The sequence below is a fragment of the Apodemus sylvaticus genome, chromosome 8, assembly GCF_947179515.1.
Source record: "Apodemus sylvaticus chromosome 8, mApoSyl1.1, whole genome shotgun sequence".
In the NCBI taxonomy this organism is placed as follows: Eukaryota; Metazoa; Chordata; class Mammalia; order Rodentia; family Muridae; genus Apodemus; species Apodemus sylvaticus.
In genome coordinates, this window is record NC_067479.1 from 70,856,437 (window position 1) to 71,000,615 (window position 144,179).

General features: G+C 39.9%; 3 protein-coding genes, 1 long non-coding RNA gene and 1 pseudogene across 15 annotated transcripts in view; 3 read left to right on the forward strand and 2 right to left on the reverse strand.

The window, feature by feature from the left end:
• The first annotated feature begins 2,091 nt into the window (after positions 1 to 2,091).
• On the forward strand, positions 2,092 to 3,861 carry LOC127690711 (ATP synthase F(0) complex subunit C1, mitochondrial-like; annotated as a pseudogene).
• A 3,933-nt stretch (positions 3,862 to 7,794) lies between these two features.
• Pspc1 (paraspeckle component 1) lies at positions 7,795 to 92,395 on the forward strand. Of its 2 annotated transcripts, none has more exons than XM_052191370.1 (9): positions 7,795 to 8,334; positions 17,905 to 18,206; positions 25,325 to 25,420; positions 27,395 to 27,591; positions 30,896 to 30,980; positions 44,776 to 44,881; positions 63,859 to 63,916; positions 66,883 to 67,052; positions 92,305 to 92,395. In XM_052191370.1, exons 1-9 carry the CDS (start codon positions 7,966 to 7,968, stop codon positions 92,329 to 92,331), a joined length of 1,410 nt encoding a protein of 469 aa, XP_052047330.1. In that variant the 5' UTR covers positions 7,795 to 7,965; the 3' UTR covers positions 92,332 to 92,395. The 2 variants fall into 2 exon arrangements, with proteins under 2 accessions (XP_052047330.1, XP_052047329.1); XM_052191369.1 differs by lacking the exon at positions 92,305 to 92,395 and adding an exon at positions 69,086 to 69,414.
• Positions 92,396 to 95,879: 3,484 nt separating this feature from the next.
• Positions 95,880 to 125,693, reverse strand: Mphosph8 (M-phase phosphoprotein 8). 5 transcript variants are annotated; one of them, XM_052191364.1, is made up of 14 exons: positions 125,396 to 125,693; positions 121,362 to 121,517; positions 118,262 to 119,107; positions 115,672 to 115,768; positions 113,433 to 113,687; positions 108,182 to 108,307; positions 108,015 to 108,103; positions 104,738 to 104,878; positions 104,142 to 104,228; positions 102,120 to 102,274; positions 99,693 to 99,847; positions 97,759 to 97,886; positions 96,491 to 96,574; positions 95,880 to 96,168 (listed from the first exon to the last, which is right to left on the reverse strand). In XM_052191364.1, exons 1-14 carry the CDS (start codon positions 125,609 to 125,611, stop codon positions 96,127 to 96,129), a joined length of 2,577 nt encoding a protein of 858 aa, XP_052047324.1. In that variant the 5' UTR covers positions 125,612 to 125,693; the 3' UTR covers positions 95,880 to 96,126. The 5 variants fall into 5 exon arrangements, 4 of the variants coding, with proteins under 4 accessions (XP_052047324.1, XP_052047323.1, XP_052047322.1 ...); XM_052191363.1 differs by having other exon boundaries at positions 108,182 to 108,313; XM_052191362.1 differs by having other exon boundaries at positions 95,880 to 96,574.
• A 651-nt stretch (positions 125,694 to 126,344) lies between these two features.
• LOC127691487 (uncharacterized) lies at positions 126,345 to 136,053 on the forward strand. Of its 4 annotated transcripts, none has more exons than XR_007979284.1 (4): positions 126,355 to 126,438; positions 128,319 to 128,582; positions 130,460 to 130,524; positions 135,444 to 136,053. It is a non-coding gene; the product is annotated as an uncharacterized LOC127691487 (long non-coding RNA). The 4 variants fall into 4 exon arrangements; XR_007979283.1 differs by lacking the exon at positions 135,444 to 136,053 and adding an exon at positions 133,818 to 135,056; XR_007979285.1 differs by lacking the exon at positions 135,444 to 136,053 and adding an exon at positions 132,708 to 133,116.
• The window catches only part of Parp4 (poly(ADP-ribose) polymerase family member 4), a 97,896-nt gene continuing 86,694 nt past the window's right edge, over positions 132,978 to 144,179 (reverse strand). For 3 of the 4 annotated variants that reach the window (XM_052191354.1, XM_052191353.1, XM_052191355.1), the window contains 4 exons: positions 143,037 to 144,179; positions 139,894 to 139,993; positions 136,769 to 136,913; positions 132,978 to 133,526 (listed from right to left, as the gene is read on the reverse strand). The exon at positions 143,037 to 144,179 is cut by the window's right edge and continues 297 nt beyond it. In XM_052191354.1, the coding sequence (XP_052047314.1) occupies positions 133,334 to 133,526; positions 136,769 to 136,913; positions 139,894 to 139,993; positions 143,037 to 144,179 (1,581 nt within the window). In that variant the 3' untranslated portion in view covers positions 132,978 to 133,333. Of the gene's footprint in view, positions 133,527 to 136,585; positions 136,696 to 136,768; positions 136,914 to 139,893; positions 139,994 to 143,036 lie in introns of all 4 variants that reach the window. The other variant, XR_007979281.1, reaches the window with a different exon arrangement.

The following is a 144,179-nucleotide window of genomic DNA, read 5'->3' on the forward strand; positions in this document are numbered from 1 at the left end:
TTCATTAAGGATCATAGCTGGGAAGGCCTTCCACTGAGGAACTGTGCCTAAGAGCCTAAGACTCCGGAGGAGTGCATTCTCCCCGCCTAGCCTCACTGGTACGCTTGGCTCTAGTTCCCAATCAAACTGGATTCTGCTAGTCTTGGGCTGCCTCTCCCCCTCAGCCTGGTGTGTGCAGACCCCAAAGAGAAAGGTAAACCTTGGACCCCAGGGGTTCCTGCTTCTCCCTGCTACACAATGGAGGTGCCAGATACCCAGAGAAGAAACCTGGAACCACTGTGGACTCCTGGCTTCAGATTTTGCCCTGCCTCTCCATGGAAGTATGCTGCCGGCATCGAGGTGCCTACTCCCCAACCCACCTCCAGCAGAGAGGTACTTAAACCTGGCTGGTCTCAAATTTAAAGATCCTCCTTCCTCTGCCTCCAGAGTGCTGGGATTAAAGGCTTGCATTACCACCACCCAGCAAAAGCAAACAGCAACAACAAAGCCTTTAAAAAAAAAAAGATTATGTATATAGCATTCTGCCTGCATGTATGCCTGCTGGCCAGAAGAGGGCATCAGATCTCATTACAGATAGTTGTGAGCCACCATGTGGTTGCTGGTAATTGAACTCAGGACCTCTGAAAGAGCAGGCAGTACTCTTAACCTCTGATCTATCTCTCTACCCTACCCCACCCCCAAACCTTTTTAAATAAGAGAAATTAGTTGGTATAAATTTTGCCTGATTTCTAATACTTTTTTGTGAGGGGTGGGGGTGGAAATATGTGGGTCACCGAATGAGAGAGAGAGAATGGGGGGTGGGGGGCGTGTCTTCTGACTGGGGGTGAACTGGGGGCTTTTGAACTCACTGTGTAGATAAGGTTGCCCTCAGACTGTGGCAATCCTGCCTCAACCTGCCAAACCCTGAAATTGCAAGAAAATGCCACCACATTTGGCTGGGACACAGTGGAGAAAACAGAAGGTAAATATTGTCTTGGTGCCATTATAAAAAATCACTTCTGATGTCTGACTCCTTGAACAAAAGGCTGACCAGTCTCACCTAATTAGTGTTCTCTAAGCCCCAATCAGACAGAAAGACAATTTACCTCCCTCCCTACCTACCTACTTACCTACCGGGAGCTGGAGGTACAAGCAGTTGCTGGCTTCTGGTTGTGGGTGCTGGAAAGTAAATCTGCAAGAATTGGGGGGAGGGGGTGTGGAGAGATGGCTCAGCAGTTAAGAGCACAGACTGCTCTTCCGAAAGTCCTGAGTACAAATTCCTGCATCCACAGGGTGGCTCACAACCATCTGTAATGAGATCTGACACCCTCTTCTGGTGTGTCTGAAGACTGACAGCCAGGCGGTGGTGGTGCATGCCTGTAAGCCCATGCAGCCCTCTGGGAGGCAGAGGCAGGCAGATTTCTGAGTTCGAGGCCAGCCTGGTCTACAGAGTGAGTCCCAGGACAGCCAGGGCTATACAGAGAAACCCTGTCTGGGGTGGGGGGGACAACAAATCCAACCCCCCCCAAAGGCAGTGACAGTGTACTTAGATATAATAATAAATAAATCTTTGGGCCTTAGCGAGCAAGGTTAACCGGAATGAGTGGGACCAACCAGAGCAGGGGTTGACTGGAGCAAGCAGAGGTACTAAATTCAATTCCTCGCAACCACATGAAGGCTCACAACCATCTGTACAGCTACAGTGTAGTCATAAAATAAATAAATTAAAAAAATAAAATAACAGGGAGGTGAGAGGAAAACTTGAAAAGTCAATTTTACCAGGAATTGCAGTTCATTGAACTCTGTAGAGACAAGTACCTGGTGAGAGTTGGACGGGAAAGTCAACTGAAGACAAACATCTACGCAGTCTTTCTTTCTGTGAGTTCTCTGAGAAGTGCTTAGAGAGGTGGGACCCCCATGTCTGTACAAGAAAAGGGAAAATCCATGCACACAGTGGTGCAAGCCTTTCATCCCAGCATTTGAGGTAGAGGCAGGTAGATCCCTGTGAGTTTCTAGGGCAGTCTGGTTTAGCAAGTTCCAGGATTTCCAGAGCTACATAGAGAAATCCTGTCTCAAAAATACAAAAACAGGACCAAGGTTTTCCCGGATTGAAAACTGCACACCACCAAGGCACTGCTCCTTTCTCCAGTTATGACCTGCTCCTGTACCAGTCAGGCCTGTGTCTGCCTCCATCCCGAGTACACCAGAGGCCCCATCTAAACAGCCTTCTGGCAACAGTTCCCCTCTCCAGGTGGCCAGACCAGTGTTATTTCCAGGGACACCGACACAACCGCCAAGTTTACTGGTGCTGGGGCCGCCACGTTGGTGTGGCTGGATCAGGGGCTAGCATTGGCACAGTTTTTGGTAGCTTGCTTATCAGCTATGCCAGGAACCCATCTCTCAAACAGTATCTCTTCTATGCCACCCTGGGCTTTGCTCTGTCTGAGACCATGGGACGTTTCTGTTTGATGGTTGCCTTCCTCTTCCTCGTCACCCAGCCAGCCGTCCCTGCTGCTTTGTCCTCTGTGTCAGGCCTGGTGCTGGAGTGTGATGGAGTTTACTATTAAACAAGAATGTTTCTCTAAAAACAAACAAACACAAAAAAACAAAGCAAGATCCAGGATATCCAGAGCTACAAAGAGAAAAACCATGTTTCAAAAAAGGGTGGGTGGGTGAGTAAGGAGGACAGCTGGAGAGATGGCTCAGCGGTTAAGAGCACTGACTGCTCTTCCGAAGGTCCTCGGTTCAAATACCAGCAACCACATGGTGGCTCACAACCGTCTGAATTGAGATCTGACATCCTCTTCTGGAGTGTCTGAAGAGAGTCACAGTGTGCTTACATATCTTTGAGAGAGAGAGAGAGAGAGAGAGAGAGAGAGAGAGAGAGAGAGAGAGAGAGAGAAAAGAACAGAACTGTGGTGCTTGCCAATCTTGTTTTTGCCTGGAAATGCTTCAGACCAACTGAGCCATCTGGAAAGGAGTCTCCATCCTATTGAGTCGCCCGCAGGCGATGCAGTGAGCTCCCCACACTCTGCTTTTCTGAGCTGTCATCCCTGCCGGGATAGACCATAGTGATGTAGCTGTCTTTGAGTCATTTCTGCTCCTGAAAGTGACCCCTCATCTATACTCCTGTAAGTAACCCCAATAAAACTCACTGGTTAACCAAGCTGGACTTTGGTTGTATCCATGCTTTGGTCTGTAATGGGCTCCCTCTCTGGGGTGAGTAGATGTGTGTATTATATCTGCCCAGGAGTTTTATCTCAGAACAGTGAGGACCAACACTGCTACAGAGAACAATCCGCTTAAGAAAAAGAAGGCTGTTAATCTAAAGGAAAGATATGACATGACAAGAATATTGTTGCCTAAAGGGCTAAAGGGAAACTTGCTGCAGAGACCAAGGGGGAGTGGGCATTCAGGCCTGAAAAGAGCAAGATGAGGAAGAGGAGGGCAAAGAGGACGAGGAAGAAGAAAAAGAAGATGGTGATTACAGTTGGTTCTAGCAAATTTTCTTCTTGTCTATGTAACATTTAAGACTCACCCCCACTGAAAACTCACCCCTTTTAAAGAAAAAGAAAACAAAAATATTTAAATGTAAGACTGTAAGGTTTGTTTTTTTAATTGTACATTGTCTTTATGTGTAGCTAACACACTGCTGATGTGGTTTTGGATAGCTCTGTTCTGGTGCTATTAACTAACTGTACCACTAACCTTGCCTGGTACAGTCTGAGGATTGCAAATTGGCATGAAGATTTAAAGCAGGTCCTTGATGGTGCACAGGACAAATTATTTATATCTAGAGATAGTAGTCCCTCCTACCGCCTCTGGGTTCAGTTGTCCCTGATACAACATATATGAAAATAATTATTGTTTTATAGTCATAAAAAATTACAGCTGTTTTGTAGTCATTCTGAATACTTCTAAATAAACACAATGTTTTTTTTTTGTTTTATTTTATTTTTTTGTTGTTTTTTAGATTTGTTTTTATTGAGACAGGGTTTCTCTGTATAGCCCTGGCTATCCTGGAACTCACTCTGTAGTGAGTTCACAACCATCCATAATGAGATCTGATACCCTCTTCTGGGGTGTCTGAGGACAGCTACAGTCTACTTACATATAATAAATAAAAATAAATCTTTGGGCTGAAGCAAACGGGGCCGGAGAAGAAAAAGTGTGTGAAGACAGCTACAGTGTACTTACATATAATAAATAAATAAATAAATAAATAAATAAATAAATCTTTAAAAAAATTGTGTAGGGCTAGAGAGATGGCTCAGTGAGTAAGAGCACTAAGTGCTCTTCCAAAGGTCCTGAGTTCAAATCCTAGCAAACACAGGATGGCTCACAACCATCCTTAATGAGATCTGACACACTCTTCTGGTGTGTCTAAAGACAGCTACAGTGTACTTAGATATAATAAATAAATCTTTAAAAAAACATTGTGCCGGGCGGTGGTGGCTCACGCCTGTAATCCCATGCAGCACTCTGGGAGGCAGAGGCAGGCAGATTTCTGAGTTTGAGGTCAGCCTGGTCTACAGAGTGAGTTCCAGGACAGCCAGGCCACACAGAGAAACCCTGACTCAAAAAAAAAAAAAAAAAAAAAAAAAAAAAAAAAGAAATACAATCCTCAGTGCTGGAAGCTCAGAGGACTGGTTCGGCTGCTGGCAGGGTTGCTTTATCCTGAAACCTCTTCCTGGTGTGCAGATGGCTGTCTTCTCCACTTTTTCACAACTTTGGGATGTGTCATCATCTTTCCTCTTTATAATGACATAAATTATGTTGATTTTTACCTCCATCCTTTTGACTTTATTTCTTTCTTTCTTTCTTTCTTTCTTTATTTATTTTTGGTTTTTCGAGACAGGGTTTCTCCTGGCTGTCCTGGAACTCACTCTGTAGACCAGGCTGGCCTCGAACTCGGAAATCCACCTGCCTCTGCCTCCCAGAGTGCTGGGATTAAAGGAGTGTGAAACCAGTGCCCGGCCTTGTTTTTTATTTTTTTTTATTTTTTTTAAGATTTATTTATTTATTATTATATATAAGTATACTGTAGCTGTCTTCAGACACCCCAGAAGAGGGCGTCAGATCTCATTACAGATGGTTGTAAGCTATCATGTGGTTGCTGGGATTTGAACTCAGGACCTTCGGAAGAGCAGTCAGTGCTCTTAACCCCTGAGCCATCTCTCCAGCCCCTGTTTTTTATTTTTTAAGGGTTCAATATGAACCTTACACTGTTGGTTTCATGATGGGAATGAAAGATAGTGCCCACATGAAGTGGCATGGTAAGTGTTGTGTGGGACAGCTAAGAGCCTTGGTCTGAACAGGTTGTTTTGTGGGGATTTAGAGTGTTGAGAGAGGGTCTTATGCAGTCCTTGAGCTTGCCAGGAAGCAGAGGAGGACATTGAATTGACCCTTCAGCCTTCAGTCCCACGCGCTGGGATTACAGGCACTCACTGTTACACCCAGCCTTAGACATGTTAAGCTTGGTATTGCTTATTTGCCGTCTAGGTGAACAATAGCTCCATACCAGATCAAGAACTGCTCAGTTTAGAGGCTAGAGAGCTGGCTCAGCCATTAAGAGCGCTGACTACTCTTCTGAAGGTCCTGAATTCAAATTCCAGCAACCACATGGTGGCTCACAACCATCCGTAATGACTGACTGCCTCTTCTGGCATGTCTAAAGAAGTCACAGTGCACTTAATATAATAAATAGATAAATCTAAAAAAAATTGCTCAGTTTAGATCAGGTAGATTAACTGCCTAAACAAAGAACAAGACAAAAGGATAGTAACTAGTAGACATAGAGAAAACCTTGGCATTTTATTCTTGGGGACAGGAAGAGACGAGTGGGAGGCTGCACATGGGAGGAAGCTGGGCCTGTGCTAATGAGGGAGCTAGAGAGAGCAGTCTCCACAGGAGACAAGTTAAAGCAGAAGGCAGCAGGATAATCAGGAAAAAATGAGGCTGGAAGATTTTGCTGATAGGGTCTAAAGACTCAGTTCACTGAAGGCTACAGAGTAACTGGAAGGGATGGAGGAAACTGGAGCAGTCTCAGGAATCTTGAGGGTACTTGGGGGATTAGAATCGGGCATGCAGGTGTACATGTAGCAGATGCCAGAAGAGGGCATCAGATTCCTTTATAGATGATTGTGAGCCAGCATGTGGGTGCTGCGAATTGAACTCAGGGCCTCTGGAAGAACAGAATGTGCTTTTAACTACTGACTCATCTCTTCAGCACTTTTAACTTAATTTGCATAGTGTATGTATATCTTCCTAGTTGATTTATTTTATTTTTTATGCTCTTCTTTTTTAATTGTATGAGCATTCTCTCTGCATGTACATCTGCATACCAGAAGAGGGCATCAGACCCCTTTACACATGGTTGTGAGCCGCCATGTGGTTGCTGGGAATTGAACTCAGTACTTCTGGAAGAGCAGTCAGTGCTCTTAATCACTGAGCCATCTCTCCAGCCCCTTTATTTTATTTTTAAGTGTATGGTGGGGGTTTTGCCTGTATGTTTGTAAGTCTATGTACCATATACATGCCTGTGAGGCCAGAGCTGGTATCCTAATACTGGAATTGATAGTCATGAACCATGTGGGTGCTGGGGATTGAACCAGAGTCCTCTGGAAGAGCAGCCAGCACTCTTAACAGCTGAGCCATCTCTCCAGCTTTGTTTGTTTGTGTTTTGAGACAGAGTCTAACTCTGTAGCCCCAGCTGCCCTACACATCGCTGTGCAGCCTGGGCTGGTCTCAGCTGTTCCCTTATCTCAGCCTTCTAAGTGTAGGATGACCGCTGGGAGGCACTGAATCCTTCAGCAGTAACTTAAGTTACCTTCGTCCTCTCAGGATGCAAGTCTTTCAGACTTGACAAGCGTTGTTTTGGTAGTTGTATACACACTACCACTAGGCACAGTTTCACGTTTCCAAGAATCAGTCTCTTAGTCCTTGCTGACCAGGAACTGACAGAGTTCCACAGACAGTCTTCTTTCTCCCCCCAGTGCCAGCATTAAAGGTGTATGCCACCATGACCTGCTACCACGGAGTTTTGTGTGTTACCTCTACCAGTAGTTTATTTCTGAGTAGTAGTGACCACAATAATATGTTATTTAGGCTTATGAGATGTCTTTCCCCCACTCACAAGGCCACTCCCATCTTTGGCAGTGCCCTGTTCTTTTTTCTTTCTGTTTTTTTTATTTTTATTTTTATTTTATTTTATTTTTTTTTTGAGACAGGGTTCCTTTGTATAGTGTTTGCTGTAAACCAGGGTGGCCTTGAACTTACAGAGATCTCTCTGACTCTGCCTCCCAAGTGCCATGCCCTACAGCCTTTTTATTTCTTAATAAACTATCTCTGTTTCTGTTACCTTTAGAAACATGCCTTTAAACCCAGCACTTGGACAAGACAGCGGTGGTGCATGCCGTTAATCTAATCCCAGCACTTGGGAGGCAGAGGCAGGCGAATTTCTGAGTTCGAGGCTAGCCTGGTCTACAGAGTGAGTTCCAGGACAGCCAGGGCTAGACAGAGAAACCTTGTCTCAAAACACACACACGCACACAAAACAACAACAAAAAAAGAAAGGTAAGGCCATTCTCGGATATATATGTCCATACGAATCCAGTTGCATAAAGCAAGAAAACAAAACAACCCTCTCCCTCAACAGTCTCCACTATCTTGGGTTGTGATGTCCCTAAAGTGGACCCTATGGCTCGCCACAGTGCGCACGCGCCGCGCCATGCTAGCAAACGGTTCGCGGGTAAGGAATGTGCGCAGGCGCGCCGCGGAGGGGCGGGACTCTTGCCCGCGTCTCTTCTTCCAACTGCAGTTTGAAGCTGCGCCATTTTGAGCATTCGGCCACCGCGGGCGTGATTGCGGGGAGGCTGGGCTCCCCTCGTTACTTGGCTTTCCGGGCTTCGTCTCCATAGATACATGTAGAGACGTGTGTACATTGACGTCTAGGCCGCATCCAGCATCCCAAGCGAACTTGCTAAGATGATGTTGAGAGGAAACCTAAAGCAAGTGCGTATTGAGAAAAATCCGGCTCGTCTTCGCGCCCTGGAGTCGGCGGCCGGAGAGAGCGAACCGGTAGCCGCGGCGGCCATGGCGCTGACGCTGGCCGGCGAGCAGGCGCCGCCACCCGCACCTTCAGAGGAGCATCCAGATGAGGAGATGGGTTTCACCATCGACATCAAGAGTTTTCTCAAGCCGGGCGAGAAGACGTACACGCAGCGCTGCCGCCTCTTCGTGGGTAACCTGCCCACCGACATCACGGAGGAGGACTTCAAGCGGCTCTTTGAGCGCTACGGAGAGCCCAGCGAGGTCTTCATCAACCGCGACCGAGGCTTCGGCTTCATCCGCCTGGTGAGTCTGCTGCGGGGGGCCAGGAAACAAAAGGCTGCGGGGGTTGCGGTTTGGCGTGAGGGCGCCGCAGGGTTTCTGTCCTCGCTGGTAGCCGGTCGCCGCGGGCTAACTTCGGGAGCCCGCTGCTACCGTAGGGGGCGGGGTCAAGCAGGGCCGGCGGCGTCCGCGTTGACGGTCTAGCGGGTCTTGTTGTCACGGAGGTGAATTGGGAATGAACTTGAGGCGTTTCAGCAGCGGACTTGTTCCCTTAAAAGAAGGATCCATATCTTCCTTTTGCTTTCGAGGGGATGTGCCTTGAAGGACAGGGTGGTGTGGCTCAGTGGCAGAGCCTGGCCTAGCTTTAGCATGCTCAAGGCCCAGGATTCCTTCTCCAGCATCTTAGCAAGTATTCACCCTCTGTCTCTGCAATCCCTGATGTCTGCCCTAAGCCATCCAGGTCTGCAAACTCCTGAGAGTAATTGGGGGCAAGGGTGGGTGCTACTGTGTATTTTGATTTATTCTATAAAATATTATCCTATAGCTTATTAAATTCAAGTAAAGAAAAAAATTCCAGCTAAGTAAAAAATATGCTTAGTTTATCTGCTTGAAATACTATTCATTCATTCATTCTTTCTTTTTTTTTTTTTTTTTTTTCCAGACAGGGTTTCTCTATATAGCCTTGACTGTCTTGGAACTCACTCTGTAAACTAGGCTGGCCTCAAACTCAGATCTGCCTGCCTCTGCCAAGCTCTACTACCCCCACCTAGCTTATACCTGATATGGTAATTGCAAGTCATATATATTTTTATCCATTTTTGAGACAGCCTCAGGCCGGACTGGAATTCAGGAGCCCCTGAATTATAGACATGTCAATGAGAGGGCTTGGAGAAGCTTGCTTGCTTTTCTTTCTTTTCTTTTCTTTTCTTTTCTTTTCTTTTCTTTTCTTTTCTTTTCTTTTTTTTGTTTTCTGAGACAGGGTTTCTCTGTCTAGCCCTGGCTGTCCTGGAACTCACTCTGTAGACCAGGCTGACCTTGAACTCAGAAATCTGCCTGCCTCTGCCTCCCAAGTGCTGGGTTAAAGGCGGGCGCCACCACTGTCTGGCTTGGAGAAGCTTTCTATTGGAACCTTTTTAGTTTTTTGGTTTTTGGATTTGATTTTTTTTTTTTTTTTCGAGATAGGGTTTCTCTGTATAGCCCTGGCTGTCCTGGAACTCACTCTGTAGACCAGGCTGGCCTCGAACTCAGAAAATCCGCCTGCTTCTGCCTCCCAGAGTGCTGGGATTATAGGCATGCGCCACCACTGCTGCGCTAGTTTTTTAATACTTAAAAATTATTTTTGCTATTTGTATTTGTACATGTGTGTTGGTGTATGAGTATTGGCACACTCTAAGGCTAAAGACAAAGGGTAGAATGCCACTGGAACTCGAGTTACAGGCCGGTGTAAGCTGCCTGCCATGGGTGCAAGGATCTGAACCTGAATCCTGCAAGAGCAGCAGGAGTTCAGATGATAAGCCATCTCTGCACCCCATCTAGGGAGATTATTTTTGTTTGATTTATTTTGTTTGAGACAGGGTTTCAAGTTTATTCATTTTTGATTTTTAGAGACAGGGTTCCACTGTCACAGGATAGATAGCTTTGGCTGTCCTGGAACTCACTCTGTAGACTGGGCTGACCTGGAGCTCAGAGATTCTCCTTAGTGCTGGGATTAAAGGAAAAGTCCCCCTCACCAGTCGGTGAGATTCTTGACTTTCAAAAAAAATTTTTTAAGACTTATTTATTTATTTGTTTGAATATGTCTGTCAGATCTCATTACAGATGGTTATGAGCCACCATGTAGTTGTTGGGAATTGAACTCAGGACCTCTGGAAGAGTAGTCAGTGAGTGCTCTTAACCACTGAGCCATCTCTCCAGCCTCGACTTTTAAAATCTTGTTGATGTGGACTTAATATAGAGAGACATATATAGAGAAAAATAGTATGTAGAGAAAATTGGCTATAGTTATATTTTTGGGACAGCTACTTGAATATGTAAGTGGCTTGAAGAGAAGTATAAGTAAATGCAAGGTACCAATGAGACTAGGAAATTTTCCTAGAATTAATGCTAAATACTAGTATATATTTCAAATATAAATATTTACTTAGAAAACATTTAGTTTAATATTTTTGTATGTTTATGGTAGTTGTGTGTTTTGCCTACATATATGTCAGAAGTAGGCATTGAGATTTCCTGGAATTGGAATTACAGACAATTGTTAAAAATACAGAACTGTGAACTGTGCTGGGAATTGAACCAGGATCTTCTGGAAGAGCAGCCAGTGCCATTAACCATTGAGCTGTCCCTCCAGCCCTAAATACATTTACTTATCTTTCAGATGCAGAGCAGCAGCTTGTCTTATGATAAGTCCTCCCTACCCCGAACCTTGTAGACTGGGTTAGTGCAGCTCTGGCTGGCATAGAACTCACCTTGTAGACCGGCTTGGCTTCAGTCTTACCGGTCCATCTATTTCTGTTTCTTAGACTCAGGGAAGAAAATGTGTCCTACAACAGTGGGAGATAAGAGTCTCACTCTGTAGCCCAATATCCTGGGCTAATTTCTCATTACATAGCTTTGATCTTCTGGCAGTTATTCTGCCCTATTCTCCTGGACGTTGGATTTACAGGTGTAAACTGTAATCTGGTTTCCCTCTCATTTAAAAAAAAAAAAAATTGGCCAGATGGTCGTGGCGTGAGCATATCTTTAATCCTGGTACTCCGGAGGCAGAGGTAGAGGTAGTTGGCTCTGAGTTCTAGGCTAGCCTGATCTACAGAGCTAGCTCTAGGACAGCCAAGGCTATACAATGAAACAGTCTTGGGGCTGGAGAGATGTTAGGAGCACTGGCTGCAATTCCAGAGAGAGGTCTTATATTCAATTCCCAGCAACCACTTGGTGGCTCATAACAACCTATAATGATATCTGTTGCCCTCTTCTGGCCTGCAGGCATACATGCAGGCAGAACCCTGTATACATAATAAATACATTAAAAAATGCTAAACAGTTTTGGACACCTCCACCCCCCAATCTGGAATTAGAAAGTAGGAGATGAACAGGCTGCTCTTTGCTCCTTTAGGACAAACTCCTGTACGCTGGGTGTGATGGCACACACTTGTAATCCTAGCTCTGGGAAGGCAGAGGTGGGATGATCTCTTCAGTTCCAGGACAGTTGAGATTCCCTGGAAAGGAGATGGGAATCTAGAGATTTCCCAACTCTTCTAGAGATTTCCCAACTCTCCTTTTTTTTTTTTTTTGGTTTTTTTTGTTTTGTTTTGTTTTGTTTTTTCGAGACAGGTTTCTCTGTGTAGCCCTGGCTGTCCTGGAACTCACTCTGTAGACCAGGCTGGCCTCAAACTCAGAAATCCGCCTGCCTCTGTCTCCCAAGTGCTGGGATTAAAGGCGTGCGCCACCAACACCCGGGTGATTTTTGGTTTCTTTTAAAAATACAGAAATAGCATAAGAATGTGCTTTTTAAATCCCAGGTGTGGCATTATGGGGCCCTCTGCAACAGTTGACTATGATTTGCCTCATGCTGTAGCAGAGGCATAGTTTTGCCAGCTGCTGATAGTTTCTGTGATTCTGTGACATTTGGAATTCTGGGCTCTTCTCTGAGGGTATATAAATGCTAGAACCTCATGGGGGGATAGTAGTTGTTGGCTGTTAGGGGGTGGTTGTGGTTTGTTAGTAGTTGGGCTCAAAGAAGAAACCAAAGACGAAGACATTAGATTTAGTAATCTATTTTTCTTTCTCACCTCTATTCTTTCTTTCCTATCTTGTGATGGGGTGTAAACCCAGGGAGATAAAGGGCTGGGGAAAAAGAAGAACCCACAAAGTAGCAAAGGCCAGCTACAACCATTTGTGTTCCTTGTGCCCAAGGATGACAGAAGGAAGCATTGGATTCTCTTCAGCTAGAATTATAGATTGTGGCAAGCCATTATGTAGGTGCTGGGAACTAAATCCATATCCTCTGAAAGAGCAACAAGTGCTTCTAACTGCTGAGCAATCTTTTTAGTTCCTAGACATAATTTTTTTAAAAGGCATTTTTTTAAAGATTTATTTATTTATTTATTATATGTAAGTACACTGTAGACACACCAGAAGAGGGCGTCAGATCTCATTACAGATGGTTGTGAGAGCCACCATGTGGTTGCTGGGATTTGAACTCAGGACCTCTGGAAGAACAGTCAGTGCTTTTAACTGCTGAGCCATCTCTCCAGCTCTTAAAAGGCATTTTTTAAAAAGATTTATTTATAAGTACACTGTAGCTGTCTTCAGATACTCCAGAAGAGAACGTCAGATCTTGTTATGGATGGTTGTGAGCCACCATGTGGTTGCTGGGGTTTGAACTCAAGACCTTTGGAAGAGTAGTCGGTGCTCTTAACTGCTGAGCCATCTCACCAGCCCCCAAAGGCATTTTTGTTACTTGCGCTTATTTTCATGTGTGCATGACAGTGTATGTATGGAGGTCAGAGGAAAACCTGCAGCAATCATCTCTCTCCTTCTACTGTGTGGATCCAGGGGTACATTTTAGGTTGACAGGCTCCACAGCAAGGCGTCTTTACCTGCTGATCTGCCTTTATAGTTCATAGAAATTCTTTTTATTTTTGGAGACAAGGTCTCACTAACTCTGCGTAGCCTAGAACACACAGAAATCTGCCTGCTTTTCCCTCCCAAGAGTATTGGGACTGAAGATGTCATGCCTAACCTTAATTCGGTAATCTTTTTTTTTTTTTTAAAGATTTGTTCATTTATTTTGTGCATATGAGTATACCTCCATTGCTCTCTTCAACATACCAGAAAAGGGCACCAGACCCTATTACAGATGGTTGTGAGCCACCATGTGGTTGCCTGGAATTGAACTCAGGCTCTTTACCTCTGAGTCATCTTTCCAGCCCCCTGATAATGACATTTTCTGAGGAACTGAACAATTGCCTCCTTACCTTAGATTTTATTTATTTTTATTTATTTGTCTTAGCGTGTGCTGTGTGTCTGTGCATTATTTGGCTGCAGTGCCTATGGAGGCCAGAAGAAGGTGTCAGATTCCCTGGGAGACTGGAGTCACAAATGGTTTGAGCTACCATATGAGTGTTGGGAATTGATCTCTTGAAGAGTAGCCAGTACTTTTATTTACCAAGCCATCTCTCTAGCCTCTTACCTCCTCTTTTTTATTTTTATTTTTTTTCTTTTTTGGTTTTCTTTTTGGGACAGGGCTTCTCTGTGTAGCCCTGGCTGTCCTGGAACTCACTTTGTAGACCAGTCTGGCCTTGAACTCAGAAATCCGCCTGCCTCTGCCTCCCAGAGTGCTGGGATTAAAGGCGTGCACCACCACCACCTGGGTATTTATTTATTTATTTATTTGGTTTTTTTGAGACAGGGTTTCTCTGTGTAGTCCTGGCTGTCCTGGAATTCACTCTGTAGACCAGGCTGGCCTCGAACTCAGAAATCCACCTGCCTCTGCCTCCCAAGTGCTGGGATTACAGGTGTGTGCCACCACGCCCGGCTTCTAATTTATTTTTTAAAATTGTGTGTATGCATGCTCATGCTGTGTGTGCATACTTGTATGTATGTGTACAGTGAAAAGCTTTGAGGATTGAACTAGAGTTCTGCATAAATAGGTAAGCACTGTGCCACTGAACTCAATCCCTGGCTTCCTAAAATACACATTTTAAGTTGTATTGGTTGGCGAGTTTTCATGTCTGAATAACACAAACATATATAAAAGTATAGAACATGATTATTGTCCTCAAGATTTTTCTTTATTCTTTTTAATTCAGTGCTACTAGGTTATTTTACACATTGAATAACAAAGTACTTGACTGTTTTTAGATATTTATTGTTTGCTAATACTAGAAATGTTGAGAGTTGTGATAAAAACAAGACTTGTGTGTGTGTGTGTGTGTGTGTGTGTGTGTGTGTGTGTGTGTATGGGTGTTGCTGGGAGACTGTAATGAGGGCTTTGCATATGCTAAATAAGCAAGTGTTCTTCCATTCAGCTGTCTAAAAACTACATTCATTATTTTTAATTTTGTGGGTTTGTTTGTTTTGGTTTTTTGGATTTTTGGATTTGGTTTTTTGGAGACCGGGTTTCTCTGTATAGCCCTGGCTGTCCTGGAACTCACTCTGTAGACCAGGCTGGCCTTGAACTCAGAAATCCGCCTCCCCGAGTGCTGGTATTACAGGCGTCCGCCACCACCGCCTGGCTTTTGTGTATTTCTATATATCTATGTGGGGTATGTGAATGCAGGTCTCTGGCATTCAGAAGAGGTAGTTGGATTTCCTGGAGTTGAAGTTAGAGGTAGTTGTGATTTGCTTGATGTAGGTGATGAGAACTGAACTCAGGTCCTATGCAAGAGTGCAGACACACACTTAGCATTTGAACCATCTCTAGCCCAAATGTGTTTTTTGTTTGTTTTTTTTTTAAATTTGAATTTATAATCCTCTTACTCCAGCCTACAGGCTTGTAACATTAAGACATTGTACAAAATGTTTTTGATATCTCTGAATAGGTTGGCTTCATTTGCATTCTTGTAAACACAGTTTTATAGATAGGATTTTGAAGAACAGTAACTTGTAGATTGTAAACATTTGTCTACACTTAGGAGAATTTTTATTTATTTTATTTTTTTAAAGATTTTATTTTATGTATGTGAGTACACTGTAGCTGTCTTCAGACACACCAGAAGAGGGCATCACATCTCATTACAGATGGTTATGAACCACCATGTAGTTGCTGGGAACTGAACTCAGGACCTCTGGAAGAGTAGTCAGTGAGTTCTCTTTACCACTGAGCCATCTCTTCAGCCCTATTTTTTAATTTTGTTTACATTCATGTGTTAGTAAATGTTTGGACATGCAAACCATGGTACAAGTGTGGAGGTCAGAAGACAACTTTTGGAAGTTCATTCAGGGCATTGAACCCACGTCATCAGGCTTGGTGGCCTCACCTTTACCTTGCCTGACCATCTTGCTGGCTGATATTGTTAGTTTTTAAATTATTTTTAGGTTTATTAATATGTTGGAGTGTGTTTTTTTGTGAGTCTGCACCACTTGATGACCATACTACTGTCAGAGGAGAGTGTTGGAGCTCCTGGAACTGGAGTTAGGGATGGCTGTGAGCCGTGTGTGTGTGTGTGTGTGTGTGTGTGTGTGTGTCTGTCTGTGTGTCTGTCTGTGTGTCTGTGTGTGTCTGTGTGTGTGAGAGTGATTATGTAGACCAGGTTGGCCTGGTCAGAGACTCACCTGCCCTTGTTTCCCAAGTTCTGGAATTAAAGGTATATGCTACTGTGTTCAGCATATTTATAATTTTTTGAAGTGGGTTTATTATGTAGCCTGGGCCATTTTGGAACTCCTAATCCTTCTGCCTATGCTTCCCAAGTTTAAAGGTGCTTACCCTCATGCACAGCTGTAGTATTTTAGAGATTGAATAAAGGGGCATTGTACATTGTACTCTCTCGGGGCATTTCACATTGGATAAGCTTTGTTTTGTTTTGTTTTGTTTTGTTGGTTTTTCGAGACAGGGTTTCTCTGTGTAGCCCTGGCTGCCCTGGAACTCACTCTCTAGACCAGGCTGGCCTCTGCCTCCCAAGTGCTAGGATTAAGGGCGTGTGCCACCACCACTGCCCAGCTTGTTTTTTTGTTTTGTTTTGTTTTTGTGACCAAGTCTTGTGTAGCTCTGGTTGTCCTGGAACTCCCCCCCCCCACCCCAAAGAATTATTTATTGTATATGAGTACAGTGTAACTGCCTTCAGACACAGCAGAAGAGGGCATCAGATCCCATTACAGATGGCTGTGAGCCACCAAGTGTTTGCTGGGAATTGAACTCAGGACCTCTGGAAGAGCAGTCAGTGCTCTTAACCACTGAGCTATCTCTACCTGTCCTGGAACTTGTTCTGTAAACTAGACTAGCTTTGAATTTGGAGGTCCTCCTGCCTCTGCCTTTAAACCAGTTCTGGGATTAAAGCTGTGTGCCACCACTATTCAGGATATAGATGCATATAAAAGCTCTTCATGGTACTTGGAGGACAATAAAGACATTTCTACTAAATATACCGGCTATTTATTATTATATATACTTATGTTGTACTAGTGTGAAATCTCTTAAGTAGAAAGGAGTTTCTCTTTCAGTTTTTGTTAGATTTATTTATTTGTGCATGAGTGGGCATGCACACAGTAGCACACATGTGGAGGTCTAAGAACCACTTTGGGGGTCTGTTCTCTTCTACATTGTGTAGGTCCTAGGGATCAAAAACATCAGTCATCTTGCTTGGTGGCAGGTGCCCTTACCTGCTGAGCCATCTTACTGGCCCAGTATTTGTTTGTTTTGGGAGATAGGGTCTCACTGCAAATCAAGCAACAAGTAATTTATGGACTGTAATAGTTCTCACCTTCCTGTTAAGAAATGAGTACTTCAAGTACTTAGTAGGTATTTACAAACTAGAAAATACATTTGTGATAATGGAGAACTTTCTAGCTGTGCACAATAGCAAATGCCTATAAATTGTAGCATTTGGGAGGGAACTGTTCAAGTCTGAATGTGTCATCTGTTTTTTAGTATAATGGAGAAAACTTACCATTCATTATTTTGCAATTGACTCCCTCCCATGAGAGCAAAAAATAAGTAGCCCAGGTAGGTATTTCAGGAGTGATTAACAAGACCTAAACAAAAAACATTCTTTTTGAGAACAAGTATCAGTTTGCTAGAACTACCATGAAAACAGTATTTCTTCACAGATTCCTCAATGTTTGAATCTGGTTGGTTCATTTATAGGCTGTTTTTTGAGACAAACTCCCCATGTAGCATAGGCTGGCCTTTAAGTTGTCCTTCTCCTACCTAACCCCACCCTCCCAGACACCCCTGCTTTTGCTTTGTGAGTGCTGAGACAGAAACAAGTGTGTGCTACCATGCCTAGATGATACTAGGATGAATCATATTCTTTTTTTTTTTTTTCCCCCCGAAACAGGGTTTCTCTGTATAACCCTAGCTGTCCTGGAACTCACTCCATAGACCAGGCTGGCCTTGAACTCAGAAATCTGCCTGCCTCTGACTCCCAGAGTGCTGGGATTACAGGTGTGTGCCACCACCGCCCAGCTTTTGTTTTTTTTTGTCCCTCACCCCTCACCCTGCCCTGCGCCCCCCCCCCCCCAGACAGGTTTCTTTGTGTAGCCCTGGCTGTCCTGGAACTCACTCTGTAGACCAGGCTGGCCTCGAACTCAGAAATTCGCCTGCCTCTGCCTCCTAAGTGCTGGGATTACAGGTGTTTGTTTTTTAAGACAGGGTTTTCTCTGTGCAACCAGGCTGGCATTGAACTTAGAGATCCACCTACCTTTGCCCTGAATGTTTAATGACTGAGTTTTTTTTTTTTTTCTTTCTTTTTTAACTTAAAATGTTCACAATGATGTTTTGATGTTTTGAATACATAGTAAATCATGTGATGCCAAAGTTAAAGATGAAAGGGACCTTAGTATTTGTTTTTCAGTGATACCTAGTCTTCTTAGAGACAAACCACTATTTTAATTTTTTTGTTATCAACTTTTAAAAAATTGACTTTTCCTCCTACAAAGGAATCCAGAACACTGGCGGAAATTGCAAAAGCAGAGTTGGATGGCACCATACTGAAGAGCAGACCTCTCCGTATTCGCTTTGCTACACATGGAGCTGCCCTAACGGTCAAGAACCTTTCTCCAGTTGTTTCCAATGAGCTTCTAGAGCAAGCATTTTCCCAGTTTGGTCCAGTAGAGAAAGCTGTTGTGGTTGTGGATGATCGTGGTAGAGCTACAGGAAAAGGTTTTGTAGAATTTGCAGCGAAGCCTCCTGCACGAAAGGCTCTGGAGAGATGTGGTGATGGGGCGTTCTTGCTAACAACGTAAGTTTTAACACTCTTGTCCTTTGTCCAGTTAAATATGGACTTGTGTTTGTTTGTTTGTTGATATTTTATTAATTTTTTTTGAGACAAGATCTCTCTGCATGTAGCTCTTAATGACCCCAAACTCACTATAGAGACAGGCTGGTCTCAAACTCAGAGAAGCTACCTGCCTCTGACTAGTGAGCACAGAGATTAAAGGTGAGCATGTGCTACTAGGCCTGGGTTTTTATTTTAAAGACCGGTTTGTTTTTGAAATCCAGGCTGCAGATGTTGACTTTGAACTTGCAGCTGTCCTTCTGCCTCAGCCTCCCGAGGGCTGGGTTTACAAGTAAGTGTGTGTCATTATGCGTAGTTTGTTATGGAATATTTGTCCATGTTTGTGTAAGATGCGTAGATATTGAATACTCATTTTTGTGTGTGCTATTCACTAGAAGTCATAGAGTAATCCTAAGAAATTGTAGCTTTCTTGAGGTATAATTTTTTTTTAAGATCTATTTATTAATTATGTCTAAGTACGCTGTATCTGTTTTTAGACACTCCGGAAGAGGGAGTCAGATCTTGTTACGGATGGTTGTGAGCCTCCATGTGGTTGCTGGGATTTGAACTCAGGACCTTCGGAAGAGCAGTCAGTGCTCTTAACCGCTGAGCTCTCTCTTCAGCCCCGGGGCATAATTTTTTTTATATCAAAAACCATTGTTTTAGATGTAGAGCCCAAGGAATCTTTTTGGATACAGAATCTTCTTACCTTTATAGTCCAGGCTGGCCTGGAATCTTCCTAGTGTGTAGCAAACCTTGAAATATAATCCTCCTTCCTTAGTTTCCCAAGTGCGAAAGTGTGTGGTGCCTAGCTGGCTCTATGAAGTATGTTATTGTTGTTTTGAGACATAGCCTTGCTCTGTAGACCAGGCTGGCTTCAAACTTTGTATGTAACTGAAGATGACTTTGAACTTATTCTGATATATGTGTATTTGTATCATTACAGATGTGTGCTGTCATACTCAGCCTTAACATAAGGTGCTGATTGTTTAGCTTCAGGACCTGCCAGACTGTTTTACAAGGTGGTTATATCACTTCTGATTCCCACCAGCAATGAATGGCAGCCTTTAGTTGTTCTATAGTCCTACCAACTTCTGTTTCTGGACTTAAATATGTGGACAAATTTCATTGCAGGCTAAATTAGATTTTTTGTGATGACAAAGGTTGAGCATCTTTTTGTGTACTTTTGGCCAGTTATATCAAATATCATGAAGTATCTGAAAAATTTCGCCCTTTTTTTTTGTTTTTTTTTTTTTTTTTGGTTTTTCGAGACAGAGTTTCTCTGTATAGCCCTGGCTGTCCTGGAACTCACTCTGTAGACCAGGCTGGCCTCGAACTCAGAAATCCACCTGCCTCTGCCTTCCAAGTGCTGGGATTAAAGGTGTGCACCACCACTGCCTGGCCCAATTTTTTTTTAAGTTTGCCTTCTTCATAAATTATATAGTAATCTAGGTTCACGCCAGTATTGCAAATATTTTTGTTTGTGGCTTGCACTTTTGCTTTGTTTTGATTTAGGGTTTCACTATGTAGTCTCTGTAGACCAGGTTAGCTTTGAATTCCCAGAGATCCACTCCCCTCTCTGTCTCCTAAGTAGTAGGATTAAAGATTCATGCCACCGCACAATGTCCAATTTGTGGCTGTGCTTTGGGAAGTACAGGGAGTGCCTGGGATGGAATCCAGGGCATTGTATTTGGTAGACAAGCTCTCTACTTAAGCTACATCAGCCTTGTAGTATATACTTTATTTTCTTTTGAAATTGCTAATTTTTATTTTTCAAGTATGTATACAGATATAATCTATATGTATCTATAATATATATCTATATCTATAATATATATGTAAATATAAAGATCTCTATATATACTTAAATAGAAATTACTAATTTCAAAAGAAAAAGATATCTATATCTATCTATATCTATCTATCTATCTATATCTATCTATATATATATGTTGATATGTGTGCACGTGACTTCAGTTTCCCTTGGAGGCTAGAGTTGTCAGGCATTAGATTCTCCTCAGCCTCCAGTTTTAGGCAGTTGGAAACAGCCAAATATGGGTGCTAGAAGCTGAACTTGTCTCTTCTGTAATGCCAGGATATACTCTTTACCACTGAGCCATCTCTCTAGAACAGTGATTCTCAATCTGTGGGGTGGTGTCACATATGAGTTATTTACATTACAGTTCATGACAGTAGCAAGATTAGTTAGGAGTAGTAACAAAATAATTTTATGCTTGGGGGTCACAACAATATGAGGAACTGTATTAAAGGATCATATCATTATGAAGGTTGAGAACCTCTGCTCTAGAGCTACATTTTAATTTTTTTTTTTTTTTAAGATTTATTTATTGTTATATGTAAGTACACTGTCGCTGTCTTCAGACACCAGAGGAGGGCATCAGATCTCATTATGGATGGTTGTGAGCCACCATGTGGTTGCTGGGATTTGAACTCAGGACCTTTGGAAGAGCAGTCAGTGCTCTTACCCGCTGAGCCATCATCTCTCCAGCCCTTAATTTTTTTTTTTATGTGTATGAATACACCATTGCTCCTTCAGACACACCCGAAGGAGGGCATCAGATCTCATTACAGATGGTTGTGAGCCACCATGTGGTTGCTGGGAATTGAACTCAGGACCTCTCGAAGAGCAGCCAGTGTTCTTGTTTTGTTTTGTTTTGTTGTTTTGCTTTGTTTTTTCCAGACAGGGTTTCTCTGTGTAGCTCTGGCTGTCCTGGAACTCACTCTGTAGACCAGGCTGGCCTCGAACACAGAAATCTACCTGCCTCTGCCTCCCAAGTGCTGGGATTACAGGCGTGAGCCACCACGCCCTGCTGTAGCCAGTGCTCTTAACCACTGAGCTATCTCTCCAGCCCACACTTTAATTTTTTAAGTAGTAATTTCAAAGAACAGCAGTAGCTGGAGTTACTGGTGCTCCTGAACCACCTGATACCGGTTTTGGGGTTTGAGCTAGGGTCTTCTGGAAGAACAGTATTGCACTTAACTGCTGAGTCATATTTGTCCCCTCAGGGACCTAGAGGCATCTCACTCATCCACTCATTGGTCCCCTGCTGATCATTGCTGCTGACAGGTGAGGTGCATAGAAGCACCGCCCACCCTACCCCCCATTCTCTACTTCCCTTGCTCTGTCCCTTGCCTGTGTTCTCCTGTTCTCCCTCCCTTCCCCCCCCCCCACTCCTGCCTCTCTCCCTCCCTTCCTTCCTCTCTCTGCCCCCCTTTCTTTCTCAGTCCTAACCTCCCTCCTTGTCTTTTTTCCTGTCTGCCTCTCTCATGTTCTTATTTCAAGGTGGCCTTTTGCCATCCCCTTCTTCCCCAAGTAAACCTTGCACTACTAGATCTGTCATGTGCCTTCATTTCTTAGCAGCACATTCTGGCACAGCCCTACAGAGATCCCTAGCCCTCCATTATTCTCCACAATAGAACACCTCTCAAGTTTCAAACAAATAATGCATTAGGTATGAAAATAGGGTGGGAGACATTTTAACAAAATCCAGGGGTTTTTTGTTTTTGTTTTTTGTTTGTTTTAGTGTGTCTATGTAAATATCATGGGGGGGGGCACAGAGATAATGTTGATTGTCATCTTCTAGAGTGGATCACCTTGTTTTTTGAGACAAGGTCTCACTAAGATCTCAGACCCACTGATATGATTAGCTATGCTTGCTGGCTAGTGTATATATGTCTGTCTCTACCTTTCCAACTCTGGAATTACAGGTACCTCCCATTTGCCTTGTTAGTGGATGCTGGGGATTGAGCTCAAATCTAATGTTTAAGTTACAAAAACAGGTGAGATAATTGACAGAGGAAGCTTCCTTCCACTGGAGTGGTAGGCATGGTGAAACTACAGACTGAGGGAGGGACAGTCCCTTAAGTATGTTATACCTCAGATCCCTCTTCTTTTGTTATGTGATGTGATATAAAGGCTTGTGACTGATCTTGGCTCTTTCTTTTGTTCCTGTGTTAACAAGACAAAGACAAAGGAATAAGACAAAGGAAGAGTTAGGGGGAAAGTGGAAATTTTGTATTTGTCTGGTTCTGTTACAGGAGGCATTCCTTCCCTGCCTCGCGATTAAAGGTGTTGTTGACCACGCCTGGCTAGAAATCATTTTTTGAAGAAATAAGGTTCAACCTTTCTACCCCTTTCTCCTTTCTTCCTTTTAATTATTTAATTTTAGTATCTGTGTATTTTGTCTGCATGTATTCTGTACCATGTGCATGCCTACTGTTGGTGGAGCCAGAAAGGGGGTGGATCTCTGTTGTGAGCTGCCATGTGGCTGTCAAGAAGTGAACCTGGGTCCTTTGGAAGAACACCAGTGCTCTTAAGTACTGAGTCCTCTTTCCAGCCCCACCCTCTCTCTTTTTTCTTTCTTTTTTTTTAAAATGGGTTCTTCTGTAGCTCACTTATCATGTAGTTTAAGAAGACTTTTAGCTTAGGTTTCTCCTGCTTCTGTTTCCTAAGTGCTGAGATTATAGGCACTGCCATGTTCAGTTTTACTCAGTTCTGGGGTCGGAACCCAAGATTTTATGTATAATAGGCAAGTCCTCTGTCAGCTGAGTAATATTGAAGTCATTTTGTGCTTTTCCTCTAGTTAGGCTCACACTTCAGATGTTAGCAGCTTGACTTGTTTTTCTTCAGGCATCACTGTTCTGGAGGCATATTGCTTGCATCGTGATGAGCTGATAACAGAGAAAAATTTTAATGTTATATCATCTGTTCTCTTCTCCTGAACTCTCCCTTCCATTTTACTTACGAACATAGTAATATAAGAAGGGTTTCTAGGCATATCTATCATATTCCTCTCTTCTCAGACCCTAATTTATTCCTTGAGTGTCCTGTGGCTTCTGTCCACCACCACCATACCTGATTTAGGTCTCATTTTAGGCTTTCTCATTCATTGTTTGTCTTATTTGAGACATGGACATGGCCTTTGGTAGCCCAGATTGGTCTAGAACACTTCCTGTAGCTCAAGGATCACATGACATGAACTCCTCCTTTCCCCCCTGCACCACCACTACACTCTGCTCGCCTTTTTTTTTTTTGAACAGAGAAAACATGGATTTATTAAGGAAGCTTGAGAACTGTTGAAAGTGTGAGGGGGGAGGATTACCTGTAATAGAATGTTTTAAAAAATTTAAAAGGGGGGCCTGGAGAGATGGCTCAGTGTTTAAGAGCATTGTCTGCTCTTCCAGAGGTCCTGAGTTCAATTCCCAGCAACCACATGATGGCTCACAACCATCTTTACTGAGATCTGATGCCCTCCTCTGGCATGTAGACATACACATAGTAGAGCATGTATATTAAATATATACGTAAATAAATCTTTAAAAATTAAAAAAAATATTATGTGGATGTTTTGTGTGCATGCATGTCTGTATATCGTGTGTGTAGTGCCTGAGGAGACAGAAGAAGGTATTGGATCCTCTGGAACTGGAGTTGATGATTTTGCCGTTTTAGTTCTAGGATTTGAGCCTGGGTCCTATGGAAGAGTAGCCAGTGCTCTTAACCACTGAGCCAGTTCTCTAGCTTCTGTTGTAGAATTTTTAAAGAAAGATGATTGAACAATATTGCTAGATCAAGGAAGACTGAGAACTAGGCAAATCTGAATGTTTGAAGTAGTAGGACAAAGATATGAAGCCATTTGTATAAAATCTGGATTGGATAACACCTTTGTGTGTGTGCTGGGAGTTGAACCCATAATCTCATGCCCTATTGTTACTTGAGATAAGGTCTCATTTTGCACAGAGATTGGGAACTATATATTTATGTGTACTGTGTAAGGCTGACATTCATCCCTCTTTAGTGTCTGTAGTACTGGAATTTCAGATGTAAGCTATTGTTTGGTTTCTGTTGCTGCAGAAAAGTAAACTGACCAAAAGCAACTTGGAGAAAGGCTTCATTTCTGTTTATATTTGGGGTCAATTATAAAGAGAAGCCAGGAAAGGAAATTAAGACAGGAACCTGGAGACAGGAACTGAAGCAGAGACTGTGGAGGAGTACTGCTTACTTGCTATTAGAGTTCATTTTGCTTCTTGATACATCCCAGGACCACCTGTCCAGGGTTTTGTTGCCTACAGTGGGCTAAGCCCTTATTCACCAGTCAAGAAAATGCTTTTAAGCTTGCCCATAGGCCAGTTGATGACATGTTCTTTCTTTCTTTTTTTTTCTTTTGTTTTTTTAAGACAGGGTTTCTCTATATATCCCTGGCTGTCCTGGAACTCACTCTGAAGGCCGTGCTGGCCTCGAACTCAGAAATCTGCCTGCCTCTGCCTCCCAAGTACTAAGATTAAAGGCGTGTGCCACCACTGCCCGGCGTGACATTTTCATAGTTGAGATTCTGTAATAGTTACTTTTCTATTGATGTGATAAAACACTTAGGACCAAGGCAACTTAGGAAAGGATATTTGGGCATCCAGTTCCAGAGGGAGCCATCAGTTCTATGATGGTGGAGTGAAAACGGATGGCTGTTTGAGCAAGAAGCTCACATCTTGAACTGCAAGCACAGAGAAGAGAGAGCAAACTGCGAATTGTGGGAGTTGTTGAAACTCTGAAAGCTCTTCATAACCTACTTGTAACCTATACTTCCTAAGCTGACCTAAACAGTGCTACCAGCTAGGGATCAAGTGTGCAAATGCCCAAGACTATGGGGAGCTCTTCTCATTTAAATTACTACAGATTCTTTCTTAAATGGCTGTAGCTTGCCTCAAGTAGACAAGATAGCCAACACAGCAACCTTGCCTACCTATTTTGACAAGATTTTAAAAATTAATTAGCTAATTTTGTGTCAGGGTTTCATTGCATAGCTCTGGCTGTCGTAGAACTTGCTCTGTAGACCAGGCTGGCAGCAGACTCACAGATCTCTTGCCTCTTCCGAGATACTGGGATTATAGGTGTGGGCTACCATGTTTTGCATAATTTTTATCTGAATATGCATGATACTGAGACATTTTTCTTAACTAAAAAATTTTTAAATGTTTTTATTATAAATATTATTATAAAAACTTAGGAAAGGATGTTAATTGTAGCCATGAAATTAATTTTTTATTAATGCCTTTATACTTTTATCTAGAACACCTCGTCCAGTCATTGTAGAACCCATGGAGCAATTTGATGATGAAGATGGTTTACCAGAGAAGCTAATGCAGAAAACTCAACAGTACCATAAGTAAGACTTAGTTAATAAAGATATTCTAGATATATATTATCTTGGATATATTACATTTTTTATGAAGTACTATTAGAATATAATCTGGTTGATAGAGGGGTGTGTTCTATATGGAATGTTATTTTTATTGAAAGAACTATTAATTTTATGTATGTGTGTGTATGCCTGGTGAACTACATGTGTGCAGGAGCCCAGATGTCAGAAGAAGCATTGGAACTCTTGGAGTTATAGGTGGTTGTGAGGTGATTTATGAGAGCCAAACCTAGGTCCTCTATAAAAGTAGTAATTGTTCTTAACTGAGAGATGGCTGAGCCATCTTTCCAGCCACGTTATTTCCTCTTTTATACATGAGTAAAATATGCTAATTTTACTTAGAAAAGATTCTTCTTTCTTTGCTTGCTTGCTTCTTTTCCTTCCCTCTCTTTCTGTCTCTGTCTTGTCTGTCTTTGTCTTCCTTCCTTCCTTCCTTCCTTCCTTCCTTCCTTCCTTCCTTCCTTCCTTCCTTCCTTCCTTCCTTCCTTCCTTCCTTCCTTCCTTCCTTCTTTTTAAAAACAGTCTCACTGTGTATTTGTGGCTGGCCTGAATTTGCATGTGGGTCTATGCATGAGTACAGGTGCCAGTGGAGGTATCAGAGCCTCAGAGCTGGAGTGGAGGCTGTTGATGAGCCGCTCAACATGGATGCTGGCAACTGACTCTAGTCTTCTAGAAGAGCATCAGTACTTCTAAGTGCTTGGCCCTTTGTGATAATGGTTTTGTTTTGTTTTTAAGTCTGAATTTCACTGAGTAGCCCTAGATGGCTGGAATGTACTCTGCAGACCAAGCTAGCTTCAAACTCACAGACTGACTCTGTTTCAGGGCAGCTGGGATTAAATTTATGTACCACCATGCCTATTTCCCTCCTTCCCTCTCTCCCTCCCTCCCTCTCTCTCTCCCTCCCTCCTTCCTTCCCTTTCTTCTTCCTTCCTTCCCTCCCTCGTTCCCTCCCTCTCTTCCTTTTTGAGATGGGATCTACCTGTTTTTGCCCTGTAATAACTTTCTATATTAGTACTTGGAATTTAGTCACATCAGCTCATCTTCCTTTTAACCCCAAATAAAATAAAAATTCCAACTGTAAGGTTTCTATAGATGAGATGAGAATTATGCTAGTATTAATACTTTCACCAGAAGCTCCTCACAGTTGAGAAGAGCTGATGATTAAAAACATCATTTGAGTTTCAGTTGTATTTGTAGCTCTTGTTTGTTTTCTTTTTTGAGTCATGGACTCACTAGGTAACCCCTGGTGGCCAGGAGTATACTGTGTAAACCAGCCTGGCCTTGAACTCATAGATCCTTCTAACTCCTAAGTGCTGGGATTAAAGGTGCACCCCACCATAAAGTTTGACGATTTTTATTTATTTAGTGATTTGTTTGTTCATTTATTATTTAATTTTTGAAAAAGTATATATGTATAGTTGTTCCATTAAGTTATATGTTATAATAGGAATTGTATTACACGTTTGAGATTAAATAGTCAACTGGTAATGTCTGTCCTATAAGGGCATAACTGTTAAATATGTAATTACAGGTAGAGTGAGTTAGTTATCTTTAGCCCAGCCACTTAGCTTGGTATATAACAAAATGTTTTTATTACTAAGAAAATCTGATTCTAAGACTATTAACTTAGGACTCATTGGGTTTGTATGTTGCAGGTTTCAGTATATGTAGTAGCTGAATGAAAACTAGAAAGTCTTTATGAGAGTAGTAATAATAGCATAGGCCAGAGCATTGCATTTGGTAAGTTTGAATCATGATTTCATTATTAATTGGGCACTATTTGAAAATTTCATAAATTTGTGTTTATAGACTCTATTTCATGGTTCTGCCATGAGACAATGTATGGTGCCTAACTGTTCAGGCCATGAAGATCTAATATCTGATATTTTCTGTGTTTACCTCTTAAGTATACAACTTTTGTACATTTTAATGTTAATACAGGGAAAGAGAACAGCCACCACGGTTTGCTCAACCTGGGACATTTGAATTTGAATATGCATCTCGATGGAAGGCTCTTGATGAAATGGAAAAGCAGCAGCGTGAACAAGTTGATAGAAACATCAGAGAAGCCAAAGAGAAACTGGAGGCAGAGATGGAAGCAGCTAGACACGAACACCAGTTAATGCTAATGAGGCAAGGTAAAGGAGATGTGCCAGCGATATGTATTAGTCCTTTATTACTGTGGTTTTGGAGAACAGGGTCTTTGTATATATACCAGACTAGCCTTGACCTTGCAGAGATCTGCTTATCTCTGCCTTTTGAGTGCTGTGTGCTAGTATTAAGTTGTAACTCAATATATTAAACAGTTTTTCTAAGAGAACTTTTTGTTGTTTTTTTAAAGACAGAGTCTTCTTACCTGGTAAGAGTAGGCACTGTTTGAACACCTTATTGTCTTGAGTACTGGGATTTCAGACTAGAACCACAACAACTGAGGAGAACAAGGCAGGGTTTTTCTATGTAGCCCTGGCTGTCCTGGAATTTGCCTTGTAGACCTGGCTGGCCTTGAACATGGAGATCCACCTGCCTCTGCTTCCCCAGTGCTGGGATTAAAAGCTTGTACCACCACTGCCTATTGAGATTTTTTAAAAAATATTTATTTAATTTTCGTGTATGAGCACATTGTAGCTGTATTGATGGTTGTAAGCCATGGTTTCTGGGAATTTTGAATTCAGGACTACTGCTCACTCTGGGCTCCAGTTGGCCCCACTTGCTATTTATTATTATATCTAAGTACATTGTAGCTGTCTTCAGACACACCAGAAGTGGGCCTCAGATCTCTTTACAGATGATTGTGAGCTCCCTTGTAGTTGCAGGGGTTTGAACTCAGGACCTTGGGAAGAGCGGGAAGTGCCATCTGTCCAGACTTGAGCTTTTTGTTGTTGTTGTTATTTTTTAATTGGTTTTGTTTGTTTGTTTGGTTTGGTTTTTTTTTTTTTTTTTTGGTTTTTTTGGTTTTTTTTTTTTTTTGGTTTTTGGTTTTTGGTTTTTTGGTTTTTTGGTTTTTTGGTTTTTTGGTTTTTTGAGGCAGGGTTTCTCTGTGTAGCCCTGACTGTCCTGGAACTCACTCTGTAGACCAGGCTGGCCTTGAACTCAGAAATCCACCTGCCTCTTCCTCCCAGAGTGCGCTGGGCTGATTTTTTTTTTTTTTTTAATATCAGAAATTTAGTAGGGCTTGAGTATCCCTCATCTAAAAATTTTGGGAACGGATTTGTTACAGATTTGGATCTCTGGGTCAGCACCAAATGTTGTCTGCACATTTGTAACAAGTGTGCATGTTACCTCTCAGAAGCCAGAGAGGACATTTGAGGGCATAGCTAACAGTAAGGTGGACTGCTTAAATAGTTGTTAGAAACTTCTGTTCTTTGTTACATTCAGCTGTTTGCTCACATTTCCCTTTTCTTTGGAGGTTTTTGTTTATTTTAAATTACTTTTGAGTTACTTGTTTTTATTTTATGTGTATTAGGTGTTTGTCTTAATTTGTGTCTGTGAGCCTTGTGTGTGCAGTCTTTTCAGAGACCAGAAGCTGTCAGATCCCCTAAGACTGGAGTTACAGTTGGTTGCAAGCTATCGTTTGGGTGCTGGGAGTTGAACCCCAAGTCTTCTGGAAGAGCAGCCCAGGCTCTTAAATGTTGGTCCATCTTTCTAGCCCTGTCTTGTAACTCGAGCTGACATTGAACTCTGTGTAGCGTAGAATGACCTTGATCTCCTAATTCCACCAATCCCTCTCAAGTGCTAGAATTAAGTTTAACTGTCCAGCCCCTCTTTATTATTTTAGCTTTAAAAAACATCCTAGAGTGTTTGTTTACTTATTTACATGCTTCCTCACATATTTTGAGATGGGGTGAGGTTTTATGTAGCCCAGGCTTACCTCAAACTTGGTTTTATACTGGAGGATAAGCTTGAACTCCTGATTCTTCACTCAAATCCTGGAAGTATTGGTGTACAGATCTTTTACTGTGTTTCTAACAGTCTCACTGGACTCTACAAATATTTCTGTTAGAGCAAGGCAGTGGCGGTGCAAGCCTTTAATCCTGGCACTCAGGAGGCAGAGGCAGGCAGAGCTCTGGGAATTCAAGGCTAGCCTGGTCAATAAACATAGTTCCAAGACTTGCTAAATTTATTACCCAGTAAAAGAAATCTCAACTCAATAACAATACAAGCTATATGCCTAGATTGGGTGGATCTCCCACTGCACTACTCTATTCCCATCTATGTTATCCCATATAACTTGCAGTTTTTCCAGACCTCGAGCTTCTCCCCATCCTCTCAGTCCATCCTCCTATGGTCCTCCCCTCTCCCCCATAGATAGATCCTTTTCTCCTCCCCCAGACTCTCAGTTCCTCCTCTTTCCTCTTGTCTACACTGGCTCTAGCCTTTATTTGAAAAGTTAAGGTGGAGAGAAGGCTCACAAGGCACCTCCTCTGGGTCTGCAGCCCCTCCCAGGAGTGGAATTAGGAGACAACCATGGCTACCTTATCTGGGGGTTTGGGGGGAAGGAATTGCTTTTTTATGTGTTTGGGTGGTTTGCCTGAATATATGGCATGCATGTCTGTGGCCCAAAGAGGCCAGCAGAGGACATTGGGTCCCCTGGGGTTACAGTTACAGAGTTTATTTTTGATGTGGGTACCAGAATCGAACTGAGTGGCTCTGCAAGATGTGCTGTACTCTATACTGAGCCGTGTTTCCATCACAAGGTTTTGGTTGCTCCTGTGTATTATCCCAGCACTTTTGAAGTGAAAAAGGTAGGTAGATGGTGGTGAATTTGAAACTACCTTGGATTACATAGTGAGTTCTCATTTGGTCCAGAGCAGTGGTTCTCAACCTTCCTAAATGCTACAACCCTATAATGTAGTTCCTCATGTTCTAGTAACTTCCTACCATAAAATTATTCTCATTGCTACTTTATAATTTTAATTTTATTACTGTTATGGATTGAAATGTAAATACCTGTATTTTCTAGTGGTCTTAGGTGACCCCTGTGAAAGGGTCATTTTTGATCTACCAAAGGGGTTGCAATTAATTAATAGGTTGAGAACCACTTGTCTAGCGTATGATCTCATCTCAAAAAACTCACAAAAAATTTAAAGATTAAAAAGAAAGTGGTGACTGGAGAGCTATTTCAGCAGTTAAGAGCACTGGCTACTCTTCTAGAAGAGCTTCATCACTGTACCTAGAACTGTCTGTAACTCCAGTTCTAGGGCATCTAATATCTTCTTTTGGCTTCCTTGAATACCAGGGATGATGTTGTACACACACATATGCAGGCAGGATGTTCATAGATACAAAATAAAAATAAATCCTTGAAACAAAAACTGAAAGGAAGCAGTAGAAACAATATTTCTGTAGTTCTTATATTTGCTAGTAGTAGAGATTTCACTTTTGGATCTGAAAACACATAAAAGAAAGATTAAATAATATTAATATGTAGTTAATATTTTCTAGATCTAATGAGACGTCAAGAAGAACTCAGACGCTTGGAAGAACTCAGAAATCAAGAATTGCAGAAACGAAAGCAAATACAACTGAGGTAAAAGAACTTCTAATATAAATGTGTGTGTTTAATTGAGAAAATTTCCAGTCATTTATTATAAACAAGTCGTAAAAATAGTAGAAATATAAAAGAAAACTTTTTTTATTTTTTGGCCACATAGAAAATTACAATATGACATAACTTTTTTTTTTTGGTTCTTGTTATGATTCTCTAGCTGGTTAAGGTCACTTTGATTGCATTGTATTTTAAGAATGCTTATGATTTGCCAGTTTTTCCAGATATACATACATTTGGATTGCTATTTGGCTTGGTTTATTTTGAGACAGGGTCTCACTCTGTAACATGGGGCTGGCTTATCACTCTATTGTATACCAGGTTGGCAACGTCTAGACCTCCCCCCTCACTTTTTCTAAGTGTTAGAAGTACAGGCTTGTGCCGCTATGTCCAGTTTATATAGAAATCACAGTGAATGTGTTTGTTGTTGTTGTTTGTTTTTAGAGTGCTGTATCTTAGTGTACACCTACATGCCAAAAGAGGGCATAGATCTCAGTATAGATACTTGTGAACTACCATGTAGTTGCTGGGAATTGATCTCAGAATCTCTGGAAGAGCAGATAGTATTCTTAACTGCTGAGCTATCTCTTTAAGCCCCCAAAGTTAGTGTTTTAAACAAAGCAATGCTAGCTGAAACAAACTTGATTTTTTTGTTGTTGTTGTTTGGTTTTTTGTTTGTTTGTTTTTTGAGACAGGGTTTCTCTGTATAGCCCTGGCTGCCCTGGAACTCACTCTGTAGACCAGGCTGGCCTTGAACTCAGAAATCCGCCTGCCTCTGCCTCCCAAGTGCTGGGATTAAAGGCATGCGCCACCATCTCTCTCTTTTTAAAAATATTTGTTTGTTTGTTTGTTTGTTTGTTTAAAGTCCACCATAGCTGTCTTCAGACATAACAGAAGGGAGCATCAGATCTTATACAGATGGTTGTGAGTCACCATGTGGTTGCTGGAATTTGAACTCAGGACCTCTGGAAGAGTAGTTAGTGCTCTTAACCGCTGAGCCATCTCTCCAGCCCCCCAAATTTTTTTGTTTTCAAAGGACTGTATAAAGAATCTGGGTTCAATTCCCAGCATTCATATGGCAGCTCACAACTGTCTGTAATTCCAATTTTGGTGGATCTGACACCCTCACCCAGAGGTAAAACACTAAAACACATAAAAATCAAATAAACAAGGGCCTCCCCTCCCCCAAAATTATTTATTTATTATGTAGCTACAGCTGACTTTGACAGAGAATGAATTTAAATAAGCTGAAATTTTTAGACGATAGAATATTTGACGTGATGTAGAGGAATGAACTATCAAGTCAGAAGACATATGAAATGGCCAGGTACTGTATGACTTTTAGATATAGTTTCATTGCTATGAAGAGACACCATCACCAAAACAACTCCTACAAGGACATTTAATAGGGGCTGATTTACAGTTCCAGAAGTTCAGTCCATATTATTCATGGCAGGAAGCAGACACGGTACTGGAGAAGGCTCTGAGAATTCTACATCTTAATCCAAAAACATCCAGGAGGAGACTTTCTTCCATAGGTAGCCAGGAGGAGGCTCTGTTTTCTGCCTGAGCTTGAGTACAAGGAGCCCTCAGAGCCCACCTACAAAGTGACACACTTTCTCCAACAATTTCACAACTATTCAACAAAGCCACACCTGCTAATAGTGCTACTTCCCATGGTCCAGGAATATGTAAACCATGGGCCAAGAATATGTAAACCATCACAGACTCCAATTACTATGGAAACCGCAAGCATGTGTTGTAAGGTTAGTGAGTAGATATGAAGATGGGGGAAACTGTATTAAAGATTTATTTTTATTTTGTATGTATATGACAGTACCTCTATGTATATAGTAGAAACCAGAAACATGTACCAGATTCCTCAGAACTGGAGTTACAGTTAGTTGTAAGCCTCCATGTGGATTCTGGGAACCTAGGCCCTCTACAAAAGCTGCTCTTAATCTCTGAGCCTTCTTCAGAAAATCAGAGTTTTAGGGCAATAAGACCGGTTGTACGATGCTACATTTTGTCTTTCTTTGAACATCAAAACATTTTGTCTTTCTTTGAATATGCACATCAAAACGGAAACGTAACAGAACCATTGAACTCTGGATGATAATTTGTCATTGGGGTTTATGGATTTTAACAATATGCCACTCTAGCACACATGTTGACAGTAGGTTGTTATATAGAGTATGGTTGTTTAGGAGTGGAGGAAGTATTTGGGAATACAATATATCACTCTGTTTTCTTCTGAGCCATAACTGCTCTTAAATAAATAAGCAAGTACACTCGCAGGCACATACCCACTACAAATCATACATTTATTCTTTAATGTAGTTTTTTAATATTTTTTATTATTTGTATACACTCCATATTTTATTCCCCACCCTGTTAATCTAGGTATTATCACTCACTTCCCAGACTGCTTCCTTTATATACTCTTGCGTGTGTGGGAGGCACATGTACATGTGTATATTTAATGGGCTCAGGCTTATGGGCTTCAATTTTTCAAGAGCTGAGATTATAGGTGTGTACACCCACACCAGCATTGTAGTCTTTGTTACGTGAACAGTTAGTAACTGTAGTATGAGACTCAGATTTCTCACTGTTGGAGCACGGTAAGAGGTTTTTAATCTTGATAGGTAGATGCAGAAGTACAAGTATGTGAGTAAACTAATGTTTTTACAGCATTGTTCAGTAAAAGACTCTGAAAACACTGATGTTTCAGCAACAATGAGCACTTCTATTCTTGAAAGTGCCATTCCCTCATAACAACGAAATTCCATCAGTAGTAAGGAAGTACTCAAACAGGGTAGGTTGTGTCAGAAGAACTTGGAAGCCAACATGACAGCTTCTAATGGCCAATTTCATCAAAAGAAGGAGAAAGATGGAGAGGTTGAGACAGAGACATTGAAAATGAGATCATGCCGGGCAGTGGTATCGCACTCCTGTAATCCCAGCACTCTGGGAGGCAGAGGCAGGCGGATTTCTGAGTTTGAGGCCAGCCTGGTCTACAGAGTGAGTTCCAGAACAGCCAGGGCTATACAGAGAAACCCTGTCTCAAAAAAAACCAAATCCAAAAAAAAAAAACCAAAAAAAAAAGAAAAAGAAAGAAGGAAAGAAGGAAAGAAAAAAAGAAAGTGAGATCATTATCTTTCTAACCACAGAACAAAATTTCTGTAAATTTATACTGTGGTAAGTATTGAATAATAAATACATATTGGAAAAAGAGCAACTGTTCACAGCAGAATTCCATTTAACAGAGTAAAAAGAAAGAGATTAAAAGGGATAACTCACTGATAAATAGTTGTAGTTCTGTGTTTTGCCTCTCCTCTCGGGGTATCTGGACACTGCCGCTGATACACCTGCTCACAGAGGACTAGGTGAAGCCCTGAATGGATCGGGTCCGTAGTCTGCCTCTTCCTTCCAGCTTGTCAGATACTGCTGCCTGATAGTCAGGATCCTGGTCTGGTTGGGGCACAGGCTCTTTTAGGCAACAGCCTTCCCTCACCAATGTTCTTTAAGGAGGCAGCTTTCTAAGACTGTCTTAGCTTATTTGTATTTCATTGGGTGTGGGTTTGAATGCACACACTTTATTTGGGTAAACTTTATTGGGGTTAGAATATCCAGGATGGGAAAAGGTTCTTTGGCTGAGAGCTAACGTGCTGAGTTGCCTCAGTGCTGAGTACATGACAACCTGGTTGGGGGTAGCTTGCTTACAAGCTCTGAGGCAGGCACAGAAACAGGGAGAGCTACACTCTCCATTTAGTGCTAGTCTCCTCTACTCTTTCTGGTCTCAAGTTTTGAGATTTCCGAGGTTTAACATGTTCTACCTTGCCACTTTTGTGCCAGTTCCTCTTGTGGCTCTGTCTACATGCCCCACCAATAATACAGTAATCACTGTTTTTGAGAGTGTCTCATGTATTCCACGGGTTCTTCTTACTTCTCCGTATGACTGGCTCTACCTACCATACTCATGCCCACAAGACAAGATTAATGAATATGAAAGTAGGTAAAACATTGAAAAACAGGATTTTTGCATAGTTTTAGTACAAATATATCATTCACAGCTTATTTGTTGGGCCTGGAGAGATGGTGCAGTAGCTAAAAGTACTAGCTGCTCTTTCATAGTACCCCGAATTCAATTCATGACACTTAAATGGCTGCTAACAGCCATGTTGTATAATGCCAGTTATAGAGGATCTAATTCCTTCTTCTGGCCTTCTTAAGCAGTGTATGCACATGGGGCACAGATAGTCATAAAAAAAATCTTTAAAAAATTGTAGAGAGATGGATCAGTGGGTAAGAGCATATACTTCTCTCTTTAAAGGTTTTTTAAAATTACTTTTTTGATTTTATTATGTAATATGCATAGGTGTTTTGCGTACATGTTTATGTACCACATGTATGCCTGGGATGCCCTTGAGGCTAGAAGGGGAAATCAAACTCTTTGGGACTGGGTTTACAAATGGTTGTGTTGCCATGTTGGTGTTGGGAATGGTTTCTGGACAAGTAGCCAATGTTCTTTTTTTTTTTTTTTTGGATTTGGTTTTTTTCGAGACAGGGTTTCTCTGTGTAGCCCTGGCTGTCCTGGAACTCACTCTGTAGACCAGGCTGGCCTCGAACTCAGAAATCCACCTGTCTCTGCCTCCCAGAGTGCTGGGATTACAGGCGTGCGCCACCACCTCCAGGCGTAGCCAATGTTCTTAACTGCTGACTGGTCTCTCCAGCCTGAGTGTACTGCTCTGCAGAAGACCTAAGTTTGATTCCTACTTTAGGCAACCTCCAGCTTGAAGAGAACAAGATACTTCTGGCCTCTTGAGCATCTGTACTCACATACCCATACACAGACACTCACACATAATTAAAAATGATTTTTTTTGCATTTTTATATATTTTTACAAACAAAAATTTTTGTATTAAGGTCAAGTGAAAAAATAGTAAACTTAAAGTAGAAAAACCCAGGACTCAGTACTACAACTAAATGTCAAATTTTTCTATTATCCTAATGAGACAGTTCATATTAGGAATTTGTTGATACTACTCAGTAAAGATTCAGCATCCGATATCTTCTCTGACATTCTTGCTAAAATATTCATAACCTTATTGTCATCAGGAGAAAACACTAGACCACTGCAATGAAGTCAGAGCTAGCTGCAGAGGTGATTCAGTGGTTAAGAACTATATCCTACCTGAGCAGAGCTTCTGGGTTCATCTCCCAGCACCCATATCTCGGGTAGCTCAGAAGTTTGTAACTCTAGCTCCAGGGTATCTGCTGATCTCCACAGCCATGCTCATGACAGACACAGACACACACACAAACACACACACACACACACACACACACATACACACACACACACAGAATAAAAAATAATTGTTTGTTAGTTTGTCTTTGAGTAACCTTGCTATCTTGAAACTCACATTGTAGTTTAGGTTGGTTTTAAATTCAGAGATTTGCCTACCTCCGATTTCCAAGTGCTGGGATTAAAGGTGTGTGCTACCACACTTGGCTAAAATAAATCTTTTTGTCTGCTTGTTTTTGTTCTCAAGTCAGGGCTTCTCTGTGTCCTTGGCTGTCCTGAAACTCTCTCTATAGACCAGATTGACTTTACACTTACAGAGATCATCCTGCCTCTGCCTCGTGTTGGTAATAAAAGGTGTGTGCTACCACTGCATGGCTTTTTTTTTTTTTAAATAAATAAATTTTAGAGGGAGATGGGGAGAGGGCTAAGGAGATTTCTTAGTGGGTAAAAGCACTTGTGCAAGCTTTACCAGAATTGCATACCCCAAACCCAGGTGAAAAACTTGTTAGGGTGGCACTCGTTTGTAATCCCAGCACTCTACTTAAAGAGAAGGCAGACACAGTAGAATGTGGTCTCTTGGGTCATGTAGTAACGTGGAGGATACAGTAGGAAGGCAGAATTCAGAGTCCTGTCTCAAGGTGGAAGGACAGAGTCAGCTCTCACAAAGGTGTCTTCTGACCTCCATGCAGGGGCTCTGGCATGCATGAACCTCTACACTCACATGAAAATTACATTCAAACAAAACAAAGTGAAAACAATCATTTCATTTTTTCTTTCTTTCTTTCTTTCTTTCTTTCTTTCTTTCTTTCTTTCTTTCTTTCTTTCTTTCTTTCTTTCTTTCTTTCTTTCTTTCATCTCATTTCATTTCATTTCATTTCATTTCATTTCATTTTTTTGGTCTTTTTGGATTTTTGTTTTTTGGAGATGGTTTCTCTGTATAGCCCTGGCTGTCCTGGAACTCACTTTGTAGACCAGGCTGGCCTTGAACTCAGAAATCCGCCTGACTCTGCCTCCCCGAGTGCTGGGATTACAGGTGTGTGCACCACTGCCTGGCTTCATTTAGTTTTTCAAAGACATGGTGGTACATTCTTGTAATCCCAGCATGCAAATAAGAAAATAAATGCTAAAGAGGTAGCAATAATACAGTGGGGTTGGGGGTAACCTGAATTAATGAGAGCAAGTTTCAAAAATAAGTAATAAGAAAATAATAGTCACTTTGCAAGCTTCTCTCATGTAGCACTGCAGCCTGCCTGCACCGTCGTTTCCTGTGATATTTTATATCTATGTGTATGCATCTCTGTGTGTGCATGTGGATGTCATAGCCCTGAAGAGTGGGGTGTCATAGCCCTGAAGTTGGAGTTAGGCAGTTATGAGGTACCCAGCATGGGTGCTGGAAAATCTAATTGTGGTCTTTTGCAAGAGCAGTAATATTAACTTCTAAGCCATCTTACCAGTCCCTGTCTGGCTTTTTTTGTGTGATTTCCTTTCTATCTCTTTTTCCTTGAGATACTTGGTTAAAGTCTAGACATGGTGTTCCCCACACTCTTGTCTTTTTTATTCTTCTGAGGCTCCCCTTCACTCCATTCTGCAGTGCCTCTGGTTTCCCACTATTCAGCTGCCTGCCTTCCTTTATTGAGGAGACTAGACTGCCTACGTTTTTGGGCTCCAACTCAAAAAGTGGCAATATTTCTTTCCATTCTCTATCTCCCTCCTAGTAATTGGAGGGATTTATATCTTGTTTGTTCTGTTTTTCAAGTTCTTAAAAAATTTGTTTTTGATCTTCAAAAAATGGGGGCAAATCTTCAGTCTTTAAAGAGACTGAAGTATAAGAAGTGGAAGAAAAATAATTAGACTCCCAAGATGTTTGAGCAGTAAAGGTCCTTGCTGAGCCTGGTGCCTTCAGTTTAAACCCTGGAAAGTATATGTATGGTGTATGTCTATGTGTGTGTGTGTGTATCTCTGCAGGTATCATATAGGGAAGTAAACCTTAGAAGAGATAATAATGAAACATGGTGCAGATTGACTTTGTCAACCTGAGTCAGACTTTGAGGGAGAGATAGTTCATTGTTAAATAAAACTCAGTACTATTTGGGAAAAGGTTTCCAGGCAACAGAGCAATGTCTAATTTCAGATGCCCAATAAAGTTTTAGGTGTGACTACATAATGACATATGACCTTATGTGACCATGACAGTGGATTGTATAGCTAATAGGTCTACAATCTAGCGTGGTCTCTGACTGATAGCATAGAGGACAGCAGGCTATGAAATACCATGACATCTACCCTAAGGATAGATAACTTCCTGAGGAGGGATGGATGAACCAGGAATAATTATTCTGGAGGCATTTGTATGAGGTCTCTCCCTTCAGATAGTGAAAAGGTCACCAGTTCATTATCTGGCTTTCTGATTGGAATGAAGGTATTTGATTTTATCCTCTCCATTGATGAAATACCTTGTGTGATTAGTGCTTCCTGGGTGTATGAGCCCAAACAATGATGGGATAAAAGGGCGAGTTCTCAAAAGTTGTCATGACTTTGACCTGTACAATGTAGCACACACACACCACCCCCCAATTCCAAAATATGGAGACTAATCATATTCAATATAGAATTCTAGTAAGGCCCTAAAACAAAAGGAAGATAGAAATAGGGACATTGTCAAGGATGTCCTGTACTTTGTAGCATAGTGGCTGATGGTGATTGAGGAGCTCTAATCATCATGACCTACCCACTTGATAGAAGACTATGATGACACTCGTGTAATGTGTCTTGTGACTTTCTTGTGTACACTGTGCCATGTTATGTGTCCATGCACCTAGATATATAAAAGCAATTTTAAAAATTGAAATCAAATCACAAAAACAAACCTTGTAGATGCTAACATTATGCTTGTGATTATTCTTTCATAATTGCATGGTGGTTACTTTTAAGATGATAATACTGTGCAAGGTTGGATGAAGTCTTTTTTTTTTTAACTTTCCTATAAATGTAAAAACATTAGAAAAAGAAACTCTGCCTCTATGAAACTTATTAATAAAGGAGTTTAGCATACTTTAATATTCCCAACATGCATGGTAATATGAAGTACTTAGTGGATATTTTTAATAGGTTACCTGATCTAGTTGTTACTTGCTATGATATTGTTATTTATACATTTTACTTCCTATTTTATTATGCTTTTATTACATTATCTTATTTTGAGTCTTGAAAATTGAGGAGAAGAAATTGAACACTAATAATATGCAGCAAAGAGATTGGCAATTTCTCCTCCCACCCAGTTTAAAATTGTGTAGCCTAGTTTGTCTCAAACTCGTGTCTCTACTTTTTCAGTGAACCTTTTTTTAAAAGGATAAACTTTCTCTGTGTAGCCCTTGCTGCCCTGGAATTTACTGTGTAGACCAGGCTGACCTTGAACTCTTAGATCTGCCTACTTCTGCCTCCCATGTGCTGGGATCAAAGATGTGTGCCACCACACCTGGCTTTCAATGAATCTTAATAGCAGTTTTTGACAGTCATTGAAACTTTTTGCCTGGGTTGGAAGATGGCTCAGCATTTAAGAGCACTGACTGCTCTTCTGAAGGTCCTGAGTTCAAATCCCAGCAACCACATGGTGGCTCACAACCATCCGTAATGAGATCTGACGCCCTCTTCTGGTGTGTCTAAAGAGAGCTACAGTATACTTATTACATATAATAATAATAAATAAATCTTTAAAAGCAAAACAAAATTTTTTCCTTAGGATTTAAAACTGTGTAAAAATAGTTTTGGCTTGCATGTATGTGCGTGCAACATAATAATATTTAGCATGTGACCTGTTGCCTGCAGATGTCAACCTAGTAAAGTTTCTGGCCATCTTGTAACTATATAAATGAGACTCTGTCTCAACACAAACAAAAAGCCTGATTTAAGAAAAGGGAGGATTTATATCTAGGGAGATGGCTCAGTGGGTAGAGTTGCATGCCTGAGGAACTTGGTTTGGATCTCCAGCACCTATTAAAGCTGCCCAGATCTAGCAGCCCGCTGGCACTTCTGTGATGCAGAAAGTGGAGACAAAGCATCAGTCAGTGTGACAAGTTGGCTATGTTCTCTGAATTGCTGAATTCTTTATTAAGTCAGGGAAACTCTTGCTTCTCAGTAAATAAAATTGAACAATAATAAAGAAGACACCTTATTTCTTATTAAGGAGATCCTGTCTTCCACATGACCCCACCCCCATGTTACAGATGTACAGGACTGTGGCCATTTTTTCTCACACTGGGTGAAATAGGTTTTCTATAATAACTTATGCCTATCTTGACTTTAAGTTTCACTGAGGCCAGAAGCTGCAGGCTTCTATTGACAGTTGTTGCTAACAGCAGGGTGGGATGGGGTGGATGGTGGTGGTTAGGTAAAGAATTTATTGCTAGACCTCTCTGTCTAGGCAGCCAGAAGCCTCTTTGTGAACTGGAAGGAAGGAAAAGAAAACAATTAAAATGCTTTATACAAGCCTGTGGTGGTGTTGCATGCCTATAATCCCAGCATTCTGGGAGGCAGAGGCAGGTGGATTTCTGAGTTCAAGGCCAGCCTGGTCAACTGAGTTCCAGGACAGCCAAGGCTATACAGAGAAACCCTGTCTTGAAAAAACCAACCCCCCCAATTGCTTTATATAGGCAAATATGCACTGACACATACATGTGTATATTCATATACCCACACTCTGGCTGGCCCGACCATCATCTGCCTAAACAACTCCACAAATATTTATGCATGCTTACAAAAATATGCATATACCTACCTACATACATACATGTGGGTGGGTGGGTGGGTAGTTGGATGGATGGATGGATGGATGGATGGATGGATGGATGGATGGGGTAGGACCACCCCCAGCTAATCCAACCAACCAACTTTCTTTTCTCTAGCCTTTTTATACCTTCTTCAACAAAGAGTTTTTTAGAAAATTATCTCATATAAAACATTAGATAAAACAGGAGTTACAGAAAGATGTTGGTACTAAGTTCATTATGCTCATTATAAGTTCAAAGCAACAGTTTTTACATGGCCTTGCCTTGTCATAAAGCACACCTGTAGCTTCATCCTTGGACGTAGATATTTTTCCATGAACACAAATTTGTCTCAAGTCTATTTCTCTTTTTAGTGTGATTGTGGAAGCTCATGGTTTGTCTTATTCTGCAGCTTTACTTACTGTATGAGGAGTGAGCACATTCTGTTGTTGCTTCTATGTTTTTATCCCTTTCTAGCAAAACAACTAATCTCTTAAAACTTTCTTTCTAAAATTGTTTGAACCAAATCAGGAATTCTATACAATCATGAATTCATCTAAACAGCATAGTTCATCTTTATGATGATATGCAGGAACTCTGATCAACAGGGTGGGCTAATGGCCAGGGACTATTTATTATTATTATCATTATTATTTTGGGGGGTGGTTGGGTTTTTTTTCGAGACAGGGTTTCTCTGTGTAGCCCTGGCTGTCCTGGAACTCATTCTGTGTAGACCAGGCTGGCCTCAAACTCAGAAATCTGCCTGCCTCTGTCTCCCAAGTGCTGGGATTAAAGGCGTGTGCCACCATCGCCCAGCTATTTTATTAATTTAATAATGACAGGAAAGGCATATCAGCTGCAAGAAGCAATCCTGAGATGAAGTATCTTTGGGATCTTGCCATCAAGCTCACATATTGCAGACTATATAAATGACCAGGATGGCTACCTGCTAGCCTCATCCTAAATGGCTCCCGACAAATGTGGCTACAGATTTTACCATTCATTCCATATTTGTACAAAAATGATTTTTAGAAAACTGGGCCCCGTACATCTCAGACAAATAACTCTACTACTTAACTTCGGGTCAGTAGTAGTACTGTTCCTTTGTGTGTGTGTGTGTGTGTGTGTGTGTGTGTGTAGAGAGAGAGAGACTATGAATGTGCTTGCATGCTGAAGTCATTAGAGGACCTTGGATCTCTTTGACCTCGAGGTATAGGCAGTTTTGATCCACTCTATGTGGACACTGGAAACTGGATTCTTATATTTTGCAAGAGCAGGAAATGCTCTTATCCACTGAGCCCTCTCTCCAGTAAAAAATACTTCAGTAAACATGTAATTTGCAGGTAAAATTTATACAGAAACCACGCAATATTATCTTGTAATTTGGGAATTTTGCTGATGTTCTTACCTTAGAGAGTTGATTCATTTAGAGCATTATAAAATTGTTAGTGCTGTAGGACCATCAGCTGGATATATATCTTCCACTTGCTTTTGAGATAGGTTTTCACTGTGTAGCCCTGACTGGCTTGGAGCTGATTTGTAAACCAGCCTTGCTCTTACAGAGATTAGCCTGTCACTGCTTCCTGAGTACTTTGATTAGTGGCTTGGGCCTCTCTATTTTTACAACTTAATCCACTACTTAAATTACTGTTTTACTTTGATAAGTGGGTGAAACAAATGTTGACCTGATTTAATGCCAATACTAGGACAGAATTTTACTTTAGTATGACTGTTTACTGTCTTAATCATTTTATAGTTTAATTATAATTTTAATATTATACATATATATATAAAAATTATGTTTGCTTTCTCTTAGTCAGTGTCAACAAACAAATATTTTTCTTTTTAAAAATATTTTTTAGCCAGGTGGCAGTGGTCTTTAATCCTAGCACTCTGGAGTCAGAGGCAGGAGAATCTGTGTTTGAGGTCAGCCTAGTCTATAGAGCGAGTTCCAGGATCTATTTTTTTAAATATATTTTTGTTATGTATGTATATTATATGTATTGATATATATAATACATATGATTTTATGTGTTTTAGTGTTTGCCTGTGTCTATTTATATGAGACACGTGCATCTGTTGGCTATGGCGCTCAGAAGTTAGTATTGGATCCCCTTGAACTGGAGTTACACACAGGTTGTGAGCTACCACATAGGTGTTAAGGACTAAACTTGGGTCTTCTTTAAGAATGCAGATCCTCTTAATTACTGAGCCGTCTCTCTCTTCATAGTGTTTCTGAAAAAGAACAAAATCGTAGGTCTTTTGTTTTGTGGTTATTTATTTATTTATTTATTTATTTTGGTTTTATGAGACAGGGCTTCTCTGTATAGCCCTGGCTGTCCTGGAACTCACTCTGGTAGACCAGGCTGGCCTCGAACTCTGAAATCTACCTGCCTCTGCCTCCCAAGTGCTGGGATTAAAGATGTGCGCCACCACCCAGCATCTTAGGTCTTTTGATATCTAGTTTTCAACTACTTTGCTACTATGGCCCTAAAGTAGCCATACACCGTAAATGACTGGTTACATTCAGGTATTTATTGAAAATTCCTGGGAGTTTCCTTAGTGGCTTAATGGATCTGGAAAAAAACCTTTTTTATATGCCTCCTAGGCATAATAGATATATATATATATATATATATATATATTTTTTTTTTTTTTTTTTTTTTTTTTTTTTGGTTTTTCGAGACAGGGTTTCTCTGTGTAGCTCTGGCTGTCCGGAACTCACTCTGTAGACCAGGCTGGCTTCGTACTCAGAAGTCCACCTGCCTCTGCCTCCCAAGTGCTGGGATTAAAGGCCTGCGCCACCACTGCCCAGCTCATAATTGAATTTTTATGTTGTTGGTTCTTTGTGATAATATACTTTTAATTTCTTTATTAGCATATGTTAATTGTATATGAGAATTCATATAGCATTTTTTGCATATATGTAATCTATTTTGACCATATTGAACCCCATCATCTTTTCTTGTTTTCCACTCATTTCTGCTGTTACCCCTCATCCCATCTTTGGTTGGACTTTGAATGTGAATTTTGCTATTCAGATATGCAGATTCTAAATTGTAGACTCTTCCCCGTACCCCCCTTTACTCTCTCCTAGTGCTGGCTTGAACTCCTGATTCATGCTTTGTACATTTTAGACCAGTCCTTTACCACTGAGCTACATCTTTGTCCTTGATTTATTTCAGACAATTCCCTAGGCAGGTAGTCCATGCTAGATTTTTTTAAATGTTCATTGGTGTTTTGCTTGCATGTATGCCTGTGGAAAGTGTCAGAAGCTCTGGACCTGGAGTTATGGGCAGGTATGGGCTGCCATGTGAGTGCTGGGAATTAAACTCAGGCCTCTGGAAGAGAAGCCAGTGCTCTTAAGCCATGCATGTCTCCAGCCTCATGATTTAAACTTGTGTGTGATCCTTCTATCTCAGTCTCCAGTGATCATACTTCAGGCCTTACTACCAAATTGGTTAGAGTTCTTTGATACATGCGTATTATATGTTGGACTTGTGTTTTTGTTGTTGATTTAGAGGTTTGTAACAAAATAGAAGGTGAAATCTAGGCTGTCAAAGCAATCCTCAGTCACAAACTTGGCACATATAATGTAACTCCCAGAGGTTTTTCTACCCCCAGCTTCCTACCCCTCCTGAATAAATTGTCTAGAAGCTCAAATGTGAAATTTGTTCTGAAATTTAAAAAAAAAAATGCTTTCAGACATGAAGAAGAACATCGTCGTCGTGAAGAAGAAATGATCCGACACAGAGAGCAGGAGGAGCTGAGGCGACAGCAGGAGGGCTTTAAACCAAACTATATGGAAAATGTAAGTGAAATACCGGCTAGCCAAGATAATTTTATATATTGGATGCTGTTGTGTATTTATAATTTCTTAGATTTTGGTTTCTTAATAGTGTATTTTCTAACTTCTGAATTTTTCATGGATGTTAAACTAGTGGTTTTGTTAATGTCTTGTAAGTACATTAGTTTCTGAAGTCATTCATAACTTATAAAATGGCTGTTATAGTTCTTCTGTTTTAATTGATTGGAAAAAATATATGCTCTTCAGTAAGATACAAGCCTTGATACAAGCATCAGCTCTTTCTGATTTTTGTATTGTATTGTCTCTTGTCTTTATTTTTAAAGTTTCATGTATATACAGTCTCTAACCATAAAACTTCTAAACGTAGAGCTGAACCTTTTCGTTTTGTATGTTACCTTTTCTGGATTATTTTGTATAAAATATTTAACTTCATTCAATTTTGTTAATTGGTATGTTAATATTAGCTATTTAAAGCCCACATTTGCTAAGGTCTTATAAATGGAGGTGTGAAGTAGACTTTTATTGTTCTCTGATGTGTTCCCCGTTAGTTTGGTTCTTTAGGAGCTCCCCCCTCCTTTTCTTTTTTCTTTTTATACCGTGAACCATTATGTAGACTACAGCACTCATCTATGGGACTTCCTAGTTACAGGTTATTCAGGATTTTTTATCCCTGAATTTCCTTCAAGGTAGTCCAGGCTTAAATTTTAAAAAAATTATTCATTTGGTGTTGGTAGCTTGTTCCATGGTGTGTGTGTGGTGGCCAGAGGGCAACTTTGGAGTGCTTTCTCATCCTTTTCTGCGTACTCAAGAGTCAACTCACGTTTTCAGGCTTGTTTAGCAAATGTCTTCTAGTCGGGCTCAGGTTTTTGTTATTTCCCAAAGATGGCAGCTCCATAAATACTTCAAAAGTACCATATTCTCCAAGGTCTCAATGGTGACTGAGAGGTTCACTGTTCACCTGAAAGAATACCAGCCGTAGTCTTTATTCTGAAAAACAGTGTGATTTTCTTCTATTATCAAAAGCAATGATTCTTTAAGAACTAAAATTTACTACGTTTCTGAGGCTGAAATTAAGTCTTCGGTGCTTTTAATTTTTTTCAAATTTCTCTCCTTATTCTTTTGTATCTGGAAATGGTTAGTTTTGTTTTTAACTAGAACGTATAAACATAGTAAAATCTTAACTGGTGATAACAAGAAAAATGTTTATCCTGTTATCAACTAAATGGGTTTTTTTTTTTTTTTGGAGGAAACCACGTGGCATTTAAATTTAGTTGAAATGTTCAGACTTATTCTATCAACAAATTAACTGCTGAAGAAATTTTAAAGGCCTTTTGAAATTTTATTTAATTTCTAGCTTTACATTCCTATTATCTTTCTTCTGTGGATATTAAGCATTTAACAACTTATTTAAACTACATACTGTTTAATATAAAAGAAGTGGAATTTAACATATTTCCATGCTAATATTGCTTATTTATTTATTTATTTATTTATTTTTTTGGTTTTTTGGATTTGTTTTTTTCGAGACAGGGTTTCTCTGTGCAGCCCTGGCTGTCCTGGAACTCACTCTGTAGACCAGACTGGCTTCGAACTCAGAAATCAACCTGCCTCTGCCTCCCAGAGTGTTGGGCTAATATTACTTTTTAGTGTTTAAGTAATAATTATATGTAAGCCATATATGATATTTCCTACAGAATTTCCACTGAGGATTAAGAAATAATACCTATTTTATTTACCTGAGTATTTACTAAAAGATTTCCTCATAGTAAAATAGGTAAATTTAACTTTCTTGATATTTTTCCTGACATGAACTGTACATGTTTTATAATGAACATAGTTATTTGTAATAATATTAGTACTGTCATTGTAGTGGACTAGAAAGAAAGAATTGAGTAAAATACTCCATTTCTAAACTTTTAAAGAGTTAATATTTTTTATTTTTATTTCTAAATATTCTTATTTCTAAATATTTTTATTTCTAGATATTTATCATATTATAAATGAAGGTGTAGACTTTTTTTGCTTAGTGGAAGTTAACATAGATATTAATATAATATTCCTATAGATATTAATCATAAATGACTTTTTAATTTTACTTTTCTACCATAGAATGTATTGTTACATATTCTACGGCTTGAAAACATTTCATTTTAAAATTGAGTTATGAATTCCTTAAATTTCCTAAGGTAAACTTCACATAGGGGTGGTTATGAATAGATGCATGTAGCCAGGTGTGGAGAGCAGGACAGCTTTTGAGAGTTGGCTTTTCTTTTCATTATGGGCTCCAAGAATGGAACTTGAGTTGTCTCTGTAAGGTTCTACTTGTTGAGACGTCTTCCTGGCCCTGAAAGATTTTGTTTGTTTTTTGTTTTCCAAGCAGGGTTTCCCTAGTCCCTTTTCTGTCCTAGAATTCATTTTGCAGACCAGACTGCCTTCAAACTTACAGAGACCCTTCTGCCTCTGACTCTCAAGTGTTGTAATTCAAGGCATGCACCACCACTACCCTGTGGCTTTTTGACTTTTTTTTCAAATGAAAAAAAAATGTAGGTGCACATCTGTGGGTGAGTGTATGGTGCCTATGCAGGCTAGGACTCCCTGGAGCTGGAGTGGATTGTCTAAAGTGGCTGTTCAGACCTGAACCTGAACTTTTGGCAGAACTGCAAGTGCTCTTAACTGCTAAGCCAGCAGCTCATCAGTCTCTACATTCATAAAAAAAAATCATTTTCCTTCAGAAAATTAAGTTGGTAAAAATTTACAGTTATTTAGTGATCTTGGGGAATAAGATAAAGTAGATATTTAAAATACTCAGGCTGTTTTTATTGGCTTTTGTAACGTACATTATTTATTATTTCACACGATTATTTTACTAGAACAAGATTAGGTCGTATATTTAAACATTTTTTTTTTTTTTTTTTAAAGATTTATTTATGTTATGTGAGTACACTGTAGTTGTCTTCAAACACACTAGAAGAGGGCATCAGATCCTATTACAGATGTGAACCACTGTGTGGTTGCTGGGAATTGAACTCATGAACTCAGGACCTCTGGAAGAGCAGTCAGTACTATTAACCATTGAGCCATCTCTCCAGCCCAATTTAGATATTTTTCAAGTTGTTAGAAAAAGTATGTTTTGCATGCTTAAAGCCACATAATAAAAATCTGATTAGAATATTAAATTATAGTCTGTGACTACTTCCCTTTGTCATATTACCAAATTTTTTGTTTTTGTTTTGTTTTTTTTGCTTTTGTTTTTCAAGATAGGGTTTCTCTGTATAGCCCTGGCTGTCCTGGAACTCACTCTGTAGATCAGGCTGGCCTTGAACTCAGAAATATGCCTGCCTATGCCTCCCAAGTGCTGGGATTAAAGCCGTGCACCACCACTGCCCGGCGCAAGTTTTTTGAGGGGGCTTCTAGGTTACTCAGTGTATCAGAAAGCATTTGGTGCCAAACCTCAAAACCTAAGTTCAGTTGCAGGGATCTATACTATGGAAGGACAAAAAAAGACTTTCAGTAGTTGTCCTCTGAACTTTACACCCGCTCTATACGGACAGGAAGACTCAGACTGTTGACATGTCTGGGATGCGAAGATAGGTTGGACTATATATTGACTGGAATTCCATCAGGAGGACTTGAGATTGATACATGGGCAGGCGTGTCTAGTTTTAGCCGTTGACCATAGATGGTGGAGACAGGCAGAGACTGGCCCATTTCCAATTTTTTTGGCCAGATAGATGAGTGAGCACCCAGCTCAGTGAGAGGGCTTGCCTCGCAAACTAAGTTAAAGAAGTAATTGAGGAACACATTCCCCTTTTGACCCCTGTACTTCTCCTGGAGTCCCATGACACACATGAATTATTGAAGGGTTGAACGTGGTGGCATATACTTGCATTCCAAGTACTTTGGAGGTATAGGCGTGAGGTTTGTTGCAAGTTCAAGACTAGCCTGTCTCAAAAACAACAACAAAACTAAAAATAAAAGTAAAAAGTTGTTGATTAAAAGGAAAGAAGCTGTGTTGATGCATGCTCAGTGACTTAACAGTGCATTTGCTTCAAAGTCAGATGACATAATTAGATTCTCCATTCTACACAGTAGTTTCGAATGCCTCTCAAAAGTTATCTTTTGACTTCCATATGCATAAACTAGAAAAGCACAAGTTTTTAAGTTACCTATACACATGCATAATGAATGAATAAACAAAAAATTGGAAGAAAGATACTAAAGACTAATATTTTTTTTCTGGTTTTTTGAGACAGAGTTTCTCTGTGTAGTCCTGACTGTTCTAGAACTCACTCTGTAGACCAGGCTGGCCTCGAACTCAGAAATCCATCTGCCTCTGCCTCCCAAGTGCTGGGATTAAAGGCATGCGCCACCACCACCCGGCTCTAAAGACTTAATTCTAATTTACTTAAACATTTGAATTATGTTGAGTCCATCAGTTGGAATATTTTGTAATTTAAAGTATTATTAATACTTAGTTTGGAAGGCTATATAGCTACTATTTTCTGGAGAGCAGTCCTATTGATTATATTTAATGAGCTTGATCATTTAATAATGATGGAATTAATACAGGAAAAATCAGAGGTTCTACTTAGATGTTTTTATGTTTTATTTTTAAATTTTTTTAAAGAATTGTTTTATGCATTTGAATGCTGTTTGCATGTATGCTTGCGTGCAAAAAGAGGGCATCAGACCCCATTACAGATGGTTCTGAGCTACCCTGTAGTTGCTGGGAATTGAACTCAGGACCTCTGGAAGAGCAGTCAGTGCTATTACTGCCGAGCCATCTCTTCAGCGATGCTTTTGTTTTTTGAGATAGGGTCTAACTTTGTAGTCCAGGGTGGCCTGTAACTCACAGAGATCTACCTGCATGTGCTTCTGGAGTGCTGGGATTAAAGGATGTACCACCAGGTCTAGTTGTTTCAGTAGATGAGAAACTATAAGCACAAGTTCATTAGCTTTATAATGCTTACTGTTATTGTACATAAACTAAATATTAAAAAAAGTAGTACAGTAGTTTTTATGTTAGTGGGCAAAACATTGTGTTAATAGGAATATTGTGAGGCAGTTTTCACATTCTTATACTTCAAAAATGTGCCTTTAGAAAAATTATTAAGCAGTTTTAATTTTTTCTTTTTTGAATTTTAAAATTAGAATATTTTATGTGTCCTTTCCCTTTTCACTATTCAGTCTAAAGGAGGGATTCTAATGGTAAGTTGACCTTTCCCAAACAAGAGCCTAAGCAGGATTCCCCGTTAGTGTCGGTGCTACTGCCAGCTTTTCCTCCCTCACTGGGTGTGCTTGACCTGCAGCTCCAAATAAACAAATGGAGGCTATGGGCATACACTTTATTTCTTCAGGAATATTGTAGCATAGGATGAAGAACAGCACTTAATAAATTTAGACTTTTTTGTCAGTGTTTTACATAATTTTTTAAATACATGTGTTTTAGAATTTCAGGGATATAAATTTATTTAAAGTTGTCGATCTTAATTTATACTTTTATTTCTTCTTTGTAAATGTCTTTGATAATAACTTATAATCATAAATTAAGTGCGATCGCTTTTAGTCTTGTAGCATGTCTTTCGCTACCTTAAACTTTCTTCTTATTTCATGTGTTTTGCATGCATGCATGCATGTATGTGTGCCATGTGAGTGCCTTGTGCCTGTGGAGACCAGAAAATGCATTGGATCTTCTGGAATTGGAGTTTCAGACCCTTGTGACCTGCCATGTGGGTGCTGGGAATTGAACCCAGGTCCTCTGAAAGAGCTGAGAGTAGTATATAATGTGGCAACTATTTTTTTTTTCCTCCCAAGACAGGGTTTTTCTGTATAGTCTTGGCTGTCCTGGAATTTACTCTGTAGTCCAGGTTGGCCTCGAAGAGAACTCAGAAATCCGCCTGCCTCTGCCTCTCAAGTGCTGGGATTAAAGGCGTGCTCCACCACCGCCCAGCATGTGGCAACTATTAATTGAAGTTGTGTCCTTTTTGTTAATGGTCTTCCATTGGTGAGTTCCTGTCAAGGCTGGAAACATGGTTGAGGATGAGGCTCACCTAAAGAGTGCTTAATTTAACAGGAGTAAATCTTTGAACGGGAGTTCATCCCATACTGCACAATCCTGGCAGGAGGGTTTAGGTTTGTAATCCCAGCACTGGAGAGGTGGATGTAGAAGGTCAGAAGGTTAGGCCTCAAACTCACAGGAGATCTCCCTGCCTTTTGCCTCCTTATTGCTGGGAGTGGAAGTGCATTCCACTGTTTCCAGTTAATCCCTACATTTCATACCTAGAAAGAATTTTGTGTTTGTGTGATTAGAGTAGATTCTGGCCTGTATACCTGGGCATAGTATTCTGCTAAACCAGTAAGTAACAATTGGTGACATATCCATAAACTAATGAAAAATACTTGAGATCCACCGATATTTTGAAATCAGTAGGTTTATGTTGCAGACACATATGTTAGATTTGAAAATGTTGGACAACTTGTTAACTTTTTTTTTTTGAGGCTTACGATGCACTTAAATGTGTGAAACCATCATGGTCATAGTACAAGTTTTTAGTGGTAAATGGACTTGGGCAAACATGGTAGAGAGTTGGGGATTCATATGTACAATTTGAGTAGTATAACATTCTGTATGATTGGATTTGGATATCAACCTTCAATTGGTTTCTCAGAATGTATGTATGCAGGAGATACAGTCTCAAGTAATGATGTATTGTTAGTTTTTAGTGATTTATTTTGTCTAGACCAGGGAACAGCAGACTAGAGAAGGTCAGCTCAATCTTCATGACTTCTGTTTTTGTAATTAAATTTGGAATACATTTGTTAGATTTGTTAACATTTGCTTTGCCTTTCAGAGGCTAAGTTGATAAGTTGTGAACAATATATGGTACTATATCAAGAGTTTCTGGCAAGCAAAAACAAGAAAATTTACTACTTGACCCTGTTTTCTATTCCCTGATCTAGAATCAGTATCATAATAGGATTTTGTTTGTTTGTTTGTTTTTAAAGAGGAGGGGCAGCTCAGATTATCCAAACATCCTGTGGTAAATTACTATGCAAATTAATTAATTTATGTTTCCTTTCCAGTGTTTTTAGAAGGCCCACTGAGCAGATCTCCTCATATCGTAAGATCCAAGGTTCCTGAGGAGTCCAAATTAGGTTCATGGTAGTCTTTTAAAAGTCAGAGCAAGAGTCAAAGAAACAGCTGCTAAAGTGATGCTACCAAACACGAGGCTTTACGGGTTTCCAGATACTTTTCATTCTGTCCATAGAGGTTTAAACCATATTCTTTCTAATACTGCTTCTTTTTGAACAGTAGTATCAACTTTGGTGTGTTATTGATTTTGTGTCTTTATGGGTATTGTTTTCCATTACCTCCATTATTTAATTATACTTGATTTGCTCTGGTGTGACATATGCAGGACTCAAAACAGAAGGTTTGGGAATGAGAAAACTTCAGTTATTTAAGCTAGCAAAGTGAATGACACCTATTGCTTCCTACTAACAAGAGGATAGGTAGGCATACATTTATTGTCTGAAACTATTTTTAGACAGGCTCTAATTTTTGCTTTCTACATGACTTATTCAAGTAAGTTATCGAACAAGTAATTTGATTGCAATAGTAGATTTTTCCCCCCAGAGAAGTGGAGAAGAGTCAAACAACTGAACATTCGAGGGTTGTATTTTATAAGCAATTTACCTGGCCTTTTTATTCTGTGGAAATAATTGAGGGAATTAAACTCAAGGGTTTGTTTTAGAGTTTTGGTATGACTTGCAGGTCAGCTAGTTGACAGACTTAGGACAAGTTGGTAAAACCAAATGACTGATACAGTGTACAATGGTCACATTTAATGTATTATCCTTATCCATTTGGGTTAGTGTACTTTCATTTAATTTTTTTTTCTATAAACTAAGGACTTCTAAATATTAGGGAGGGTATATTTTTTTAGGAACTGTTTTTTTGAGCACAGTAGAAAAGAACAGGGAGTCTGGGTAATTAATTCATTAGAATGCTATCTGTAGCTTAGGGTATGTAATTGAGACAACTATGACTTATGATAAAATAAAAATGCACTTATTAAGCTCATAATTACTTATATTATTGAGACTGTTCTTTAGGATTTTGATGACTAGATGTATTTGAATTGAAAGTACTGGTAAGGTAAGGGAATTGGTGAGATGGCTTAGCTGTTAAGAGCACTTGATGCTTTTCTAGATGAGGGCCCAGTACCCATATCATATATATTGCTTACTATATATTGCATTCTGCCCACTGTAATTCCTGCCTCAAAGGACATAGTCCCTGCTTCTGGCCTCCAGTGGTACTGTATACATGTGGTACACAGACATACATGGAGGTAAAATCCATATGCATAAAAATACTGGTCATTTTTATTTAGCTACTTAATTCTTTAATTATACTGAAATATTGGTTTTAATGATATTTAGTTGCAATCTTACAAGTTTTAATATATATTGGAGCATATAATGTTATAAATGGTTGTTTGTTTGTTTGTTTGTTTGTTTGTTTTGAGCGAGAGAGCGTGAGCTCTCTGTGATCCTGACTATTCTGGAACTGGCTATCTGTCTCCATGGAGACTCAGACCCCTATACATCATGTCCAGCTATTAAATTAGTTTTTAAATGAAAGACATAAAATTGGTTTTGTTCATAGAATTACAGACACAATCTAATAAGATTAAGACCAGGGGTTTCTTTGCTCTATGATTAATATGTAATGGGTTTTCTTTCTGAATACATTTGATGGGAATTATGGGAATATCTTATTTATATGTTATTCACCTTATCAAGAGACAAACTGGTGTTTCAGGAATCTATAACCCAGATATATTCTCATTCTCCCTCTTCCTCTTCCTATCCCCTTCCTCTCTCTCCCCTTAGAGTCTGTTACTAATTCTGTACTCGGAAGTATTACTGAGAATTAATTTTTAGTATTTTCTAAGATCTTAACTGATACAATTGGTTTATTATTTTGCTGTGCTGTAGGTATACCTATGCCTTTTCATTTGAAATGGTAAGTTTTACCTTTTGGTTTACAACGGTACTATCTTATTTTTAGCAGATATTTACCTTTTTTGAGTAAATAGAGAAGAGAATCAGCATTGGAGATTAGAAGTGGCTGGGCTAATAAACATGGCTTTGGAACTGTCATTAGTATGTATGATGTAATCAGTATATTTAGTTTGTAAGTAAGTGATTTGAATTAGTAACAGATTTCAAGAAGGCATATTTAGATTGTTAGTTCTGCTGTGTGACTGTGTAGAGCCATTTTGCAGGATTTATTTTCCCTGGTGATTATATTTTCAAATGTTTATAGACTCGCCTATACCTAACATTTGTAGCTTTCTTTATTCATAGAGATCATAAAGCTATTATCACCTAAATATTAAGAATTGTAAATTAAGCTAGATAAATGGGCATTTTTAAATTTTAAATTGCTAGATGTGTAAAACTTGGTTTGTAAACATACTCTACTGTAATGTTTTTTAATTAAATTGTTGATAATTATATTTGTGTTTTCAAAGTCTTGAAAAATTCAAACAAAATGCATTGCTTTTTGTCATGTCTTCAGTATTTTAAATCTTCTCTCTTGGTTGTAATTCACCCATATTTGATGTAAGCTGACTTCTTTTCCTATATTAGTGCATTTTCTGCTTCGTCAACATGATTCATTTGTAGAAATAGCTTCTTTTACAATTTCATATAACTGATTTTTATGTAGTAGTTGAAATCTAAGCAATATATTAAAGCTGCTACTTTGAGCAGTGTATTAGGAATAATGTCTTTGTTAGCACACCAGTGCTCCTGTGAAACTGTTAGTGTGACGTGAACAGCAGATGAGCAGATAAAGATCATCATGATGTATGTGATGCTTCATAATATTGGATCCGATGATACGTTCTTCCATTGCTTTCCTCTTTCCTAGGGACCACTTTCAGTTTGTCTCCTATATTGTGTATGTTTGCTTTTTGGGTCATCTTTCATAAGTTGACCTATCCAATCATAAGAGTTGCATAATGTTCATAAGAAAACATACTGGGTGATAAAGAGACAAGAAAATGCAGACCTACCCTTCCCGTTAGTGTGAGAAGCTTTGTTACTCTCTGGCAGTAGTATTCCTCTTGTAGCTGATGCCGTTGTTCATTCCTTTAGTAGTTTGCTGTTATTAAGAAAAGAAACTAAACTAAAATTGAGGAATAAGTATTATTGATATTCTAGCAATTACAAGCATCTTTTCAGCGATGCATGTGTGTAATCCTAGTAGTTAGGTTAGGCTGAGACAGAAGGATCAAGAGTTTTGCTGTCGCCTACTTGAGCCAGCAAAGCAAAACCAGAATTTTTTCAGAGAATTTCGTGTGACAATTGAAAATTATAGTCATTAATGAATGTTCTCAGGTAAATGCATTAACAGTAAGATTCTCAACTAAATATATGTGACGAAATATTAGTCGATATACAATGTATGTCCCTTTTGTCTGCTATTACCTGTTAGATTCTATGTGGTTTTGTACAAATCAGTCTCAGAAATACCATGAATTAAAAAGCAGCTATTGATTTTGCTGCATTTTAAGATTTGAAAAAGTATACTCATGTTTTATTGTTTCTAGGATGTCTTGTTGTGTTAAAGCCCTATGTTTTATGTACTCTCCTTATTTGTTGTTACTTTGATTTCTGATTGGGCAAAGATGAATTATTTTGATTTTTTTTAATGAGTAATTTAAAGCATAAATTTAGTGATTATTAACATGAGGTGTTTACATTTTAAACTTATTTTTGAAGGTTAGTTATCCTATTCACCTGTGTTCTTTCCTTTCTGATGATTTCTCCTTGCATTCTTCTCCGTTTTATTTAGTATTTTTTTCCTTGTTTTTTGAGACAGGGTTTCTCTGTGTAGCCCTGGCTATCCTGGAACTCACTCTGTAGATCATGCTAGCCTTGAACTCAGAAATCCGCCTGCTTCTACCTCCCTAGTGTGCCACCATTGCCTGGCTTTATTTAGTACATTCTTAGAAGTAGTTTTAATAACAAAACTAATAGGAGGGTATGACAGTTTCCAGGATGCTTTATCTCCTGTATCTTCCTACTGTCCCTCCCATCACTGCATATTTGATTGCACTTTGAACCTCCATTTGCACATCATTACCAATTACAACCAGTAATTTTAGGTTCACTCCATTTGTTACAAATGTACAATGACTTTTACCATTCTGCTATTGCAGAGTATTTTTACACACACACCTCTCCCCTGCCTTAATCCCTTTCTCTGCCTTTTTAGTCCCCTCCCCCATCCTTACAATATGTTCCTTTTAGTGTATTCATGGTTTATTGTTTCTAGGATGTCCTGTTTAGAATAATACAGTGTGTAGTTTCTTTACATTAAAATTCTTTAATTGAATTTTATTTAAAATTCAATTTTTCCCTGCATTTTAATTTGAGAGATCATTTCTTTTTAGTGTTGAACAGTGAGTGATTCTGTTTTTTTAGATGTATAATAATTTATTTGAGGAAATTTTATTGATTTCAAATTTATCTACTCTTAACGTTCATGTTCAGTTTTTGATTGACCTGTTTTCAGTTCCCTTGGGTAAATGCAAAGAGATGATTATTAGACATGTGATACAAATTTTATTTAATGATGATAAAACTGAGGACTGTTTCCTGTAGTTTGTGAGGGTAACTACTTTAGAATACATATATTCACACTGTAGGCAGGAAGTCCACGTTAAATGTTGTAAATTCACATTTTATCAGGTATTTACTCCTTCCCTAAATGGGAGTTATGTCGAGTTTTGGATATTGCTTTCAGTTACCTGAATTAAAAGTGTCCATTTAGTCAGGGATCATGGTATGAGCCTGTATGGGATGCCAGTCTGTGCCAGAGAGAGGCTGGCTTGAAATGAAAGCTGAAGAGAAAAGAAAGCAATAGGCTTTATAAGCATTTTTCCTCCTTTATTGGTGATGTTGGCAACAGCCAGTTTCTGCAAAACTTTTCTTATTCCTGTTTGTTAATATATTACATGGTGATAGTTTTTGTTATTCTTTGTGCCTAGGAGTAGTGAGTATGTTAGCTAATATTTTTGTTCGTTATTATTTTTTCTTAGAAATTTGGTCATTTATCTAATTTTAATACCCTGTTAAAGAATGGGAGAAAAGAAAATAAAGACATGGGCTTGAGAGATGGCCCAGAGGTTAAGAGCAATGTCTGCTCTTCCAGGGGTCCTGAGTTCAATTTCCAGCAGCCACATGGTGGCGCATAGCATTCTATAAGGAGAACTGGTGCCCTCCTCTGGACTGCAGGCATATATGTAGGCAGAACACTATACAGAATAAATAAATAACCTTAAAAAAAAAATGCAAGGTGTGGTTCACAGGTTTATAAATTTAGGTTTAGAAATATTTATCGATACGGTTGAATCTATTTTTTAAAAGAATTATTCATTTTTTTGTATATTAGTACACTGTAGCTGTCTTCAGACACACTAGAAGAGGGCATCAGATCCCATTTATGGATGGTTGTGAGCCACCATGTGGTTGTTGGGAATTAAACTCAAGACCTCTGGCTCTGGAAGAGCATTCAGTCCTCTTAACCACAGATCCATCCAGCACCAAGGATGAATCTTTTAACTGTCAGAACATGCTAGTCTTTTCTTTCAGAGAACTACATTCTCTGTGTGTATTCAATTACTTAACAATGTCACAAGTTGAAACCTAAACAATTCTTACAAGCTTTAACTTTGATCTTGGCCATTGAGACTATTTTCAAAAACAATTTCTTTACTTGTGACTTGCACATTATGTAGTTTTTCAAAATGACATTGCCTTAAAATAAAACATACTAGGCACGTGATATGGTTTCTTGAGTAAAGGGGGCTTGCTGCCAAGCCTAGCAGCCTGAGTTTCATCCATGGATACCTGGTGTAAGGAGGAATCATTTTCAAGTCCTTTGTTTTGTTTAATACAAATACATACTCTATACACACAAAATAATTGTAAGAAACACAACCACACTATGTGAAATCATTTGTTCTGAATATTAAGGGAAATATAGTATCAGGTGCCTCATTTAACGTGCTTTGGGAATAGATTTTGTGTATACTGGTCTAGCCTTTCTCCCCCTTCTTTATAATTTTATTGTAGAGGAATGTCTAGAACTTGAAAGAGTTCTCTAGGGCCTAGAGAGATAGTTTAGCATTTAAGAGTATGAAATGCTCTTCCAGAATATCTGAGTTTCCTGGCACCCATGTCACTGGCTCAGAACTACCTGTAACTCTAGCTCTAGGAGATCAGAGGCTTCTGGCTTACTCACATACCCAGACACTCTAGTGATGTATACCTGATGAAAAATGAAATCAGGACCTTGAGAGGTAGCCAAACAATAAAGAACATTGTCTGCTCTTTTGTTTGTTTTTGTTGTTTTGTTATTTTGGATTTTTTTTTTTTTTTTTTTTTTTTTTTGAGACAGGCTTTCTCTGTATAGTCCTTGCTGTCCTGGAACTCACACTGTAGACCAGACTGGCCTCGAACTCAGAAATCTGCCTGCCTCTGCCTCCCGGATTGTCTGCTCTTGCAGGAGACCAGGATTTAATTCTCAGCACCCATATGGGGGGTTCACATTGTCTTTAACTGGAGTTTCAGGTGATCTCATGCCCTCTTCTGACCTCTGTGGGTACCAGGCAAGCAAGTAGTGCATAGATAATGCAAGAAAGCATAACACCTATATACATAAAATGATAATAGATAAGTATTCTCGAAAGAAATGTTTTCAAGTGAGATTAGCAGCATATGCCTCTATTGCATCACACGAGAATTAAATCAGAATTCAAGGCTAGCCTCAGCTGCTTTAATAAGATCCAGTCTAACTTTTTTTTTTTTGGATTTGGTTTTTTCCGAGACAGGGTTTCTCTGCATAGCCCTGGAACTCACTCTGTAGACCAGGCTGACCTTGAACTCAGAAATCCACTTGCCTCTCCCTCCCAGAGAGCTGGGATTACAGGCCTGCACCACCACTGCCCGGCTCCAGTCTAACTCTTAAAAGTGAGATCTTCTTTCTAAACACAACAAAAAGACATACAACAACAAAAGCAACAGGATGTCAATCTTTATGGAATCTAAATTCCTTTATGAAAATTTACTAAGGACCTGAAAGAGCTTTTTAATTTTTTTCACTATTTGACAATTTAGAAATTATAGCCAATTGAAGATGTCAGGGTTGTTTATAGAAAGGATGCCTCAGAGGCTAAGTGCGCTTGTTTCTCCTCCAGAGGTGCCAAGCTTGATTCCTAACATCCTTAGTAGGTAGGTGGCCCACAACCATCTGTAACAGCTTCTGCTGGCTTCTGTGGGCATGCATACACATGCCACGCACAAATAGAAAAATCTTAAACTACACAAACATTTAAAAAATGTCTATACAAAGAAGAGCAGTCTTATTTTATGTTTCTGTGTCTTAATGTTTAACTTTGTGAAGTTGGGGAACTGATAAATTTGTCAATTTGTTTAATATTTTGCTGTATCAAATAGTTATCTTCCCACATTTAATTTTGTATCTCAAGAGTTGCAAAAATATTCCTGAAGCCAAATGTGGTAGTGTACACATTTATTCCCAGTACTTGTGATGCAGAGATAGGCACATTCCTGAGTTTGAGTCCAGCTTGATCTACGTATCACGTTCTTAGCTAGACCGTGTGATTTTATATTACTTGCCCATAAAAAATTCTTTAAAAACATCTATTGCATGAATATAATACTTGAATGGTAATATCTTAGAAATGATTTTACACTAAAACCTATTGGTCTGCCTTCAACTCGGAATGGAACTTTTCACCATGGAAAAAGTTTAAGCATCATTTAAATTATTAGAAAATTACTGCTTTTTAAAGCAAATCATCTGTTTGTCTCTCTTACACAGAAACTGTATTTCTCAGTATCAGGTTGGCAGTCAAATATTTAAGTCCTAGGTAAAAATGTTACTGTGTTGTAAATGGTTTGTTTACTATGCAACCCAAATAACTGTCTTCTTTTATAATGTAGCAGAAACCCTGTTTGTGTCTTGCTTAGTTGTTCAGGGTATTAATAAAATCTATATCAGTGTTGATGAAAGTCTAAAATTAGTCAGTTTTTGGTGTTTCATTCAAATATTTATAATCATTTTATATGTATGTCACAAATGTGGTAGTTATTATTATATAGAGGTTTTAGTTTCCCTGATTTGTGTTAAAACAACAGGATATTCTTATGACCATTGTTTTTGCCATATTGGAATGTCATGAATGTTGACATCATGAAAATGTGTGGTAAGGTCTCTCACTCTATTATAATTTAGCTTTAGACCTTTTGGTGTTAAACAGAATTTTTGTTACTTTGTTATTTTTTGAAAGAGCTGTGGATATTCTGAGCAACACTTCATAAACTGTTACCCTGGACTATGCTCTGTGCTTAGTTTTGGAAAACAGTTTTATTTTGCTGCTTCTTTTGTCATCTGTACATTTAAAATTCTTTTACTGAACTATACATTCTTTATAAGTTAACTTCAGTTACTTCGTTTTTTACTGTTGGCATTGTTGAAGAATGAAGGGATCTTGTAATGGTGGGATTTTATGAATTTTATTAGCAGAATTTTTGTAAGACAACTTGGTCATTTTCACTTCGTGAAAATTGTTTGCTACCTCTATGTCTGTTTTATCTTCTGCCACAGGGGGATAGCTGTAGAAATGGGGTGGGAAAGTGGCCCTGGTGGTAAAGTGCCTGCCACCCAAGCACATCCCTGAGCAAAGCCAGGCATTGCTTCTGATCCCAGTCCTAGTGACTGTGCTAGCTGGGTATTGGGGCCCAGTTCTGAAACTTTGTGTCTCTCCAACCTAGTTGATGAGTGAAAGATTCACTAGTTCAGTGAAAGATTCTGCCCAAAAATAAAAAGCTGGTTTTGGTGTGGTGATGAGTGCTTTTAATCCCAAGTACTCAGGAAGAGGCAGTCTGATCCTTTTTGTTTGAGGACAGCCAAGGTTACATAGAAAGTTCCAGGACAGCCAAGGCCCTCCCCTGTCCCCGCACCCCCCCCCCCCCAAAAAAAAAAAAGCAACCAAGCATGATGGAAGGTGAGGCATGGTGTTGAACTCTGGTAGCCCTGGCTCCCAGGATGTAGGAGCAAGAGAATTTTTGTGCATACATAACAAGTTCTAGGACAGTCAGGTTTAAACATTGAAATTCTACCCCTATTCCCTCAATAAAAACTGGAAAGGGATTGAGGAAGTAAACCCAGCATTGATCTTGGTTCACCGTGTGCCAGAATTTTGCACATAAAACACATGTGAGTGTGCATACACAAAGGTCATTCTGCCTAATTTCTGTTTTACAATTTGAGTGTTTATTGTAGTTTTATTTTATTGGGTGAAAATCTGGAAACCTGTGTGTTTGCGTGCATATACATGAGTCTGCATGAATTAATTTGCATTACACATGTCCAGGTATCTACAGGGACCAGAAGAGGGTTCTAGTTTCCTTAACAGTTGTAAGCCACCCAGTTGTGTGCTTGGAAATGAAACCCAGGTCTTTTTGCAAGAACAACAAGTGCTCTTTAAGTGCTATGAGCCATCTCTCTAGCTGGTATTAAAAAGATTCTTTTCGTTTTAGGTTTCTTCTTCTTTTTTTAAATTTAGGTGTCTTTGTGAGTATATGCCATGTATGTGCAGGTAGGTATCATGGAGACTTGGTGCCATCCTTCCCAGTTTTTAAGACTTATTTATTTTTATTTATATGTATACACTGTAGCTGTCTTCAGACACACACCAGAAGAGTGCTTTGAACCCCATTACAGATGGTTGTGAGCCACCATGTGGTTGCTGGGAATTGAACTCAGGAACTCAGTGCTCTTAACCACTGAGCCATCTCTTCCAGCCCATCACATCCCTTGGTATTGGAATTTGAGTTGGTAATGAGCTGCTGGTCTGGGTGCTGGGCACTGAACTTAGGTCCTCTGGAAGACTAACAGTTGTTTTTAATCATGAGCCATTTTTCTATTCCCTATTTAAAGTCTGTTGGCATAGGTTGGATACAGTTTTGTTTTTTTTTCTTTCTATTTGTGTGTTTTCAACCTACACTATAATAATTTAGTAAAGTAAATAATTATGGTCAAGAAAATGTTTTCCTTTTTTTTATTTTAAACTATATTAAAAGTTCAGCTCTTGCCTATCCTCCTTGAAGCTCTGAATTTGATCTCCAGCATCAATAAAAGAAATTATTTGGGTTGGCACACCGTTGCAAATTGTTGTATATAGATGATACTCTGGAGTTTCTTGGCGGTTATAAAATGATCATGCTATAAGCTTTGCTTCCTTTTCATTTTAGTAAAAGTATCTGGAAAGTAGCAGCCTGAAGATATGAGGAAATTTAATAATTAACGTGTTTAAAGTGTTTTCCATATGATGCTTGGTTGGATATCATTTTGATTTTATGTTGGCTATCATTTGATCTTATGATCTTCCTTTTTTCGTTTTGAGAACAGGATCTCATATTGGCCTACCTGACTTGCCTGCATCACACAGAGATACCTGTCTCCCTTTGCCTCGTGGGTGTACTGGGATGAAAGACATGTTCCACCATGTCCAGCTTTAGTCTTACCTTTTTTTATATGTTAATGATAGTATCTATTAATAAGCAAATTTTGAGAAGGCAAAATACATACTTCTAGGAAAGTTGAAGATAGCTTTCATGAAGCTGTTGTGTTTGTATTTTCTAAATAATGCAAGAAAACATTTCTTTTGATTGTATTATAATTTTCTTTATTTCAGATTGCTTTTGTTGATGCTTTACTAAAATATATATTTTGTTAGACTAAGTGGGCAAGACCTTGCCCTCCTCATTCCTATGCTAGGGGGTCCGGCATGGGCATTGTGCTTGGTAGAGCTGCTCTACTATTAAGCCTCTCTGCAGACGTCTTTGCAAGAAGTCATTTATTAATGGTGTTTGTTTTTCCTTTGTAGCATTTTATGGCCTTGGTTTTGTATGGTATTTGTTTCAGTATTATATCATCAAATAATATTTAGTTTACTAAAACTTGCTTTTATCAAAAATAATTGTGTTTCATTCAGCCATGGGTTGATTTGAAACATTTATTGATTTTGTGTCAGTGATTTTCATGATTTGGATACTTAGAATATTGCTTCAGGTAGTGTTGCAATTTTATTGTTATTGAGTAATTTCACACAAATTTCATTGGTTTAATCTTGAAGTAAGTCATAGTAAACAATTCCTATGAAGTAGCTGCTGTATTGAAATTTCAAAAGTTCTTAATTTATTTGACCTGCCTATTGGGTTATAATTAACTTTTATGGTGCATTGTTTCAGAACTTGGCAAATGAAAAAGTATTTATGTTTTATGTAAAACATCTGCTTATTTAAAGGAAAGCAATATTATATAAAATTTTTATAACTCCTTGTGTCTACTGAAGATTTAGGGTGTTTCTCTAGATCATAGGTGGAATTATACCTGGTTAGTTAAATAAAAATGCAAGACTCATTTGTTAGTTTTATATAATGAAAACTGCCTGTAACTTTTAAGACTTTAGTAACTTGGAAGTTAAATATAATTACCCTTACTTATTTATTAATGCTAGGTTTTTCTTTGATAAAAGGTCTAGGCAAATTCCTTTGGAGTAGCAGCATTACCAAGTAATAGTTTGGCTCATGTGGAATCTAGTCTTCCAGTGTAAACTGGATATTCTAAGCACTTAATGTGTATTAGTCTTGGATGCTTAGAGGTTTTGTTGTTGTTGTTTTTGTTTGGTTTTGCTGTTTTCCCTTTTTGTTTCCTCTCTTCTAGTAGTCTTAAGTAAATATTGTTGGAAATTTTCAGAATTTTTAATGGACAGTGATATCCCAACTCACTCTTTTCTGTTTGATTTTAGATGGGAAATGTCAAATCATAAGATCGATAGGTTGACTCTGACAACTATGTTTACTTACAGAGAGAACAGGAAATGAGAATGGGTGATATGGGTCCCCGTGGAGCAATAAACATGGGAGGTAGGGATCTGAAGCAAAAGATTTATAAACTTACTTGGAATTCTTTTGGGGACTGTATGCTGTTTGTGGTATCTATATGCTGAGAAACTAAGACATGCAAACAGTTATGAAGGTGGTATCATTTATATTTAATAAATGAAATAAAAGTGTATCATAGGAGGAATATTTTACAATTCACACATGGCTTGATATCAGTGAAAGAAGCCTCTAAACTAGGTTTTTATACATGGTGAGATAAGTTTAATCATTGTGAGATATAAATAGGTTTAGACTTTTTAATATTACAGAATATTTTAAATGTTTTCCTTGGTTACAGTATTTAGCATGGAAGTATTTATTGAAGAGACTTCAGTGGCTTTTTGAGGAAATGAGATGTTAAGAAGGTAGTTATATTAAAATTTTCACTATTGTAAAGTGAAATAGTTTTGTGAACCAAGGAGAAAATATGTGGCGTATGATGGCTCTTATTAATAAATTTAAATTTTGATTTGGCATACTTTAATCATTGGCCAATAATGACATGTCTCACTTTTATATTAAATTGTCCCACAGAAACTTCTCATGAAATTAAAGTCTGCATAATTCAGATGTACATGCTTTTTGAATAATTACATTATCAGAATAGGCACTGAACTCATATTTTCTTAAAATATGTAGAATATTAAATAAAACTAAGGAATGTGTTCATGAGTATTTTCTATGACTAGCTATTAAAAATTCTCATGCTTTCAGTTATTTTAGTCAGGTAATGTAGTTTATTACTATCCTTTTGGTCACTTTCCTTAGCCACCGTTGTGTACTGACTGTAGCATTCATGCATGGTATGCAAAGGAAGCATGAAACTGTGGACCTCACAGTGCAGTTAGTGTATAGACACATGGAATCATTAAGCAGATTTGTATATAATGGTGAAATGTCTCTATATTTTTTATAGTAACCTTTGAGTAATATATAAGGCAGTAAATACAGTTTCAAGGGCAGTTAGAGGAAGATACAGTTAAGTACATTTTCAAAGACAGTTACAATTATTTTTATTAAGCTAAGTATCAAACTTTGTATTGTAAAATCTTAAGCAATTTCTGATAGTGTAGAGAGATCTGGAAATGCTTTTTCATTTGTTTGAAACCTTTATTGAGGAGAATATACTTTTGTATTCCTTAATTCAGGAGAAATTTAGATTTTTATAACATTCATTAGAAAACTATAGTCTATTAGTAGTTACTCCACTAAAGTCTGATCCATTTCTTTAATCTTCAGTGTTAGACTGAATCGTGACGCTTTATTGCAGTGCTTCTTCTGTTGTGAAAACTGTTATAGCACATCAGGCTTTGTGAATGGGGCTGGAGTTGTAGCTCAGTGGTTGTGCTCAAGGCCCTGTATTCGCAAGCACATTGTCCTATTGATAATATGGCAACATCATTTTTTGATGTATACCAGTTGATTTGTCATATAAATGTCTTTGGTTTGTATGGGTAGTAGATAAAATACTTAAAATAAGGTTCTATGTCATTGAGAGTTGGGGGTATTGCTTTACATATTCTGACTTGTATTATTATCTAAGTTATGTACCATTATAAGGAAGGGAGCTCGCCATGGTGACTCATACCTATAATTCTGTCATGGAAGAAACATGAGGCAGGGAGGGGTATGTGACCACACCTCTCATAAGGTGAATAGCAAGTCACCCTAAGCTCTAAACAAGACCTTGTCACCATTCACCATTCTTTCACAAATAGTGAGGGAAAACAATATCTAATTCGTTATTTTCAGGAAAGTTAAGCTAAGAGGGCTTGTCCACCTTTTTGTCTCTATTATACATATGTTTATAGCCATATTGAGGAAGTAGAAATTGTAAGCTTAAGGTGTTGATTATTTAGAAAGAATAAGATGGTATTAAGGAAATTATTCCTTCCCTTGAAATTGCTTGTTTCTTGAATTAGAATGGAAAGAGCAGTAGCAGGCTGCACGATGGATTGCTCAGGAGTGCCATTCCCCGGATCCTTAGACTCTGTAGAGTGTTCAGCTGCAGTAGTCACTGTTCTGTGGGCTTAAATATACCAGTGTTTTATATGTAGATTTAAAAAGTTCAATTCTGACTATTTGAAAATTGGGCTATATAATGAAGTAGAAGAAATCTCTAAATTGGCATCAGTTTTGAGTTTGAATTTTTATGATTAAAAGGTACATATACTCTTTAAACAATCAAATCCCTTGAAATGTTTTATTTGAGTCAACAATATATGTTCTGACCATATTGTAATATGAAACAGGTTAGAAGCATGATTATCTATTATCTCCCTTTCTAGAATTTTACTTGTCAGAAGTAGTCTCACAATCATTTTATCTGTTTGGATGATCTATATTTTAAAACATAGTTACCTTTTAGTGTTTTGAGTTTTTTGTTTGTTTCAAATATATACTTTAATATGAAATTAAAATCCATTCTCTGATAAATTTTCAAAGTACATAGTACTTATATAAAGCCAAGGGATTAGTTTACAGCTATTTTTGTGTAATTATCTGGGGTAATTTTACTTCTTAATATTTATTCTTTTTTTATATGCTAATATTTTTAGCTTTGACTTTAAGGGAAAACAGTGTGTTTTTGAGTGCCAAACCTTTACTATTTATTAAAGCATATAGAATATAAAATTATTCAGGGTCATTTTATTTAATTATAAGCTACACCTAATATTACTGATTTTTGAAACATTGAATGTCTTAGTTGCAGTTGCTCTAAAAAATTGACACAACCTTATTTATTCCTTGTAGGCTTGTTTTAGTGATGAGAATTTTACTGTATATATGGTGCTTTATTGTTGATGGTTTAGTGTTCCATTCTCAAGGAAGGAAAGTTATTTTGATGACAATTTTGTGTATAACTTTGAATGAGTTGTAAAGTTTTTAATGTTCACTAAACTAAGATAGTTTAAAGGACAGCTCTAAGTGTAGATTGTTTTGCATAGATGCATTTAGCCCAGCACCTGCTGGTACCCAAGGGCCTCCTCCAATGATGGGTATGAATATGAACAACAGAGGAACTATTCCTGGCCCACCAATGGGTCCTGGTCCCACCATGGGACCAGAAGGAGCTGCAAATATGGGGACTCCAATGATACCAGATAATGGCGCAGTGGTAATGTATCACTAAAATTTTTTTGATTATATTTCATATCTAAGCATTTTGCTGCCTCAAAGATAACTTCACACTTAATATAAGGTGGTGTCATTTCTTTTGATAGTATGGATGTACAGCCAGTGAAGAGAAAGCAACATTGTTAAATTTTAAGTGTTCTCATCATAATTTATTCTTCTTCCTCAATAGAGCTCAAGCACATTTGCCACTAGTTCTTCTGCAGTGATTTTAACCCAACTGCCTTTGAATTAATGGATGCAGTGCGAAATGTTTATGATTGCACTCTTTCTGTGTAGACTGCTTACCTTTAGAAACAGAACGCTACTATGTATGAAAAAAGCAAGTTTTAGTTTTGGTGCATTGTGTTGTAATGATTTATTTCAAAATATTTCTCTTTGTTTAAAAAAGATTAAAATTAAAACATTTAAAACATTTTCAAGTTATACAGTTATATTTTCTTAATAGGATTATTGATGGCTTTTATTACTAAATTTAAAATAAACAGATTTTTGATCCACAAGTGTGAAGATATCTTTGTGTGGCTAAAACATAAAAATTGATTTTCTCTGTGGTAATTTCTATTATCTTTGTATAACAGGTAGTAGTACAGACTCTTACCATGTCTGTCTGAAGCTTTCTAGTAGAAAACCATTTTTCTTCCTCAGGTGATGAGATTGATTAATATTCTGAAAAAAAAAATTGGTGACCAGATTTTAAAAAGACTGCTTGTTTTTTGGATTGCTGCACTAAAGGTTAGCAGTCCATTGCTGGCTAAGAAGGAAAATGCACTGGCAGTTTATCTGGACAAGCCATCCTTTTTACATCCATGGTGATCAGGAAGAGCTTAAAAGGAAGGCATTGTTCATTGTAGAACTGAAGAATACACTAGTCTTCATAGAATTTTCAAATCTATTTAGGGAGGTAAAGAGGCAGGGTCATAGTGTCTAGGATAGAGAGATGGCACTTACATTTGTCAGTGCATTTGTCCCTTTAAGAGAGGCAGTATTTATATAGTGGAATCCCTGAAACTTGAAGTATGTTGTTTGAATTTCTCTTCAGCATTTAATCATTAGCAATAACATAGACAAAATTGGCTGTATTCCTACATACTTTTCTAAAACTGTAAATTTAATTTAAATGTCATGCTTAGGTTTTTGTTTTCCTTATTTTAATTTACACTTAAAAAATATCTTCTTCACTTAAGATTGACCTTTGTTAAGTCCGCAGAATAAATGACTCAGATATTTATTGTGCTTTTAGTTATTCATATTTCTTCTTGAGTTCTTTAAGAATTGTTAAAACAATTCTTAAAACTTATTATTTTCTTAACACTAGTCTTTAAAGGAAAGTACTTCATATGTCTCCATAGTAAAATCCCTGGGTTTTGTGTTGTTTATGTTTGTTTCTTAAAAGCATTGGTAATTGAGTTTACTATTTATTTTTAAAAACAGTATGATGCTGCTTCTCAGTTTTACATCTCTGATTTCTTTTTAAAAAGTTTCTTTCTTACCAGGCCTGATGAGACATATTTCTATTATAATGTCCCAGCACCTGAGGGGCAAAAGCAGAGACAGAAGAACCCTGAATTACAGACCAGCCTGGGCTGCATAGAGAGACTCGAAACAAAATAACAATATTTTTTCCTTTATATCCTAGTTTCATGCAGTGTAAACTTTTTAAAAAGAGATCAGAGTATTATACTACACTGACTGGGCATAAGGAGGTATTTGCTTATGTCAGAATCAGTTTTTTCTATGAAATGAAGCATAGCATTTGCAACTTGTAATCTTCAGTTGCTGTTTATTATTATTATCGTTACTAATTGTTATTATTACTACTACTACTACTATTACTACTACTATTTTTAAAAACAGGAACTAATTAACTTGCTCCTTTCTTCCTTCTATGTTTGATCCTGACTCTGCTGGACTTTCTGCTGAACTTCCTGACACCACCACTTGGGATTTTGCCAATTTTTCTTGTCACTTTTATTTTGGCGTGTTCCAAATGGACTTTACTATATGCGATTATAGCACAATGATAGGTTTCCCCAAGGACCTCCATCCCAGATGGGTTCACCTATGGGAAATAGAACAGGTTCTGAAACCCCTCAGGCACCCATGAGTGGTGTAGGGCCTGTAAGTGGTGGTCCTGGTGGCTTTGGTAGAGGAAGTCAAGGGGGCAATTTTGAAGGCCCTAATAAGCGTCGGAGATATTAAATATTCTTTCATTCCTGACTGTTTAGAAAAACATTCAGTGGTATGCCTTTATATCTTGTCTGTTACTTGGGAGAAATGGTTTTACTGTTAATGTACGTAGACTGAAGTTTTTCTTTTGTAAAACTTGTTTTTTTTTTTTTTTTGTATTTTCTTTATTCATAAGCTTTGTAGATTAGCTTAGTGAAAAAGATGCCCATCATTGTGAATGTTGAAATGTGTTTGTGACATTATTAATGATAGCTATGTGGCATTATTATTAAATCTCTGTAGTTCCTTATCTCAATAAAGAAATGATTTTGCCTAATTTAAAATGTTCGTAGTGGTATTCCCTCGTGACCTTAAAAAACTTGCTGTGGTTGCTTTAGCTAATCCTACCTATTTAAAAGTGAAAATGAAGTTGCTTTTCTGTTTCTTCCTGTAGCCCTTAAGTCAGACTGTTAGTAAAAGCTGATGTCAATAAGGGGTACATACTGTAGTATATTAGTGGGTGGGAGGCATGGGGGTTGAGATTGTATAAACCATAGATCCTGTTTAAGTTAGAGTTGTTGCTTACATTTCATATAGATTCTTACTATTCATATATTCTGAGAAAAGTTATTGAGGATATCTTTGTTCTGTGCTGATTTTTCCAAATAAATCTTTTGAATCTTAAAGAATGTTTGAACGTAAATCTCTTTGCTCATAAAATAATTCCTGGTTTTAATATTTGCTGTCATTCATTTACATTACTTCCCCCAGTTATCACTTGAAGAGTTAGTGTTAAGCTTTAACCAACCAACCCACCAACCCAGACAGACAGACAGACAGTATTGGCAGTGAAGGGGGTGTGGCCTCTTAAGAGTAGGTCAGCCACTTAGCATTTCTAGAAGTGTTTTTTTTTTTTTTTTTTTTAAGTTTTTTGTTGTTGTTTTTTCCCCCAGTCAGGGTTTCTCTGTATGTGTATATATGTGTGTGTGTGTGTATATATATTATTTATTATATGTAAGTACACTGTAGCTGTCTTCAGACAACAGAAGAGGGCATCAGATCTCCTTAGAGATGGTTGTGAGCCACCATGTGGGTGCTGGGATTTGAACTCATGACATTTGGAAGAGCAGTTGGTGCTCTTACCCACTGAGCCATCTCTCTAGCCCCCTCTAGAAGTGTTTTAAAAGGTAGTGTGACTGTTGTATTGGAATATTTCCTCTTCGTTAAGTCTGTCCAGTAAATCCCATCTCATGTTAATACTGTTCATTTTCGTGGACTTTTTCTCAGTCTGGTAAGGTCTGTGACATCTGTCAGATCCTTCTAGAAAATACGGTTTTGAGTTTTCCTTTTTTCTCATTTGAGAGAAAGTGATGCCATATTGTGCTGTTTATCCTCTATTTATTTAAAATCTCACTATATACATGTGAATGCATATGTACATATTTAAATATCCAAGTGCCCAGCCCATGATCATGGCAGGTGTTTCCTCTCCTAACATTTCCATGTATTCATACAGAACACCTCTGAAGAGCATTGTGCACTGCGGTAGACTTTGTTTATGTGAATAATTCCTACCTGGTTTTGGTGGCAGAAGCTATATTTTGGAAAGATGACTTCAGTCAATCAGAAATCATACATAAAAGCAATTGGCTGTAAACATGATTGACATGTAATCTTTTGTACCAGATAATCTTTTATTTTGTCATTTTGTGTTTCTATTCCTTTTACATACAGCATCAGGGTGGATGTATTGTCTAAAAACTTGGAATATTCAGAAACTTTGTTTTTAGTAATTTCTTGAAAATGATTTTGAGATTTAACAATAATAGGAAGACTAATTACATATTTCATGAATATAAGGTGATGGGGAGTACACTGTTTTAATTTATAATATTAATTTGGGAATGAGTTCTTAAATTAATTTCAACTGTTTTTCCAGTAAAATCCTTCAGCAATTTTCACCAGCGTATTTGATTCAGTCCTGAAATAACATTTGGAGATGCTCAATCTTTTCTTAATACCAGGCTGCCTTTCTCAAGGCTCCGATAATTGTGTTATTATGCAAGAACATTAAGTTGCCCTAGTCTCCTGAGAGCCTAGTGTCCAAGCTCAGCACTAGCTCCAAGAAAAGAGTCTACACAGCCTTTTCTACATCAAGAAAACCCAGTTCCAGTGCTTACCACGGTTTCTCTGAGAGAAGTCAAGTGGAACGTCATGAGCGTCTAGTCATTCAGCTGTAGTAGCTTTGTGTAGTTATCTAACTTCACAATGTATTATTCAGGTTTTTAAATTTCATTAATTAGCATTCCATAGATGATTTGAATATCATTTGCTTAATAGTAGTAGGAAAAAATTTTAAAGAAATAATAGTTTTGGCTTTTCTAATTAAGTGTGATGTTTTCATTTGTGCTACTACAATCCTTTCAACAAAAGTTAACATGACATAATTCTTTATTCTTATAATACTATAGTCTTAATTCTTTTCCGGTCTTGAAATAGTGAAGTTTAAATTCTTGATGAATTCAGGATGCTTTTGTGAATTGTAGTTAATATTTATAACTAAAGGAACATCTAATTTTATAATTGTTTTACTGAAATTTCCTGTTTTTATTTTCTAAGTCAACACATTGATTTTTATTTTTCTGTCAGATGTGGGTTTTTTGTTTTTTATTTTTAAGACAAAACCTTGTATTATCTGTATTTTGTAAATTTTCACCTGCTCTGAAGTTTTTGGGTATTTCTACAATCTATGTTCAGTACCATTCAGTGAAATAACAAATATTTATTTTAGAAATGTCATATTTGGAGGATTATCTTAGCTGTGATTAACATTCAGTAGCAATAGGAACTATGGACAAGGACAAGTCTTTGGTTCTTGTTTACCAAATGCTAAACTATAACTTAAATGTTTATTCAGAAATACTTGTTGAATACTACAGCATCTTGGTTATGAATGAGGGAAAGGATGCAAATATGTCTTTCAAATGAATGAAATTTTATGAAACTGATCAAATATATGGTTAAAACTATCATCAAATAAATGGGTTGAAATTCAGTGTCAGATAGTACTAGCCAAAAATAAAAGCTCTTAATTCTTTGGTTACTGTTCTAGATGTATTGGGACTTAGGAGGAAATTGAGCTGATAAATGAGGTGGAATAACGATGGCTTTGGCCAACTTTATCCAGAGCATCCGACAGTTTATCTGAGCACTATAGTCACATGAGTAAAGTGTATAGCCACATGGGTAAGTTACATGAGTGAAATGCATAGTCACATGGATAAGTCACATGAGTGAATTAATTGCACAATCACATGGATAAGTCACATGGTAAAAAAAAGTGCACAGTCACATGGATACACTGCAGACAAGCTACATTTGACAAACTATTTTTTTCTATAGAAGCATATAAACAGCAGTAACTAGTTGTAATGAATTATCTGAAGTCACTCCTGTCTAGTGTACCGAGGAGAGGATGAAAGTACATTTCAAGAAAAATTTTGTGTTTTTAAAGAAAACAAGGTCACAATATTTTTATCTTGTTTTGGGAGGATTTTCTTAAAAGCAGTCATAATTCTCCCACGACTCCACTCTTGCACTGTGTTTTAATAACCCTTAGCTCCATAGCTGGCTATAGAAGGCCAGATTGGAATAAATGAAACTCTGTCAATAGAAACTATGTGGGCTCTGTCCTTAGAGGGTAAATCGAGGAAGCTTATTGAAGAATCTGTGGTAGTTAAATGTTTTGCATATGATAATTTTGTTAGGGCCTCAAGGATAATTAACATATAATTTTATCCTTGACAGGGTGGCTCACTGAATAAAAGAGCTACCAAGTCTTATGGCTTGCGTTCACACACTAGAATCCACTTGGTGGAATGAGAGAGCCGTCTCTGGCAAGTTTTCTCAGACTGTGGGGACAGAAGATATAAACCCCAAGTACCACTACCAAGATAAAACTAAAACATAAAACCTTAAAAACATTTTTTTTTCAAAATCCCCAGTTGTGTCAAATATGGGTGCATATGACTGTAATCTCAGCTCTCAGGAGGTTGAGACAACAGGACTACTTTAAATAGAAGGCTATATTGCTGGTCCCCAAATAGCCAGTGACAGAATAAGAGCCATGCTGGGTTGTGGTCAGCATTGCTCCCATAAGCCCTGGATTCATTCTCAAGTACCACTGATGGAAAGGGGAAAGCATTCTGTCTCCTGGGATACAAATGTTACTGTTTCCTGTCTTTACTCTCCAGCTAGATAAATAGGCAAGGGTGGGGGAAGTAAATAGATGTAGCTACCTTTTCACATCCCTCTCCTAAAAGCATAAACTTTTTGTTGTTTTTTGGGGGGGGGGTTGTTTTGTTTTGTTTTTTTTTGGGCGACAGGGTTTCTCTGTGTAGCCCTGGCTGTCCTGGAACTCACGCTGTAGACCAGGCTGGCCTTGAATTCAGAAATCTGCCTGCCTCTGCTTCCCAAGTGCTGGAATTACAGGCGTGCACCACAATTGCCTGGCAAGTGTAAACATTTTTAATCCAACTTCTTAGAGTATATTAATTTGTATGTCAAATAAAATGTATCTATGTATGAAATTCCTTTATGCTTACAGAAGTTAGAAATTATGTTTCATGTATCAATAACATCATTTCTGTGGTACAAGCATAATATTTTTTGTTGTGGTTGTTTCTATATTACTAAATAGTGATTAAAGCTTCAGCTGGGCGTTGGTAGAGCAGACCTTTAATTCCAAGGAGGCAGACAGATCTGAGCTTGAGGCTGAGTTCCAGAACAGCCAGAGCTACACAGAGAAACCCTTGTCCCCTCTCCACCCACACCCCCCAAATCAAATAATTAAATAAAATAATCTAACTCAAGGAACTGTTAACTTTTCTGGAAAACTATGTCTAGATTATAAATACCTTGAAAAATTTTGTCTTAATTGTTTTGCATTTAATTGCTTGGTTAAGTTAATGCTTTATTGTCTTGTATTTTGTTTTCCTATTGAGTAACAGAAATAGCCTGTTTCCAGATCTAAGTTACTGAAATTTTCAGTACAGCCTGTAGTGAGATAGAAATTCACACTGAAAATAATCCCTTCAGGCATATTCTTGTATGACTCGAATTAGTCATTGTGGCTTCTACAAGAGATATTTTTGTCAGTTAAAGATGGCTAAGTCTGTGTTGTTCATTCAGTCTGTCTTTCTATTTTAAAAGCAACTACTAGGGGCTCCCGAGATAGGTCAGTGCTTAAGAGCACTGGGTATTCTCAGAGAGGACTGGTTCAAATCCCCAATGCCAGGCTGATCATAACTGTATTAACTCTACTTCAAGGGGATCTACTTCTGACTTCTTCTTAGTTACGGGTCTACCAAGTACACAGACATACATGTAGGCAGAACACTCCTACACATGAAATAAAATGACCTCTCTCATGAGGCCTTAATAAAACAGGCTAAAGGCTGATTAATGTTTCCAGTAGTACTTTATCATGTAGACTATAACTACTTCAGTTACCCATGAGGGTTTCGGATCCAAAATTAAGAATTCAGTAGATTTATATCCAAGTACACTTAATTTGAGCAGATTTCTTGTTCACTTCCCAATATTTTAAAATTCAGTCAGTAGGAAAATGTATTAAGCCCCTTTTTAAATTTCATAAATGTTGCATATTGAACATTTTTTGATAATGTAATAGACTTTAGCATTGAGAATCTTATCAACTTTTCTGGTCATATTGTGAAAGACTAATGTCACAAAAATTAATGTATTGATTATGTCATGTAAGGTGCATAAATGCATTAGTGTCAGAACTTAAAAGCCACATTCATTCATTATGTTTCGTGCTTTTGTCTGCACTGGTGTCTTAAGAATAATCCTTTTACGAAAAAAGATATATTTTTAAGTCATCTAAGCTAAATAAGATTTTGTATATTTCTGGATCTTTTGTTTTGTTTTGTTTTGCTTTGTTTGTTTTTTGAAACATAGTTTCTCTGTGTATCCCTGGCTGTCCTGGAACTCACTCTGTAGACCAGGCTGGCCTCGAACTCAGAAATCCACCTGCCTCTGCCTCACAAGTGCTGGGATTAAAGGCATGTGCCACCACTGCCCAGCTCTGGGTTTTCAAAGAACTATGTAAGTCTATGCCTATTAACTTTGTATATCATGTTACCTACATCTTAAGTTTCTTATGCCTTTGTAAATAATTGAGGTATTAAAGTTATGTAATCTCACACAAAATACGTAAAACTTCTGTTGTATGCATTTTGTCAGTAATTAGAACTAATTGTTTTCCTGAGTAATTTCAGTTATTAGGATTTTCACAGGTTTTTTAGACCTGAATGTTACCAGATATAGTTATGAATCAGAAATATTAGATTGAATCTCAGTTCATTCTTGAATCAGTAGTTTCAGAACTTTTTGGTCCTAGCAGTACTAATAGTTTGGAATTTCCGTAAGCTTCGCTAATTCTTTGAGCTGGTTAGAATATTTTATACATACTTAGATTTGACTATTTTATACATATTATAATTTGGGACCCACTATTTAGCAGAGAAAATCGTGGAAATAATTGTCTGCACATGATGTTTTCTTAACCAAACAGGGTTTCTGGGCAAAGTGGTGCTGGGGAGATGGCTCGGGCATTAGGAGCACTGGCTGCCCTTGACTGATGACGACCCCCTTAACAGCTCTTAGTCAGCCCTGCCTCTGCTTCCAGGGATCTGACGCTTTCTGGCCTCTGAGGGCAGTGAACTGTAGGTGGTTTACAAACAAAACACGTACATAAAAAATAAGCTTTTTAAAAAGATAAAACTGTAGAAAAATTGGGTCCTATATGGGAGAGCAGCAGTGATCATCTCTTTAAATTCCTATTTCTCAGACTTCCAGACAAGTTTAGAGTCAATGTGAGGCTCCTTAAACACAGAGTCTGGTCTTTCTGCTGCAGATTTTTATTTTTTGTAAAACCAGAAATAAAGAACGCACACTTCTTTCTAACAAGTTGTCATGTGATACCGATGCCAGTGCTCTGAGGAGGATCCCACATGGACAATGTGTTACACTTTGTTACTCAGAAGAAGTCCAGAGCTGACTGTCAGTACATGGCACATGCACCTGTCCCTGCATTTAATCCCTGGCACCATTTGAAAATTTACTCTTTGATTTTAGATTAATGTCCCAGTGAATTGTAGACTGTTTAAGATTCCTGTCCATTGCACCACTAATAACTCCCCTAAATATTTTTAGCTTTTGGCAATTAACAAGTAATGTCACATTAACTATTTCCAGTTAGGAAAGTACAGGATCCTGAATTGTTTTGTATTTAATTAACATGTTTGTTATACTTTTTTCAATATGTTACATTGTGTTCACAAACCTTCCTAATGTAAATGAAGAGATGGTGCATAGTTCATTTTGTAATGAGGCAGCAACAGGTACAGGCCATGAGCTTGGTGGTTAGCCACTCCTCGGTGGGTAGACGAACTGCATCTTATGTAGTACTTAACAGGTCAGCTATGGTTGCTGCTTTTGGAGTCCCCGGAGAGGAGGCCCTGGGACACAGTTGTAACTTTTGCTCACATCATGGTAAACAATGCCTAAAATGATAGTATTTTGCTGTATTAGTAATGGGTTGACTTTGATCATCAGATTTCCTAAACCCTTTAAATACCTTAACTATCTTCTGTTTTCTAGCCTTTTCATTAGTCATGTTAGAAAATAGTACTCCTCAAAGTTCAAGAGGAAAATATTTTTGAGACCAAGAAATATGTATTCTAAATACATCTATGTGTTTAAAGTAAATTCAAAATTATGTAGTATATTAAATTTTTAATTTGATTCGTAATGAGAATCCATTGTTATTAGGTTGTTTAAAAAATGGTCAGATATGGTGGGCCAGCTCTCTGGAGGGAAGATCATCCTGGGCTACGTAGTGAGATGGTGTTTCAAAATAAGTAAGAAACAAAAATAAGGCTTGCTCTGTTGATTGTAGTATCCGAATGACATAGGCCAGGGTGTGCGAAGGTGCTCCACGCATTTTCATTTGGACCCAGATACCGTCCTTGCTTTCCAGAGATCATGCTTTTCTTAGAAGTTTTAGTATTTAAGAATTTTCTTCAGGAAGTTTAAATTATTGAAGTGTTTTGTGATCATCCCCCTCCCTCAGGTCCCAACTAAAATAGGATTTGGCTCTGTGATCATTTCTGTTATCTATGATCAAGAATGTCATCCTTTTTATTGTATTATTGGCCTTTTTCCCCCTTAATCATGAATGTGAGTGTTGGCTTTGCAGCGTGTGTATGTCTGCCTGATGGCTTCTGTGGTCAGGAGGGGCTGGATTCCTTGGAATTGAGGTACGAGGCTGGTGCTGGGACCTGAACTCAGATCCTTTTATAGACAGCACTTAAGGAGCACTGAGCTATGTGCCTAGTTCCAGGTGGTGTGTGTGTGTGTGTGTGTGTGTGTGTTTTCAAGACAGGGTTTCTCTCCTTGTAGTAATGACAATTCTGGATTTTACTCTGTAAAATAGGGTGGCCTTGAACTCAGAGATCTACTGCCTCTGGGTGCTGGTATAGGTGTGCAATGCCACCATCACCACCAGGCATGGGTTTTTATTCCCCCCCCCTCCCCGACAGGGTTTCTCTGCATAGCCCTTGCTGTCCTGGAACTCAGTCTGTAGACCAGGCTGGCCTCGAACTCAGAGATCCGCCTGCCTCTGCCTGGGATTATAGGCGTGTGCCACCACGCCCGGCTGGTTTTTACTTTTTAACACATCAATGCTTGCCTCCCCCAATCTTGTTCTGTCCAACAGTCAAATGAATCCTCTTTGAATCCCAGCCTAAGATACAGGCCTCTCCTACATGAAGATGATTAACTAATGAACCTGTTTCCAAATGGGCTATCATCTAATACAGATAATAAATTCTGTGAAACATTAAACTGTGAATACCTTGTTGCTAGTTTTCTTTATTTAAGAAGATTGGCACCTGTTGTGCTAAAAGGAGTGGTTGGACTTTCCTAAAACTCAGTTCTTTACTTTTAGACACAAGAGTTCACCTGTGAAGTATGGAGGGGCTCTGGGGCTAGCCTTGGCCCTTAAAGTATAGACAAGTGTTCTTATAGCTGTATCCTTTTTCTGATGACACATTTTAAAAAGCAAATGGCATGAACGTCATGTTTGCCCTCCTGAAGAAGACTGAAATCTGATTCCAAACATGTATCCCCCGATACTTATTGTTAAGACATTCACATTTTAGATTGTATTTCATCTCTTCCTGGTATTTAAGTTTATGTATAGAAATCACCATTGAAATTGATCTTGTAGTTTTACTATTGTCACATGTCAATACTTACTTGGAGCCATTGCTGCTTTCTTTTGATTTTTATTAGATGAAAATTAGAAAATTCTGGAAAATGACATGTATTGATAATTTTTCTTCCTTAAATAAAATGTTTAGTTTACATTTAATTGTGCCACAGTAATAGAGGTGGAGTAAACTAAGCCTCAGGTTTCATACTTGCTTTGAGACTTCTCAATGTAGTCTTCATAGGTTGTTGGAAACTACAGTTATCATAATGTGAGTTACTTTGGAATATTGGAGTGATAGAATAGAAAGTTATTCTGTTACGAGTTGATCGTTATGTTTTTATAAGTTGGTATATCAGTAAGTATATGTTAATTACTTTAGCAGTACCTAATACTCTTAATTCAAAACCTACCTACCACAGCTGCTGTGCTGTGCCCTTCAGTTTAGCTGTGCTTGGCCAAGTCTGGGGTCTCTGGGTTAGTGCTTTCCCAGGGATACCCATGACTGTGAGTGTGTGTTGTGGTTGAGAAGAGCAACTACCCTGGAAAGAGTTTACCACGTAGTGTCATGGGAAGAAGCAATGGTAGCTGTTCTGCCAGATAGAGTAAATTTCTGAAGAAGACACTGCTGGCAGAATGGCTTGTGAACACGTAATTGGATGAAGTGAAGCTTACTAGTTCAGTAGTCTGTGGCTGGCTGTTGAGTGTATATTTGGATCTAGTGATTCTGCAAGACTTGTTAAAATTTATAATGTCATCTTTGAGTACAATGTTAATCATACTCTGAACAATGTCTTTAAATTTTTGTACCTTCACTTTTTGTATTCTATTATAGACTTTTAAAAAGGAAATTGAGTATCTGAATCAGTTGTAGAAAGGCTACTATCAATAAAATTGTAAAGTAGCTTATTTTAGCTATTTGTTAGGGTGACAGAGTATCTTGGGCTCAAATAAACCATTCGTCTAAATATCATCGGTTACTTTTGGAAACTTGAAGTATTCATGTCCTAGACAGGACTTGTTCAACACAGTGACTCTGCCAGACTTAACTATTTGTGTTCCTAGAATCCCATTACATAGACTCTAATTAAGACTAATATCACGCTGAACTCTGAGAGCTAGGGGTATATTAAAATTATTGAACATTTGTTGAAATGAACAAAACACTTGCACTCCCCGCCTTGTACAAACAAGATAAGCAGTTGGAATACCCATCACTACACATTCAAATTTGTATACGTTCTGTTTCTTGATTCAGAATAGTGGGTGTTTGCCATCAAGGGAGGACTTGGTCTTTGCAAATAAATTACATTGTATCAATTTTATTTTTATTAGTTGTATTTATTACCTGCTTTATTTATAATTGATGTTTATATTCAGTTTCTGGAAAAGGATTTGTCATACAATTTTTTTCTTAAATATACATATAATGTTAATTTTTTGTCCCATCTCAATACCAGGCCAGCTAGGTGTGGTGAAGCAGGTAGATCAAAAAATTCAAAGTCATTAGTTCATAAAATTCAAAGTGGTTCTCAGATTCCTGGTGTCTTAGAGGGGTTACATAAGACCCTGCTGGGAAAAACCTAGCCCCATCAAAGATGGCAGGAATGTAGTCAGTCACTCAATGGTGGTGGGTTTGCCTCAGCTGAGGCTCAATCCCCAATGTCTCAAGAAAAAGAAAATACCAGTCCCAACAATGTAAGACCCTTATCCGTTACATAGTGATTTATGTTTGTTTGCTCCAGGTGATGAATGATACCAGATCAAGCACAGGTGTGTATTTAACATGAATGTGCCCAATCTGCAAATGCACGTCCCTGAAGTTAGGATTTAAAGTTTAGTGGTATATAGAGAGGGGTACTATGTTAACAAGAAAGGATGCAAAATGTCGTGAGGTTAAAGGTACTTGGCGTGAAGCCTGTTGATCCTAGCCCACATGGGGTGGAAGAAGAGACCTGCCTCCTGGGACAGGTGCCTCCACGCACATGGGTCGAAAAAAAGTGCTTTGAAACCATGAAATCAAATACTTTTGAGAAAATTGGGAAGCAGCCACTGTCTGGCAGCATGTAAACTGTGAAGGTAGCTTTAGACAGCTAACTTTCAGACTGGTTGAGTTCATAGGAATGTTCTAGGAAGCAGTGACTTGATGCACAGGCACAGACCCTGTGTTAGGACACCAGGAGACACTAAGGAGTCCTCATGTGAATAATACAGTGAATTTAGCATTCCTGTTGCCAGAAAAGAGGAAGACACAAGGTGTTCTAAGAGTTTCTGGCGCCAACGGTAAGTTCAGGATGAAGTGTGGCCTCATACAGAGAACTTTGCTCCTTTCTTGGAAGCAATGCTTAGCAGTGGTTTGGTGGGATTTAAAATTATAAAAAGCTTGGGTCATAAATAGTGTCCTCAGGGGCAGGTGAAGGTGGCTCAACAATTTGAGCGTGGGTTTGATTCTCACTCCACCCATATATATATGGTCACTCAAATCCTTCTGCAACTCCATTCCCAGGAGATCCAACACTTGTTTCTGGCCTCCTTGACACTGCATGCATAATAGTGCACAGATCTACAAACATACAGGCAAAAAATAAAGGCTTGTATATTTCAAATGCATAAACGCATTTGAAAGTATGCTTAAGATATTGTCTTTAGTTACTGAGACCAGGACAACAGCCTGGCCATCCTCATTCTTCTGTAATTGTCTCCACAAAAATCTCGAGTACATCCTTTTAAAGGAGTAACCTCTAACCCTTCTCCTTTTCACATGGAGTATTTCCGCACCTCGAATGAAACAGTTGTATTTTAAATTACAGAACTTTATCTGACTTATTCAAGGTCTTGTCAGTTCAGTCTCTCAGCCTGGTCACTGAATTGTTTGGTGTATTTTCTGTCTCCAGAGAGCTTGCATGTTCTCAAGGGGTTTCATCACCTCTTTTCATTTCTCTACCCTATAAGCATACCTGTCACCAGTTCTTGTCCTGCATTTTATTTATAATTATCAGTACTCAAAATATCTGTATATTCTGGTCGACATTCAGTACAGTTTGCCCTTTCTCTACAAGTTCCAGATTCATAGATTCTGTTAACATTCAGTTGTAAATACTCAAATTATTCTGGTTATGTACAGGGTTTTTCATATTACTCCATAAGAAGTACATTATAGCTCTTGTCTGTAGCATCTAATTAGATTTTAGGTAACTTGTGACTTAAAATCTGTAAGAAGTATTTTATCAGGGATTTGAATATCAGTGTGTTGTGGTCTTTGAGAATTTGTAGGATACCAAGTGATGGTTTTATTTCTGAAACTGATGAGAATTTCAGGAGGAAAAAAATATGACTCAATTTTAAAAGTAATTTTGAGTTTCCTAAGGCAAGTGTGAAAGTGCATACCTGTAATTTCGTATCTCAGAAAGTTGAGGTAAAGATCTCGAAGACCGGCGTGGACTAAGGTACAGAGTGAAAGTGGGGATTTCAGTGCCAATAAAAGTCTGTTACTGAGAACTGCACAGTGTACTCATTCAATAAATATGTACTGAATGTTTCTGTCTCATCCTGTGCCTATAACATGAGAGAAAATTCAGTGGCTTCTTTGAATTTGAGGTCTACTAGTTGGCAAGAGAACTATGGGAAAAAGCCCCTGAAAAGATTGAGCTACACCATTGTAGTGGTGTGTCAGACCAAGAAGAGCCAATCAAGAATCACCCAGTTCTCAGGAGAACATAATAAAAGAATTAAGCACACAGAAAGGGGAAGCTGAGGTGGTGAGTATCAAGGCATCCTTCTCTGAGCCTGGCAAACAAATGACTGAGCTGGCAATCTGGCAATGCACCTTAGAACTGCAATCCCAGGGTATGTTCTGTATGTCCGCTCTACAAAATGCAGTGGTGTTTGGTGTTGGGTTTGCAAGCATGAAGACTGGAGGATCTAGAAGTTTCCCAGGTCTACCAACAGTATCTGCAGGAAAATGGCCATCTCTTGATTGAGCGTAAAATTACTAAGCCAGCCAGCTGATATGTTTGTTTCCTTTTATTTTGTCTGCATTGAAGATGAGATTCATACCAATGGTGGAGAGGATTGGCTCTAGGAACTTGTCTAATCTGAAGGGTTAATCTAGAAGTTGGTCTATATCCATGCCCTGTGAATGAACGTTTTCGACATGGCTACACACACTAGTTATCTCATTGCGTAAGTTCTAATAATTGCCATGTAGTCAGGACATGGTCCTCACGCATGATTTGCTGAGTGAGTTGGTATGTTGTAAACATCAGCTGAGAAAGTTGACTGCCGAGGGATGTACCTCCAGTACTCGACCAGCATGCCTTAGGTCCCCAGGAAGTGGCATGGATCTTACTTATCTCAGTGTAAAAGTTATATTTCATAATTTGGTGCTACTTGTAGAACATTAAATTGCTCTTTTTTTGTTGATTGTTAAAATACACTGGAGAAGTCAGGCAGTGGTATGCACTGTTAATCCCAGCACTCAGGAGACAGACACAGGTGGATCTCTGAGTTCCTGGACAGCCAGGACAACATACACCCTATCTTGAAAAACCAGCAAAGAATTGGAGAACTCTTCAAGGTCCCCAGGTTTCTGTGGTGGTTTCATGAGCTTGCTTTCACTGTAGGGATAAATGGCAGGTGTCCCTCCTGCTAAGATGTGCCCACATCCCTGGGGTAAGATTTGCTTCTGTTCAGTAGGGGACTGCACAGATTTTAAACATTACTAAAAATGAGCTTTTACAAGGATGGTTTTAAGTACTTTTACTTCCAGCTTGATGATATTTTTCTTTATGGAGTATGTATCACTTGTCTTTCATAACATACACCCTGTCCCTCTGCATGCATTCCATAGTTAAATTGATGTTTGCATGTGTGCGAGGCAGAGCACACAACAGGTTCCTTTCTCCAGTCCATGTAGGATGTGCCTCAAGGTATCTGAAAGGATTTTGGAACTTTTCAAATTATAATATTGGTTCATTGTGTTTCTTTGCTGATACACTATATTTTTTGTTCTTTTCCAAACAGATAAATGGTTCATGGTGACGAAAACTGATTTGACCCTATATAGCCAATACTTAACATATAAATAAATTTTAATGCGTGTTGTAAAATATTTAATCCAGAGTTAATAGAGAACAGGTTTTTAAATTAATTTGCTCTTTGGAGTAGTATTTTTTTTTTAACTTTTTTTTTGTTTGTTTGTTTTGGATTTGTTATTTTTTGTTTGTTTGTTTGTTTTTTGTTGTTTTTTTTTCAAGACAGGGTTTCTCTGTATAACCCTGGCTATCCTAGAACTCACTCAGTAGACCAGGCTGGCCTCGAACTCAGAAATCCACCTGCCTCTGCCTCCCAGAGTGCTGGGATTACAGGCTGGAGTAGTATTTTTAAACTTCATGGATTTTTATATATATTTCAGTGTCTGCTATTTTCCTGTATCTCAGGTTATATTTTCCCGCCTCTGGCCTCCAGCCTGACCCCAATTTTCCCCTGTGCAGGCCTGCCTTTTCTGCTCTGCTCTGAGCTGATGTTTTTCCAGAATAGCAACTTCTGGAATAGAAGGACCTGTAGCTAGCTGCATTAACATTACTTAGACCACTTGACTGTTGGGATGGTCAACTGCTATCTATCTATCTATCTATCTATCTATCTATCTATCTATCTATCAATATCTATATCTATCTAGTACAGTACAGTCCTTCATTCTTTTCCACTGGCCTTCACAGTCCAAACACAAAGTCACCTGGGTACTACAGGAGTAAACAATGCATAGAAGTAATACAATGAGTTTGGGTTCCTTCAAAAATAATTTTACTACAATATTAAAATAATTTAGAGTCAGGCCTGGCTGCATACACCTGTCCCATGTGCCAGTATTTAGACTCTGAGACATCATGGTCATAGACTAGAGGTTAGACCTTGTCTGAAAGTCTAAAATCTAAACAGTTCCGAAACTAGGACTTTGGCATGATGCCACAAGTAGAAAATGCCACCTGACTGTGTGCCAGCCAACAGGCAAAGAGACCTGCTGTGCATGCATTAGGACCCACTGTGCATGGAAAACCTGCATGACTTCCTTCATAAGTCAGCTGGGAGCTGAGGTGGTAAACTGCAGCCTCACCTTCCTTGAGTTTGAGGCCAGTCGGAGCTACATGGTTGGAACCTATCTAATCAAAACAAAACCCATGTAATATATATATACAAACATCCCTGAACCCCTCTCCACCCAAAAATGGTAAAATCTAATACATTCAGCTTCTAGACATTGTGCCAGGGGATGTTTGATGTAAAGTAAAAGTTGAATTTAGCACAAATATTTTGACTATAATGCCACACAGATGAAGCAATAAAGGTAACAGTATTTTGTCAACAACTGGTTTTACAAAATTCTGTAAGGCTCAAGAGTGAATTCTAAGATGCTACTGTCACATTTGTGAACCGTGTAGACTGTTTCTGCTTAGTTTAGAAGGCAGAAACCGCGTGTGATTGTGTGCACCTTTAGTGGCAGCCTGCCCATGGCTGAGGTTGAGTTTCAGTGTTGCATTGTGAGAACCCATTTCACAAAAGGAGCTACTGGACACAGTGTAGATTAGGAATGTCTCGTGGGCATGAGAGACCGAATAAAGGCTCCATTGGGCAGTCTTCTGAAGACTAAGGCAGCTTGCATGAGATAGATGTAAACTACTCTCATGAATAACAGGTAGCTCTAGAAGCAGAAGGTTAAGAGCTTGGGATTTGCCGGGCGGTGGTGGCGCACGCCTGTAATCCCAGCACTTTGGGAGGCAGAGGCAGGCGGATTTCTGAGCTCGAGGCCAGCCTGGTCTACTGAGTGAGTTCCAGGACAGCCAGGGCTATATAGAGAAACCCTGTCTTGAAAAAAACAAATCAAAAAAAAAAAAAAAAGAGCTTGGGATTTGCCTGCCATAGATGTGAAGAATGGAAAACTCAAGTATTACAAGTTGAATATAATAAGTTATAACATATAAGTTGAGTCCTGTTGTCCAGGGGTTTGCTTGGTATGGATGCCTCAATGTCATTTTTCATTTGGTTATATCTGTGTTGGTGGTATATATGCCCAGAGAGCCCCTTCCTCGTGGGTTATGTTGGGATCTGGGATGTTAGCACACAACATTAGGGAATCCTAATAAGACTGGGAAACTAGATAGATCTGGTTCCATTGTTCCCAACCGATAGAAGATTCTTGGTAATGTAGTTATGCTAATGAAGTCATGATCAGTGCCTCTTGTCCCAGCAAGTTGGGAGAGTAAGGCAAAAGTTCAAAGCCAGTCTGGTCAAAAGAGTGGCACCCTGTTTTAAAAAAACAATGAGAGGATGAATGGCTTGGTGCCAAGCCTGAAAACCCGAGTCTAATATTCTAGAAGGAAAGAAGTGACTTCCTCACGTCTCATTGTGTACATCAACCTACTTGGATGTTAAACATTTCAAAGACATTTGGATCTGTTTTTTAGATGTGCCCCAGACTACAGACAGAGCAGGGCTGTGGCACAGGACCTGGGGTTTGAGAATCAAGAAATCAAGTCCTGCCAGCTGGCACAGAACAGCCGAACACATGGGAGTGTGCATGGGCCTGGGCAAGCCTGCGGCATGTGGGCCTCGGGCAATAACTAATGCCAAATTATTTCAAACTCAGGACTTCAGTCAACTGCCTGTTGGCAGCTTTGTGAATTCAAGCACAGAGATGGTGTTTGCCTTTTAAAATTATAATCAGTTTAGTTAAAATCAGTGTCTTGAGGCCGGGCAGTGGTGTTGTACACCTGTAATCCCAGCCCTCTTGGAGGCAGAGGCAGGTGGATTTCTGAATTCTAGGCCAGCCTGGTCAATAGAGTGAGTTCCAGGACAGCCAGGGCTATATAGAGAAACTGAAAAAACAAGAAAACAAAACAAACAAAAAAACTAAGATCAGTGTCAGGATAGAAGCTCTTGTGACATTTAAAAGGATGTGTCACATAAAAACTGGTGCTTAGGGGAAATCTTAGCTGTCATCAGTAAAAGCAATTGTGCTAAAGAGATGGTACAGTTGCTGCTTTTGCAGAGAACCCTAGTTCATTTCCCTGCGCATCCATGTGGCACCTCAAAACCAGCTCCTGGTGATCTAGCACCCCCTTTATGTTCCTCTGAGCTGCACTCATAACACCTGCTTACATATACTTAAACAGCAAGAATTTAAAAGGTAACTGTTCATAGTTAAAAACAGTGAGTGGCGCCTTTACTCCATTCCAGCACTTGGGAGCCGGAAGCAGGCAGATCTGAGTTGTAGGGCAACCCGGTCTATCTCATCATACTTGCCTCTTCTTAAAACAAAACAAAAACAAGTTAAAAATAAAAGTGATGTCTTTTAGAGGCAGAATGATCCTTAGCTCAAGGCCATCCTGGGATACACCATGAGACTGTCTAGAGACAGCAGGACTTGTCCCGTAGAGGATGAGAAGTGAAAGTTGGGGCTCTGCAGAATCACTAGAAAGGAAACACAGGTCAGAGTCTTTGCTTCTTGGTCACTTCCCAGAGGAAACAGGAAAGCTTTTGGGGTTGGTGAAGCATGAGGTTCATTTCCTCAGTTCTCTGTTCTTAGCAGCATGAGCCTGCTCCTGGTCTGCTGTTTAAAGTTCCTCTTTCCAGACCTCTCTGGAGAACCTGTACCCAGCATTAGGTGGTAGACCTTTCCCATAGTTGGATTGAATGATTCTTAAGAACTGTTGTACAGTTCTTGGCCCTCTGCTAAGGGGAACTTCTTGGGGCACAGAGACCTCAAATTGTTGCTGACTGCACTTTTGTTGAATTAGTGAACAAGGCAATTTATTCAAGGTAACACAGGGGTCATTACCATAATCAAAGTGTGTGTGTGTGTGTGTGTGTGTGAGACTCAAGGCTCTTGTGACATTTAAAAGTATGTGCCATATAAAATCTGGATCTTAGTGGAAATTTTAGCTGTCGCCAGTAAAAGTGCATGGCGCACTGTAACTGATGGTGACTGAAATGGAGCATGGTTAAGATTAAGGACACCATGAATGAAGGGAGGAGCTGTGCTGTTTGCAGAGCCTGCCCTGGTGAAAGCACGTGGAAGCAGAAAAGTTTGAGATGTGAAGTTTTGATGGCTTAGATTTTTGTGTACTCTTTAGTATGGTTTGTGTGGTCTAAGTGCTTTAATTTGCTGTTAACAAAGAGGATGGCAGAAATTGTCACTCGGGCTGGCCTTGTATTATAATCTGCTTGAGCTTCCCGGGGAAGCTCGGATTAATTACATCCTGAGTTTGAAGGCCCAGCAGCTTCCTCCTCAGGTTTTTGCACCCTTCCCCAGCTGCCCGCCGGCGGCAGCAAAGATTGTAAAGTTGGATAAGTCAGTCACGGTCATATATCGACATTTGATCTTAGGACATTACGGCTGGGTTTCCTAGGAAAGATCAACCATGACTTCCACTTGAATGTATTGAACAGATTGACTGAGGGCTGATGCAGTGTGCACGCCAGGGTGGACACCCTACCTCAGCACAGTCTGTCCAACCCATGTCATTACTCATAAATGGACAGTTGCCGTGATGTTTGGATTCCACTAATGCTACACTGGGACAGTTCGTACTGCACATGACTTAATAGGGAGACATGCTTTTCTTTTCCTGTGCATGAGTTTTCTCTGTATGCAGTATGTGCAGTCATACATGTGCCTGTTGCCAAGGAGGCCAAAAGAAGGGTTCATCCAGGGATCTGGAGCCTCTGTGGGTGCTGGGAACAGAACCCAGGTCCTCTGGAATAGCAGCAAGTACTCATGAACACTGAGCCATCTCTAGCCTCTCATGCCTTTTAATGTTTTTATTTTATATATATTCTTGTTTTGTCTGCATGTATGACTATATGAAGATTCTGAGCTGCCATGAGGTTGCTAGGAATTGAACCTGGGTGGTCTGGAAGAGTAGCCAGTGAGTGCTTTTAACTGCTGAGTTATTTTTCCAACCCACCTCTTTCATGCCTATATCAGCTGATTTACATAAATAAGTGGATGACCTTTCAGAGATGGTAACAATTTACTTGAACACTGAACTTTTTTTTTATTTGATAATTTTTTAATTTATTTATTTATACTCCATATTTTATTCCCCAACCCCACCCACCACCTCTCCACCCTCTGACTGTTCCACATCCCACGCCACCTCCCCACAGAATATTGAACTTTTAAAGGAAATAATGCAGTCCATCATCCTCAAACCAAATTGAACTTCCTGTTCCTGGTACGCTGCTGCCTACCTGTCTACCCAGCACTGACAGGCAGGCTCAGAAGGAGCCAGAGCTCCAGGCCAGATGGCTCACATAGTGGAACACTATTTTAGAAAGCAAATTAAAATAAAAATACGTCACTGTGGTCCAGCCCACCCTTGGTTATCCTCTTACTACTTTCCTTACCTAGCCTTTTACTGTGACATCCATAAGCTACTGCACAGGAGATGGTGGATGTTTGCTTTGGAAGTATTAATGGAGCTGGGCTTTGTGGCATGGCCCTGCCATCCCAAATGCTTCAGAAGCTCAGGCAGGAGGATCACTGCTTCAGGCCTGCAGGTGCTTCTGAGCTCGTTCAGGGGGAATTTGAGCACCTTAGTTTCCAGGAAGAAAAGGATGTGACATTCAGTGGTAGACTTGAGGTCCTCAAGTCAATTGCCTGCATCTGGAATCTGCCATCCCCTGTGATGGGGGCAGGGCAATTGCTTCAACATCATCCTTGGCCTGGACTATTTACTGAGTTCTAGATTAGGCAGGGCTGTATAATCTATGTCTCCAAAAAAAAAAAAAAAAAACAGGGTGAGCAAGGCTGGAGTTTTCAGCCAGCAGCAGCACCCATGCCCCTCCCCATCTTTTTCCTTGTTGCTGCATGGTTTGCGTTTGTCCTGGAATTTCCTGTGTTTCAAGTCCAATTATCTGAACCTGGGCTTAATTAGTTTTTCTTTGAATTTATCCATTTGAGGTGGTGCACGCTATAATTCCAGCACTTGGGAGATGGAGTAAGGAAGGTCAGAGTTCAAGATTATCCTCAGCTACATAATGCAAAATTAGTGTGGTATATAAGATCTTAGACAACAAAAACAAATTACTAGATTTGATTACTAGTAAATTACTAGATTTTATGGGTTTGCAAGCCTAACATTTCTTTGGTAACCTTTAATAGAAAAATGAGGTGCTGAAGACACTGGCTGCTTTTCCAAAGAGTCTGTGTTCATTTGTCGGTACCTATATGGTGGCCCACAACCCTTTAGCTATAGTTGCAGACCCATGTACTGCACACCTGCGTAGACAAAACATGTTTAATTAAAAATATTAAAAGATAAATCTCCCCAATCCTAGATCACTGTCACAGCTTTAGACAAATGGGAAAGGCCATAGTTGGTTGTGAGCACTGGTCTCTGTTTCTCTCTTGTGGTCATTTCCTAACAAGTTCCCTTGAAAAGTGCATTGCTTGGAAAGAATCCCTGATGTTGAGAAGGGAGCAACTGTAGAATGTTATTCTTCTGGGCTAGACAGCTGCAGATATCAGGAAATGTCACCATTTATTTTGGTTACATTACAGCAGCAGTTTTTCAGTTTCCCCTTAAATATCCTTCAGTTCGTGTGGTGTTTGAATAACTCAGCCTCTATTGTATTGGGATGTGTGCACTATCTGCTTTACTTAGGCCTTCCTTAGCTACTGATCGCTTTAGTGTATTGGGTACACTACATGGTGGGAAAGTCCTATCATTTTCTACCACTCAGAAGCCCCAGAGAATGGTGTGTTGATAGAGTGGCTCTTTTTGCTAGGAATACGGTGTGTTTAATACTCTTGCAGTCATAGGTGTATGCATGGTACTGTGTGTCTGAGTATATGAAAATACCCTTGCTTTGGTGTGCTTAGAGATCCCATCCTTAAGTTGTTAATGAAGTTTTAAAAATTTGATTTATAGTGCATAAAACCATTCTTTCTATAAATTGTTAGGGTTTCTTTAAATCATTAAGTTACATTAGTAGGCTTGTAAATCCCCAGTAAGCATGTGCAAAGTTTTTTAAGCCTTTTTTTGTACAAGTATCCCATCCAACATTAGAATCCGGAGCAGTGTTTATGTTGGATTTAAGACCTAAGAAACATTTTCATACTGTGCTGATGAGGTCCAGGGTTTTGTATTATATACTTCCTGAGTTCAAGATCAGACTGATCTACTGAGTGAATTCTAGGATAGCCAGGACCACACAATAAAACCCTGTCTCAAACACTTGGCCATTGCCACCACCAGGGGAAAAAAAACCAAAAAAACCTCTGAAGCTAAGTCTGATAGTTGTGAGTTTTACATTGCTTTTGTATACTACCTTATTAATATTTCACACCTTTCTCTTACTTAAAAATTATGTTTGTGCTCTCTGGAGAAATTATCTAAAGTATTTCTCTTGAGCCTTGGCACAGGTAGAAAAAGTATTTGTAGATGTAGTAGAAATTAAGGTTTTTTTTAAAAATTTTTATTTATTATATATAAGTACACTGTAGCTGTCTTCAGACACCAGAATAGGGTGTCAGATCTCTTTACGGATGGTTGTGAGCCATCATGTGGATGCTGGGATTTCAACTCATGAGTTCAAAAAAGAGCAGTCGGTGCTCTTACCCACTGAGCCATCTCTCCACCCCTGAAATTAAGGTTTTTATATGATGCTTTATTATTTTTATAAATGCAGTTGTGTGTGCTGCATGCATGTACTATGGGTACACATGCGTGCTTATTGGGTCCCTGAAACTAGAGTTTACAGCCATTTATTTGTGAGCGACCATATGGGTCTTTGGACCCTTCTTCCGGTGCTCCTCACACATGAGCCCCTATAACAGGGGTTTAAAGTGGTGTCAAGGGACCAGTAATCTGTGAAAGAGCACTATGATAAAGACTTAGTTCAAAAGGGTTCTTAACCGGGCAGTGGTGGTGCACACCTGTAATCCCAGCACTCTGGGAGGCTGAGGTAGGCAGATTTCTGAGCTTAAGGCCAGCCTGGTCTACAGAGTGAGTTCCAGGACATACAGGGCTACACAGAGAAACCCTGTCTCGGAAAAAAAAAAAAAAAACAAATCCATAAACCAAAACCAAAACAAACAAAAAAGGGTTTCTTACCACTGAGATGGTACTGTGATAAAGTCATCTCTTGCTAAGCATGAACTCACCTGAGTTTGATCTTCAGAATTGACCTGGTAGAAGAAGAAAAAAATGTCTTCCCAGAGGTTGTCCTATGGCAAGCTCACATACTAACATATATACAATGTAAATAAAAAATTTTCAGGTGCTAGCAGATTTGAAGATCTTCTAGAATTTAGGGTTTATATATTGCCATGGTATGAAATTAGTCTAAATCTTAATTCAGCCAGTGTTCTTAGATGACATTAGGATTGTTTTGGATCAGAGAAATTACTCTCAGAATAAAAATACCTCTTCAAAATAAAAGTAGGCCATGGGTGCTGGAGTGATAGCTCAGTTACTAAGAGCACTGACTACTCTTCCAGAGGTCCTGAGTTCAATTCCCAGCATCCATATGGTGGCTCACAGCCATCTGTAGTGAGATCCAATGCCCTCTTCTTGTGTGTCTGAAGAGAGTAACAGTGTACACATTTATTCAAAAAAAAAATCTTAAAAATAATTTTTTTTTTTTTTAAAAAAAAATGCCACACCAGAAAAACTGGTACCTTTCTGAAGCGGGGATTTCTGTTGGGATTTTGAGACCAGTTACAATGTTTCAATTTTAAAGGTGTAAACTTTTCTATCCCTAGGTTGTTAAGACAACATGGGTCTACTGAAGCCACTGTTCGAATACAGAAGAGTTTAAAAGCCAGGAATGCTGGGCTCACACTGCTGCATTAGGTCAGTTGAAGTCTCTTTTCTACTTAGAAATGGAGGTGCTGCTTCTTAAAATTCTGAAATCTCCCATTCAGATTGTGCTTACTACAGTTTCCATAAGTCATAGTCCCAGTGTTGTTGTTTGGTTTGGGACAGAGTCTTAATTGTGTAACCCACTGTGTTGTTGAAAGTATTGATGGACTTTTTTTCTCCATCTTTATGTATATGAGCGGTTTGCTTGTATATCTGTGGATCACGTGTGTGCCTGGTGTCTCCTGATGCCAGGAAGGCAGCATTGGAGTCGTTGAAAGTGGAGTTGTGAGCACTGATGTTGGTGCTGGAAACCAAACCTGGGCTTTCTGGAATAGCAGTCCGTCTCTTATCAGAGCCACCCTCATCTCTCAGCCCCTTTGCCTCAGCCAGTGAGTTCTGGGAGGCAGGCAGCAGAGGCCTTTGTTTGTGTCTGGTGCTTCTGTGGTTATGCACCTGCAAATACCCAATCACTGAGCTACACCTTGGGCAAAATTTTAGAGTGTTTTGTTTTTTTTTCCTTTCTTTTTGTTGGTTGTTGCGACAGTAGCTCACTATGTAGCCTGAACCCCTGAGACCAGTCTGGATTACAGTTTACCTTGCTTCTGCTTCCCAGTGTCGGGATTAAAGGCCACACTACCAGGCCTGATGTTTTGTTGTTGGACAGTTTAGAGTTTGAGCAGAAACCTTACAACGCTGTATCTAAGACACAGGACAGCGGACTAAATATAATTCTATCCTGTTTTAAAGAAAGAAAAGTATCTTTTTCCTTTTTTTTTTTTTTTTTTTTTTTTTGGTTTTTTTGTTGTTGTTGTTGTGTTTTTTTAAGACAGGGTTTCTCTGTATAGCCCTGGCTGTCCTGGAACTCACTCTGTAGACCAGGCTGGCCTTGAACTCAGAATTCTGCCTGCCTCTGCCTTCCAAGTGCTGGGATTAAAGGCGTGCGCCACCACTGCCCAACTCCTTGTTTTTTTTTTTTTTGTTTTTTGTTTTGTTTTGTTTTTTAAGGTAGGTTTATTGGTAACCTTCTCTAGAGTGGGTGACTTCAGTGGTCTCAAGGATGAAGGCCAGGGATGTTGTCATGAGGAAAGGAGGATGGGGTGTGGGAAGGGAGAAAGTGGCAAGGACATAGGCAGAGAAAGAAGAGAAAGCCCTTCCAGTCTTGCAATCAGCCCATCCATGGGTTTCCTTCCTGGGTTGCAGATACTCCACGCCTATGATGAATCTCAGCACAGAAGGCGCGTCATGGCCTCTGCTTGGCCATGCTGCTATAGCTGCTACCTTTTAGAGCTCCTGCCAGCCCCAAATTTACCACTGTTACCTTATGTTCCCTTGGAAAGCATGATAATGGGTAATGTACAGTGTATATGCTAGGTATAGTGGCTCCTTTCTCTTCCCATCTGTTTAGGGAAGATTCATAAATTTTTTGTTTTGAAAACAGAAAAAGGCAAAACCCTGCTTCAGGTGTGGTGCTGTGGACCAGCAGTGATGGTTTTGCCTGACACCTGAGATGCACATCTACAGGCAGGACACAGGGAATCTGATGTCCATTTTAAGAAGACCGTGGAAGACCCATGGACATAGGTGAGGAAAAGCCATATCTTTTTTAAGGTCTCTGTTTGCAACCTCTTATGTAGCTGTACCAAGGACACCTTGCAGTTTAGTTCTGCTACCAGGCCTTTAAACAAGCATTACCCTGTACCTAGGCTCAGTCCTGGCCTGCTGAAGACACTGTTAGTACCAGTGGTTCTCAGTGGAATTACATTTTGAAATAGTTATATATGTAGATTCTTCCTTTCATTAAGTAAAATTTGAAGAAGTAATCTGAACATATAAGATCTATGTACACAGGCTGTGTACGTCAGAATCAAAGCTGTGGCACCACGTGGCCTTAATTTTTCTCTTTTTTCTGGAGATGGCAGGGGTTGAGAAAGGTTTTGTGTAGCCCTGGCTGACCTAGAACCAGTTCTGTAGACTAGACTCACAGAAGTCCATCAGTCTCTGCCTCCTCAGTGCTGGGATTAAATGTGCCATCACTTGCCTGGCCCATGTGGCATTCAAAGAGAGAGAAAATAAGATTTCTTAAAAGCTTGTAAGTGCACTTGTCATTAGTTAATTAAAGTACTTGCTTTATAATACACTATTTTTCTAATAAAATGGCAATATGGAAATGGGTTAACCACAGAATGAAGTGATAAATGTTCTTTTAACAAAAGTGACATGAATCTGCCTTCATTATAAACTTAAATTGCCAATTCGGGTTCAAGTGATTTCTTACAAACCCTGCATTCAGTTGGCTGATACAGTGGCAGTTCTGTGAATTCAAGGCCAGCCTGTGATATAAGGCATTTCCAGACAAGCTTAGGACACTTGGCAAAAACTTGGTTTAAGGAAAAAGCAGGTCTTGTTAGCATAGCTGGAAATTTTCTGTGCATTTGAGGACAGTTTGGTTACATGGTGAGTTCCCAAGACAGCCAGGGCTTAAAGGAAAAGAAAAATTATCTTAAGGTATATTTTATATATATATATATGCACTCGATTCGAGAATGCCTAAATAGGAAAAATGTATTCACGGCCTAAGGCTTCTGCGTGATTAGGGCTGAAGCAGTCCTATCAGGATTTAAGGCCAGCAGAGCTATGCTTCAAAGGCACAAAATGTACTCGCGCATGTGTACATGTATAATATTCCTATTTACTAACGAAAGCCTTGTTTCTTACAGGTTTGAGACATGCTTTGAGGAAAACCTCCTAATGACACACAAGCATCAAACCAGAAAACCTTATTTCTACTGTAGAGAAAATCTGTTGTGTACTGTATAGAAGCATCATCTGCTGATAAAAAGCTGATGGTCTATGAGCCAAGGCAGGAAGGAAATAGGTGGAAGTCCTGGTAGGGAAGAGGAACTCTGGGATAATCAGGTGAGGGGACAGAATTTCTTCTAGCTATAACCAACCAACCCCTCAGCCCCCCCAACCCCTACCCCAAGAGCTCCCGGGACTAAGCCACCAGGGGTACTCATGGCTCGCGCTGCATATGTAGGCATCAATGGGATGGGGCCTATGAACATTTGATAGAATCCCCAGTGTAGGGGAATCGAGAGTGGGTGGGTAGGTGGGTGGAGGAATATCCTCATCATAGAAGCAGGGGGAAGGACAGGATAGGGAGTTTTGGGGAGGTGGCGAAACTGGGTAAGGGAATAACAAATATTTAAAAAAATTGCCCCTAGCCATGTGGCACTCATAATAGAATAAACAGGTTGGTTAAGTTACAAGCTAGCTAATCAGAACAAGCCCAAGCTTATATAATTCAGCCTGCAGATTACATTCTTATAATTAAAGTTGATTTTCCACCTTTGAGATCAACATCCTGATTTGTAAAGGGTTCATGTTGCTGTAGAAATGGCTACCCTTGAACTGAGTCATGTGGATCAGTTTGCTTTTCAAATACAAAGATAACAAACTCACAAAGACTAGCAGATAATTGAAAAGTTTTTAGTTTCCTTAAATATTTCTTATGTATTCCACATTGTGGAAATAAAATAAGCAGAACATTGAACGTTTTCGAACAATGGCACAAATATATGAGGACCTAAACAGGCAACAGGCTTAACAGTTGACAGGTTAAACTATGTATGAACGTTTGGGGTACACCAGAATTCCAAACTGCTACAAAGATGGTAGTTGGGAATCCAGTTGAAAAGAGGACGGTTCTCGATTCTCTGTCGTCACTGCAGCTGGACTCTGTATGCACCTATTAGCAACTTTACCTAAGGAAGAGAAATGAATGTGTCAGCACACACAACACATCCTATCTTGTAAGAACATCCAAGTAAAAATATAATCCTCCTAGTTAATATATTAGGTAGCCATTAGAATAGTTTAGGTCGTCTGGCTACCTTTTTCATATGGAGTGCTCTTGCCTGGAAGCAGTCAGTGGCGTGGTCAGCAGGTATGCCCTCCTCAGACCACTAAGTATGCTATGTCCAACACTCAGATGCATCAGTTTACCCAACAGAGACATCCTAGTAAGAAGAACTGTACCATGTCCTCTGACAATTCCAGTACCACTAGTAAAGTAAAGATTTTCACCTTGGCAAAGGGTGCTTCCGTCAACCTTATAAACAACTTATTCAGGCCAGCAACAGGACTGAATGAATAAACAAAGTGACTGTCCTAAAGGGAAAAGATAAGATAGAGTCAGACTCAGGTCAGGGTTGTGACATCTACAGTAAAGACTAGGAACTTACTCAGACCAGTGAAAATAAGGGGTTTTGTGGGTTTTTTCTTTAAGGGTCTCCCTGTGTATCCCCTCCCCCAAAGCCCCACTTTGACCTCACTTGCTAACTCACCTCCTAGGCTCTCATGAATGAGGGTGGCCAGCCAGTGAATGGATACCTGGCACCTGCCTTCACTGTACACAAAATGCTCTTACCCACTCAACTATTTATTTTGTGTCTTGGTAAAATAAAAGATCTCATCTCAGCACTTGGGAAGCAGAGATGTGATTTAAGTTAAAGGCTTACCAGGTCTATAAAGAATTATAGGGCTGAAATAAAAACACATGACTACATTCAATACAGTGTTATTAATTTTTACAACCTATTAGCCTTAGGAACGAGTTCCAGTAGCAAAAAGTGTGTTAAGAGTGATCGTATGCTATTATGTAAGAGTAGGCCAACTTTGTATTTCACCACATCAAACCACAACACCAAAAAGCATTCCTTTTTTTCTTTTGGTATAAAAGCAACCCACTACTAATTGTAGGACATATGGTAACATGATTTAAAGTGAATAAACATTAACATGTTTTAAAACAAAATTCGGGTCATTTTCTTTTTGTGGTCAGTGGGAATTGTCTGACATGGAACACACATGTAAGCATTTGTAACCGCTTCGTGTCTGTATGCCCTGCTGTGTGAGGTGAGCATGCTATGTTGGACACCATCCTCTGTGAGTGAGCAGTTCCTCTCACCATGACACCTGACCGCCATGTATGCCCAGCATTCATATCAGTCTTCTAGAAATTTTTATAAATTATGCCAGGTTTGGTACTGAATGCCCATAGTTCAAGACCTCAGAAGGCAGAGCTGGTAGCTTGAACTGTGTGTGTAACAAGCTTGAGTTCGTGGATAAAGGTTCTTGTTTTAAGCATTATGACCCAAGTTTATTCCTCTTGCCCACATGTGGAAGGACAGAACTGACTACCACAGTTGGACCCTCATATTTACCAAGGCAATCAAAGCACCTACATACAGAGTATTTTAAAAGCCTTCTCTCAAAAACTACAAACAAAAACCAACATAAAATTATGGCTCTGATCACAACTTTTGATAATTAAGAACTACCAAAAATCTTACCAGAAAAACAGGAAGTTGAAATTTATCATTTAAAACCACAGCTTGTACACTGCATGGTCCACAAAGCCGAGCAATAACATCTTTACCCAAAAAGTTTGCATGGAAAATAAAGAGGAGAACACCAGAGCCTAGAGAGAGAAGAGAAGATGAATGCTATTGCAGCACTGGGGTCTGGGATCATCTGCTGACAGGGAGAAGGCCCCACTCAGACCATTCTAGGGAGCTTGTCCAAACAACCCCAAGAGACGTGTGTGTACCAAAGCTAACTGGTGGTTTTACTCTTTATTATGTACGAGTGTGTGCCTGCTGCTTGCAGAGACCTTTAAGGGGTGTTTAAGAAGAACCCCTGGAACTGTAGTTATGAGCAGTTATGTGGATGCTGAAAGCTGAACCGACCTTTACACGTATGTGTAATTTGAAGATGTTCTAAGTGCTAGGAGGACAGGTGTAGACAGCAGCACCTGACTTAAATACACATTAAAACATTGTTTTGTCTTTATATTTGGCATTCATTATATGTACCAATTGACATCTGTGCTTTAGTTCCTAGAAGTCTTCAAATGTATGCCCATAGCAATAATCCACTCATAAATACCACATTATAATGTAGCTTGAAGCAATAATTAAAATGAACAAACCTTATTTATTCTGTGTGCATGCACCCACACGGCAGGCACATGGTGTATTGAAGCCAAAGGACTATTTTAGGGAGTTGGTTCTCTTCACCATGTGACATTTAGGGATCAAACTCAGGTCACGAGGCTTGGGAACAGAAGGCTTACATTGAGTTACCCAACCCCCCAGTCCTACATACATGTTAACATTGTAAAGGATGGAGAGATGGCTTAGCAGTTAGGACCACTGACTGCTTTTCCTGAGTTCAATTCCTAGCAACCACATGGTGCCTCACAACCATATGTAATGGGATCCAAGTCTACTCATAAATAAAACAAAAATCTTAAAAAATGCTTAACAAAATAGGCATGGCCTTATATCCCACTTTACCGGGAGAGATAACAGTCTCTGCCCTCCCTTAAATGTGCATGGTACACATGTGTGGACAGAAAACCCTCAGGAGTAGGCTCTCTTCTATGTGGGCTTCTGGTACCCTGCTTTTATTCTTTTGCAACTTCACATGTTCATACTCTGACCATGTTCCATCCATTACTCTTATCCCACTCCCCACATCCACCCACCAAACTACTTCATCCCAGTAGGTGCCCCTCCTGCTTGTTTGGATGGCTCACTAGTTTATAAGGTTGCTGGCACGAGCATGCCTGGGTTAGTCACTTAAGCAGGAACACCTTACTATTAGTTCCACCACTGAGGAGTATGACCCCCCCCACTCAGCACCCATTAACTGCTTATAGTTTTGTCACTTAAGTCCAATGGGAGGACTTGCCCCCTCCCAGGTTTTCTTAAAAAGTTAAGCCAGGCAATGGTTCATGCCTTTAATCCCAGCTCTCAGAAGGCTGAGACAGGACCAAGACTTAAAGCAAGGTATGGTAGAGCACAATTTTAATCCCACATACAGGAGGCAGATGGATCTCTTGAGTTCAAGGCTAACTTGATGTACAGGACAGCCAAGGCTACAGAGTGAGACCTTGTCTCAAAAGGCAACAAAACAGAAACAAAGGAGGCAAACAAGGAGGAACTCAGTAGATGTAATAAAATTTGGGAGAAAAAAAAAAATGATTCCAGGCTAAAAGTCATGAACCCATATTTTAATAAAACTCGGTAAACAATATTTTAAAGAGGACTCATAGTGGCAGGTAAGGGAGACGGGAAAGCCTCCTGCTAGGACAGCACTGCCAACTATCACACAACTAACTCTTTGCTAAACAGTTTCTTCAAAGTAAAGGATTACTTAGAACAAACTCATCTGATATCTAACTACAGAGATTAAAGTTTGGATGGATTATACACTTGCTTACCTTCAGGCATGTTCTGAGGGGGCATGTAATTAAAATCTGTTGAGAAATCTGGCCCCTCACAGAGCCGATGACATGCGATTGGGAAAACAGGTTCCAGTAGAGCAAGGCGAGATTCAAAGTAATCCCTGATTGTTTCTTCTGCAACTCGTGAAAGTCTAGTAACAGAACACAGGGCCGTTAATGTTGGGTGTGGAGCCTCATGCCTCAGAACTCAACAATGCTAATGTAGAGTTTCAGGCCAGAATGGCAAGAGACCCTATCTTTAAAACTTTTATGTAGATGTGCTGAATTATTACACTATACCACATAAGTTACTATAATTGTTAACAAATTAAAAACTTCAGTTACCTTGATTTAATTACTATATATTATGTACTACATTATTATGACACTATACCCCACTGTACAATTGAAATTTAAAATATACACCTTAGGGGTTGGAGGTACCTAGCATGCATGAAGCCCAGGATTTGATCATTAGTAACATATTATGTTAGGTGTACATCCTGATACTCAGGAGGAAGACAAAGATCAGAAGTTCAAGGCCAGCCTCAGTTACATTGAGTTTGAAGCTAGACTGGAAAACATGAGATTCTACCTTCCCCTCTGCAAAAGGAAACCATCAAAAGATGTATTTATACCAGTCAATGCCCATGAAAGCCTGCCCACTAACTTTTCTGCATTTTAACTTGCTTTTGAACACAGGATTTCTCTGTGTAACTGGTTGTCCTGGAGTGAGTACTCTGTAGACCGGTGCTACCACTGCCCAGTGTTACTTTCTATTTTTTTTCTTTTTCCAGTACCTGGGCCCTTGCATGTGGCTAAATCAAGTGCTACTGAGCTCTAGCCTCAGCTTTGACTTTACCTTGGAGAAACTATTTTTCCATGTTTTGCTTTGCCCCTGTGTAGCTGGGTGGAGGCCATCACTCTTTGCCCTTTTTCTTTGCAGCTGTTCTCTCTCCCTGAATCTGGGATTCTCTACCCAGTAAGGCTGGCATCCAGAAACCCCCAGCAAGTTCCTGTCTCAAATACCTCACTCTGTTGTGGTTACAGATGTGAATGAGACCATGTTCACATTGTTCACATGGGTGCTAAACCCTGGTTCTCTCTTAACCACCTCTCTAACCTCTCTTCATTTTTTATGTTAATATAGGATTTCACTACATTGCTTAGGCTGGCCTTTAACTCGTCCGTAGCCCAAGTAGAGCTTGAATTCACAGTCTGTATGCTTTAACAGCCTGCAAGTATGTCTGACCTCACAACCCAGGACCACCTTTGTGGAAAGGACCTACACAACTCTGGCCTCACTTGGCTTTCCTCTCATGATAGTAGCCTTTAAATTTCCTTCTCATCCATCTCTTCTCACTGGAACAGTAGTAGCACAATGGCAGTCTTTTCTGTTTTCATAATGCTAACCTTTGAAATGGTGTCTGGCACAAAAATTCACTTAGCACTTTTCTAATACATGAATGAAAAACAAGAAATGAGAGCTTCTCAGTCTCAGCAAAGGAAGATGGCTGGCCACCTCACCGATAGGTGCTCTGTAGTTACCCTCTGTTCAGAGAAAACGAGAAGAACTGGCTTCCAGGAATCCTGTATGGAAAATGCACAGGACAGGCTTCCCAGTAGACACAAGAAGCAAGATGCAACATGGTTCCTTGCCTAAATCTTACGTTGTTTACAATATGTGCCCTCTGTCTAAACATGGTGTCTAGTTTACAAGCTAAGGCCCGGGGCTGTTCCTCCCAGGCTGTCTCATAAAGTTAACTGGATGATTAAGGACTTCATCCTTTTTAGCAGTGTTTTTGGCAGGTTTTGCTAAAATTTTGTTTTTATGTGGGACTCGGGATAGAAGCTCTACCACAGAACCATGCCCAGCCCATCAAAAGAATTCTTCAGTGATATGGTTCAGAATTCACTTGAAATATACTCAAAAAGAGAATAAAAGAGGAAGACATACCAATCTCTGGTTGATGGAGGGGTGTGCATGCATACACACAAGCAGATGTTAGAGTCTTACTACTCTAGTCTTGGCTAGTTATATATCCATGAACTATGTATCCAAGTTCTAGATCTACTCTAGTTCTATCCTAACTTCTAGATCTTTTTGTCCTAACCTCCTAAATATTGCTATTATAGGCATGGTTTTAACAAATGTTGAGGACTACCCAAGGGCTCTGTACATACTAGGTAAGCTTCCAACTGAGGTACATATCCAGTCCTAGGCTTAACATTTTAAGATGTTCCTAGGGTTTTCTAAGATTTTGGTAATAAATATGCCATTTTCTAAATTCATAATCTACTGAAGAGATAAACCCTACAGAATAATCTTTTCTGAACATTTTCCTACACAAACCATTCCAAATAATGTGTTCAATAAGTTTTTCCCACTCTGACTTAACCATGGTATGTTCACATGATACTTACGTCTCCAAGTGGCTCTTCAGCAGTTCATAGACAAGCACATTATTACACTGTTTTGCAAAATATAAAGCACTATTTTGGTGCTTTGACAAAATGTTGCAGTCAGCTCCGCATTCAATCACAAGACGGACAATGTCTGAATTTCCTCTTTTGCATGCCTAGGTCAGGAAAGAGGAGTGGCACTGTAAACCATAGGAACTTTAGTTTCTTCACAGGTGTGAAGAAACTATCTGAAGAGGACAAAGCCTCATAAAGGACTGGGAAGAACCCTGGGGACGGGTCTTAGCAAGCCTTAGCATCAGGACAGCAGTGAAGAAGCAAGCTATAGAGGCTGCTGAGAGGAAGAACTCAGCGCCCCTGCTACGACACCCTTTCTCCAGGTTCTCTAGACCTTCATTGTTCCAGCAGCCTTTTACTGTGCCTTCTCACAGTCAACCCAGTTCCTGCTTGCCTTTGGCTGCCAGAGCTGCCTAACTCAGGAAAATCAGCCATTGCCTGTTACCATGTTCTGTGGATTTGACCCCCTACAATGTTGGAGAACTGCTCGCTTGATCCCTGTTCAGACTAATATTACTTCACTTACTTCAGGAACCTCCTTTCAGGTCTGCAAACTGCTTGTCTTTTCCAGAATGCATTCCCTAGTGAACTAAGGAGCATCAGAATAAACCCACCCTTTAATCTGGTAACTTCTCCCAAGTGCCCTTAGAATACTCCCCAAATCTGGATGGTCCTGTAGAAAATGCCAGCATACCCTGCCCCTCTCTGTTTCTGTGCTCTTTCTTACACTGAGGTATGAGTGTCTGTTGTCTAGTAGTTTCTCAGGCGCGCACACACCCACACACACACATGCGAAACACTACATTCACATGCAATCTTAGACGCCTGAATAAAAGACTATTTATGAAAACCCAAATCAGTCATAGGGAGTAATCACAAAACAACGATCAAGGCTTAGACCTTAAAGGTCTGAAAGGAGGCCCAGGAGAAAGATTAGGTTATAGATCACAAGGTTCAGGAAAAGCCTGGGGTTGTACTGAAATCCAATTCACTGCTCACACCTGACAGGATAGAACTTGGCATTGCAGAGATATCCCTGCTTAGATCAGAGCTTAAGCAAAGCTGTTCCTCAGGGAAGAAATAAGAAGACAGAGCCAGCTAGGACAACTGGACCTGCTGAGTCACAGCAGCACTATGAACCAGAAGCCTAAAACTCCTGTAGAGGAATGAGCCACTCTTGGCTGAGGCTAGTAAGGGACTTGCAACCTACCACTCAATCAAAGATATAAGCAGCGTGGTTGAGCAGAAACTCGAACCAAAACATATCTATAAACCACAATTCCATAGGAGATGGATTCACAAAATACAAAATAATGAGAGCATATATTCCTTTCCTACTCCCAGATGTCTAAACCTATGATGATGGATGTTGGGCACCCATTCATGTGACTACAGTGATCCTGGCTGTATTGTCACTACACCTTTGGCACATGACCTAACTTAGGCTAGACAAAGTCATTAAGGCATTCAGCTAATGTGTATGGAACTCTGATGTCAACTTAACTGGCACTGGACATTTTAACTGATACTAGGAAAAACCTCTCTCTGTCTAGCTTAGCAGACAAACTTTTCCTTCTGCCCTAAGGAATAAGCATCCACTTGGCTAGAAACCACCCAAAACTACACTTTGTGCAATCATGGTTCTTTCTGCCTCTTTCCAGCACCTTCTACTTCTGGCATAGAGTTATCATTCACTGAAACACTTGCAGTCCCTTGCATCTCCCCCAACTCCTGCTGACTCAGTACCTACGACCTCCATCCCCCACCTACGACCTCCATCCCCCATGACTCTTGCTGGGTCCCTTAGACTGAGCTTGTTCAATACATCACTGACCTACCATATCCTCCTGCTTTACTGATACACTTCTAGTCTATAGGAGCTGCTGACTTCCGGGGACTGCCTTGTCCCTCCGCCTTTCCCAGTCTGCTGCACCAACATACATACCTACTGTGAAACTCAAGACTTACTTTCATGAGTGCAGTCTCACCATTGCTTTGCTGGACATTTACAAAAGCTCCAGCTTCCAAAAGAATAGCTACAGTTGTTAAAAAGTTCTATTAAAAAACAAGAAACAAAAGTGACTAAATTAATGGAGAAGAAAAACCAAACAAATTTAACCCTAAGATTTCCTTAAAAGACAGACCTATCTTCTAGATGTTTGCAGTCAGGAAAAAGACTCAGTAGATTCTATTCCATGCAGGTGACTAGACACTATCTCCTGATTTTTCACCGGAGGGCCACAGAAGCCCAGCTCCTGAGTCTAGTCTCTCACTGATTTGTTAGCAAGTGCCACTGGCAGCCAGCTTACCCTGTAGCTTCCTGTGAGTTCTATAAATCATTTAAGATTGAAATAAATACTGGCAGTGTAACTAGAAGTTGTACTCACTATAAATTGCTGATTAGGCAAGTCATACTTTAAATCTGATTACAAAGTACTGCTAATAGCAGAAATTCATGTCACAGACCCACTGAAAGTACAAAGCAAGGGTACATGACATATGACCATTATATTTCACTACAAAAAGAGATTCTCAGTTTTCCTTCATGCAGTCAAGTCTCAAACCTTCTCAGCGGCATGAATGAGGGCGGTGGTCCCGTTTTTCTGGCGCCCATTCACTTTTGCACCTTTGGTGATAAGAAGTCTAAGGAGGTCATCCTGACCTCCTGCTGCAGCCAACATCACCAGGGTCATCCCCGTAGAATCCTGTGAATCAGAAACATTTTAGAAGCAAGATTCTTTAGTCAAGCTATTTCAAGAAGAAATCACTAAAGAACAGTGTCTTAAGCATCCACTTAGGTTGTAAGTAATTAGGAAAAAAAATGTTTAGGATTTTGTTGTGTATGTGTTTATGGGGGGGGGGGGACATGCATACAGAGGCCAAAAATGTTCACTACCCTATTTCTTAAAATTCATTTTTATTATTTTCCATTATGTATATGTATCTCTGTGAGGTATGGGCATGTAAGTCCAGACAACATCCAATCCCCTGGAACCCTAGTTTACAAGCTATTGTGAGCCCGTTGTGTGCTGGGGACTGAAATGCAGTCCTCTGCAAGGATACCCTTAACCACTGAGCCATCACTCCAGCCTCACTCTACTTTATTATTTTTTGAAACAATTCTCATCAAATTCAAACTGGCTGGCCTGTGAGCCCAAGGAATAAATTGCTTTCTCTGCCTCCCAGATGTGTGCTACTGACCCTGCCCTTTCTTTGCATGTATGCCAGGAATCCAAACTCAGGTCCTTCATGCTTGTGTGGCAAGCACTTTTCTGACTGAGCCATATCCCCAGCCCTAGGATTTTAAAAATCTGTGTGTATGTGAATTGTACAACACAAGAAGTGGGCATAGGTGGAGCTCAGAGGACAAACCTTGTTAAACACAGGGTCGATTCTTTTGCACTACTGCATACAACAGGCTAGCTAGTCTACAAGTCTCCAGGATCTTTCATGTCTCTACTTCCTACTTTGTCTTAGTAGCATTGGGATCACAGATGCTAGCTACTGTGCTTGTGTTATGTGGATTCAAACTTGGGTCCTGATATTTCATGGCAAGCCTTTTATACACTAAGCTATCTCCCTAGCTCCTAGAATTTTAAAAATAAAAAGGCTGCTGTCAGGCATGGGGTGAGACCTTTTTTTTCCCGAGACAGGGTTTCTCTGTATAGCCCTGGCTATCCTGGAATTCACTCAATAGACCAGGCTGGCCTTGAACTGCGAAATCCGCCTGCCTCTGCCTCCCAAGTGCTTGTATTAAAGGCGTGCGCCACCACCACCCAGCCTTGGTGAACACCTTTAATGTCAACACTCACAAGTAGACCTCTCTGAATTCCAGGCTTGTGAGGAATACATAGTGAGATCCTGTTTCAAAAAAATAAGTATTGCTATTAAATTTTACAATGTCCATGTATAAGTAAGCAAGTATGATGGCTCATGTACTTGGAAGGCAAGGGCAGAAGGATTTCTGCAAGTTTGTGTCCAATATGAGCAACATAAACATTCTATTTTAGGCTAGCCTGGGCTAGGGGTGGCTCAGTGGTTCAGAGCACTTGTTGCTCTTACAGAGGACCCAGTTCAATTCCCAGCACTCAGATGACAGCTCACAGCTAGCTTATAACTCCAATTCTGGAGGATCTAACTCCCGATCTCTGTAGGCTCCAGCATGCACATGGTACACATACATATACTTAAGCAGATACTCATACACATTAAAAAATTAAATATCTAAAATAAAAAAAGGGGCTGGAGTGATGGTTTAGCATGTAAGTGTACCATCTGCTTCCAGAGGTCTGGCAATGCACAACCATCTATAACTGTAGTCCCATGGATCTGGTGCCCTCTTCTAGACAAACACGCAGACAAAACAACCATGTACATAAATCCATACATAAATCTTTCAACAGTTAAGTAAATTCCCTGTAATAAATTCCATATCAAGTTTTCTTCATATAAAATGAATGGCAAATCTAAGGCACTATTTAAAATGATCAGAGTAAGAACTTCATTAGATGAGTGTGGTGACTCACAGTCATAATCCCAACACTTAGGAGTTAGGGGTCATCCTTGGTTACACAGCCTATCTACAAGAGCCTGGCTCAGAAAAAAACAATTCTTTAAGTTTCTGAAGGCAGCTTACAGATACACTTCCCCCACCAACAAATAAAGATTAAAAGATTAAAACAAGAATTTTCATTGTAAACATAAAAGTAAAGCAAAGAAAAAAAAAAGATAAAAGATAAAAGGAAAAAAAAACCCAAAAACAACCATCTAGTCTAAAGATGAGACACTTAAAAGTCATAAAATACATCAACAGATATACTTATATAAGTGTAAAAATTACTAGAGCTCGGCCTACTTGAGAAGTTTAGGTAATAAAATCACCAATAATTCAAGGCTGGCCTGGGTTATATAATGAGACTCCATTTCAAAAGAAAAATTTCTCCCAAAAATTCATTGTCTCACCTAAAAACTAGAAGAAAAGGACTCTAATACACTCCCATGTAAAAACAAAAAAAACCCCTCACACACATTGGTATGAAAAGTCCTGAGTGAAAGCTGGGCAATTGCTATACATGAGCTACGATCAAAATATACATTGGTCTGCAGTGATGGCTCAGTGGGGTTAAGAGCACTGTCTGCTCTTCCAGAACACCTGGTTCAATTCCCAGCAACCACGTGGCAATTCACAACTGTCTTTAACTCCAAAATTTGAAGCTCAGACATATACTTAATACCTTTCAAAAAATAAAAGACATAAAAATAAAAAAACAGCCACATAAAAACAGAAGTTCTTTTATACTATTTACCACTGCAACATAGGAAAAATCCCCAGACAGGGTTTGAATGAGTAATATCTCCCATATACTCAAGTATTTAAACACTGGTTTTCCAGTTAGTAGCACTGTCTATAGGTGATTTATAGGTGCAGCCTAACTGGAGCAAGTATGCCACTGGGGATAAGCTTTGAGACAGAGCCTTGCTCTGCCTCCAGTTTACTCTGCTTTGTCTTTGTGTTTAAGGACATGAGTTTCAGCTTCCTGCTCCTGACATCATACCTGTTGTTGCCAAGACTCCCTACCATGATGGACTCTTATCCCTATAACTATTTGCCCAAATAAACTCTTCCTTCAAGTTGCTTCTGGTCAGAGCATTTTATTACAGCAACAGAAAAGTAAGTAATACTAAACCAGTAATTTTGGAGGGGTGGAATCTTAAGAACTCTAATGCACACTTAAAACAATGTGAATATATATTACTTTTCTAGGAAAATGAACTGCCATATTGTGTCACAACTAGTTTCCATGTTTCTTTGTGAGATGTTTTCTCCCAAAACCACAGTACCTCTTGATCCAAGTTGTACTCTTCATTTGAGTTCAGTGCAACCTTCACAGCAATATAATCTCCATTTTTCACAGCATCCCTCAACAAATCTGTAATGAAAAGAAAGTTACATTAGATTTTATAAATCTAAATTTGTGGAAAAGGCAAATAATCTGCAAATCACTTACTACTTGGAATCCTATTTGTTGTGATAAAGGGTTCATCTTCCCCATCCAAATGCTTTTGAAAATCTTCTAATTTCATCCACTCCAACTGCAGATCCATACCCAAACTCAAAACTGGTTGCTTGCCATCTGGAACTCACAAAGGCATCATTAACATACACTCTTATGGAGTACTATAAAAAAAAAAATGAACAAACAAGTCCCCCACAAAATCATAAGATTAAACTTGTCACATTTTAAACAAATTTTTATGTTTACTGCATTTAAATTTTATTTAGTAAAGGGGTTGGGGGGAAGGGTGAGTCATCTCTGTGTTCATCCTGGAACTTGATATAGACCAGGCTGGCCTCAAACTCAAGAGATCTGCCTACCTCTGCTTCCCAAGTTCTGGGAGTAAAGGTGTGTGCACTACTGCTTAGCTTCATCTTTTTTTTTTTTTTTTTTAAATCAGATTACAAACTAGTGGCGTCACATTCCTTGTTTTGGCTAACCCACCCCAACCCTTTCTCCCTCATCCCCCATATCTCAGCTTAAACCTTAGGTATCTGCTTTAAATGTCTTGCCTTTCATTTTCCCACTTTCTCTTTCAGTATATAACTCAATCTTTTCTTTCACTGCTAAAATGTAAAGTTTCTTGGGCAAATGATGAATATCCACACATTAAAGGTAAACTATAATTGTAAAATGTAAATTTGGGTGAGAGCAGTGTTTTAAATAAGGATGACTTTGACCTTAGGACCTCCCTGCATCCAGCTCCTAAGTGCTGGAATTTCACATATGTGCCTCCATATTCAGTTATATAGTACAGGGAACTGGAACTCAGGACTTTGGGCATGCCATGCAAGCACTCTACCAACCCAAGCTATGTCCCAAGACTCTAGTCTTTCTGTCTTATTCTTTTTAGATACACATTGCTTATAACCATTTACATTAAGTCTTTATGTGTAAACTAAGCTGTATGCAAATACAAACCATTGTTCATGATGCTTCCCTTACTGATAGAAGCCAAATGCTTCAACAGGGCAACAAAGCCCCATCTCATGCCTACAGACATTCTACTCCTACAGCTAATGGCCCTAGGCCCCTGAACACTAGAATAAGTCATTTGTTTCTTATACTGCAACACATATTTGATCTGCACGCTCAGTTAGGGTAGTCTAAATAGTCTACATGTTACTTTAATAAAATAAAATGAAACAGGAGCAGGGACTGGTGGCTCATACCTAGAATCCCAGCACTTCAGAGGCTGAGGCAATAGATCTTTGGCAAATATCTATGGCAAGCTTAACCTAGACTCTGTGAGACAGCCTCAAGAAACAAACAACAAAAACCAGCTGGCCAGGAGGACTGTCACAGATCTGAGGCTAACCTAGCCTACACAACGAGTTCCAAGCAAGTCAGAGTAACATAGAAAGTCCTTGTATTTAAGAAAACAAAAAAGAAAAACAAGGAAAAATCAAAATAAAACAAACAACAACAATAAAAAACCCACCAGAAATACTTGATGGCAAGAATAGAATTTGCTTCGTAAAAATCAATTTCTAAACTACATACATATTAGATAGATAACCTACCAAAAGAAAGGACATCTGGAAAAACTGCAAATAAGTAATTTTTTCTTAAGTCCTCTAGATTAAAACTCTTTTCTTTGTTTATCCCAGAGCATGTCCTCACAGAAATAACACAGCTTTGGTGCTACACGCCCTGGTTCAGTATCCTAGCTGTGTAGCTCTGGGCCGGTCATATGATTATGAATAAACAGCAGCTATAATCAAAGCAGTTAATATTTATGAAGCTAACCTTTATAATATCTTCATACAATTAATTTACTTGACACACACTAACCTGTAAAAGAATAAGCCCCAGCTAGGACATGCTTAAAGTAGCTCTGAGAATTATCAAACATAGCACCAAGTTAGAGAGAGGCCTAATATTGGTACCTAGCCAGGTCTCAGTTCGAAATGGAATCCCTTATTGACCCTGGTCACAGAGGAAGGAATGTCAGTCACTGCACCAGAGAAACCAGAACAGGATAGATGAAGGTCCACCTTAGCAGAGTTAACACCATCAGCTTACTAGAATTATGAGAGTGAGGCTCTGTTCATCCCAACACTGTTCATTTCTACCCCATGCTCAATGCTACCTCTAGACCTAATGACAGATTTCACTTTCTCTACTTTTAATAAAAAAGAAAAAAACTGAGGTATATACTAAAGAATGAATGCACACCGAGTTCCAATGTTACTTTGTGTCTGTGACCATCCCTGTGCTCTTTATAGTGTAATCTACATCATGAGCCTGGGGTAAATCACAATCTTTGTAAAAGTAGTTGGTGACAATCTACCCTTCAAACTGAAGATTTGCCTGTTTCTGAGTTTCCACCCTATTAAATGACAGTTGTGATGACTTTAGTAGACTCACACATTACTTTTGTAACTTTTTTCGTACTTTCCGGGGTGGAGGCGGAGAGTGGTGGACACAAAGCAAAGCACAATGTGGAAGTCAGCAGACAGCCTGTGTTCTTCATAATGTAGGCCCTGGGCACCAACTCACATCATCAGGCTTAGTGACAAGCAGTTTTACTTGCTGAGTCATTGTGTTGGCATCTCTTTTACTATTGTATTAAAAAAATCGTTGGGAACCGTAGAGATGGCTCATCCATTAAAAGCATTGGCTGTTCTTCAGAGAATCAGGGTTCAAGTCCCAATACCCACATGGCAGCTTACAGCTGCCAGGAACTCTAGTCACACATGATGCAAAGATACACTTGAAGACAAAACACCTATATAAGGTACTTAAAAAAAAAATAGTTTGAGGTACTGAGATGGCTCAGAGGGTAAGGACTTTGGCTGGCAAGCCTGATGACCTGAATTCTGTCTGTCCCCAATCACATGGTGGAAAGAGAAACACCATTCCTAGAAGCTGTCCCTGGGCTTGCATACATGTGCGGTGGCACATGACTTGGGTGTGCATGGTGTTTCACACATTTATAGTCTTTCCCTACCCCAAGGACAGTACCTAAATCTTCCTATTCTATTAAGAATTTGTTTTCCATGTATGGAGTTCTGTGTATGGGTAATCTATTATTCAGAAATAGTAACCAAGAGCTTGTTTATTCTAACAGCATAAGTCTGTGACATCTGCCTCTTTTCTCTATCTCACAGCTATGCATGGGTCTGACAGAAGACTGATATACTAAAATAATCTTCCTAATGCCAAGAAAATACTGGTTTCTTTAAAAAAAAAAAAAAGACATATGTATGTGTGTTTTGCTTACATGTATGTCTATGTCAAGTGAAGGCATTACCCCTGGAGGCCAGGTCTAAGAACCCATGTAACTGGAGTTATTGATGGTTATGAAAAGCCAAGTGGGTACTGAACCTGGCTCCTCTGCGGAGGCAGCCATCTCTCCAGCCCAACTGCTACAGTTTATATAGTAAACTTTGGTTACTACTGGCATAATTGGATATAGCTTCTGAAATCTTCACATAAATATTAGAGTTAGTATTTGTAAATTCTATGGGAAATTATTTTGTCTTTACAATGTTGAAGAAGGAAACTAGGCCTCTGCATCAAATCACTGAGGTAAATGTCTAACCAATGCTAGGTGGTTTTATTCTAACTGGATGCAGGCTATGACTCATGTGAAGTAAATGACAAATGTGTAAAACAATTTTCTATTAATAAAAATAGCAATCAAAGATTTTAATAGGTTCTTTACAGTGCTAAGTATCAAACCCAGGTCTTCACGTAAGCTAGGCATCAAATGTTTAGTTACTTCCAAAAAATGTTTGACAATTTTCTCCATAAATATCTTGTTATGCCTTAAAATATTTTTAGCAATCTTTTAAGTATTATATGCTCCTTGGAAATTACAGGAATGGTAATACAATTGGAAGGCTGTGGTAGGCTTAGGAATCTGAAGGAAGTCTGGGTTATACAAGACCCTATCTCAAGACAAAAATAATCCTTTCACAAAAGTCTATTATATAAAACTGGAGCTGGAGTCGAGGTTTTTTTTTTTTTTTTTAATAACATCTAGTGTGTTATATATTCTGAATTATTTTTTAAAATCTCAATATGGAGCTGGAGAGATGGCTCAATGATTAAGAGTACTTGCTGTTCTCACATGGTGTATAGGATCAGGGTTCAGTTTTCAGCACCCACACGGTGGCTCACTACCATCAGTAACTCTAGTTCCAGAGTTACAATGCCCTTTTCTGACTTCCTTGAGCATCAGAGGTGCGCGAGCGCACGTCCACGTGCGCACACACACACCACGAGAGGATTGAAGTGAGAAGTATTACACTCTTACAAATAAATCGACTTGGGAGGCAGAGACAGGAGGATTTCTTTAAGTTGGAGGTCCAGCCTCATCTACACAGTATTTCCAGACCAACAAGTGCTATGTAGTAAGACCCTGTCTCAACAAAATAAAAAAATATGTACTTATTAAAAATATTTTAGACTATTTCTTGAGATTCACAGATTAAATAATTTCATATAAGATCAAGCTATTTCATTTGTACTTATACACAGGTACACCTTTAAATTCCTTCTTCCCATAGCTTTTGTATTCTATACAAGATTTTTCCCTTCCTAAAATGTTCCCAGGATAACATTTACAATATAATCTCATTTATATCTCCTATCTTATGTAAGGTTAAAAATAAATATCAGAGAGTGATGGTACACATCTACTGTCCCAACACTTTGGATGTAGAGCTAAGAGGATCCTGAAGTCCCTGTATAGCTGAGGATGACCTTTCTCAGCCCTCTTGCCACTACCTACTGAGAGCTTGTCTCTCTCTCTCTCTCTTTCTCTCTCTCTCTCTCACCATGCACAGTTTTTACATGATCATTTTGGAATGAAAGCTCAAGATAAAAGATTGAACTAAGCTGGGTAGTGGTAGCACATGCCCACATGCCAGCACTCGGGATTCAGAGGCAGGCGGATCTCTATGAGATCAAGGCTAGCCTAGTCTACAGAGTGAGTTCCAGGACAGACAAGGCTACAGAGAAAGCCTTGTCTTGAAAACAACAAAAAAAACCCTGGAAAATAGAAATCTTTATAAGTGTATTATAAGAACTTAGAAAATATTTGATGCATTTAGATGCCAAAGAATGACTTGAGTCTTCAACATTCAAGTTACTCAGGAGATCCAAATAAAATCTTTATTATATTCTGAGAGAAAAGTAGATAATATAATAATCCTTTTTGTTCATCTAAGTGAACAATGCCAAACAAACTTACCAGAATTCTCATCTGTTTGGCAGACACTGTCTGAAACTTCCTGATCCCCTTCTGCAGCAATGTATGCCCAAGTGTCAGTCTCATCCCGCGTATTTCTTTTTTCTTTAAGTGAACACTTGTCCTTCATTTTGTTATCATTTGTAATTTTATAATCCAGTGATATTTCGTCTCTTTTTGAATTATTCTCAAGAACATCATTTTTTTCTTCTGTTGTTTTTTTAAATAAATCAAATGCATTTCTGATTTCCTTAAATGCTAGTGTAAAAAATTAAAGTCAATGGTTAACTGTAAGTTGCAAATTTATATTATAATCAAAAGAAAATCTATACTCATATTGAATAAATAAGTCTAAAGGTAAGATGTGACAAGGATCGTGTAGTTTTTAATAATACTTACCTTGGTTATGAAGTAATTTAAGATTTACTATCAAAGTCACAAAGTCATTTTAACTAGTCTTTTTGGCTGCTCAGTATCTAGAAAGCTGTGACAAAGAATTATTCACATCTACTTGAGTAACTTTTCCTTCCTTCCTTCCTTCCTTCCTTCCTTCCTTCCTTCCTTCCTTCCTTCCTTCCTTCCTTCCTTCCTTCCTTCCTGCATTTATGGGGGATGGAGCAATTGATTTCCCTGTGTATGCTAGACACACTCTACCAGACCAGGTTCCTCATCCTGTATGACACTTTCAAGTGTATGTTTTTCTTCAATGGAACTACTATTTATTTCATGCATGTGGTGTATTGGTTTCCAATATCCCTATTACTGAAAAACCTATGTATCCAGCACTTAGAAAAGTTCTTCCAAATTCTCTAGTGCTCAAGCACTACCTAAGTGCTTTTTGGTAGCGTCTTGTATGGTAAGCACACATGCGATCATTAACCTATATACCTAGTTTTTCTTGCATTTCATTCGTAGTTAAAAGCTGGTGGAATTTTGCAGCTTTATCAGGTGCATGGGCAATGCTCTTACACCATGCTCTTTCCCCATTTAGCACCAGAAACAACTTCTGCACAAGCTCTAGTGTGTCTTTCTAAAGGTAAGGTGTGACAAGGATCATGGAGATTCCTTCTTTCAGTAGTCCTTGCCACAATCCCAGTAGATCAGAATCAGCAGTGTTCACCCTGAACATCTTTCCCAGATATTAATTTGACAGTGTTTTGAATCTTCTACATATCTCTGAAATGTAGTAAGTGCTTTTTGTACTGTTCAAATAGATGAAGTTCTTATAGTACTTATGTATGAGCCACTGAGACAGGCATTACTAATACCATGTCTGAGTCTAGACCTAAAATAAAATCTACTTTTACAACTGAAGATGCAGCTAAGCATTTGCTTAGCATGAACAAGACCTTGAGTTCCACCTCCAACATGGTGAGAAAAAGAAGTATTAAAAACGTGCATGGCTGGCAGGGTATGGTAGTGCAGCTCTTTAATCGCAGATGCAAAGGCAGGCAGGTGGAGCTCTGGGAATTTGAGGCCAGCCTCGAAAAAACAAAACAACAAAATACATTTAGTCAGGAATGCTGAAGAAATGGCATAAAATGTAAGAAGGCTTGTGCAATCATGAGACCTGAGTTCAAATCCCCCAAATATAAAAAGCAGGCCATGGTAAGTATCTAAAACTCTAGAATTATGTAGGATATAGACAAGTGGATTGCTCGAGCTTGCTAACTGCCAGCACACCTTCAGAGGCAGTGGATGCGTGTAGAGTAACAGAGCAGTGAATTTCATGTTGTCCTCTGGCCTTCGGAGTGCACTGGGAAAATGCACACATACCTGCATGGACCACACATATACACCAAAGCACGAGAAAACTCTGAAATGCCCCCAAATTAGTCTTAAGCCAGTAAGAAGCCATAAGTAGAAAATTTTACTCTTAATGTCATTTAATAAGACATAAAAACACTGGAACACTAAAAACATTATAACATTACATAAAGACTGCATATAATGTACATATAAAACAAAATTTGGATATAAAATTGGGCCTATTCCTAAAAAAATCTCATTATATATACATATAAATATCATTGAACCAGGAAGAGGAATCAGAAACATTTTTGGTCCCATATATTTCAGAAAAGACACATTCAACCATTTTAACAAATCATACATAAATATATACACATATACATACCCAGGTATATACATAATATGCATAAAATCAATTTTAATTAATTAAATTTATTACTTATTAATCAATTTAATTAATTAATTAAAATAAATTTTAATTAACACTTACATTTTAATCCCTTTGGCTCTTTTCTGGCTTTTTCTTCTTTGTCCAAATCATACCTTTTTTGGTATTTTTCTTTGGGTTCATTTTTTTTCTCTTTCTCCTAAATAATAATGAATACAAATCCAAAAATAAAAGATAAAGAGCTGATACTGTGATACTTGCAAACCACAATGTTCTACACACACACCTGAGCACACAGCTGCTGATTAGTCAATGTTTCTCCCACTTCTCCCTCCATCAAGATTATCCTTCAGACATGCTAAGTCAGAAGAAATAAAACTTGAAACCCAATATTTGTTTCTCCACTTTCTTTAAAGAATCTATTATTTAAAATGTTTGAATATACATTTACATGACAGCATAAACCTTTAATACTAGCACTAGGGTGGCAGGGGCAGATCTACATAAATTCAAGGCCAGCCCAGTCATGCAGAGACCTTATCTCAAATAAAACAAAACAAAAAACTTGCAATTCTCTATATACAGGTATGAAAATGTCACTGTGAAAGCCATTCTTTTGTACAATAAAAGCTAAATTGCTACAAAATTAAACTATAAAAACTATCTTAGGGGGCTGGAGCGATGGCTCAGCAATTAAGAACACTGACTGCACTTCCAAAGGTCCTGAGTTCAAATCCCAGTAATCACATGGTGACTCACAACCATCCCTAACAAGATCTGATGCCTCAAAGCAGGGCGGTGGTGGTGCACACCTGTAATTCCAGCACTCTGGGAGGCAGAGGCAGGCAGGATTTCTGAGTTCGAGGCCAGCCTGGTCTATAGAGTGAGTTCCAGGACAGCCAGGGCTATACAGAGAAAACCTGTCTCGAAAAAAAACAAATCCGAAAAACCAAAAAAATCCCAAAGGAAAAAAAAAAGATCTGATGCCTTCTTCTGGAGTGTCTGAAGACAGCTACAGTGTACTTACATATAATAATAAATAAATCTTTAAAAAAAAAAAAAAACTGGGGCTGGAGAAGTGGCTCAGCGGTTAAGAGTACTGACTACGCTTCTGAAGGTTCTGAGTTCAATTCCCAGCAACCACATGGTGGTTCACAACCATCCATAATAAGATCTGACTCCCTGGAGTGTCTGAAGACAACTACAGTGTACTTACATATAATAAATAAATATATCTAAAAAAAAAAAAAAAACTATCTTGGGGCTATAGTGATGGCTCAGATGTTAAGAGCACTTGGTACTCTTATAAAGAACCTGGGTTCAGTTCCCAGCACTCAAATGAATATATGATGCCTTTTTCTGGACTCTCCAGGCACCAAGCACACATACATGGTATGCATACATATATGCAAATAAAACATTCATACCAATACATCTATCTTTTTTTGCTTTTGTATATTTGTTTCTATTAGATATTTTCTTTATTTACATTTCAAATGTTATCCCTTTCTTCCCCATCCGTAAGCCCCCTTTCCATCCCTCCTCCCTTTGTTTTTTAAGACAGGTTTCTCTAGTGTGCCTTGGCTATTCTGGAACTCACTCTGTAGACCAGGCTAGCCTTGAACTCAGAGATACACCTACCTCTGCCCCGAGTGCTGGATTAAAGGTGGGTTCTACAACTAGGTACTACTACTGCCAAGCCATACAAATACATTTTACCAAAAAAAAAAAAAAAAAAAAAAAAAAAAGTGAAAGCCAAATGTAACCCCAACTCCCAATACCACCCAAGAGCAAGGAGCCAGAGGAAAGGCTAGCCTGGGCTATAGTATAAGACATTTTGTTAGAGAGGGGCAAGGAGGAAGTATGAAAGCCACTAGATCAAGCTAGTCAACATTTTAACATGAAAGGGGAAAGGAGACATGAAGTTCCACCCCTAACTGAGAAGGCTCTCTGTAAGGGTGTATGTGGTTCCTAGTAAATCTACCATGTACCTGAAGATGGCCCCACATTCAGTATATGGACAGTACAAACTGGACATGATGAGGCTTTAAAAAAAAAGACAAGTCGGGTGAAAGGAGAGGTAAAAGTGGATCTGGAAGAAGTTAGGGAAAGAGTAGAGGGAAATAAGATCAAGATGCATTGATCAATTCTCAGTAGTTCTTTTTTTGTTTGTTTTGTTTTTTGGATTTGGTTTTTTCGAGACAGGGTTTCTCTGTATAGCCCTGGCTGTCCTGGAACTCACTCTGTAGACCAGGCTGGCCTCAAACTCAGAAATCCACCTGCCTCTGCCTCCGAGAGTGCTGGAATTACAGGCATGCGCCACCACCGCCCGGCTAATTCTCAGTATTTTTAAAATAGAGAACATACACACCCCATAAAGCTGATAGACCTGACTACAAAATGCTGCACAAATCTACAAAAATTCTGACTTTTGTTAACAAATTAACTCTCAGGGGTTTGTCTTGTTTGGTAAAAGAAAACAAGACACAAACTAAAAGGTAAACTTGGGTTTCTGATGCTTAATACCTGAGCTCACGCAGCACCCTCAGTGCCACCATATTTAATAACTACCTAAGTTACACTTTATTCTAGTTTCCTTTGTCATTCCTTGTGAAAGTTCCTGACCATACAACACCCAGTAATAATCGGTACCAACCATTCCTGTACTCTACAAGTTCTCTACCAACCTTACCTCTTCCGCTAAGTCAGAGGACTTTAGACCCTTCTCTTCCCCACTCAGTCTGGAACTTTTCAGGGTTTGGGCAAACACAGGTGATGGTAACTTATTTAACTCTAGATTACTTCTGCCTTTGTCTTGATTTCTTTGCTTTTTGGGTATTGTTTTCCTTTCTAAAACGGTATTCATGTTTTCAAGCTTCTTGATCTCTTTTGGTTCCTCAAACTTTCTTGGCTTTTTCTTTTTCCTTCTAACTCGGGTACCAGCATTCTCTTCAGTACTTATAAGGTCATCCAGATGTTTCTCAAAAATACCCTCTTGCACCGTATCCTGTTCTGTCTTATCTCTTACAGGTCTCACACTCTGATTCTCTTCTTTGTTATCAGAAAGAAAGTCTTCACTGTCATCATCCAGAATGAAGGAATCGTTAGGTGATTCAGACTCCAGCGGAGAATCTATATATCTCTCTTTTTTTGTTTTTCGGTTGTCTTTGACATCTTCTCTTATTTTAATCTTTAAATCTCTTGTTTCAGCTCTTTTAGCTTTCTTTAATTCCTTGGTTTCCTTTATTTCATCCTTTTTGGGCTTTTTGGAGTCCTTTAATTCTTCCTTGACTTCCCAAATTCTTTTCTTTGTCTTTACATCAAAACTTAAAATTTCAGAGGCGCTCTCCAGCTCTGTCTTGAACTTATCTTTTAGTTTTCCCATTTTTGTTCTTTTTTTCCTCAGATCATCTGGACTTTTCTCTTCTTTGCACTTTATTTTTTTCTTTTTCTTCCTTGGTGATATATCTTCTTTCGTGTCACTTTCCTGGTCACTATCACTGTCTGCCTCAAATATGTCATTGTTTAAAGATAGTTTCTATAAAGAAAAAAAAAAGGTTAAAACACTAACATACATTCAAGAGTTTTGAGAGGCAGTACTAATAAAATATAATGTAAACATTTTAGCAAAATTGACTTCTTTAAATTGCCTAAATTTAACATATGTATTACTTATATTTCTGACCTAGCAAAAGACTCAGAGGTAAGGAATGTCAATTTAAAAAGGAGACGTAGTTAAGTACCTTGTTGTAGGAACTCATTGTTTCACTGTTGATAGATTTACCTGTAAACTACTCTAATGCATTGTTACTCCAGAGCATTGCACTGGACTAAGCCCGTCCTGCATATTCAAACTTTTCTACAAATGTTCTACTTGACATCCTTTCTTCTCATAGAACATGGACATGGACACTGTCCACTAGACTTTGATTTTCAAGTGCAAAACACAGTTACAGAAATCTTCAGAGTTATCTAAAAAGTATTGCAACTTGCAAAGTAAACTGGTAAATAACCATGAGTATATTGCCCCATGCTTGAATTTGAATAGGCAATATAGAAGATTTAAAAGCAATTGTAGTTGATAAAATCACTTGCTTGTGCAAAGTTTATGTTTGTTGTCTATTAGTGGAAAAGAATCAGACTTGATATCTGCTGTAAGGAAACTACACAAGACTTACTAATCAAATTTCATTAAATAAATTTTCATCACTAAAAATAAAAAATTAAAAAGGAGTCATAAAGAAGAAAAATGTCAGTGCTTCCAGTGGTATCAAACAGAAACATCAAACTGAGTTAAAAAGCAGTAAAATAGTCTCATGTATAAATGGGCTGTAATTGAAAATTTTAATTATTTAGTTTTTATGTATAAGTATGCAATCAGAGGTCAAAAGACCAACTGAGGAATTTTCACCAAGTAATTATGTCTGGTAATGTTAAACCCTGACTTGGTATGCTACCTGTAATTCCAACACTCAGGAGGCAAAGGCAGGAGACTCATAAGTTCAAGGCTAGCTTGATCTACAAGGTTCCAGACTAACAAGAGACACAGAGAAAAAAACCTCTGTCTCAAAATCAAAGCCAGGCATGGTATTAAAGACCTTTACTCCCAGCATTCAAGAGGCTGAGGCAGGTATCTCTGAGGTCCAAGCTAGCCTGGTACAGTTCTAGCCTAACCAGGGCTACCTTATGAGACTTTGTGTCAAGAAAGAATTATTTAACTAACAGAAAGGTTAAATGAAGACATATCAATAACAAAAATTAAATATGAGCTATGTGTTATAATCTAACAATACTGTGAACTAGAACAAAATAAATAGTTATGGCAATAATCTCCACATATAAAGAATAGTTGCTCACATTATTGGAAAATATGAACTTATGATGTCTGTGTGCTCTTTCACTTTTATGTTATGCTACGTTCACTTTTGTTTTGTTAACTTTTATGCTAGCAGGAGTAGTATCACTGAGTACACCCCTACTCTTTGTCCTTGAGATAGGGTCACATTATGCAGCCCTGGCAGACCTCCATTCTCAGTAATCCTTCTGCTTAATTGTCCTGAGTACTGGGATTATAAACATACTCCAACTTATTAGCCAACATTCATGTCTGCTGTAATTTGAATGTTGAATATTCTCTAAAGGTCCATGTGTTAAAGTACTGGTCTCTAGGGAGGCACTAACAAATAGGAGGAGGAAGAGAGAGAAGAAGGAGGAATCTTTTTTTTTCCTAAGACAGGGAGTGCTTCTTTGTTACCCTCAGCAGTCCTAGAACTAGGTCTGTAGACCAGGCTGGCCTCAAATTCAGAGAGATCTGCCTGTCTTTGTCTCCCATCTCTGCTCAGTGGTGGAATCTTAGGGAGGGGAAGCCTAATAAATTCTTAGTTCATTTGTGATAACCTCAAAAAGGAATGGGACATTGGTTTCTTTTGTGCTTCCTGGCTTGTGAAAACAAGGAGCTTACAGCACCCTGGTGTCTCCATCCAGAGGTAGACTAACACCCTAGAACTATAAGACAAAATTAAAACTTATCTTTAAATTACATTAGGTATTTCATTACAGTATAAGCTGACTAACAATATACAAACTATACTTGTCTGTCAAATAGAACCACAGGTTGGAAAAGAAGAGTTGAACAAAATCACCAGAAGCAGTCTGTGAGGATAAACAGGCAGAATGGAATTCATAGAAGAAATACAGGACACTGTATTTTTCATAAATTGTTTACTATACATACTTTTTATAAATAAAATTATGACTATCAAACCAAAAAAGAATGAGATAAAACTTGATACCTGAATATCTTTCCTGACTGCTTTAGCTTTGTTCTCAGCAACTTTCTTCCTGAATTCAAGAAGAACTTCTTTACAGTCTTCCAGATGAATCTCGGGCTCCCAGGTATCATCGTCAGATGTATATCCTTTCCATCGAACTTTATAAAGATTCTTACCCTATAGCATAAATTAAAAACAGGCATATTACTGATTACAATTTCAAACCCCGTCAGCTGTGGAGAACAAGAGAACTTGAAAACTGCATCAAAATGAAAATTAACATCAAACTAGAAGTATACCTTGTCTATAGAGCTAGTTTCAGGACAACTAAATCTACATAGGATAAAATTGTGCGGCAGCTGGGGCCCACACCTTTAATCCCAGCACTTGAAGGGGAGCGGGGCAGAGGCAGGTGGATCTCTAAGGATAACCAGAGCTACACAGAAAGAAACCTTGCCTTTAAAAAAAATAATACCTCCCCAACAAAAAAACCAAGACTGGTGTCTTTTTCTGATTATAAAGCAATGTGTACTCTTAAAATAGCAATGAAAAACTGGCAAGGCACTCAATGATTTTTAGTAAATGGAGATTATTCAATCATACAAGCAACATTGTTTAGATTTTTTTTCTTTGCTTTTTTTTTTAAATTTTTTGAGACAGGGTTTTTCTCTGTGTAGCAACATGCCTGGGATTAAAGGGAGCACCAGCACCACCTATCTTGTTTAGGTTTTTTGTTTTTGTTTTTGTTTTTAAAGTAAAGCAGTGGTATACTTGTACTTCTCTGACAATGTTATTCTCAAGCAGAGGTGACATTTAAAGGGGGCTGGAGAGCAGCACGATGTTTAGCAGGGAAAAGGGCTTCGGCCATAATCTGAAGTAAAAGCCCCAGCACCACACTGAAAGACAGGACTGACAAAATGGCAGCTGGGGGCAAAAGACATGCATAGCTTAACAGTTAGGAGCCCTTTTGGGTGACAGCACCATCAGGTAGGCTGCATCTTCAGAGAAGATCACCTCTTCTGATCGCCAAAGCCACAAACACATACAAATAAATAGTAAATCTTTTTTTTTTTTTTTTTAAATTTGGTTTTTTCGAGACAGGGTTTCTCTGTATAGCCCTGGCTGTCCTGGAACTCACTCTGTAGACCAGGCTGGCCTCGAACTCAGAAATCCGCCTGCCTCTGCCTCCCAGAGTGCTGGGATTACAGGCATGTGCCACCACCGCCCGGCTTGTAAATCTTTAAAAATAAAATCAAGTGTGGTGCTGGGTATGGTAGTGCCCAGCTACAGTCCTTTGAGAAAAAGCAGAGACAACAGCTGGAGTCTGAGATAATAAGCCTATGCTGCATAGTACATTTCAGGCAATCCTGGGCTACACTGAGAACTATCTCAAAACCAAAAAAAGCACAAGTACTCCTGAAGAGGACCTGGACCTGGGTTTGATTCCCAGTACCTACATGAAGGTGTACACTGCCTGCATTTCCAGTCCTAGGGGACCTGACCTCTCTAAGCCCAAGGCACACGTGGTGCACATGCACATAAAATCAAAAGCTAAAGGAAAAAAAATACACATGCATAATGCATATATAAAGCAGGCACATGGTTCAAATAATGCTTCATGAATGGTTCATACAATGCTTTCCCATACATTCTTTAAATATCTACTTTCAATAGCTTAGTTAATCTTTACAATATCCCAAGAAGTAGATACTATTGCTTATTCTATAGTTGAATCTGAAAACTATAGATAGAATAATTAGTCAAAAAACACAGAGGTAATCAGTAGCTCAGGAGAGATCTGCCTGCCCTGTCTTCTGAGTGCTGGTATTAAAGGAGTGCACCACTCTACCAAGCTTGGCTTTTTTTAAAAAAAAAAAATAGACATGGAGGTCATGAATTTGAAAGACAGCAAGGAGGGGTATATAGGAGCATCTGGAGGGAGAAAAGGAAGTCAGATAGTACAGCAATCATTAAAGATGCTTACAGAAGACCCTTGTTTGATTTCCAGAATCCACTTCTAACCATTCACAAGTGCAGGCTTGTGTGGATATAGGTGTGCCACAGTTGCTGGTAGACCTTAGAGGACTCAGTCTTGAACCTGCCTTTCACCTTGAGACAGGGTCTCTGGTTGTTTAACACTGCACAACAAGATAATATAGCAGCTAATTCTCCTGTTTCCATCTCCCAGCAGGAACACCAGGCTTACAGACTGGCATGCAGCTGTACATGGACTCTGGCGATTTGAATTCTGACCCTACCTCTCTAGCTCCATCATAATGATGGTCAATTTCAATAATTTAACCCCCCCCTGACATGAATTTTTTCCAATGTCAGTAACTGCAGGAAGGTCTCAGGCTCTAAGCCAGTCTGGACTTTAGACTACCTCAAAAAGCAGGGGTTGACCGAGTGGGGTATGCAGAGGGGAACCTGGAGCCATTGTCTCTGTGGTTAAGAGCACTGGTTGCCCTTTTAGAGATTTAGGATCCATTCCCAGCACCCATGTGGCAGCTCACAACTATTCTCTGGGCACGAATGTGGCGCACAGACACATACAGGCTGAACAACCATAATCATAAAATAACAATATAGGCTAGAAGTTTTTCATTAAAAAGAAAAAAAAAAAAAACTCTACCATCAGGCCAGGTGGTGTTGGTGCTAGCCTTTAATCCCAGCATCCAGGAGGCAGATGCAAGCAGATTTGAGTTTTAATCCCAGCACTTGGGAGGCAGAGGCAGGTGGATTTTTGAGTTCGAGGCCAGTCTGGTCTACAGAGCAAGTTCCAGGACAGCCAGGGCTACACAGAGAAACCCTGTCACGAAAAACAAAACAAATAAACAAACAAAAAGCCAGCCTGGTTTACACAGAGAAACCTTGTCTCAAAAACAAAACAAAAAAAGGAGTTCTCAGAGAAAAGAACCACTTTAAAGAAATCTCTACCATCAAGCCAACACAGCACAGGGTAAACAGCAGTCCATTTAACAAAAAGTTTGTCAAAGGATTAAAAAGTGACAGATGAAAATTGGCATATGGCAGATAACAAATGACAGAAAATACAACAGAAACAATGATTCCTATCTACAGCCCTTGCCTTCTCCTTTCTCCAAATTCACATTTCATTTACTTACTTAATAAGCTCAGAGCTGGGGAATAGAGCTCTGCAGTAAAGCTCTTGCCTAGCATTCATGAGATTCAGGGTCCAGTCCTCAGTATCAGATAACAACAAAAAATCTGCCCAAGCAGATTACGTATCAGTGATTCAATCACTAATATAGACCACATCCTCTGATTAAAAGAGCCCACAATCTAAAGCAGAAAAGACAAATGTAGAGATAAAAGACAATGACTTAAATAGAGGTCTCCACAAAGTGTAAGGAAAGAAATGAGAAAGCACCTTTTTATGCAGGGCTCGGGTAAGGGAAGGAGGGGGAAAGGTATCACAAACAGATGGATCCCGAGCCTTGGAAGTACAGACTAAGACTTTCTCCCGGGGACGACAGTCGCGGCAAGGAGGATGTTAAGTGCCCAAGCATGATGTGTGAAGATTTTCCTTTCAAGCTTACTGTAAATCTCAGGGGTACAATCACAAAACGCGCAGAAAAGGGAAACCTTTACCCTCCCGAGCACTCGGTGCGACTGGGGTTTAATTGTGAAGACCAATGGGAACTCCTGAATTCAAGCCAAGGAGCATTTTCTACTTTCAGAGAACACTGGAACAACGGTGTGCAGAGCGGACTATGCCGACTCGTGTGGTTTCTTTCCTCCGGTCCTCCCTAACGGAAGGCAGCAGCCCTGCCCGTAAACCCAAACGCCGGAGGCCACAGACGGCTCCCGCCAGCTGCCTTGCATCCTACGACTGACTCCCAACATTCCATGTCACTGCTTCGCCTCTTCTGCCGAAACAACACTTAGAACTTCCCTACGCATCCATCCTCCTCGGACTGCCGCCGGGGTCCTTCCCAGGGTGTCAGCGTCCTCCCAGGCGGTCCGGCGTCCCACTCGGATTCTCCCCCCCACCGTCCCCGCCCCGGCCCTCCGGTCGCGCAGCCCCCACATACTCCCTCGCACTTCATGTCCAGGATCTTCTCCACCTCGAAAACATCCTCCCCATCCTCCTCGCTGTCCCCAACGGCCACCGTTCCTTTGGTGGCTGCGCCCTTCTCTTCGCCCGCTGCTCCAACTCCTTCGGCCTCGGGAGACCGGCCAGTGCTGTCTGGAGCTGACATAACTCGCGCGGCCACACTCATGCTATCCTCAGCCGCCGCCGCCGCCATCACCGACGCTGTGCAAACCAACGCGAAAAACCGCCGGCGACGCACTGCGAGACAGCTCCGCGCGCCCGCCGCTCCGCCCTAATCCGCTTCAGCGGCGTGACTCGACCCGTGAGGGAAGCCAGCCAATTGTGGGCGCCGAGCCCCGGATTGACACACAGAGCGGCCAATCAAGCAAAGGCGCGCTCCCCAGCCCCCTGGGGAGTTCACGGGAAGTGGATGGGCGGGTCGAAGGGCTCTCGGGGAGGAGCGCTGCCTCGGGGAAGAGCGGAAGGGGTGCCCACGGGGGAGAATGTGCGAGGACCGCCCCTCGCACATAACCTCTCAGACCTGAGGAGTCGTGTTGTTTGGATAGTCGGAGGGAGACCTTGAGGGTTCTGAGAAAAGGACCCCGAGTGTTAACGAGACCCGCCTCTGCGGAACGACTGCCCGGGAATTCTTTCACGGTTTTGGCTAGCTTATATGGCGTCAGTGGTCGAATCAATTACATAGAGCCTATAGGGAGATTTCATTTTAATGAGTAGCGTTTAAAGACAGAGAATGGGGACCCGGAGGTGGCTCAGCAGATTACGGCACTGGTCGCCAAATATGAGGACCTGAGTTTAATTTCCAAGGACCCACATAGCGAGAGAATTCCCTCAATAAGTATTATCTTCTGGCAGGAGAGCACGCGCATGCGCGCGCACACGGAGCGGGGGGGGGGGGGCGGCGAGAGAGGGAGGGAGGGAGGGAGATAAGAATATGAAATGAGAAGATGGCATGTCCAGTAACTCAAGCCTGTAATTCCAGCACTGAAGAGGCTGTTACTGGAGGATTTTGAGGAATTCAAGGTCAGTCTACACGCAAGACACTGTATCAAGTAAATAATAATGTATCGGATTTACCTGTTGGGTTTTGAAAGTAGTTCAGTGATAGAGCGTTTGCCAGGCAGGTGAAGGAAGGTTGGAGACTTGGTCCCAGTACCTGAGTAAAAGTTGGTTCTCTCCTTGAAAGATAGAGCTCAGGTTGCCTGGCTTGGTCCAGTTTGGGGCTATATTTAAGTAATTGGATCATTCATACTTGATAAACCAAGCCAAAACCATGTATGTGTTTGTTCCCAAGTTCCCTTGCTTCTTATTCAACTGAAAATATCAGAAGCAGGTGCAGGATTGACGCAAGAAAAACTTGATTAATATTGATGCTACAAAAGCTTCACTAAGAAGCTTGCCTCTGATATTACTGGGAAATAAGTAGTATAATTACCTGGTTTATTACAAAGTCTAGGAAAGACATTTTTGTGCCAATATTGAAGTTTTGGGTTGCTGAGAAAGTTTCTGTGAATGTTTGTGCACTAAGATTGACCTCCAATTAAACGCCGTTCCCACAACCGAAGGAGACAACCCTAACTTATAACCAGCCAGTCATTAAGCCTATCTCTTATTTAAAAAAAACATGCCTCGGGCAGTGGTAACCTTTAGTCCCAGCACTTGGGAGGCAGAGGCAGGCAGATTTCTGAGTTCGAGGCCAGCCTGGTCTACAGAGTGAGTTCCAGGACAGCCAAGGCTACACAGAGAAACCCTGTCTCGAAAAACCAAAAACAAGCAAACAAACAAAAAACAAAAAAAACAACCATGCCTCTAGAGGCAGCTCAATGGCTAAGCACCAAGTTACAACTATCATTAAGTCTTAGACTGCCATTAAATCTCCTGTGTTCTTGTCAGGAAAAGCATAATTCTGCCCGTAGGTAGGCAAGATGACCCTGGATAACAACTATTTGAAAAGAACAACACTGGTATATATACTTAGAAATAATTCTGGCAATATCCTTGCTGTGCAAATCTTATATCTGCCTGAGTAACCAGACTTTCAGTCTCCTGGCTCTGTTAAAATTATTCCAAGAGTAACCTGGATCTGGGACCTGAAAGAGATTTCAGAATAATAGCTTATGTAGAATGTATAAGCTGAAAATGAATGTAAGTTAGAAAAATCTGTTCACAACTGGCTTCTCTTTGAGCCTTATCCAGAGCCAGATTCATGGTATTATTAAAGAGCTTTCTCCTTTATTAATCTAAGTGTGTGGAGTTAATTTTCACCAGAGAGACATTCTAACTTTAAAACAGGTCACATTCCTATAACCCCAGCCTTCTAAAGGCTGAGGTAGGAGAGTGAAGACTTCAAAGCCAGACTGGTTTAAAAAACACCTTTAGCTAAATAAATACACAGTTATCAGATATAGAGGGAAGACAACATAGATATATCACACACATCAGAGAATGATATAATGAAGTGATTTGTGCAGATTATGAATAACTGACAATTGTTCTATGGTCATACAATACTGCTAGGAAAAATCACTTAAGAAAATATTTTTGTGGCGTTACTTCTAGCCTCCCTCTTGTGTCCCGGAATGTATGTGCCTTATCTCAGCTGGTCTGCCAGAGACTCCCTGAGTGCAAACTGTGGTAGCCCATGCAGACCCCATTTGTACTCCAACAAGATGAAAGAAATGTGAACCAGCAAAAATTCACCTACCTGCAGGCACAAGTGCCCATTGGTGGGAAAGGAACTGCTTAAAGAAAGGAGATATTTCACAGAACAGTATGGCAGATGATAAAAAAAACTGCAGTTTTCCTTAAAGAAGTTAGGGGTGAACAATATGTCTGGTATTGAAGAGGTAAACAAGTTTACAAACCAAGGAACAGTGATTCATTTTAACATCTGGAAAGTTCAGGCATCGCTGGCAGCAGACACCTTTACCACAGGCCACGCTGAGACAAGGCAGCAGACAGAAGTGCTTCCCAGCATCCTCAACCAACATGGTGCAGATGGTCTAAGTTAAGGAGACGGGCTGAAGCTCTGCACAAGCAATTTGTGGACAGAAAAGCACTGCTTGTTCCTGGAGAGGATGACAAGGATGAAGTTCCAGATCTGGTGGAGAATTTTGATGAAGCTTCCAAGAACAAGGCAGACTGAACTGAAGCAACTTCTGGAGAAGGTGACACTTGCAGAGGTTACAGGAGCTGCTATTTTAATATCATGACTGCCTCTTAAAAGTCCCTTGTTTATGGATCTAATAAAATCTAGATCTCTAATATTTTTAAGTCCCAAGGCCCCTAGACACTGCAGTTCTTTTTCAGCTTTTTCTTATACCTAATTCATTCTTTGCAGAGAATTAAGCTGAAAAGCTCTGGGAATGAAATTTGGAAAGGTTAATTTAAAAAAAATGGGGGGGGGGGAATGGTGGTGCATGCCTTTAGTCCCAGCACTTGGGAGGCAGAGGCAAGTGGATTTCTGAGTTCGAGGCCAGCCTGGTCTACAAAATGAGTTCCAGGACAGCCAGGGTTATATGGAGAAACCTTGTCTCGAAAAAAAAATTTTTTTTCTTGCTTTTAATTTCAAGTTAGTAACAAGCCTGTTGGAGTGAACTTTTTGTTTTCTGGCAATGTATTATGATGTCTCTTGGATTCAAACAGACTGGAATTTTTGCTGGACCTCGTGCCAGAGTTAATAATCTGATGACCTCTTCTGGCCTACAGGGACAAACATGCATGCAAAACATAATAAAAATGAAATTCATAAAAGGAAAGATGAGCGGGGGCTGATAAATCCAGAATATGAACTGATTGAACAGCTAACATTGTTTCTTCACATCATAAGACAGAAATGAAAGAGACTTGAGATTTATAAAAATATGGTAACATGTTTATTGTTTGAGACAGGGTCTTGCTATGTAGCTCAGGCTGGCCTGGAACAACTTACTTCATAACCTGGGCTAGCTTCAAACTCATGGCAATCCTTCTGCCTTTAGATTCCAAATGCTAGGACTATAGGTACTTACCACTGTGCCTTGTCTTTGTTGGGGTCTTCAAGTCATAAAATATCTGTCTTAGATAACAATCTAATGAAATAAGCATGAATATTACAAATAAATATTATTATTATTAGTGATAGTAGTAGTAGTAAATATTATTATTGTGGGCATGTCCATGATATGTGTGAGGGCACGAGACAACTTTGTGGAGCCACTTAATTCCATCTTCGTGTGGGTTCCGGAACACAAGTCTCCAGGCTTTCAAGCTTTTACTCATTGAGCTATCTCACAGGCCTGTGTGATCTTCCATTCATCCATATCCCAATCTTCAGCCAAGGAAGAGCCCAAGCCTCATTTCTGCAGCAGGCTCCTATTGTACGTACACGCTGATGGCTCTGCCTCTTGTGTTGGTATCTCAGTCACCAAGATGATCACAGAAAGAGGGTGACTGGAGGATGAACCACAGCCTTGCAGGCACCCCAGAGGTCCAGCCTCTGACAGACCGAACCTTGAACAGAAAGCAGTGTAGGAGGGTATTGTTGGTTGGAAACAGAAAGTAGTGTAGGAGTGTTGATTGTCAAGTAAAAGTTATTTTTAGAGTAAAACAAGTTCCTCATACCAAAACCAAGGTCTGATCTCCAAATTCCTTGAAGGAATTTCTCACCCTTGCGATCTTGGTCCTTACTGTGCACTGTCTGCAGTACTCAGTACAAAGCATTTCATGTGTGCCGAGACTCTCTTGTGACTAAAGCCCTGCAAAGGCTGTGAGGCTCCCTCAGAAGAGCTCTGTAGATCACAGAGAATTGGCATTGTAGTCACCGTTTCTACAATGATCTCTTCCAGGTCTAAGCACACAACTAATTCATTCTGTGTTTACCCTAGATATGATGACTCTCCTAATTTTCCTCCCTCTACATTCCTGAATGTCTTCCCTGTCCTAACAAGTGACAGCTGGCCTAGCTTGGGGACCCGTGACTTCTGGAGTGCTTACCACTTTCTTATGTGCTGCAACTAAACTTTACTCTGCATATTTGTTCTTGGTGGTTTTTTGTTCCTTTTAGATTCCCAACCAAAGGAAGTCCAACTCTACCATGACAGGCTATTCCAGCAGAAATCACTGAAAAAGGTAAGGGTTGCAGTGGGAACAGAGATCCTGTACTGCATAAAGGAGAGGTAAACAAGAGGAAGTCTTGGGCTTCAGGTGAATATTAACGGGGTGTGAATACCCACAAGACAGGATTTATGTTTTGAAGTGCTTTATACTGTGTATAAAGGGTTTTATACAAAGGGCTGGAGGAATGGCCTGAAGTGTGAGTTCTGTTGACTTTTCCCTTGTATGACAAATACCTTAGGGAAACTATTAAAAGAAAAAAGGTCAGGTCAGGTGGGAGTGGCCCCATACTAAAAATTCCAGCACTTGGGAGGCAGAGGCAGGTTCTCTATATGAATTTGAGGCCAGCCTGGTCTGCAGAGCGAGTTCTAGGATGGCCAAGGCTACAAGGAAAAACAGAAAAGGGGCTGGTGAAATGGCTCACTGGTTCCAGAGGTCTTGAATTCAATTCCCAGCAACCACATGGTGGCTCACAACCATCTGTAACAGGATCCAATGCCCTCCTCTGGTATGTAGGAAGGCATTTCACTCATATACATTTTTTTAATTTTAAATTTTTAAATTTTTTTAAAAAATATTTTAAAAGGTTTTATTTTGGCCCATTATTTAAGATATTTCCAATTACTTAATTTCTCTTTTGTTATTCTTTACATTTTAGGCCCTTTCTTGTAGTGAGAATTCTGAAATTTTGGTTTCTTTTAAAAAACACAGAAATATATGTTTTCGTTTTAATCCCAGGTGTGGGATTAAAACAGCTGACTATGGTTTGCTTTAGGGGAGGCATGGCTTTGCCAGTTGCGGCTAGTTTCTGTGACTGGGTGATGTTTGGAATCTTGGAAATTTTTCAGAGGGGACATAAATGCTAGAGCTTTGATAGGCAGGGTTGGTGATTGGAGATTGGTTATTCAGGAGGTTGGTTTTAGTTTGTTAGGAGTCATGCTTAAAGAGGAAACACAAGGAAAGAAATCAGAAGAGGGATCTCTCTCTTCTCTCCTCTATCCTTCTTCCCTATCTACTGATAGGAGGTGAAACCAGGTCGATAAAGGTGAAAAAGAAGAACCCACAAAGTAGTAAAGACCAGCTACAAGCAAAGAAGAAATTCCATTCAAGGATCTTTTCTCTCCCTTTCCCCTCTCCCTTCCTCTCCCCTTCTCTCCCCTCTATCCTTCCTTCTCTCCTATCTAATGATAGGGAGTGAAATGGGGCAGGGAGATAAAGGGTAGAAAAAAGAATCCACAAAGTGGTAAAGGCCAGCTACACTTTCCAACTGGAGAGAGCGTAATTCTGTGTTTCAAGCTACTTTAGATGATTCCTATGTGGTGGTTCAGGCATCAACTTGATACAGATTTGCTCCATCTGGTTTTCTATTTTAAGTGATGCTTTTAATTTGATTTAAAAGTTTGTTCATGGGGCTGGAGAAATGGTTCAGTGGTTAAGATTACTGACTGCTCTTCCAGAGGTTCTGAGTTCAATTCCCAGCAATCACATGGTGGCTTACAACCATCTGTAATGACATCTGATGCCCTTTTCTGCTGTGTCTGAAGATAGCTACAGGGTACTCATATACATAAAATAAATAATTCTTTAAAATTTTTTTAAAAAATAAAAGTTTGTTCATTATGATGTCAAATATATCCATACTTCAAAGTCAAAGCTGGGGAACACTGTGCCTTGGAAACCTTCTTCTTTTCACCCTGGGAGGCAGGAAAGCTGAATATGGTTCAGTCCATGGTGAGACAAAGCATTATGGCAGAAAGCATGGGGCCTGGGAGAGCGGCTCGACTCTACCTCATGACAGGAAGTGGAAAGTAAAAGCAAGAATAAGAGACAATACATCCCACAGAGGTAAACCTCCACCAGCCCACAGAGGTAAACCTCCATCAGCCCACTGCTTTCAACCAGACCCTACCTCCTGCTCTCCAGCATTTTCCAACAAGGGCACCATATGAGAAATTCCTCAAACGATTAGGTCAGAGCCCCCACAATGCAACCACCTCCTGAAGTCTCATCTGTTGACTACCAAGCTCCCAATACGTGAGCCTATGAAGGATATTTCATAGCCAACCCAAATGTAACAAGAAACAAAGTAACTCAATATGGATCATAATTCCAAACATAAAATTCAAAACCTAGAAAATGTCTGGAAGGCGAAATAGCAGAAAACGTATCTGACTGTTGGTTTGTTGACTGATTTTTAGAATGTGACAACAAAACAAGACCCATGGAAGAATCTCTTGTGACACCAAGTATGGATTGGTGTATCTGCAGAAAGAAGAGCCATATGAGGAAACATGCATACCAAGTCACACTGCCTGGGGACTGGGGTCCTAGGACAGGCCTGGCTAGAACACAGCCAGTAGCCAAAGACCAATTCCTTTCTATCCTGCTCAATCCGCCAGCCTTCCACTAGACTCCAGAGGGAAGACACGGAGAGCCACCCCTCCCCATCAAGACACTGAGACAGCATATAATATTAGTTCTTATAGATTTTATTGTTGTTAAATGATTGATCAATTCTTTCCATTAATTTTATTTTAAAGGGGCTGATAGCTACACTTAAAATGGATTACATGTCATTAGTGGTACCTTTTACTATTTGATTATTTTCTACATAGAAATATGAGAAAGACAGCAGGGCAGTGGGGCACACATTTAATCCCAGCACTTGGAACGAAGAGGCAGGCAGATCCCTTGAGTGTGAGGCCAGCCTGCTCTACAGAGTGAGTTCCAGGACAGCCAGGGCTACAGAGAGAAACCCTGTCTTGGAAAAACAAAAACAAAACAACAAAATATGAGAAAGGCTTAAAATGTGATTTCATTGGCTTCAGCCTTGACTGTAGTGTAGAATTCGGTGAAGAGAAGTGTTGGCTTGGGGCTGAATTCCCAGTAGTTGCTTTGTGGCTGACTCCCAGTCTTTACCCAGCTCCAGTCGTTGGCAGATAGATGGATACTGTCCTTCTGTCCTTCTGGCCCATTCTCTTGCTTTCTTTATGTTCTCAAAAGCCCATGGAATATTCCTAGATTAAAAAAAGTTTCTATTGGTTCAAAATATGTGAAAGGCAATGTGGTATCAAATCTCTAACACTGTATTGAATAAAATGATTCTGTCAAACAATCAAGATTTTAATAAAAGCAAAATCTTGAGATCTCCATCTGCCATGGGGACTTTGAACTTAGTACATTTCTAGGTTTTTACCTGCCTCACTTCCCAGCTCCCAGTGTGCACAACAGCCTTCCCCTTGCTCTCTTGGGAGAACTACAGCCTTTTCTAGTTTCTTTATATTTGTTTCCTGTTGTTCCTTTTCTAGTGTCCCTGAGGTCCCTGTTTTGATGTTCATCTGCTGTCTGGGAGTTTTCAAATTGTTCCAGATACTTGAAGAACACCTGAAATTCAGCTGTAAAAACCTACATCCCAGCCCTTCCCTTACACCAAAGTTTTAAAGTGTAACTTACTACTGTGTGTGTGTGTGTGTGTGTGTGTGTGTGTGTGTGTGTGTGTGTGTGTGAAGCCTGTGTGAGAAAGCTGTGAACTTATAGTAATCTATGGATTGGGCAGAGGACAGAATGTTCTTCCCAGCAGGTAGCTGTGCTGGATAGTTTCATGTTAACTCAACACAAGTCAAAGTCATCAGAGATGAAGAAACCTCAATTAATAAAATGCCTCCATAAAATCAGGCTATAGGCCAGCCTGAGGAGCAAGCCATTAAGCAGCATCTCTCTGCATCACGGCCCCTGCCTCAGCCCTGCCTCCAGGTTCCCACCCTGCTTCAGTTCTGGCTCTGACTTCTTCCAATGATGAACTGTGAAAGAATATGCAAAATAAACTTTTCTCCCCAAGTAGCTTTGGCCATGGTGTTTATTACAGCAATAGTAACCCTGACTAAGACAGTGGTCTTCTAGAAAGAATTGTCTAAACTATAATCAGTGAATGCATGCAGGAGATTGGTCTGGTGCTGCTTGTATTCAAATGCTAGATTCTATACTCCCAGCTCTGGTTGTTCCAAGATGAACAGATCCTCAAGTACACCAGATTTTGTTGTGTAAACCTTGCCCTCCAAGTTATCCAAGATTGGTTAATAAAGATGCCTACAGCTTATACCCTGGGCAGAAGCGGTAGGCAGAGCGGAGGGTTCCCTGGGCCTGAGGCTGGAAGCACAAGGAGGAGAGAGGAGGAAAAGCCACCATGGAGCAGGTGGATCATGAGCACATGGGCCAGCCTGATGGTGTGTGTGTGTGGGAACATGGCAGGTATCTTGGGGTTACTGACAGGAAAGTAGACAAAATACCATAGAGGATTGATAACTGCCCAGATCTACTGTTTTAAGGCTTATTATAAATATAAATGTTTTATGTCACTTATTTTGGAATGAAATGATTTAAGGTGGTGTAGAAAACCCCAAATAATATTTATCACAACAAATGCACCCGAACCAAGGAAATGCCATGCCCTGGCATGTTCACATTATCTTGGGGGAAGGACAAAGGCCTGGGAGGAGTCTTCTTGGCTCTTTTCACATGACCAAAGATGATAAGACAGAACACCAGTATATTCCCTGCCTAAGTTAATTGTGAATCATAATTTAATAATAAAAATGAGAAGGGCTTTGTTTGTTTTGAAGGCAGGGTTCTTTTTGTAGCCCTGACTGTTCTAGAACTTGTACTGTAGATAATGTTGGCCTCAGATTCAAAGATCCACTTCCCTCTGCCTCCTGAGTAGTGGGATTAAAGATATGGGACACTACTGCTTGGCTTGTTGTCTTAAGGTTTTCATTGCTGGTGAAGAGACACCAGGCAAACATGGTGCTGGAAGAGCCAAGAGTTCTACATTTTGATCTGAAGGCAGCTAGGAAGAGGCTCTCTCTAAGACCTGTGTAGGATATCAGACATTTGAGTTCATGAGTAATGTGGTGATTTAAATATGCTTGGCTCAGCAGAAGTGGCAGTAGGAGCTGTGCCCTTGTTGGAGGAGTTCATCACTGTGGGAATTGGCTTTGAGGTCCTATGCTCAAGTTCTACTTAGTACAGAAGAAAGCCTCCTCTTGGCTGCCTGTGGAAGACAGTCTCCTTCTGGATGCCTTTGGATCGAGATGTAGACCTCTCAGCATCTTCTCCAGCACTATGCCTGCCTGCACACTGCCATGCTCCCTGCCATGATGATAATGGACTGAACCTTTGCAACTGTAAGCCAGCCCCAATTAAATGTTGTCCCTTATAAGAGTTGTCTTATATAACAATAAAACTCTAAGACAGCCTGTGTGCTGCCATGCTTCCTACCATGATGATAATAGACTAAACCTCTGAAACTCTAAGCCAGCCCAAACTAAACGCTGTCCTTTATAAGAGTTGCCATGGTCATGGTGTCTTTTCACAGCAATAGAAACCCTAACTAAAACAGGCAAACTCTCTTTATTATATATCTTGCTGTCAGTAACTTGCTATGTAGACCAGGCTGGCCTCAAACTCAGAGATTTCACCTGTGCACCACTATTCCAGGAAGAATGTTTTAATGTATTTTATTTAATACTTTGACAGTTTTTTCCTGTTGTTTTGTTTTGGGACAGGGTCCTACTGTGTAGCCTAGCCTGGCCCATAAATTAAGATTTTCATTTGTAACCCTCTTCAGTGGTGAGATTACAGGAATATGCCACCCTGACTTGGTTGATACTTTGATTTATTCTCTGTGTGTGTGTGTGTTGCTTAGGACCGCAGGACTGAGTCAGGTCCCAGTGCACACTAGGCAAGTGCTCTTATCACTAAGGTGGAGTCCCAGCTTCATGACTTTAAGCACTTAGACACGGGCACACGGTTCCCATTTGCATTCTTGCTGCAGACCACACAGTTTTTTGGAACAGACCAACAATCATAATGCAGCTCTTCTAAATGCACTGATGAGCAACATACTCTAGTGAGGAGAACCCCCAAAAGCTATGTTCTGGCATCAACATGCACATGCTTTCTAAGATTTGTTCCCATGCAGTCGAGGTAAAAAATCCCATGTCAGTCATCCTGCTACAAGAACCTTGGAGCAAGCTGTAACCTGTGAACAGATTCTCCCTTAAGATTATCATTTACAAACCAGGCATGATGGCACAGCCGGCAATCACAGCATTTGGGAGGCGGGAAGACTGCTACACAACTGAAGTTGGTCTCATTGACATAGCAAGTTCCAAATCAGCCTGTGTGAGCCTGTCTCAAAAACAAAATACAAGGGGGAAAATTCCAAACTTTAAAAACATTTCTTATTAGGACAATAAAGCACCTAGAAATGAAGGCGTCATCCATCTTTCTCAGAGATTTGTCAACCATTCTTTCTTGTTCCAATTCTTGTTCCAACTCAGTATAAAGAAACTGCAGTACAAGCAAAGTAGCAATCAGGTCCAGGAGACGCTCTCTCCCTTTTGTACCTAAAAAAAACCACAGGTCTCCTTTACTTCCTGTAGTGGTCTGAAAGAAGTGCCCCCCTCCCCCCGCAGGCTCATTTGTGTATTTGAACACTTGGTCCCCAGGTGGTGTTGCTATTTGAGAGGTTTGGATGGTCCAGGACAAGGAATCTTACTTGAGGAAGAAGTTCACTAGTGGTGGCACTTGTGAGTTTATAGCCTCCTTCTTCTCTGTGACACAATGTGAACAACCACTGTCCTGCTCAAGCTAGCTGCTATGCCATTCCACCAATGTGGGTTCTAACAGTCTGGAGCCACAAGCCAAAATCAGCTTTCTTCCTTAAGTTGTTTCTGATATTTACACAGAGGATTTCTATGACAACCAGGTGTGTACAGAAAAAAAAAAACTGTCTCAAAAAAAAAAAAAGCAAAAAAGGTTAAAAAAAGAAAAATAAAAAGAAAGGAAGGAAGAGAAAGGGAAATTCAGTACAATACCCAATGAAATTTTATTCAGACATGAACCAGGCATGATGGCTCATTCCTGAATCCCAGCACTTGGGAAGGTTGATGCAGGTGGATTGCCATGAGTTTGAAACAGCCTGAGCTACAAAGAGCACAACAAAAAAGTAATTAACTAAATCCTTCTGTGCCTTACAGGTCTACTACTGAAGAATTACACTGGTACTAGGATTCGTGTGGTTACTCATGCCTGTAGTCCCAGCACCTGGGAGGCTAAGGCAGGAAGATGGCCATGAGTTCAGGAGGAGCAACATAGTGCATTCTAGACCTGCCTGGGCTACAGAACCAGACCCTGTCTGTAAACAAAGCAAAGTACCTAACTGAATTATACCACAGTTAAATCTATGAGGACCACTGTCTTACTGTGGAGTCAGGCGTGCTTTATATCAGGTGATGGCCAAAGGCATGCCACATGGAAACTATACATTAATGTTGCTTTTTTAACTGTTTTTGCATTGTTTTTTGTTTGCTTTTTTAAAGATTTATTTATTTTACGTACATAAGTACACTGTAGCTTTTTTCAGACACACCAGAAGAGGGCATCGAATCCCATTACAGATTGTTGTGTGCCACCATGTGGTTGCTGGGAAATGAACTCAGGATCTCAGGAAGAATAGTCAGTGCTCTTAACTGCTGAGCCATCCCTCTAACTCCTTTGGCTTGTTTTAAAGATTTAATCCTTTTCATCTTACATGTATGGATGCTTTGCCTGCATGTATATATGTGCACTACATGTGTGAAGTGTTTTTGGAGGCCCCACAGGAGGTCATCCCAGCCCCTGGGACTGGAAGATGCAGTTGTGAGATCCCATGGGAGCTGTTGGGAAAAACTCATGTCCTCTGTAAGAGCAGCAAGTGCTTTTAACTGCTGGGCTGTCTCTCTGCCCTTGTTTTGTTTTAACAGGGTCTTACTTTGTAGCTCAGGCTGTTTCAAACTCATGGCAATTCACCTGCATCAACCTTCCCAAGTGCTGGGATTCAGGAATGAGCCATCATGCCTGGTTCATGTCTGAATAAAATTTCATTGAGTATTGTACTGAATTTCCTTTTCTCTCTTTTTCTTTTTCTTTTTTAACCTTTTTTTGCTTTTTTTTTTTTTTGAGACAGGTTTTTTTTCTGTACACACCTGGTTGTCATAGAAATCCTCTGTAGATCAGACTGTCCTCAACTCAGAGATTTTCCTGATTCTCCTGCCTTCCAAGTGCTAGCATTAAAGGCATGTGCCACCATCACCTGACTGATCTTTCCTTATTCCTATGTTGACGGGCATCTAGATTAGTTTCGTATCTCAGATATTATGAACTATGCCACAATAAACATGGACAGAAGAGTATTTCTGTGATATGCTGACTTAGAATCTATCAGACATATGCCCAGGAGTGGTATAACTGACTTATAACGACTCAGCAACAGTATATGAAGGTTTGGCCTGCCCCATCCTCAGGGCTATTTGTTGTCTTCTTTCTCCAGTTTGTTGTGCATGTGAATGCAGGTGCTCTCATAAGCCAGAAGAGGTAGTTAGATCCCTTAGACCTGGAGTTAAATCCAAGAGTGAGGCACATACCTTAAATCCCAGCACTTTGAAGGATCTCTGTGAGTTTGAAGCTACCCTGGTCTATACAGTGAGTTCACACACAGATAAAGAACTGGAATTAGAGGTAGTTGTCAGCCACTTGACATGGGTGCTGGGAACTAAACTGTTGTCCTCTGCAAGAGCAGTTTTTGTTCTTAACCCAGAGCCATCTCTTCAGCCTCCATTGTTTCTTGATGGAGTGAGACAAAATCTCAGTGTAGTTTTGATTTGTCTTTCCTTGATGCTAAAGCCGGGGGTGGGGGTGGGGTGGAGGGGTGAGGGGTGGGGGGGTGTTAAAGGCCTCTAAGTCAATCACCAAGTGAAACAGGATGCCCCTGTTGGCCAATAGCTACGTATGTTATGGCCAGGAAAATAATTATTGAGCATGTGAAATTGAGCTTTTGGATATTGCTGTTACTGGCAGGATCTGGCAGTGTAGCTTAGACTCATGTCAAGCTCACAATCCACCTGGCTTTGGGGTAAGGCCACGGCAGGATTACAGGTGTGTGCTACTGTTCTCAGATTCAGGGCTGCTCTTCTTCAATAGTTGGTGCCATGTAACCTAATAAAACTGCCATGATGATACTTTCACCATTGGTAAAGCTATGCTGCATACCTTTGATCCCAGCACTGTGAGTTCAAAACCAGCCTGCTCTACATAGAGAGTTCCAGGCTAGCCAGGACTACATGCTGAGGCCCTGACTCAAAAAAAAAAAAAAAAAAATCAGAAAATTAGAACATATTGCCACATTTTTGTCACATGTAACTTCTATGTGAACTACTTCCAAAAGTAGTGTATTACAAATGAATGTACTAGTTTACAAAATAAGTTATTACAATGAGGAGTTTGCTTACAAATGACTGAAAAATGAAGGAACATAGTGACTTAATTAACTGAAAAACAGTGGCTTACCTAGAGATCGAATGCCCTTTTCTTCAAGAGAATTGAGTAGAGCATTTACATTAAGTTTTAGTATAAGTCCTAGTTCTGGTGTCAGTCTCCAAAAACCATCCTGTAAAATTAAGAAAAAAAATGTTATATTGTTAGTCCTAGGTCCTAGGTCCTACTGTACTTCTCTAGCATAATTTTGTTTTCAGTATTTAAAATATACATTAGACACAGGATATTTGATCACACTGTGAACCCTGAGATTGTGTTGCTAACTGGAAAAACATGTTTCTAGTCATGGTGTGACTCAGCCTTAGAACATATCTTTAATCCCTCTGGCTGGAATATAGACACACCCTTAGTACACACCTTTAATCACAAACAATGAAAGTGAAGTTAGTTTGTAGAAGGAAACTTCTATATTTAAAAGTGATGTCTATTTGAGGGGCAGACAAAGTGACACATCAGAGAAAGATTTGGCAGGCTGGGATATGCTCAACTCTCCCGAGAACAGAAGAGAAAGCTGACTTAAGGAGAGAGGAGGCAGTTTTCCCGGCACAGAAAAGGTTGTTATAGAGGACAGGTTGCAGAGGAAGAACAAGCTAGACATAGGTGAAGACAGAATGAGCCAGATAATGATAAGGAGCCACAAAATTAGAACATATTGCCAAAGATAGTATGAAGCTAAGCAAAGCAAAACAATCAAGAAGTTGAGAAAGAAGCCGGATTGCATCAGTCACCTTGGAGAGGAGTTTGGAGTCAGAACAGCTGAGTTGAATCAGCCAGCCAGAGAGCAGAAAGAACTAGAAATGGGTGAACTTATTCAGTAGTGTCTTAGGGTTTCCATTGCTGTGAAGAGACACCATGACCAAGGCAACTCTTAATAAAGAACAACATTTAATTGGGGTTTACAAGGTCAGAGGTTAAGTCCATTATCATCAAGGCATCATGGCAGCCTCCTGGCACAGGAAAAACTGAGAATTCTACATCTTGTTCTGAAGGCAAGCAGGAGAAGACTGGCTTCCAGGCAGCTAGGACAAGGGTCTTAAAGCCCATGCTCACAGTGACACATCTATTCCAACAAGGCCACACCTCCTAATAGTGCCACTTCCTGGGCTAAAGGTATTCAAACCACCACAAGTAGCAAATCTCAGAGGCTGAAAATATTCTAGGCGTAGATTGTACAGAGGCCAGAAGCCTCCAGGACTAGGCCTAGGTTAGCAGATGGAGATAGTAAACTTGAGATGCTCCTAAAGCTACTTTCTTTTTTTTTTTAATTTTATTTTTTAAGATTTATTTCTTATTATATGTAAGTACACTGTAGTTGTCTTCAGACACCCCAGAAGAGGGAGTCAGATCTCATTATGGATGGTTGTAAGCCACCATGTGGTTGCTGGGATTTGAACTTAGGACAGTCAGTGCTCTTAACCCTTGAGCCATCTCTCCAGCCCTGTAAAGCTACTTTCTTAAAATGTGACCCTATCTCAACAAAAAAGAACAAGTCCCAGACAGTAGAGGGATGGCTGAGAATACTTCCTGCTTTTCGAAAGGCCCAGAGCTCAGTAACCATGTTGAGCTGCTCACAAGTACCTGCAACCCTATCTCAAGGGGATCAAATATACTCTTTTGGACTCCATGGGTACACACACCCTAAATATACACACATCATACACAACAATAAAAATAAATCCTTTCCCCTGAAATCCCAAACAAACTACTTCCTACTTCTTTGTTTATATTTTTGTTTACTTTTTGAAATAAGCTCTCTCAACATAGCCTGGCTATCCTGGAACTCACTATGTAGACTAGGCTGGCTTGGAACTCATAGAGGTATGCCTGCCTCTGCCTCCCTGAGTGCTGGGATTAAAGGTAAGTACTACTAGGCTATACATTAAAATTTTAACATAAAAAATCAGTAATGTGGCCTTAAGAGGCTGAGAAGGACGCTCACCATGGGCCTCTGACTTCCATGTGCACGTGGACACAGATACATTCACACCTGCACGAACACTTGTACACACAAACTCGGGTACACATACACACAACACACACAAAAAATTTTAAAACTGAGACAAGATTAGGAGTCTAGCTCTGGGGCTGCATGCTTGCCTACAGATGTGATCCCCATATTCACATTGCATATGGGGGCCTGACTCTCAGTGCCAGTGCAGAAGCTCACAGGGTGTTACCTAGCTTAACAGATGGAGGACTGTGCCCCTCCACACTACTGCAAACTACCACAGGCCAACCCAAGCAGCCCTGGACTCCCTTTGTAAACTTTATGTACTTTATAAACTTTGTAAACCTACAAGGCAGGAAAAGTAGTCAGGACTCCTCCTGAGGAGCTCCAGCAGTGCCAGGCCCTGCTCCCAGACTTCCTAACAATCTGTTATTCCCAGTGCAGGCCCCAGCCAACAACAACAACAACAACAACAAAGTCCCACTAGGCCCTGAGCTTACCACAGTCACCCACCAATCCCTGATCATGAAAATCCAACAATCTCTGAACAGAAAAAGCTACCAATGCCTCAACTCCCCCAAGCTCAGGACTTAAAATCCCACCAACCCGCACTCTGGAAAGCTTGCCCCCTCCCCTATATCCGATATAAGCCTGGCTTTCCTGTCAGTCCTCTTGCTGTTTCTCACCTCAGCAGAGGCAGCCACACTCCTGGGTTTTTCCCTCCCAATACTTCTTATGCAAGGTTTGTTGTGTAGTGAGACTTTGTGGTATCTCTTGGCTCTCAATGCCGGATATCTTTCCCTTAGAGCTGCAACACTCACATTCACTGCTATCCACATCTCTAGACCTATAGAAGAATATTTAGAATACTCACCACACCTATGTTCACTGGGCAAGCAGAAATTTCTATCAACTTCAGTTCCCAGTACTAGAACTTAGAAAGTAAGTCCATGGCCTCTTCAGAATGCTAATTTTTAACTGAGAAATGTTAATAGTTACCAACAATGCATGACAAATGCCACCCAGCACCTTGCAGAGGAGAGTTTTGTTCAGGTGACCATTCACTGAGAGCTAGTCTCCCACACTGACATGTGTCCCGAACCACTAGACTGGCAGCAAACTGTTCTCTGACCAACTGCTTTGAGAAGCACTGGCGCAAACTGTGAAGCGAGCTGACCACAGACTTAAGCAGAAATAAGACAAATACCTCAGTCTGCAGAGCAAAGAGTGAAGCCCACGACACAGGACTCTTCCGGTCTTCATCACCGACGACACTTTCCTCATCTGAGGAAGTCTCAATACTTGTTAAGAACTTGCATGCCATGTATGCTGCTGCTTCATCTGTTTTCATTTCCAAAGAATTTCCACTCAGCGAGTCAGCCCAGGCCTCTTCTAGAACCAGGTCTAATGGCACAGCTCTGGAAGAAAAATCTAATGGGAGAGCTGACTCAAGTGACTCCATGCTGATATCTGACATTCTGTAACTAGAGCTCTGATGGACTGAGGCCCTTTGCAAACAAAGAGAAGAGCCTTGATGGACCCTGGTGACAGGAGGAGGGGCAGAAGGTGGCTTAGGAGGACTGCGCAAAGGTGACCTGGGAAAAGCGTCCAGCTCAGGGGCTCTGGGAGAGAAGCTGTTGTTGCTGGGGTCTTGGGAAAATTTCCCTGCATCAAAGCTATCGAAGCTACCTGAGAAGGTGGTGCCACCCCTAGTCATAGGCCTAAAGGTCATCCCCCTGGAGCCCAGGAGAGGCGACTCTGAGTCACAGATGTTTGGACCTCTGGCAAGCTTACAGTGATGAAGCTTAGGTGGGATGAATCCTATAGGAGAAAGAGAAAATTGGGTGCCAGCAGGGGGAGGGGGAGGGGGAGGGGCAGGAATATGGGTGCCACCAAAGAAAGGGGGAGGGGGAGGATGATGGGCAACATCAGGGGGAGAGGGAGGGGGAGGAAGATGGGTGCCACCAAAGAGAGGGGGAGGGGGAGGAGGTTGGGTGCTACCAAAGAGAGGGGGAGGGGGAGGGGGAGGAGGTTGGGTGCTACCAAAGAGAGGGGGAGGGGGAGGGGGAGGAGGTTGGGTGCTACCAAAGAGAGGGGGAGGGGGAGGAGGTTGGGTGCTACCAAAGAGAGGGGGAGGAAGATATGTGCCGCCAGGAAGAGGGGGAGGGGGAGGATAGTGGATGCCACCTGGGAGAGGGGGAGGAAGAAGAGGAAGAGGAGGAGGAGGAGGAGGAGGAGGGATGGCACAGAGAGGAGACAGGAAGGCAGAACTAGAGGGGTGGGCAGAAAGCCCAGCTTCGATTACAGGAGCAGAAGAAAGCTGGGAATCAAGCACGTCTTGAAGCCCACT

Bases quoted from the DNA above. Each gene is read 5' to 3' on its own strand.
- Mphosph8 (XM_052191360.1), bottom strand. From the start codon at position 125,611: ATGGCGGCGGCGGCGGCTGAGGATAGCATGAGTGTGGCCGCGCGAGTT. The intron at 108,104-108,181 runs GTAAGTGATTTG...TTTTCATTACAG, and splicing joins AACAAATAGGATTCCAAGTA to ATTTGTTGAGGGATGCTGTG. The intron at 96,575-97,758 runs GTAAGATTTTTG...TTTTCCCTTTAG, and splicing joins TTCAACTTCCTGTTTTTCTG to GACAGTCACTTTGTTTATTC.
- Pspc1 (XM_052191369.1), top strand. From the start codon at position 7,966: ATGATGTTGAGAGGAAACCTAAAGCAAGTGCGTATTGAGAAAAATCCG. The intron at 63,917-66,882 runs GTAGGGATCTGA...TGTTTTGCATAG, and splicing joins TGGAGCAATAAACATGGGAG to ATGCATTTAGCCCAGCACCT. The intron at 67,053-69,085 runs GTAATGTATCAC...ATGCGATTATAG, and splicing joins TACCAGATAATGGCGCAGTG to CACAATGATAGGTTTCCCCA.